A 144179-nucleotide genomic window follows, 5' to 3' on the forward strand; every position below is an offset into this window, starting at 1 on the left:
GCTAGGATTCGAGATGTATATCTCGCCAATCCTAGTTCTCGCCATCACTCAAAGCACATCCAACCAATCAAACTCTTTTTCTCGCCGCCGTGCGACCAATCAAAAACCTTTTAAAATGAAAGATATATTGTCTTAAGAGATACAAAACAATGTTTTGGCCACGATTGTTGAGTAGAGATAAATGACGCTTTTCCGTATGTAGATTTGTAAATCCTAACACCTAAGTACATATTGCATGACAACTCTAGGGCAGAGCTTCCCCCACTTCTAGACCTTTCCGAGCGTCTCCGATCTTGTGGCATGTAGTCCGTTCTATTGCAAAGAGGTAACTGCCTAAGACTCGATTCAGCGAGCTGCGACACCTACTGCTAGGACGTGAACACATCGCCCACTCTCCTTTGACACAACTGGTGTCCTCCTTTTGTAAGTCCATATTCAGATGGCAATCCCTATGTAGCCGAACTACGGCAACTCTGATTCTCATGTTCAGATGAGATACGTAGGCACAAGATGCGATGTCTTGCCGAGTTTGACTGACAACTAACAACTAATCCTTGTTTGCTTTCGCCCTCGTTGCGATTCTTTTCTCTCGCCCTCGTTGCGATCGAGACCTTCCCTTTTTCTTGCCCTAGTTGCAATCGAGACCCTTTGTTCCCGTAGTTAGCCAAACTACATTATGCTCTGATTCTCATTCCAGATGAGATATGTAGGCATAAGACGCGATGTCTTGGCGAGCACACATCTCTTTCACCCATAGGTAGCCGATCTACGAAGACTCTGATTCTCATATTCGGATGAGATACGTATGCAATGGATGCGATATCTGTGCGAGTCATTTTTCTCTTGACCCTTTTAGTAAATAGTACATTAGATAAACACACACCCTTTAGACAAGAACAACAAGAGTGGATCCCGTAGAGTACTACGGATGCGTAGGGGTGCTAATACCTTCCCTTTGCATAATCGACTCCCGAACCCAAGATTTGGTTGCGAGACCTTGTCTTTTCCTTTCCTCTCTTCAGGTTTACTTCGAGCGTTTCCTTTCCCTCCTTTGGGATAAATAACGCACGGTGGCGACTCTTCTGTCATTCCTTCTTCGCCGGTTGTTTTTTCGCACCTTTGTATTTTTTAGGTTGCGACACCAACATCGACAAGTTTGTGGATGTGAACGCTATTAGGATTTTCTCTACTCTTCATCCCGTTCCGACTCTGTTGCGCGATACCTATTTCTCTTTGCATATGAGGAATGCAAAGGGTGGTGGCGCCATTGTGTGTTGTTTTCCTCTGTTGTATAAGTGGTTTATTTCTCACTTACCGCAGACGGTCGCCTTCAAGGATAATAAGGGATGTCTACGGTGGTCCACGAGACTCATGTCTCTCACTAATGATGATATCTCTTGGTATAACCATGTGTATGATGGTGTGCAGATTATTGACTCTTGTGGCGAATTCTCCAATGTACCTCTTCTTGGTACATGTGGTGGGATTAACTACAATCCTGTTTTGGCACGTCGGCAGCTTGGGTTCCCCTTAAAGGATAAACCCAATAACATTCTGTTAGAGGGTGTATTCTTTCAGGATGGTAAAGATCCCCAAGGATTGAAAGCTAGGATGGTCCGCGCTTGGCGCAAGATTCATAGGAAAGGAAGGAAAGAGTTGGGTCCTAAGAATTGCATCGCTTTGGAGCCTTACACTGTTTGGGTTAGGAAGAGGGCGTCTGAGTATCTCATGCCTTACGAGTATCCGAGACCTACACCTATGATTATGGCTGGGCCTTCAACCCTCCCTAATGAAGGAGTAGAGGAGTTGAGAGACGAAGACCGTTGACGTGCCTGGATCCGTGAACGTGAAGAGTTGCTTCAGCAGATTAAGGAGAAAGATGCGTTGATTGAGTTTCTTGAGCATCAGGTTATTGATGACCCTGAGGATGTATGGACTTCTCTACTTCCTCAGTCTTCTAAGTTCTGGAAGAGGAAGTATGATTGACTCGCCAAAGAGAAGGCCGATATGGAGGCAGCCTACGAGAGGGAGGTGAAGAGGCTTCGCGCGTCTTATCTTCCTGTGTCCCGAGATTTAGATGATTGTTTCTAGGGATCCATAGGATGATTATTTTCCTTTTCTCTTGTATATGATTGACGATGCTGCACTTCTTTTCCCTGATATTATTTGATAAGATATTTCCATATGTGATAAAATGCTTAATATTTCCAGAATTTGAAAATAAAACTCTAAAGTTCCTTTGAAATAAAAAACAAATCATATGCATAAGCATTGCATGCATCATATGCATAAGCAGGTTTTGTTTCCGGTCCCTTGCCCTGTGGTCTAACTCTGTGTCCTTCATTTATTTTGAAGACAAGCTGACTCATCGGTACTACACTAAAGCCAACTCTGCAAGACTGATGGATCATCTAGAACAGGAGAACCGTGAACTGAAGGAGGAAGTGGCCATATTGACTGCCCTAATGGATTCATTCATGGCTGCCCAAAGCCAGTCTTCTCTGACACCTTCAACTCCTCCCCAGAGGACGGTTATCTCCGAGATTGTCTCCTCAACTGTGCCCGCTGCCAGTACTCACTTTGTTTCAACAGCCATGCCAACCGGGTTCCCGTGGGGGATGCCTCCCAATTTCATGCCTGAGGGTCTTGTTCCAGCCTTTGCTTCTATGCCGACATCTAGCCCGGTCCTTGCTGTTCCTCCTCCTGTCGTGCATACTTTGCCCAGGGTAGACGACACCATCTATCATTATGAGCCGTCTGAGGGTCCAGATGTTTATGAGAAGATGGATGCTATGAACGATCAGTTTCTTGAGCTTCACAAGGAATTGAAAACTCTCAGAGGGAAGGATCTTTTTGGCAAGTCTGCTGCCGAACTCTGCTTGGTTCCAAATGTGAAGATCCCTGTGAAATTCAAGGTCCCTGACTTTGAAAAGTACAAAGGAAATACTTGTCCTCTCAGCCACCTGGTCATGTATGCCAGGAAGATGTCGACTCAAACCGATAATGACCAACTACTCATCCACTACTTTCAGGACAGTCTGTCCGGTGCCGCTTTGCGTTGGTACATGGGTTTAAACAACGCGAACATCCGATCCTTCAATGATCTTGGCGAGGCCTTCGTCAAGCAGTACAAGTACAACGTGGATATGGCCCCCGATAGAGATCAATTGAGAGCCATGTCCCAGAAGGATAAAGAAACATTTAAGGAGTATGCCCAGAGGTGGCGAGAGGTGGCATCACAGATCGTGCCTCCGCTAGAAGAGAAAGAGATGACTAAGATCTTTTTGAAGACTTTAAGTTCTTTTTATTATGAGAGGATGATTGCTAGCGCTCCTTCTGACTTCACCGAGATGATAAATATGGGGACGCGTCTAGAAGAAGGGGTCCGTGAAGGACGGTTAACCAGAGAAGAAGGCTCTTCTGCCAAACGTTATGGGGCGTTTGCAAAGAAGAAAGATGGAGAGGCACATGCTGTGACCTCCCATGAGAGACCAAGAATACCCTCTGTGATGAGGAAGACCGAGCGTCCCGCCGGTAACCAGCACCAGGTGGCTCATATGGCACCTGTTTTCAGAGACAATCAACAATATCAGCAACAACAGCTCCGTACGCAACAGCAGGCCTACCAGCCTCGAAACAGTAATCAGACCAATACAAGTTACGAGAGGAAAAGGGTCACCTTCGATCCTATTCCTATGATCTACGCAGAGTTATATCCCTCTTTGGTAGAGAGGAAGATGATTACTCCGAGAGACCCACCGACTATACCTGCTAACCCCCAATGGTGGTATAAGCCCGAGTTACATTGTGTTTACCATTCTGGTGCTCCTGGCCACGACATGGAGAATTTTTACCCTTTGAAGACCAAGGTTCAAGACCTTATAAGGTGTGGAATTCTGTGTTTTGAGGACGTAGGTCCTAATGTGAAGAAGAACCCATTGCCCGAGCATGGGAAATCTGTTAACATGGTCCAGGGGTGCCCTAGCAAATACAAAGTCAAGTATGTCAGTCATATTCGACAATCTCTGGTCCAGATGCATCGTTTGTTATGTGACTACAGTCATTACGAGCATGACCATGATAGATGTCGAGTCTGCTCTATTAACCGATTGGGTTGTTGCCAGGTGCGCAAGGATGTTCATGAAATGATGGACGAAGGAGTCATTGAGATCCTTTAAAACAGGAGTGTTGATGAAAATGAGCCTGAGGTCAATGTGATCTCCCCAGTGTTCCGGATACCCAAGCCTGTTATCATCAAGTACAATGGTAGCAAGCAGAAGGCTTCTCCCGCTCTGATCATTAAGCCTGCTGGTCCTATGCCTTACTCTTCTGAAAAAGAAGTTCCCTATTGCTACAACGCCGTAGCAGTAGAGAATGGGAAAGAGGTGTCCTTGCCCTCTTCTTCTGTTTTGAATATTGCCGATGTTAGCGGTTTGACCCGTAGTGGCCGTGTGTTTTCAACGCCGCTGAAGCCTCAAATTAATGCTGATTTTGTTGAACGCCCGATTGGGAACGCTGTGAATTCTCCGAATCCGGCACTTGCTGTTAAGCCCTCCTCCGTACTGAAAACTCCTACTTCTGTTGGCCCGAGTGGCAATGTGAAAGAAGACTGTGACGAGATGCTGAGGCTCATCAAGAAAAGTGAGTACAATGTCATAGACCAACTTCTACAAACGCCATCCAAAATATCTGTGTTATCCTTACTCTTAAATTCAGAACCACACCGAGAGGCTCTGCAGAAGGTGTTGGATGTGGCATATGTGGATCACGATGTCACTTTGGAGCAATTCGATAGCATTGTTGCAAATATTACTGCTTGTAACAACCTGAGCTTTTGTGACTCTGATCTCCCTGAGGAGGGAAGAGACCACAACTTGGCTTTACACATATCTATGGGTTGTAGAGACGACGCCATGTCCAATGCACTGGTGGACACTGGGTCATCATTGAACGTATTGCCAAAGTCCAGTATCTCAAAGCTATCATATCAAGGGCCTCCCATGAGGCAGATTGGAGTAGTTGTGAAGGCTTTCGATGGGTCTCGTAAGACCGTGATTGGGGAAGTTGATCTCTCAATCAAGATCGGACCAAGTGATTTCTAGATTACCTTCCAGGTTATGGACATTCACCCATCGTATAGTTGTCTCTTAGGCAGACCATGGATTCACGAGGCAGGCGCCGTAACGTTCACCCTACACCAGAAACTGAAATTTGTGAAGAACAAGAAGCTGGTGGTGGTAGGGGGAGAAAGGGCTCTCCTGGTTAGCCATCTGTCTTCCTTCTCTTATATAGATGCTGAGGTTGAAATTGGAACTCCTTTCCAAGTTTTATTTATAGCTGAGCTTATTGAGAAGAGAACCCCTTCATTTGCTTCCTACAAAGATGCAAAGTTGGCCATTGAGCGTGGTGCAACCACTAGTTTAGGAAAAATGATTAAGTTAGAAGACAACGAGTCCCGGGCTGGCATAGGTTTTTCTTCTGGTACTTTCAACAAGCAAGGTTTATTCAAGAGTGGAGGTTTTATCCACACTGGTCTAGATGAGGAGGCTGCTGCCGTCTTAGAAGAAGATACAAAGGATTCTGGCAATTTCATCATCCCTGGAGGGGTCTGCAATAATTGGGTCGTTGTGGATATTCCAACAGTTGTCCATAAGTCAACGTAATGATCACTTTGTTTAAAAACCCTGCTCCCATGCCAAAAGGAGGAGTGATAACATTGTTGGCGCATAAACACAATGATATTTTCATTCAATAATATCATGTTAAATGTTTGTTTTTCCATTTATTTTCCCTTTTCGCCTTTTGCATGAAATTAGTGATCACATAAAACCCTAAAAATAGAATAAAATCGATCTTTTTCATATGCATAATGATTTGCCTTGTTTGAATTCTAAATCTTTTCATATCCAAAATCATTATGCAGGTTGATTTCTAAACCCATTGAACATAATGACCCAACACCATCTCCCAATTTTGAATTCCCTGTATTTGAGGAAGAGGAAGATGATGTTGAAGAGATTCCTGATGAGATCACCCGGCTACTTGAGCATGAAGAGAAGATCATTCAGCCGCATCTTGAGAATCTGGAAACAGTCAACTTGGGGTCTGAAGATTGTGTGCGAGAGGTAAAGATTGGCGCACTTCTGGAAGAATCTGTTAAGAAGGGGTTGATTAAGTTGCTACGAGAATATGTCGACGTCTTTGCTTGGTCGTATAAAGACATGCATGGTCTAGATACTGATATTGTGCAACATTTCCTACCTCTAAAGCCTGAGTGCATGCCTGTAAAGCAGAAGCTCAGAAGAACTCATCCTGATATGACAGTGAAGATCAAAGAAGAAGTTCAGAAGAAAATTGATGCGGGGTTCCTGGTGACTTCTACATATCCTCAATGGGTGGCCAATATTGTGCCTGTGCCTAAGAAAGATGGAAAAGTCCGGATGTGTGTGGACTATAGAGACTTGAATAAAGCTAGTCCGAAAGATGATTGTCGCATTACGCGAAAAACCGGCGGGAAAACAAAACAACAGAGCCGCCACCGTGCGTTATTTATCCCAAAAGAGGGAAAGAAAACGCTCGAAGTAAACCTGGAAAAGACATGGTCTCGCGACCAGAGAGTGATGAGATCGGGAGTCGGTTATGCGAAGGGAAGGTATTAGCACCCCTACGCATCCGTCGTACTCGACGGGATCCACGCACAAAAGGAAGGATAAAGGTTGCTAAACGCTGCTCAAACATCAAACACTGGCTGAAAAGAGACACAGGAAAACAAGAGAAACTAACTCGGCAGGATATCGCATCCTGGGCCTACGTAGTCTGTCAGGCACAGGCATCAGATTCGACGTAGTTCGGGACAGGGGGAAACGTGCTCGCTAGGATGTCGCATCCTATGCATACGTATCTTCTTGGACTAAAGAAGAATCAGAGCACTCGTAGCTCGGCTAACGCACGCCAAACAAAACAACACGGGAAATCGACTGCCAATCGCTGGACTTACGTCAAACTCCACACAAAAACAGGCAAACATGGAAACCGAATGCCAATCGCTGGACTTACATCAAACTCCGAACCAATCACACACACACTGGAAACCAAATCCCAATCGCTGGACTTACATCGGACTCCAAGCACACAACAAGAGGATACGGAATGCCAATCGCTGGGCTTACATCCATCTCCTAACACACACAAGACAAAACAAAAAGGGCGCCCGAAGAGATCAGCTCATCTCCTGCCTACGTACCTCATCTGGTATGAGGATCAGGGCGACGTAGTTCCCCTACGCAGGGACAAAGGACTAGCCTAACTAGATACAAAGGGAGACACTACTAGGGAGACTACGACTCGAGCCTAGCAGTTTTCATGCATATCATCCCTAAGTTAAGGTTGCTATCTAACTTGCACAGGGAGCAAGCTATCCTAAACAGCACAGGCAAAGCAAACATTCACACAAATAGCACACACTATATACAATCAAAGCGGGCTCATACAAGGTTAGGCTTTAGTCAAGGGGTCATGTCAACCTCGACAAACAAGCCACTGTAACAGGGTGATGTTAGCTCTTAACCCTAACATTGAGAGTTAGGGTGAAGCAGATGAAATGGGAAGTGAAGATAAGACTTCACAGCTCTTATCCCTGGCCTGGGAGAGCTTCAGACAAATGAAAGTATGGGAGTTCAGAAAGTTGGAACTCTTCTATCCACATGACTGACACAACAAAGATCTTGGGCTATTATCCACAATGCATCAACATGTAATGTGAGCAAAGGGATGACACACTGACTAGCAGGAGATGGACTACACATCTCTTTTATCTGCCAATTGCCTTATCAAAGGTCTTTTCCTGCTTGGCACAAAGATAAACAAACACAAGCATTGCCTCTTAAGGAGGACTTCAGAGAGGTGCCTGCCCAAGTAACAGGACAGGTCTTCCAGACTACATGAAGTCAGAGAAGTTATACCTCAATGCTTAAGCTATCAAGCAAAGCAAAAGCAAGTTCACAATGAACTATAGCAACTAAGGTACCTGAAAACAATCCATCATAATCAGTATTCAACTCAAATGAACTAAACAGAATTGTCAACAGTCAACTGTACACAGTCAAACAAACAAGCAAGCATTGCACAAGGCACTAGCTCAACTCAAATGAGCTAAAAGCCACCTACAAAACCAATCAAGGTTAGTCAACATTAAAAAAATAAAACAACTCAAGCAATGTGAATCAATCCACCTAAGGCAATGCACTTCCTTAACCTGAAACCAAAACTCAACCATAAGCACAAACCACTAGGACAAGGCCTAGGGTCAAAGTGGGAGAAATAATCCAAAACAGAACATGAAAATTGACATGAATCAAATTAAACCAATTAAGAACACAATCCAAGTGGTCCCATGTCAATAGCATCAATCAATTTCATTTCACAATGCACATAAGGCAAAGCATGCAAGTTGAAAGCTCATAGAAGCAAACAGAATGAACCAATCCACATCAACTAAAAAATGATTCAATAAATCCCAAGAAAACTCGTGGCTAAACAGAACACATCACATGATCATTAGACCAAAATTCAAGGCATTTGGACAAGTAGAAGCATGGCAACTAAATTCATCAAGTCAAGGTAAGCACAATAGGCTCAAAGAAGGCACCAATTGATACATCAGGTTCACACAAGCCTAAAACAGAATCTACACATGATAAATGTCTCAAACCAAAGCCACAATAATCTTCAAAGTGTCTAGAATCAATGTAGAAAATTTCAAGCTCATAGGATAAACATCAAGCATTTCACAAATCATTTAAATTCATGACTATCCCAAAGTGCACAAATGATCAACCAGCAAAGAAAATCCCAAACAAATCAGAAATGCCTCCAAAAATTCCACAAAAATTCATGATCAATCCTAACATCCATAAGAAACATCATGCAAAAAATCTCATCCATTGGCTACAATTTGGCATGGCAAAGAAAATCAACAATTTGAGCAAGCAATGGTGTGACACACATTGTAACACCTACATTAAACAGATCATATCTCAACAACCAGAAATGAGAAAAATGCAATCTCTATACCAAAATGTCCATTCGGATGTCTATTTTAAGCATGCAAAATTTCACAATCATTGGATTAAAACTCATCATTTCATGAAGCAAATGGCAAGGTAGGTGCAAGATAGCATACACATGAACAATCCCTAAGCCAAAACAAATTCCATCCGTGCACAATTTGTGAAAAAATAGTCATAAAATAGTAGACATCTTGAGGAACATCATGCAAAAAATCTCATGTGATTTGGATCAATATTCATGGAGATATGAATTTTTGAAGTGGAGAGAAAAATAAAAAACATGGAAGCATGTACATGAATGGCATGGTGAACAAAGGAATAAAATGCAAAGGCCTGGTTTGGAAATGCACACGGCAAGGCTTGAACCGTGTTGCAATTTGAAAGTGGCGCTTTTACTATGAAACTCTGCGTTTCATTAAAGCTTATGTGGCGAAGCTACGCGCTCGTGGCCAATCATTTAGACACATAGGACACACGTGGTCCAATACATGGCAATTAACACAAAACCACATGCAGGAAGCGCTAAACAAGATCAAACTACTTTCTGGAAAAAAACCCTAGGTCTTCATACGTGTTCATACATGTTCATACACTCAAGAACACTCATGCACAGAAATTCAAACTGAATACACCATTGCACTCCTCTTTCATCATACGTCATGGATCAAGACTCAATTTAATCTAATTCTACCTATATTCAAAGTTTCGAGCCATGGAAGTTTCATACATCAATCTTAGATCTAACATAACTTGTTCATTTCTCCACGAAAATCAATGAAACAAAGCTTAGCACACTCAGGGATTCAAGATCTACAAGATGCATATCATAATTTCATGAATCATGGAATTCGAAATCTGACCTTCAAGAGAATGCAGAACTGGAATTGGTTGTTTTAAGTCCTGGCAAGCAAAAACAGATGATCTCCAATGCTCATATGAATGAACGGATGAAGAATCGATGCTCAATTGTGCTCGATAGTTCTGAAACCTTCAACTGCCTCTGATATGCACATGCTTCAACAGCTCCAAAAAACAGCTCGAAAATGGATGGATCTGGCTTCAATCTTGTTCAAATATGCTTGTGAATGATGATTCAACCAAGAACAAGGCAATGGATTTGAAGAAATTGCAGAAAAAGTGAGAGAGCAAAATATGAAGATTATGCAATTGGATCTAAATCTGAGCAAAAATGAAATGTTAATGAAGTTTCTGTTATGATTTGCCTTTTATATAATCTGTTAATGATTCTTGCTAATCATGATTAAGCAATGCAATTAGAATTAGCTAGAACCAAGTGTTATGCCAATTTGTCAATTCACCCTATATGCATGTAAATGGATGTAACAGTACACGGTTTGCATGGGAAAATCACTTCAAATACTCTTTTGGACCAAATGCAAGTGCTAGCAAATGAAAACAATGCATATTTTTCAAATTAGACTTTTCCCTCCAAAATTCAAATGCAAATGCCAAAAATTTTGTGATCAAAATGCATGATATGTGATGCATGTTTTGGATAGCTCAGGTCAAGAGAGAAATGTTACAAAAAGAACCACTTCAATTGGCCTCGTGGTTCAAAAGTTATGCACTTTTGAATTTCAAAATCCTTTGACCATGATTGATCCATAACTTCTCAACCATACATGAGAAATTCATGTTCTTTGACTTTTTGAAAATGGGAGAACAAGATCTTCAACTTTCATGTTGGACAAAATTCCATTTGAAGCTTGCTTGATGATGTAAACTTGAGGAGAAGACCTTTCCATTTTTGGCAATTTCAAATTACAGGTCACTTACTATTTTTGGAAACTTTTCATCTGACCTCAAATTCTTTATTGTTGATGTTTGCAATGTCAAATGAGACTTGTATGGACATGAATGAGGCCTCTCTAACCATCTCCCACCTTCAAATCCATGGTTGAATGCACAGTTGACTTTGGTTGACTTTCTAGGGTTTCAGATGAATTTCAGCTTGACTGTTGAGCTTTGAGCATCCAACCTTTGGCCAAACCACATCAAAATGATCCCTAGGTCACATGAGCTCAATGAACCAACCCTAGGGCTTTGCTTCAATAGGAAATGCACTTGCTTGCTTGCACAACTGGATCTCCTGACCAGTCTTGACTGATGACTTGCACCTGGGCAATGGACAATGCAATGCTATGCAGTGGACAATGCTAATGCTAATGACCTAAAAATGAAAAATGAATGTACAAAATGGGAGGTGCAAATTTGAGGTGCTACAGCTGCCCCTATTCAATCAACTGGGAACCCGAACGGATGAGAGCAACGGCCCGAACGGACACCGAAAGATGGTGTTTACCGACACCAAAGAAAGACGACCAGACATTAACGAATGACTGGGAAAAGACTCGATGTTTACCGACACCGAAAGATGGTGTTTACCGACACCAAAGAAATAACACACGCGGGTGCTGACATGATACCGACCGGTATCACAAAATGACATCTATGTCAGGGCAAGGCTAAACACTTGTCGGGGATCTCACTGGGGAAAATCAAGCTTTTCTTTCGCCAACGGATGAGGAAATAAACCTCTCTGGGGGGTACCCATCCTGAATGCTATCAGGAGCAACTGTAGCAAATATGCTGTGCAGCTGTTGAACAAAGATCCGCCTCTGCCGGGGATATGGTCTGATGGTTAACACATGAATGCATATGTTTGAATTTTTCCATGGCGTAATGCTCCATATTGAATGGAAATGCTACGCGTTTTAAGGATGCCATGATCACTATATGCCAAATGCAAAATGATGAACTAAGCCGGGGAGCCAAAAATATCAGATACTCCAACTCTGTAGGGAGACTCTGACTGAGGAATACTCTGCGGGGAGAGCACCAACTTCTCACTCGTGCTGGAGAATAGCACTGCTGCTGGGGAAAGGATAGACTCCGCTGGGGACATCCTTCATAGGACCCAATCCACTTGGGGACTCCACTTGGGGAAACAATCAATACAACTCGCTGGGGAGAATTGCCAACAAGTAGGATAGACTCTGCTTTGGGAAATAAATGCTACTCCGTTGGGGAATAAACAAGGCGACTGCGCTGATGAACCATCAATACGACTCCACTAGGGGAAATATAAGGCGACTTCACTGGGGACAACCCAACCAATCCACAAGTAGGATAAACTCTGCTTTGGGAAATGAATGCTACTCTGCTGGGAAAAACTCATCCAATCCCTAGGTAGGATCTCTCTGCTGGAGATACTCTTCACCGGACCGGATCCACTCGGGGAACCTGCTGGGGGAAAACCATCAACACAAACCTCTGCTCGGGAGATCTGCTGAGGAAAGCAACTCTGTTGAGGATAACACACCAATCTGCTGAAAAGAAGCATAACTCTGGTGAGGAAAGTAATATACCAGAACACGCTGGAGAACGGCATCCACAACCCTGCTGGGGATAAGCGCTCAAGACCATGCTGGGGATAGCAATACTTCAAACCCAACTGCTGGGGAATAACACTCCACTGACACCTCCGCTGGGGATACAACATCCTTCCAACTCAGTGGGGATCTCAACTGGGGAAATATTCGCTGGGGAATAAACCCACTTCCAGGCCTGCTGGGAATAGGCAATTCTTAGATCTGCTGGGGAAGAAGGCACTATCCAAAGGCGTCTCTGCAGGGGAGAATAGCTCTGAAAGCTCTCATACTTGCTTGGGAAATATCTGCTATGGAATCGTCTTCACAGATGACAACCTGCAAAACAACACGACATACATGCCCCCAGGGGTTCGTATGGACAAGATACGCTCAAGTGTCCTCAATATTCAAAATGATTTTCAAATGTTTTATCTTTCTACACGTTATTGTTTAGCTTTCATGTTTTTATATGCAATGTTTATCAAAAATTCGGACGTTTTTGCAAACAAAACAGCAAAAATAAAACAAGAGAGCTATTTATCTGAATAACGACTTTTATTGATTGAAAATGGGCCTGAAAAGGCGAATACATTGGGAAGCAATTCCTAGAAAGAGGTAATTGCGCACAAAAGGAAAAAATCTATCCTAATGGCAATGTGAACATAGCATCCACTATTTTCCAATTCTGTTATAACTCACAGATCATCAGTTTTCCTCCCAACTCCCTTGCTTTCTGAGAAGAATGACTGGACCGATCACATCTTTAGAGATGGAAGACGACAAAGCGCGATGAAGTACAGATAACTCAGACTGTAGTCTTCGCTCTAATCCCTCTTTTGCCTGGACTCTTTTATTCTTTTTGTCCAGCGGGTCAATTTACGCGAAGTATTTTTTGACTACATCTGAGTTAACAGGAGACGGGAAATCTTCACCATCCATAGTTGTAAGCATCAAGGCTCCACCGGAGAAGACCTTCTTAACAACATATGGACCTTCATAATTAGGAGTCCACTTGCCCCTGTTATCTGTACCGGGAGGAAGGATCCTCTTCAAAACTAGATCACCAGTTTGATAGCTTCGAGGACGCACTTTCTGATCAAAGGCTCTCTTCATCCTTCTCTGATACAATTGCCCATGGCACATAGCTGCTAGCCGTCTCTCTTCAATAAGGCTCAACTCATTAAACCTTGTTCGAATCCATTCGGCTTCGTCCAGCTTGACATCCAACAAAACCCTCAGAGAAGGGATCTCCACTTCAACCGTTAGGACTGCTTCCATACCATACACAAGGGAGTACGGGGTTGCCCCGGTCGACGTACGTACTGAGGTACGGTACCCATGCAAAGCGAAAGGCAGCATCTCATGCCAATCCTTGTACGTCACGACCATCTTCTGCACAATCTTCTTGATATTCTTGTTTGCCGCCTCTACAGCACCATTCATCTTTGGTCTGTAAGGAGAAGAATTGTGATGTTCAATCTTGAAATCTTTACAAAGCTCTTTCATCATCTTGTTATTGAGATTCGAACCATTGTCAGTGATGATTCTCTCAGGAATTCCATAACGACAGATGATTTCCTTCTTAATGAACCGGGCAACCACTTGTTTGGTAACATTAGCATAGGAAGCTGCTTCCACCCACTTGGTGAAGTAATCAATCGCAACCAGGATGAAGCGATGTCCATTCGAGGCAGTAGGCTCAATCTTCCCAATCATATCAATGCCCCACATGGCGAACGGCCAAGGCGAGTTCATGACATTCAGAGGGCTTGGTGGTACATGCACCTTATCAGCATAGACTTGACACTTATGGCACTTCCGAGCGTACTTGAAACAATCGGATTCCATAGTCATCCAGTAATAACCGGCTCTCAACAATTTCTTGGACATTGCATGACCACCAGCATGGGTACCAAACGAACCTTCATGCACTTCCTTCATCAACATGTCTGCTTCGTGTCTATCCACGCATCTGAGCAAGACCATGTCAAAGTTCCTCTTATACAGCACGTCATCCTGATTCAAATAAAAGCTTCCAGCTAGCCTTCTCAGGGTTTTCTTGTCATTCTTTGACGCACCTTCAGGATACTCCTGACTTTTGAGGAAGTTCTTGATATCATAGTACCACGGCTTTTCATCAACAACAGACTCGGCTGCAAACACATACGCAGGCCTCTCGAGTCGATTCACCGCAACATGTGGCACATGATTCCACCAATGAACTTTGATCATAGAAGATAAAGTAGCCAAGGTATCAGCCATCTGATTCTCATCCCGGGGGACATGATACAACTTCACTTTCTTGAAGAACGTCAGTATTCTTCTGGTGTAATCTCTATAAGGAATCAAATGCGGCTGGTTGGTATTCCAATCTCCATTGACCTGGTTGATCACTAGAGCGGAATCTCCATAAATATCAAACGTTTTGATCCTCAAATCAATGGCTTCTTCTATCCCCATGATACAAGCCTCATACTCAGCTTCATTGTCGGTGACGTCAAAAGTCAATCTTGCAGAAAAAGGTATATGAGCACCTTTCGGATTGATAAGCACTGCACCAACACCGTTGCCATTCACATTCACAGCCCCATCGAACATCAATGTCCACTTGTCGTCAGGATCCGGTCCTTCCTCGACAAGAGGCTCTTCATAATCTTTCATCTTAAGATACATGATGTCTTCATCAGGGAATTCAAACATCATCGGCTGATAATCATCAATCGGTTGCTCGGCGAGATAGTCTGACAAAATACTACCTTTGATGGCCTTCTGCGACGTGTACTGGATATCATATTCTGTTAAAATCATCTGCCAACGGGCAACACGTCCGGTGAGAGCCGGCTTCTCAAAGATGTACTTTACTGGATCCATCTTAGAAATCAACAAGGTAGTATGGTTCAACATATACTGCCTCAGTCGGCGAGCAGCCCAGGCCAAAGCACAACAAGTTTTCTCAAGCTGTGAGTATTTGATTTCACAGTCGGTAAACTTTTTGCTAAGGTAGTATATGGCATGCTCTTTTCGACCAGACTCGTCATGCTGTCCCAATACACACCCCATCGAGTTCTCGGTCACTGACAGGTACATTATCAGAGGTCTCCCAAGAACTGGAGGGATTAGGATTGGAGGTTTCTGTAGATACTCTTTTATCTTGTCAAAAGCTTTCTGACAATCATCATTCCACCTGATTGCTTGATTCTTTCTAAGCAACTTAAATATTGGTTCACACGTGGCAGTTAGGTGAGATACAAACCTTGCAATGTAGTTCAATCTCCCTAAAAACCCACGAACCTGCTTTTCTGTTTTTGGTTCAGGCATTTCTTGAATAGCTTTGACTTTTGCTGGATCAACCTCAATCCCTTTCTCGATGATAATGAAACCTAACAGCTTCCCTGATCTCACCCCAAACGTACACTTGTTCGGATTCAGCCTCAGTTTGAACTTTCTCAGCCGATCAAACAACTTCTGCAAATTAACCAGGTGCTCCTCTTCTGTCTGCGACTTCGCAATCATATCATCCACGTACACTTCGATCTCTTTGTGCATCATGTCATGAAAGAGAGTCGTCATAGCCCTATGATAGGTAGCACCGGCATTCTTCAGCCCGAATGGCATCACCTTATAGCAGAACGTGCCCCAAGGTGTAATGAATGTCGTCTTTTCCATGTCTTCTGGCGCCATATTAATCTGATTATACCCAGAAAAACCATCCATGAAAGAGAAAACCGAGGATTGAGCCGTATTATCAACCAATACATCAATGTGAGGTAATGGGAAATCATCTTTCGGACTCGCTCTGTTCAAATCCCGGTAATCGACACACATCCTGACTTTGCCATCTTTCTTCGGCACGGGAGCGATGTTGGCTACCCACGGGGGATAAGTTGTCACTGACAAGAAACCAGCATCGAACTGCTTCTGAACCTCTTCCTTGATTTTCACAGCCATATCAGGACTAGTTCTGCGAAGCTTCTGCTTGACCGAAGGACAATCTTCTCTGAGAGGTAGTCTATGCACCACGATATCAGTATCCAACCCAGGCATATCTTGATAAGACCAGGCGAATATCTCCACATACTCTCTCAGCATCTCAATCAACCTGCGCTTGACCTCCGTCTTTAAAGCAGCCCCGATCTTAATATCTCTTCTGGCGTCCTCAGTACCAAGATTCACAATCTCCAACTCTTCCTGATGAGGTTGGATGACCCTTTCCTCTTGCTTCAACAATCTAACCAATTCTTTAGGGAGTTCACAGTCTTCCTCACTCTCCTCTTCAGCTTGGTAGATGGGATTGTCAAAATTATACTAAGCCATAACAGAACTGTTCATAGTGGATGCCATAAGATCACTTCTGCATGTTAATGCTTTATTTTAGAAAAAAGAGTTCAATAAAGTCACAAAAACAAAAACATTGCCATTTTTATTATTTTGAAAAATGAAAATAAAAATAGAAAGACAGGGATCACAAAATTGTTTGCAAAACGTCCTTTATTAATGATAATCATTGAAAACATGTTGTGGCCCTACAATGAACCACTACGTCTTGGGCAGAACGCAGGGTTTTGTGCAGAATGAAAAAACAAAAGAAAATTACTCTGTTTGAAGAGTAACTTGGACCACATCTTCTGCCGCCCAATTGTTGATCATCTCCCCTGGTGCACACGGGCGAACCCAGTTGTCGAGATCACAATCACTGTCCCCATCTTCATTGCCGACCGCAAAGACGTCACTGTGATTCATCAGCCCAGCGCTGGTAAAGGTACTTGGACCTGCTTACACACCCTGCTCTGCTTGCAAAGGTTGATAGCCAATTCCAAATTTATCCTCTTTGATAGGAAAATCCACCATTTTGCCCCAGCCTTCAGCTTTGCCAGAGTCAACAACCTCCTTGGCCTGCTTGTAAGAAGCAATGGAAGCACCCGGCTTTCTCTGATCAGCAAACGCCACTCTCTCGAGAGCAACAGTCTCGAATGCCTGACATAAAGTTTCGTGGATCTCGCCATCCACCTCTACATATTTGAAAGAGGACAGGTGACTCACCAGAATATCTTCTTCGCCACACACGGTCACAATCTGACCATTCCAGACATACTTGAGCTTCTGGTGGAGAGTTGACGAAACTGCCCCTGCTGCATGAATCCACGGACGCCCCAACAAACAACTGTAGGCAGGCTGAATGTCCATAACATAGAAGATGATGTCAAAAACCTCCGGACCTATCTTCACCGGCAAGGTAACTTCACCAAACACAGAACGTTTGGATCCGTCGAATGCACGAACTATCAGGTCACTAGGAGTAAGCACAACCCCTTCAACAGATATCTTCTTCAGAATTTGCTTGGGCAACACATTCAGCGACGAGCCAGTGTCCACCAATACGTGAGACAAAACAGTACCCTTGCACTCCATGGTAATATGCAAGGCCTTATTATGATTACGACCCTCAGGCGTCAAATCTAGGTCAGTGAACCCTAAACCATGCCTGGTGCTCACGTTGGCAATCACACCCTCCAGTTGGTTGACGGAAATCTCTTGAGGTACATACGCCATATTCAGCATCTTCAACAAAGCGTTACGGTGTGCCTCAGAGCACAGCAACAAAGAAAGAATAGAGATCTTGGACGGAGTCTGATTAAGCTGATCTACAATCTTGTAGTCACTCTTCTTGATAATTTTCATGAACTCCTCCACGTCCTTCTCGAATGAACCCTCAGGCACCTCCTTCTGAGCAGGTTCCTCATCAACCACTGCCTGTTTGCCTTTAGCCTTGGCGAGAGCCTCGGCATTGTTGTCTCTTAAAGGTTGTGGAGGAAATAAACGTCCACTGCGAGTAAACCCTCCTGGTCCACCAACATTGTCCACAACGGGACTCGCGACCACAGGAGTCTTACTAGGCATACTGATAGTCACAGGCGCTTGATTAGCCGGCCTCGTCTGATTCTCAGCTCTTCGGTTACTACGGTAGGCGTTGTCATATCTCCACGGAACAGCCCAACTGTCAACAGCCCTTCTGACCGGAGCGACGACTGTAGTTAGATTGCTGGTGGTTACAGGTGCAGAGATGGTAACAAGAGTACCACTTATTGCAGGCGCACTAACCCTCTGACCACGTCCTTCAGACGGTTTGAAAAAGATAGTGACAGTTGACACTGTCCCACGATCTCCAGCAGCCCGACTGAATTGTAGACAGCCCTCATCCATCAAACCCTGGATACCGGCCCTTAACTGATCACAACCATCTTCAGACTCGGCACAATCAACACAGCTTTGATCACAGCCCGGGTAGACACCCTCATTCAGCAAACGGCCCTTTACAACTGACAGAGAAGTCTGAATCTCATCAACACTAACCATTAGATCCTCAGCTTCTTCCCCTTAAATGTTGTTCACTCGGTGAGCACCATGCGGCGGCATAGGGTTATTTACAACATTCGGCACAGGAGCAAAATTGATAGTTTTGGCATCAATCAGGTCCTGGACTTTATGATGAAAAGCCCTGCAATTCTCAATGTGGTGCCCCGGAGCACCAGAGTGAAAGTCACAACGCATGTTAGAATCATACCCAGGTGGTATTTTTGTCAACGGCGCCATTGTCCTCAATTCCATAAACCCTAATCTGAGCAACTCAGGCAATAACTCAACATAGGTCATTGGCAATGGGTCGAAACGTCTATCAGGCATCCTCTGCCTTGGCTGATACGGACGTTGTTGTTGTTGTTGTTGTTGTGGCATTTGTTGTTGAGCTCTCTGTTGTTGCGGTTGTTGACGTTGTTGAGGTGCCGGAATCGTCACTGCAGCAACCTGACGATATTGATTTCTATTCCCAGTTCTTCGGCCATGTTGCACAGCACTGGCTTCGCCCTCTCTCCGACGAGGTGCCCCAGCAAAAGGTTTCTTGGACGACGAGGACCCAGCATCTTGAATTTTACCAGCTTTAATCAAACTCTCTGTCCTCTCTCCACAGATAACCACATCCGAAAAACTACCGAATGGGCAGCTTCCCATCCGGTCCATGAACACACCCTGAAGAGTACCAATGAACATGTCAGTTAATTCCCTCTCCAGCATAGGGGGTTGTACTTTAGCAGCCAATTCACGCCACCTCTGGGCGTACTCCTTGAAGCTTTCACCTGATTTCTGACACAGACTCTGCAACTGAGTCCGGCTCGGCGCCATGTCCATATTATGCTTGTACTGCCTCAAGAAGGCCTCACCCAGATCCCTCCAACAGCGGATAGAATCTATCTTCAGTTCCATGTACTAATCCAAGGAAGCCCCAGATAAGCTGTCCTGGAAAAAATACATCCACATCTTTTCATCATCGGTGTAAGCGGAGATTTTCCGATAATAAGCCTGCACGTGGGTGCGAGGGCAAGAAGTACCGTTATACTTGTCGAGAGAGGGTGCTTTGAATTTATAGGGGATCTTCAACCCTTCCACCAGACCCATATTGGTCACATCGAAACCCAAGGAATTCTGACATTCCATGGCTCTTATCTTCTCAGCAAGGGCGTCAACTTTCCGATCCCTATCCTCAACTCTCCCAATAACTTCCTCATCTTCACTCAGCAGTGTGAACATGTCCTCTTGTCTATCAACAATCGGAGCAGGATGACGAACTGGAGCTCGGGTAACTCTGGCATTGACAGTCTCTGCAGCAAGAGGCTGTCCATTGATTCTAATCCCCCTTAACTCATCCCCTACAGCATAGTCATTGGCGGGAGCAGCAGCATTAACGTTCTCATGAACAGGCACGCCCACCGGCGACGCGCGGTTGGACTGCGGAATCACGGTCTTTTATCTCTAAACCAGGGCTCGAAGTTTTCTTGACCTTGCGCAACCCCTTGCATCATCGTCATAAACTGGGCCATGTTTGCCCTCATCTCAGCCAACTCCGTCTGAACTTGATCCATACTTCTCTACTGATTGAGTCTGGTTGAATAACGATGCGGTCTTCGATCAGCTATCCTGCCTGACACAGGAACCAGAGTGAGAAGTCGCGAACAAGAACACCTGTTATGCAAAATGATATGAGTATGATGCTAATGCATATGATGCACATGATATGTTCATTTCTTAGGCATTCAAAGAGCCTGATTCATCTTCGAAAGATGGCAACCTACAGCAAGAACAACACAAGAAGCACAGAAACAACATACACAAGAGCAATGAGTACAGAGTGAAACCAACAACCTCATCTATATATGAGCAACATGGATCATACAACAATGTCAACAAAGATCCAGAGTAAACCAAAGTACAACAATGAATCCCACCCAACAAGCCTGGGGGTGATTCTCAACATAAACATCAGGAATGCAAGCTAAGACAAACGACTTCCAGGAATGAGCGTCTTCAAGTAGTGACACTGGTCTATCAACAGTTCACACTCTGAACATTCTGGCAAGGGAGTAATCTTCTCCTTCAACTGTCTTCTGAGCTCTACAACTTCTCCTCCAAGTTGGTCCTCTGATGCATGTCTCTGGTCAACTTCCTTCTTCAACTGGATATCTTTGTCTCTGAGTTGCTTCTCCAATTCTCTGATCTTCTTCTGACAACTGGCTTCAGCTCTCTGCAATCTCAGACACTCTCGGTGCTCTGCATTCAGCAAGTTCTCTATCTCTTCATAAGATCTCTTCTTGCTCCTTACTCCACCAACATCTACACTCTGGATATCTCTGAGTTGATGAGTCAAATTCAACCTATCAGCTTTGGCTTGATACAACTCCCTCTGGGCATCTTGCTCTTTCTCCTTCAACCTGCGATTCTCCATCAGGGCTTGCTTGTACCGCTCAGCAGGTACGCTCTCAGCAAGGATCAAAGGTGGTTGCACTTGCAACGGATTCATCCTATCATAGGGCAACAGCAAAGTTTCCACTCTCTTCTTGACCCACTCAGTGTAGTCAGGCATAGCGATGGCAAACTTCTTCCCTAAGACAGCTCCATCTTGGACACCGATAGACTTCCAAGCTCTTCCCACTCGCTCCAAGCTAACAGGGTCACTTCGCTTCTCAAAATATACACTTTCAGCTATCTCAGCATCAAGTGGTCTTCCATTCATCACGAACTCCAACTGGCGAAGAGACAGAACCGGGTTGTAATTGATGCAACCCTTAGTCCCTACAAGTGGCACATTCCGGAATTCTCCACAACTCATAATAACATCACGCACATCCATCCGGTAAGATTGACATCTGATATCATATGAAGTAAGAGACATAACTCTCTGAGTCCACCTATGAGTGCTCTGAGCATCCACAAAAGGTCCACTGACTGGCAGGAGAGACAAGAACCATCTAAGCAAAAGTGGCAGGCAACATCTGATAGCTCGACCCTTACCATGCCTACTGTGGATAGCATAGTAAGTGTCAGCTAACAGAGTAGGAACCGGGTTTCCTCCGAGGAAAATAATGACTGCAGCATAGTCCACAAAGTTGGGCATACTTGGGAACAAAACAATCCCATAGATCGTGATAGCTAGCTGAGCATGGAAAGCTTCCCAATTCCCCTTCTCTGCTTCTTCTCTGGCAATCCTCAATAGAAACTTCAAAGGCAGACCCACGACATCCCCACTGGACCTCCAATTATCACTGACTTCCTTGATACCCAAATGGAGAGCTCTGGCAACAACTCTGAAATCAACCTCCTTAGGCACGTCTAAGAAAGGAACCTGATACCGGATCGGAACATTCAACAGAATGGAGTACTCCTCAAGAGTAGGCGCCAACTGATAATCCTGAAAGGTGAAGCAACGCAGCTCTGGGTCGTAGAACTGAAGAAGAGTCTGCAACGGCATTGGATCAACTACCATCTTCAACAGTGTCAGAATATCTCCATACTGATCAACGAACCCCTTCTGATTATCACTGGTCACAAGGTGGCTCAACTCTATCAGAGACGTCAAAGGCTCACGGTGAAAGCTGTAGGAACAAGTCTTCCGCTTCAACTCTGGGACTGTTGCCATCTCTATCAATGAATAGACTCTGGAATGTACCTGAGAAATGATATGCATGCAGATATTAGTTTTTTCTTTTTTCTTTTTTCAATTATCTTTTTTTATTGCGTTTCTTTTAAAAATAAACATGCTATGATGCAAATGATGCAGACAAGACTGGCAGGCTGTGCATCTCGGAACACAGGATCGAAGCTTCGGCTTGAACTCGGAACCACCATTCATCTGAAACCCAAAGTCATCTGATAAACTGTCATCTGAACCCAATCTGAGGAACCAAGTCACCAACAGGATCACAAGCCACCAACAAGTCACCAACTGTACCTGTAATAATGGTCATTCCCTCCCCACTCACGGGTGTCATCTAGGCCAGGGTAAGGTCGAGAGAAACGCAGCATAAATAACCTTTCACAGAATATCATCATATACACACCCGAAGTATGTAACGATAATATCCCATCAGGGCCTGAACTGCTCGTGATGACAATGTTCCGCTAAGTGGCGCATACCACCCGCTTCCCATGAATCACTCTATTCCTAGGTTTCCTAGATTTCACTCATAGCCTGGGTATTGGGCCTTTTACCTCGAGTAACTCCCACCCCAACAGAGAGAACACAGCACAGCCAGCACAGATGAATATGAATGAATGCAAACATTAATGCAGACATAAATGCAAACAATAAATAAATGAATGCAATAAATAACAGCAAACAGCAACCAAAACCCTAACCTAAAGAACGCTAGGAGAGACTCGCTTAGGGAAGATGGACCAGCAAGAGGTCAACAGTACTTTCCCCAGCAGAGTCGCCAGCTGTCGCATTACGCGAAAAACCGGCGGGAAAACAAAACAACAGAGCCGCCACCGTGCGTTATTTATCCCAAAAGAAGGAAAGGAAACGCTCGAAGTAAACCTGGAAAAGACATGGTCTCGCGACCAGAGAGGGATGGGATCGGGAGTCGGTTATGCGAAGGGAAGGTATTAGCACCCCTACGCATCCGTCGTACTCGACGGGATCCACGCACAAAAGGAAGGATAAAGGTTGCTAAACGCTGCTCAAACATCAAACACTGGCTGAAAAGAGACACAGGAAAACAAGAGAAACTAACTCGGCAAGATATCGCATCCTGGGCCTACGTAGTCTGTCAGGCACAGACATCAGAGTCGACGTAGTTCGGGACAGGGGGAAACGTGCTCGCTAGGATGTCGCATCCTATGCATACGTATCTTCTTGGACTAAAGAAGAATCAGAGCACTCGTAGCTCGGCTAACGCACGCCAAACAAAACAACACGGGAAATCGACTGCCAATCGCTGGACTTACGTCAAACTCCACACAAAAACAGGCAAACATGGAAACTGAATGCCAATCGCTGGACTTACATCAGACTCCGAACCAAACACACACACACTGGAAACTAAATGCCAATCGCTGGACTTACATCGGACTCCAAGCACACAACAAGAGGATACGGAATGCCAATTGCTGGGCTTACATCCATCTCCTAACACACACAAGACAAAACAAAAAGGGCGCCCGGAGAGATCAACTCATCTCCTGCCTACGTACCTCATCTGGTATGAGGATCAGGGCGACGTAGTTCCCCTACGCAGGGACAAAGGACTAGCCTAACCAGATACAAAGGGAGACACTACTAGGGAGACTACGACTCGAGCCTAGCAGTTATCATGCATATCATCCCTAAGTTAAGGTTGCTATCTAACTTGCACAGGGAGCAAGCTATCCTAAACAGCACAGGCAAAGCAAACATTCACACAAATAGCACACACTATATACAATCAAAGCGGGCTCACACAAGGTTAGGCTTTAGTCAAGGGGTCATGTCAACCTCGACAAACCAGCCACTGTAACAGGGTGATGTTAGCTCTTAACCCTAACATTGAGAGTTAGGGTGAAGCAGATGAAATGGGAAGTGAAGATAAGACTTCACAGCTCTTATCCCTGGCCTGGGAGAGCTTCAGACAAATGAAAGTGTGCGAGTTCAGAAAGTTGGAACTCTTCTATCCACATGACTGACACAACAAAGATCTTGGGCTATTATCCATAATGCATCAACATGTAATGTGAGCAAAGGGATGACACACTGACTAGCAGGAGATGGACTACACATCTCTTTTATCTGCCAATTGCCTTATCAAAGGTCTTTTCCTGCTTGGCACAAAGATAAACAAACACAAGCATTGCCTCTTAAGGAGGACTTCAGACAGGTGTCTGCCCAAGTAACAGGACAGGTTTTCCAGACTACATGAAGTCAGAGAAGTTATACCTCAATGCTTAAGCTATCAAGCAAAGAAAAAGCAAGTTCACAATGAACTATAGCAACTAAGGTACCTGAAAACAATCCATCACAGTCAGTATTCAACTCAAATGAACTAAACAGAATTGTCAACAGTCAACTGTACACAGTCAAACAAACAAGCAAGCATTGCACAAGGCACAAGCTCAACTCAAATGAGCTAAAATCCACCTACAAAACCAATCAAGGTTAGTCAACATTAAACAAATAAACCAACTCAAGCAATGTGAATCAATCCACCTAAGGCAATGCACTTCCTTAACCTGAAACTAAAACTCAACCATAAGCACAAACCACTAGGACAAGGCCTAGGGTCAAAGTGGGAGAAATAATCCAAAACAGAACATGAAAATTGACATGAATCAAATTAAACCAATCAAGAACACAATCCAAGTGGTCCCATGTCAATAGCATCAATCAATTTCATTTCACAATGCACATAAGGCAAAGCATGCAAGTTGAAAGCTCATAGAAGCAAACAGAATGAACCAATCCACATCAACTCAAAAATGATTCAATAAATCCCAAGAAACATCATGGCTAAACAGAACACATCACATGAGCATCACACCAAAATTCAAGGCATTTGGACAAGTAGAAGCATGGCAACTAAATTAATCAAGTAAAGGTAAGCACAATAGGCTCAAAGAAGGCACCAATTGATACATCAAGTTCACACAAGCCTAAAACAGAATCTACACATGATAAATGTCTCAAACCAAAGCCACAATAAACTTCAAAGTGTCTAGAATAAATGTAGAAAATTTCAAGCTCATAGGATAAACATCAAGCATTTCACAAATCATTTAAATTCATGACTATCCCAAAGTGTACAAATAATCAACCAGCAAAGAAAATCCCAAACAAATCAGAAATGCCTCCAAAAATTCCACAAAAATTCATGATCAATTCTAACATCCAGAAGAAACATCATACAAAAAATCTCATCAATTGCCATTTATTTTGCATGGCAAAGAAAATCAACAATTTGAGCAAGCAATGGTGTGACACACATTGTCACACCTACATTAAACAGATCATATCTCAACAACCAGAAATGAGAAAAATGCAAACTCTATACCAAAATGTCCATTAGGATGTCTATTTTAAGCATGCAAAATTTCACAATCATTGGATTAAAACTCATCATTTCATGAAGCATATGGCAAGGTAGGTGCAAGATAGCATACACATGAACAATCCCTAAGCCAAAACAAATTCCATCCGTGCACAATTTGTGAAAAAATAGTCATAAAATAGTAGACATCTTGAGGAACATCATGCAAATAATCTCATGTGATTTGGATCAATATTCATGGAGATATGAATTTTGGAAGTGGAGAGAAAAATAAAAAACATGGAAGCATGTACATGAATGGCATGGTGAACAAAGGAATAAAATGCAAAGGCCTGGTTTGGAAATGCACACGGCAAGGCTTGAACCGTGTTGCAATTTGAAAGTGGCACTTTTACTATGAAACTCTGCGTTTCATTAAAGCCTATGTGGCGAAGCTGCGCGCTCGTGACCAATCATTTAGACACATAGGACACACGTGGTCCAATACATGGCAATTAACACAAAACCACATGCAGGAAGCGCTAAACAAGATCAAACTACTTTCTGGAAAAAAACCCTAGGTCTTCATACGTGTTCATACATGTTCATACACTCAAGAACACTCATGCACAGAAATTCAAACTGAATACACCATTGCACTCCTCTTTCATCATACGTCATGGATCAAGACTCAATTTAATCTAATTCTGCCTATATTCAAAGTTTCGAGCCATGGAAGTTTCATACATCAATCTTAGATCTAACATAACTTGTTCATTTCTCCACGAAAATCAATGAAACAAAGCTCAGCACACTCAGGGATTCAAGATCTACAACATGCATATCATAATTTCATGAATCATGGAATTCAAAATCTGACCTTCAAGAGAATGCAGAACTGGAATTGGTTGTTTTAAGTCCTGGCAAGCAAAAACAGATGATCTCCAATGCTCATATGAATGAATGGATGAAGAATCGATGCTCAATTGTGCTCGATAGTGCTGAAACCTTCAACTGCCATTGATATGCACATGCTTCAACAGCTCCAAAAAACAGCTCGAAAATGGACGGATCTGGCTTCAATCTTGTTCAACTATGCTTGTGAATGATGATTCAACCAAGAACAAGGCAATGGATTTGAAGAAATTGCAGAAAAAGTGAGAGAGAAAAATATGAAGATTATGCAATTAGTTCTAGATCTGAGCAAAAATGAAATGTTAATGAAGTTTCTGTTATGATTTGCCTTTTATATGATCTGTTAATGATTCTTGCTAATCATGATTAAGCAATGCAATTAGAATTAGCTAGAACCAAGTGTTATGCCAATTTGTCAATTCACCCTATATGCATGTAAATGGATGTAACAGTACACGGTTTGCATGGGAAAATCACTTCAAATACTCTTTTGGACCAAATGCAAGTGCTAGCAAATGAAAACAATGCATATTTTTCAAATTAGACTTTTCCCTCCAAAATTCAAATGCAAATGCCAAAAAATTTGTGATCAAAATGCATGATATGTGATGCATGTTTTGGATAGCTCAGGTCAAGAGAGAAATGTTACAAAAAGAACCACTTCAATTGGCCTCGTGGTTCAAAAGTTATGCACTTTTGAATTTCAAAATCCTTTGACCATGATTGATCCATAACTTCTCAGCCATACATGAGAAATTCATGTTCTTGGACTTTTTGAAAATGGGAGAACAATATCTTCAACTTTCATGTTGGACAAAATTCCATTTGAAGCTTTCTTGATGATGTAAACTTGAGGAGAAGACCTTTCCATTTTTGGCAATTTCAAATTACAGGTCACTTACTATTTTTGGAAACTTTTCATCTGACCTCAAATTCTTCATTGTTGATGTTTGCAATGTCAAATGAGACTTGTATGGACATGAATGAGGCCTCTCTAACCATCTCCCACCTTCAAATCCATGGTTGAATGCACAATTGACTTTGGTTGACTTTCTAGGGTTTCAGATGATTTTCAGCTTGACTGTTGAGCTTTGAGCATCCAACCTTTGGCCAAACCACATCAAAATGATCCCTAGGTCACATGAACTCAATGAACCAACCCTAGGGCTTTGCTTCAATAGAAAATGCACTTGCTTGCTTGCACAACTGGATCTCCTAACCAGTCTTGACTGATGACTTGCACCTGGGCAATGGACAATGCAATGCTATGCAGTGGACAATGCTAATGCTAATGACCTAAAAATGAAAAATGAATGTACAAAATGGGAGGTGCAAATTTGAGGTGCTACAATGATTTCCCGCTACCACACATTGATATGTTGGTAGATAATACAGCTAAATTCAATGGCTTCTCGTTTATGGACGGATTTTCCGGATATAATCAGATTAAGATGGCACCCGAGGATATGGAGAAGACAACATTCATCACACCTTGGGGAACATTCTGTTATCGAGTGATGCCCTTCGGTTTGAAGAACGCCGGAGCCACGTATCAACGAGCTATGACCACCTTGTTTCATGATATGATGCACAAGGAGATTGAGGTATATGTTGACGATATAATTGCTAAGTCAAGAACGGAAGTTGAACATGTAGAGCACCTGTTGAAGCTTTTTCAGCGTTTGAGGAAATATAAGCTTCGTCTGAATCCCAACAAGTGTACATTTGGAGTCCGTTCTGGCAAGTTATTGGGCTTTATCGTTAGTGAAAAAGGTATTGAGGTTGATCCTGCAAAGGTCAAAGCAATACAAGAGATGCTTGCGCCCAAAACTGAGAAGCAAGTCCAAGGTTTTCTTGGCCGCTTGAATTATATCTCCAGATTCATATCCCGCATGACTGCCACATGTGCGCCTATATTCAAGCTCCTCCGGAAAGATCAGTCCCATGATTGGACCGAGGATTGCCAGAAAGCTTTCGACAGTATTAAAGAATATCTGTCTGAGCCTCCGATTCTGTCTCCGCCTGTAGAGGGAAGACCTTTGATCATGTATCTGACTGTTCTTGAAGACTCGATGGGTTGTGTCCTTGGTCAGCAAGACGAATCAGGGAAGAAGGAGTATGCTATTTACTACCTGAGTAAGAAGTTCACTGATTGTGAGTCTCGATACTCAATGCTTGAAAAGACATGTTGTGCTTTGGCTTGGGCTGCTAAGCGCTTACGCCAGTATATGATAAATCATACGACTTGGTTGATATCCAGAATGGATCCAATCAAGTACATCTTCGAGAAGCCTGCTTTAATAGGGAGAATTGTCCGTTGGCAGATGTTGTTATCTGAGTATGATATTGAGTATCGAGTTCAAAAGGCTATTAAAGGTAGTATCTTGGCTGACCATTTGGCACATCAGCCTATTGGAGATTATCAGTCAGTTCAATATGACTTCCCGGATGAGGAGATTCTGTATTTGAAGATGAAAGATTGTGATAAGCCTACACTCGACGAAGGGCCAGAGCCTGGTTCCACATGGAGTATGGTATTTGATGGCGCTGTAAATCAGTATGGAAATGGTATTGGGGCCGTGATTTTTACTTCTCAGGGTGCACATATTCCTTTTACAGCAAGGCTAACTTTCAAATGCACGAATAATATGGCTGAGTATGAGGCTTGTATTATGGGATTGGAAGAATGCATTGATCTAAGGATCAAGCATCTTGATGTATATGGTGATTCGGCCCTCGTTGTTAATTAGATTAAGGGTGAATAGGAAACGAATCAGCCTGGCCTCATTCCATATAGAGATTATGCGAGGAGGATTTCAACGTTCTTCACTGAGGTTGACTTCCATCATATTTCTCGAGATAAGAATCGGATGGCAGATGCCCTTGCTACGCTAGCTTCAATGATTGTGGTTAAATTGGGGAATGAAGTCCCCAATATCACCGTGATGCGCTTGGACAGACCAACTCATGTATTTGCAGTAGAAGAAGTAAAAGATGATAAGCCGTGGTATTATGATATCAAATGTTTCCTTCAGAGCCAGATTTACCCGCCTGGGGCGTCTGTGAAAGATAGGAAGACTTTGAGGAGATTGTCAGGCAGTTTCTACCTCAATGGCGAAGTGCTTTACAAAAGAAATTTTGACATGGTTCTGCTCAGATGCGTGGATAGACACGAAGCAGACCTGTTGATGACTGAGGTCCATGAGGGTTCATTTGGTACTCATTCCAATGGACATGCCATGGCTAGAAAGATGTTGAGAGCAGGCTACTATTGGCTGACAATGGAGTCTGACTGCTGCAAATTTGTGAAGAAATGCCATAAGTGTCAGATTTATGCTGATAAGATTCATATTCCCCCGACACTTTTGAATGTGATCTCATCACCATGGCCTTTCTCCATGTGGGGAATTGACATGATTGGCATGATAGAGCCGAAAGCGTCCAATGGACACAGATTTATTCTCGTAGCAATTGATTACTTCACCAAGTGGGTTGAAGCAGCGTCGTATGCAAATGTGACCAGGCAGGTGGTCATGAAGTTTATCAAGAATCAACTCATATGCCAATATGGTGTGCCAGATAAGATCATTACTGATAATGGATCTAACTTGAATAACAAGATGATGAAAGAGCTGTGTAGTGAATTCAAGATTGCACATCATAATTCTTCTCCGTACAGACCTAAGATGAATGGGGCTGTTGAAGCTGCTAATAAGAACATTAAGAAAATTATCCAGAAGATGGTTGTTACGTACAAAGATTGGCATGAGATGTTGCCATTCGCTTTACATGGATATCGTACACCTGTCCAGACTTCAACAGGGGCAACCCCTTTCTCTCTTGTTTATGGCATGGAGGCGGTACTCCCAGTAGAGGTGGAGATCCCATCAATGAGAGTCTTGATGGAGGCCAAGTTGACTGATGCTGAATGGGTTCAGAGTCGTTATGACCAGTTGAACTTGATAGAAGAAAAGAGATTGACTGCCATGTGCCATGGTCAGTTATATCAGCAGCGAATGAAGAAAGCTTTTGATAAGAAGGTCAAGCCTCGTGTGTTCCGAGAAGGTCACCTTGTGCTCAAGAAAGTCTTGTCTTTCGCGCCGGATTCCAGGGGCAAGTGGACTCCAAACTATGAAGGTCCATATGTTGTTAAGAGAGCCTTTTTAGGCGGTGCTTTGATACTTACAACTATGGATGGGGAGGATTTCACTCGTCCTGTGAATTCAGATGCAGTCAAGAAATACTTCGCCTAAAAAATAAAAACTGAATGGCTCGCTAAGTTGAAAACCCGAAAAGGCGGCTTAGGCAAAAATGAGCGTCTCGGTGGATTGAAAACCCAAAAGGGCGGTCCAGGCAAAAGTTAGAGACACAAAAAATATACAAGAATGAATATAGGTATCCCGCTAGATTGAGTACCTCATCCTGGGGCAATCTAGGCAAAAATTAGGGATTTGGCAAGTAACTGCATCCTGACAAGACTTTGTTCTACAACTGTCGTCCGTCAGAGATCCTTGCTCATTATCAGCCAAAGCTTCAAATACATCGGATTCAGAACTGGTGGAGAAATGGTCATTATGTTCAATGTAGCCCTTTTCCAATATATATCACCAATTTCAAATTTGTAAAGATCTATGGAGCCTTGCCATTCGCAGACTACCATTCTATCAAATAAATTTGAGCCTTTTCTCCAATTATTGGCACTCTTATCTGTTTCTATTCAACAAATGTTTTACATGTTTTGATTAAGAAAATATCATTGTTTTAAAAGATCAAATTTTTTATAATTTGTTTTTAAACAAAGTGAACATTCACAATGACGAAAGGATACTTAGGAGATCCTCAGTGCTCTCCCAAGGGTGGTATGATCCCCAACAAGGTAAGATTTTTGTCCATATTCCTGGCATGACTGTATCTCCTCCCTCCGGAACCTTTTGTGGTTTATCCTACCAAGTGGATTGCTTGTTGAGAGTCACCTCTCTTCCCTTCAGCAGAGTAGCAATCTTTCTTCCTCAGCAACTTGGATCTCTTTGGGCAAGAGCGGTATTTGGTGGTTGATCCCGATAAATCCTTTATCTCCTCGGATAGATTCCCCAGCAGAGTTGTTAGTGTGGTGGACCTTGTCTGTGATAACTCTCGTCCCCAACTGGAATGATTGATGATTCATCCCCTGCAGAGTTCTTTGCTTCCTGGTATCTCTGATCCCCAGCAGATTGGATACTCTCTAGTGAACTTGGCTTTCTCTCTTGAGATGTAGTACTGGGTGGTTAATTCTTGGACCTGGTTGTGTTAGATACGTCTGTCTGTCAGCATACATCATACATAAACCACGCATATTCATGCATAATTATAACATTCAGGTATTCATGTTGCATTCTTTGCCATATATCGTTGTTTGTTGTCTCCTGCTATTTGGTGATATACTTTCCCAAGCAGACGTGTGTGTCTGATCTCTCCATATAGAGTCAACTCCATAAGCAGAAAGCGTCTATCCTTTCTTCCATATTCCCCACGGGTTATATCCTCGTGGATGTTGATTGTTTTTGTTCCTTCCCAACACATATATTGGGATGGTTTTCCCCATTGAGTTATATCCTCACCGGGACAAGTCTTGATTTGGTATGCCTATCTAGTTTGATCCTAGATCGGTCTCTTGAGACTCTTTTCCTGTTTCCCCGTGGTAAATGAATAATCGCTCAATAATTAGTAATTATTATCCCGGCGGAGTCTGTGGTTCTCTACCCTCATACCTGTAGTTGTAAGTCATATTTCTGTGGTCTACTACCCAGTAACCGGTAGTTGTAAACCCCATTTTGTCCCCGTGCAGAGTTAAACCTTGATTGTTGTTCATCCTAACCGATGACGGGTACTCTCTTTTGTGGTTCTCTACCCTCATACCGGTAGATGTAATTCCCTGCTTGTTGGTTATCTTTATACAAAATTCGATATTGACATTCCTTAATTTTTTAGTATACCACCCAGTAACCGGTGATATATCTCTTGGATAATTGCTCTAATTACGCAATTTATCCCCAGCGGGTCATCTCTCGTCTATCTTGTTGTTGTTAGTAACGATTGTTCCTCCCCTGAATTGGTCATCATTATATACCTAGTTTCGGTATCCCGATGCCTTTTCTTTTCGGCCGATTTATCCTTTATTAACCCAGTAACCGGTTGTGGATAAACGTCCATGCGAGTATATTATCTACGTTCTGACGGTAATAGATAGTATATCTCATGCACTCTTTGGTCGAAGCCTTTTGTTCTTCCCCAGTTGAGTAAGATTCGTACCCCCTTTTCGGAGTCGAATATCCATCCTATAATCGAGTTTGCTTTTTGCCCTCTTTTTGGATGATGAGTGTTTTGGGAATATTCCCCAATTCACGCCTTGATTGGTCATCATTATATACCTAGTTTCGGTATCCCGATGCCTTTTCTTTTCGGTCGATTTATCCTTTATTAACCCAGTAACCGATTGTGGGTAATCGTCCATGCGAGTATATTATCTATGTTCTGACGGTAATAGATAGTATATCTCATGCACTCTTTGGTCGAAGCTTTTGTTCTTCCCCAGTCGAGTAAGATTCGTACCCCCTTTACGGAGTCGAATATCCATCCTATCATCGAGTATGATTTTAGCCCTCTTTTGGATGATGAGTGTTTTGGGAATTTTCCCCAATTCACGCCTTAGTTGGTCACCTATTATATGCCCAGTAACCGGTATCCCTGGTGTTCCCTCCTCTCTGCTCCCTATTATGACTTTTTGTCCTCTGTGGAGTCAGATTTTCCTGAGTTGAGATATACCTTTTTAGGTCTTCCTCAGATGATTTGGTTGATTGATATCTCTCACCCTTATACCGGTCTTAGATATTCATTCTTCCCGAGCATGTTGTATCTCACCCTCATACCGGCGATCAGATCACATGTCTTCTTGAGCTTATTACCCAGTAACCGGTAATACCTCGTCCCGCTGCTTCCCAGGAGTGTCCTTTTAGGCATCCCCAGCGAAGTCCCTTAGTGGATTATTTTCATCCGGATTTTTATCCAAAGTATCCGTTGTGGATAATTTTTGTTGTATTGGCATATTCCCCAATACATGCACCTTTGAGTCAGCTCGGGTATTTCCATTGGATATTTTCCCTTTGGAATTGTGTTCCCCAAGCGTTGAGTCGCGACCTGCTCATGGATTTTATTCCCTCTCCTATCCCCAGAGTCTCTGTCCCATTGAGTGTATTTCTCATATGGATTGCCAGTTTCTCCAGATGTCTTTTCTTCTTTGTGGATACATATCCCCACAGAGTTCGTACTATTTGCATACATACATCTGCATCATGAGGTCTCTTAGGGACCAAAATTTGTCTCTTTGTTATTATTTAAGCTCATTCTACCTCGTCGAGACGAAGATTTTACCTTCACTTCTCCGGCTAGAATGACCTTAAATAGGGTGTCGCATCACGCGAAAAACCGGCGGGAAAAGAAAGAAACAACAGAGCCGCCACCGTGCGTTATTTATCCCAAAAGAGGGAAAGGAAACGCTCGAAGTAAACCTAGGAAAGAACATGGTCTCGCGACCAAAGAGGATGGGTTCGGGAGTCGGTTATGCGAAGGGAAGGTATTAGCACCCCTACGCATCCGTAGTACTCTACGGGATCCACGCACAGAAGGAAGGAAAATTGGTTGCTAAAACACTGCTCAAACACACACACACTGGCTGAAAGAGACAAAAGAAACTGACTGAAACTGACTCGGCAGGATATCGTATCCTGGGCCTACTTAGTCTATCAGGCATAGACATCAGAGTCAAAGTAGTTCGGACTAGGGAAACGACACATGCTCGCTAGGATGTCGCATCCTATGCATACGTATCTTCTCGGACGAGAGAAGAATCAGAGCATTCGTAGCTCGGCTGACACGCACACAAACAAACAAGACACAGGCAAACGTGGAGCCCGACTGCCAATCACTGGACTTATATCAGCATCCGAACCAACAAACACACACAGGAAACCAACTGCCAATCGCTGGACTTATGTCGGACTCCAACCAGAACACACACAAGGGTGGTTAAGACACAAAGGGTTGAAAAAGAAAAAGGGTGCCCGGAGAGATCAGCTCAATCTCCTGCCTACATACTTCATCTGGTATGAAGATCAGGGCGATGTAGTTCCCCTACGCAGGGAAGAAGGACTAGCCTAACCAGATAACAGAGGGAGACACAACTCTAGGGAGACTACGACTCGAGCCTAGATGTTGTCATGCAAAAGTCAACCCTAAGTTAAGGTTTCTAGCTAAATGGCACAAGGGCCAACCTATCCTAGACAAGGCTTGCACAGGAAGCAAGGATCTCGATTGCAACTAGGGCAAGAGAAAGGGGAGGTCTCAATCGCAACGAGGGCGAGAGAAGAGAATTAGTGTTAGTGGTTAGTCAAACTCGGCAAGACATCGCGTCTCGTGCCTACGTATCTCACCTGAACGTGAGAATCAGAGTTGCCGTAGTTCGGCTACGGAGAGAAAAGGGCTCGATCGCAACGAGGGCGAGAGAAAGGATCGCAACGAGGGCGAGAGAAAGGAAAAGTCTCGATCGCAACGAGGGCGAGAGAAAGGATCGCAACGAGGGCGAAAGCAAGCAAGGATTAGTCTAAGCTAACCTATCTTGCACAAGAGCAAGTCTAAGCTAAACCTAAAAGGCAAAGCAAGCAAATACAATCACAGGAAGCACACACTATATGCACACAAGAGGCTCACACAAGGGTTAGGCACTAGGGCCAACTGGAATAGGGTAAGTGTGCTCTTAACCTTGCCATTGAGAGGCTAAGGTGAAGCAGATGAAAGGATGAAGTGAGGATGAGACCTCACAGCTCTTATCCCTGGCCAGGGAGAGCTAATAGACAAATGAGCATGGGTCCAGAAAGTGGGAACCCTTCTATACTCGAAGACTCTGACACTGTACACTTTATACAAGATCTTGGGTTTGTATCCCAATGCATCAACACACAGCAGTGTGAGCAGAGGGATGACACAACAAGAGTAGTGGGGGATAGATTGCATATCCCTACCTTCCACCAATTGCCTTTTTGAAGGACTTTCAATATGTACAGGGACAATTTTAAACACACACAAGCATGGCCTCTTAAGGAGGACTTCAGACAGTTTGCCCGGTCAAATAACAGACCGGGTCTCCAGACTACATGAAGTAAAAGAGATTATACCTCAAGCAAGTTGCTAAAAAAGCAAAGCAAATCAAGTTCAGAGAACTTAAGCAACTAAAGTACCTGAAAAAGTCAAAACAGTCAGCAAACAGTTCAAAAGTTTAAATCAAAAGGAATTGGTAAACAGTCAACACAGATGGTCAACTGTGCAAGGCACAAGACTCAAACACATGAGTCAAACCTATAAAACAAAGGTTAGCATATGATAAACAATCAAGTTCAAACAAGTTTGAATGATCTTTGAGGCATTGGTGCTTAACCTGAAACAAGAACTCAATTGTAACCTCAAAAGACCACTAGGACTAGCCTAGGGTCAAGGATGAAAGGAAAAGTCAAAACAGCAAAGAAAAGTCAGCCAAAGTCAAGGTCAAACATTTGGGAAGCAATCCCAATTGGGCCCACATTCAAATCATGCATTATTATCATTTCATGAACATTTGAAGTCAAAGTAAGGCAAATGAAAGCTCAAAGAAGTCAACAGAATGACTTGCATCAAAAGTCAACCCAAACAATTTCAAAAATCACCAAATAAATCACACTCAATCCTAACATCTAACATGGTAAGCATGTCAAATTTCATGGCATTTGGATGAGAGTAAGGCAGTCAATTAAAATCATGAAGTCAACACAATTTCAAACATGCACAATGAAGGTCAACAAACATGGGTCAACTTCAAAAAATCATATCAAATTGAAAACAGATGAGAAATGAATGAGATTAACACCAATGCAAAGCTCAAGATGTCTAGTTATCACATATGAAATTTCATGATCATACAATATGGTATGAGAATTTCCCAAATGATTTGGCAATGTGTAGCACAAAAAGTCAACATTTGACTAGGCAGGGAAGAAAATTCTCAAATAAATGGAAAACAGCACAATCGATTCCAGGAAAAAATCACACATGAACTAGACATGTAAGGGAGGGATCATGCAAAATTTGGGGTCTTTTGGATGTAAGGAAGCATGTTAACAAAAATTGGGAAAATTCACATTCATGGTGTGACACCAAATGTAACCTCTAACTTCAGAAAATCATATCTCACACACCACATATGATAAATGCACAAACTTTATATCAAAACATAGGTGAATGTGTCTAGTTTCTTCACAAAAAATTTCAGGACCAATGGATGCATCATCAATATTTCACAAAAGAAATGGCAAGAGGTATCAATTTTTGTCACATAACACAAACCCTAGAGCCAATTAAAATCCAATGATCATAAAAAATATTAAAAATCATGGTAAAAAACTAGACATCCAACAGGTCATAATGCAAAAAATCCCATAATTTTTGGAGTTGAAATGAATTAAATATGAATTATGGAAGTTGAGTACAAATTGGATGAAAACATGAACAAAAGCATGGCATGGCAAGTCAACATAAGTCAGCGCATGGCATTTATGTAAATACTCCCCCTACTAATTGAAACGGTGCGTACAGGGTGTGTGGAAGGAAATGTTCTCATTGGTTAAAACCAATGGAACAGTGCTTATGCAGAACAACAACACCAACAGCCAATCGAAATTCAACTTTCTGGGTTTAGAAACCCTTAGGGTTTGGAAATGCAGCAAACATCTTGCTCAAGCAATCATCATGAACAGCAAACATAACTTTACAAGCATCATGGCAACGAGACAGTAAGGTTCATGCAACAACATACAAACAGTAAACCAACATATTCGTGTGAATTCTGGGCAAGTTAAAGGTTCAGCTACAGGGTATGAACTTCATCAGCATGCATTTCATTTATCCAACATCAACAAACAGAATTCGAACCCAGCATCACTCAAAAGCATGGCATAAGAATGGTTCATGCAGCATCTAAACAAACATAAACCAGCATATTCATGAATTCTGGACAAGTTTAAAGGCATGAACAAACAGGGTATGAACTTCATCACCTTCATGAACTCAAAATTCCAAAAGCCCAGAATCAAAAATTGAGCATAGCAATCTCATCAGCATTCAACATACATTAAGAATCTAAGCATGGTTTTCCTTAAAACACTATATCCATCATGAATCGAAGGCAAATGCACTCATACATCAAATTTCAAATCAGAAAATCTTCCAGCATACTCAACCAATTAGCATGATATAAATAGAAATGGACTTAGCAATGAACATTCTACCAGAAACACAACATGGTTTGGAGAAAAAGGATGGTCGAAAAACTTACTTGTCTTTGAGAACTCAATGAAACAGTGTCGTTTGGAGTGATATAAGCTGAAACAGAAGAAGATAATGCTTGGTAGTGAAGGATCCTTGAAGCTAATCAACTCAAGAATGCTTGGAACTCCTCAGATCTCCTTTCACCATTGTCATGCTCTTTGAAAACAGAACAAGGAAGGGGCTGTGCAGATGATGATTGATGATTCACAATGCTTCACAAAGTTGTCCAGGTGATGGAAGAAGCAAGAACAACTCGGGCTCTTTGAAGGTTTTGAGTAGAAATTGCCAATATGCAAAAATGCAAGAGAGGAGAGAATGAATGTTTCTGTGCGTGTATGGCTTGTGGCTAGGGTTTGAAACTGTCAGAAAAACACTTTATATATGCTGTTTAAAGTCCCTTAATCAAATGGTAATCTTGCTTAACTCATTTGAACAAAAATGCATATTTGCTAATCTTGCATAAATGGGTATGGAGGGGTATGGTTGTACACGAAAATGGGCCTTGGCCAGCTGCAAAATGACCTATAATTCACCTGTTTTTGGTCTGCTCAAAGAATGGTAACTTTGTTTTACTTACATGAAGCCAATAATGCATTATTTGCCAATTTGACACCAAAGGCAAATGGAGGTGGTATGACAGCAAGCAACTTGAATTTGATCTTGGAACATCTTGCAAATGACATTTAAAACACATCCCAATTGGCCAATTGTGTAAAAAATGTTTGAATCAAAAAGTCAACTATTGGTCAAACTTGATTTTTAAATGAAACAAGTCAAAAAATGCCATTTTGATTGGCAAGGTTTTGGTTCATCAAATTTATATTTTTGGAAATAGGAGGAAAAATGTGGTTTGTAGGAAAAAACCCCACCAAATTTGGCCTTATGGTTTGAGAGATATGGCCTTTTGAAGTTCAAGATTTTGTGAAAATGATTTGATCATATCTTGACAACCATGCATGGGAATTGAGAGTTCTTGGACTTTTTGAAAATGGGAGAACAAGATCTTCAACTTTCATGTTGGGCAAAAATTCATTTGAAGCTTTTATCATGATGCAAGTTGAGGATCAAGAAGTTTCCATTTTTGGCAGTTGAAATTACAGGTCCACTTTCTATTTTGGGAAATTTTCTGATTGGCTTCAAATTCTTCAATGATGTTGATTGCCATGATACATGAGGCCTATAAGGACATGAATAAGCTTTCTCAAACCATTTCCATCCATCAAAACCATAAAATCAACCACAGTTGACCAACTTTGACCTTTCTAGGGTTTTTGACTGACTGTGCCCTTCTGATGAATTCCAAACCCTAATTCCTTGAGACCTTGACTTCAAATGATGTCCCAAGTTGTATGGACTCTTGATTATTGATCATGGTGCCCAAATTCCACAAGAATGGCCACCATCCACTGCTTTGACTGATTGTTGGCTTTCTAGGGTTTTTGCCTGGCTGTGCATTGACTGATGACCTCTGAGCCTTCAACCCTTGACTTGAACACTTCAAATGGGCCTCCAAGTCATGTGAACTTGTTGGACAAACCCTAGGGACCTGGCTTCTTGAGAAACACCCTTGCTTGATTGATGGACTGATCTCCTGATCAGTTTGACCTAATTTTTGACTTGCTTGCTCTTGAGGCAACTGGGGACAATGCAATGCTATGCAATGTATCATGATATGCTATGACCTAATATGAGATGGTATGTACAATGATAGGTGCAAATTTGAGGTGCTACAGCTGCCCCTATTCAATCAGCTGGGAACCCGAATGGATGATAGCAGCGGCTGTCAGACTTTCAGGGTAACCAGGGATTGAATACTAAGAACCGTAGAATTTGCACAACAGGGATCCACCAATGGAAACGTCCACTGGGATCTGATTCTTATTACTGGGTATATATTTTTTGTTTTTGTTTTCAAAGGGTACAGCTGTAACACCCCGATAATAATAAAATAATTATTTGAATTGAGTTAATAATTTAATTATTAATTTAAGTAAACAAGTGGAAATTTTATTATTATTATTATTTTTTGAATTATTATTATTTTGGAATAATAATTATTATTTGGAAAATATATATAAGTTGGAATTAAGGAAAAAGTCCCATTGGGAGTAAAAACATTTTCACGTGAAAACAGAGAAAATCGTGAAAAGGGAAAAGGGCAGAGAAGAGGAGAAAGGAGCTGAAGAGCAAAGGTTGAAGAACGGAAAGGCTTGAAGCTCAAAGAGTCACCGGATTGTTAAGGTAAGGGGGGTTTATCGTCGATTAATGGGTATTATGGGATAAAATGTGATGGGTAGTGATAAGCCGTTAATCTGACCCTAATTGGGATTGTTGATGCTGAAGAATTATGTTGGATAAATTGTATTTAGACTGTAATTGGATCTGTGTTTGGGTTAGTTGTGAAATTCCGAACGTATAGCTTCTTACGGGATCGGAATCGGAGGTCCGGAAGTCCTCCAACGGCGGAAAATGCGGAGAATTCTGCATTCTGCCTTGTGTTAGCGCAGGAACTGCTGTTTTGTCTGCGTTAACCGGTTAACCCAGGGTGTTAACCGGTTAACACTGTTTTGAATTATGAAAATGTACTGTTTTGCCTGCGTTAACCGGTTAACCCAGGGCGTTAACCGGTTAACACTGTTGCGTTTTGCCAGAAAGTGAGTTTTGCCTGCGTTAACCGGTTAACCCAGGGCGTTAACCGGTTAACACTGCTGCAGAGTGAAAAATTATTGTTTTAAACATGGTGTACCTAATTGAGGGTTGGCCTATGTTGCCTATGGTGTAATAGGGATAAATTCCCGCTGTTTTGAGCAGTATATGAAATATTGAAATGTACTAATATTGTGGTTGTTGTTTGGCATAATCTGACATGCTTATGTGATGAAAGATTGATGATGTATAATGATATACATGATGCTGTGAATGTATATATTATGCATGTATGTGTGAATGGACTGTTGTATGGCTCAGAGTGTGAGCATATGTTTATTCTTGAATTATTGTTGATGTTGCATTGCTAGATGATTAGCATGCATGGCATAGCCTTCGGGGCTGTAGCTAATTCCCATAGTGAGGAATTAGTGAGTGAACCATTGTGGGTTTGTTGTTGATGTTTGCATACTAGATGATTAGTGTGTATAGTCTAGCCTTCGGGGCTGTAGCTAATTCCCATGGTGAGGAATTAGTGAGTGAGTCACTAGGTCTCAAATGAGTGGGACTAGTGAGCTTAGTAGCCGTATCTGGAGGGATCGGTGAGCTTGGACTATATGTTCGAGAATAGTCGGTACCGCATGTGTAGAGTCTCATTGCATAAAAAAATATGTATGGCGTATAATATGAATGGATGTGTTCCAATATTATACGTGTGTTGTGTTGTTGTTAAGTATGATTTGAGATTATACTGGTATTGTATATTGATGTTGAGTATGATGTTTAAGCCAATGAGCTATTGCTGAATGTGTATTGCAATCAGGGTGATTGATGTGTTAATTACTTGGCATTACATATTGTTTTATAATGCTTATTATATTGATTGAGGAACTCACCCTTACAACTATTTTTCAGGTAACGAGAAATGAGTTGAGTAGAAGCAAATGCTTGGAGTCTAGTGTAGTCTCCCTAGTGGGTCATGCTCTGATAGATGTAACATCGGGCGGGAACACTTTGATTATTACCGTTGTTGTTGTTGAACTAAATTACATATGATGTTACATGTTTTGCATGATTGAGTTGATCTCTATCCGCTGCGTAATTGTGCAAATACTTTATATTCAAATTAAATAAAAGAGCATGACTGTTATATTGTTTAAATGGTGTGGAATGTTTGTGTGACACCCTTGGTGCACTATTACTCTGATTATATGTGTATTATTTTAATTAATTTTTGGGGTATTTTAGAAGGGTGTTACATTAGTGGTATCAGAGCATAGTCGGTCGTGTCGAGTCGTAATTATTCTGTTTTCCCTGTACGGGATAGGTGTTGTGTAACCCTATCAGTACTTATTGTTTTAGTTTGTTGGGTTTTCAGAATAGAGATGGCTGGAAGAGGTAGAGATGATGCTGCGATTGCTGAAGCTCTGGGTATGCTGGCTGGAGTACTTGGAGGGAATCCAAATGTTGTAGGAATGGGAGCTGCTCGTCAACTGAGTGAGTTCCAGAAGAACAATCCTCCAATGTTCAAGGGAGCATACGATCCAGATGGTGCTCAGAAGTGGTTGAAGGAGATCGAAAGGATCTTCAGAGTAACTGAGTGTGCTGATAACCAGAAGGTCAGGTTCGGTACACATATGCTGTCAGAGGAAGCTGATGATTGGTGGGTTGCTACCCGCACTGAGTTGGAATCTGCTGGGAATACTGAGATCACTTGGGCTGTGTTCAGGGAAAGGTTCCTGAGAAAGTATTTTCCAGAAGATGTCAGAGGAAAGAAAGAGATAGAGTTTTTGGAATTGAAGCAGGGTAACAGGTCGGTTACTGAGTATGCTGCGAAGTTCACCGAGCTGTCAAAGTACTATACTCCCTATAATGAGGCTGCTGGAGAATTTTCGAAATGTGTGAAGTTTGAGAACGGGTTGCGTCCTGAGATCAAACAAGCTATTGGATATCAGAGGATCAGGGTGTTTTCTGACTTGGTTGACTGTTGCAGAATTTTTGAACAGGATTCCAAGGCTAGAGCAGAGAGTTATCAACAGAGGGTTGATAGGAAGGGTAAGAATCAGATGGATCGTGGAAAACCGTATGCAGCTGGCAAAGGTTTTCAGAAGCAGAGTGGGATGAAGAGGCCTAGTGGGGGAGACTCTAGTGCTCCTGCTAAGTGTTATAGATGTGGTCGGGCTGGACATCGTGTTCATGAGTGTACCAGTGCTGAGATGAAGTGTTTCAAGTGTGGGAAAGGTGGTCACTTGGCTGCAGAGTGCCGATTGAAGACTGTAACTTGTTTCAACTGTGGAGAGTTGGGTCATATCAGTCCCCAGTGTCCTAAGCCGAAGAAGGAGAATCAGTCAGGAGGCAAGGTTTTTGCTCTATCAGGTTCTGAGACTTCTGCAGATGATCGTTTGATCAGAGGTACGTGTTATATTAATGGCTTTCCTCTTGTAGCTATTATTGACACCGGTGCTACTCATTCTTTTATATCTGTGGATTGTGCTGTGAGGCTTAAATTAGAGATATCTGAGATGCGTGGAAGTATGGTGATTGATACTCCTGCAAAGGGTTCAGTGACTACTACTTCGGTTTGTTTGAGTTGTCCTTTGAACATTTTTGGTAGAGATTTTGGGATAGACCTGGTGTGTCTTCCATTAGTGCAGATTGACGTTATCTTGGGTATGAACTGGTTGGTGTTTAACCGAGTTTATATCAACTGTTTTGATAAGACGGTGATATTTCCTGAGATTGAGGAAGGGCAGAGTCTGTTTCTATCAGCCAGGCAGGTGAATAAGGAAGTGGCAGATGGGGCAGAGTTGTTTATGCTGTTGGCAACTTTAGAGGCTAAAGATAAACTGGTGATTCGTGATCTAGCAGTGGTGTGTGACTTTCCTGATGTGTTTCCGGAAGAAGTGAATGAGTTACCGCCAGAGCGTGAAGTTGAGTTCTCGATTGAATTGGTACCTGGTACTAGACCGATATCGATGGCTCCGTACCGTATGTCTGCTGTTGAGTTAGCTGAATTGAAAAGTCAGTTGGAAGATTTGTTGGATAAGAAGTTTATTCGTCCAAGTGTGTCACCGTGGGGTGCACCAGTGTTGTTGGTTAAGAAGAAGGAAGGTACTATGAGGTTGTGTGTGGACTACAGGCAACTGAATAAAGTGACGATCAAGAATCGGTATCCTTTGCCGAGGATTGATGATTTGATGGATCAGTTGGTTGGTGCGAGTGTGTTCAGCAAGATAGATTTGAGATCTGGGTATCATCAGATACGTGTGAAAACTGAGGATATTCAGAAGACTGCTTTCAGAACGAGGTATGGACATTATGAGTATTCTATAATGCCTTTTGGTGTGACTAATGCGCCTGGAGTATTTATGGAGTACATGAATAGGATTTTCCATCCGTACTTGGATCAGTTTGTTGTGGTGTTTATTGATGACATTTTGGTGTATTCGAAATCTGAAGAAGAGCATGCTGAGCATTTGAGAGTGGTTTTAGGAGTGCTGCGAGAAAAGCAGTTATTTGCTAAACTGTCTAAGTGTGAATTTTGGTTAGAAGAAGTTAGTTTTCTTGGTCATGTGATTTCAAGAGGTGGTGTTGCTGTTGATCCTTCTAAGATAGAAGCGGTATCTAAGTGGGAAGCTCCGAAGTCTGTTGCCGAGATTCGAAGTTTCCTTGGTTTGGCTGGTTATTATAGGAAGTTCATTGAGGGATTTTCTAAGTTGGCGTTACCGTTGACGATGTTGACTAGAAAGGGGCAAGCGTTTGTTTGGGACTCAAAATGTGAAGAAGGTTTCCAAGAGTTAAAGAGGAGGTTGACTAGTGCTCCTATTCTGATATTACCGAGTTCGTCGGAATCATTTGAAGTTTACTGTGATGCTTCATTGTTGGGTTTAGGTGGTGTGTTGATGCAGAATAAGCAGGTGATAGCTTATGCTTCGAGACAACTGAGAGTTCATGAGAGGAACTATCCGACGCATGATTTAGAGTTGGCAGCTGTGGTATTTGTTCTAAAATTATGGAGGCATTACTTGTATGGTTCAAGATTTGAGGTTTTCAGTGACCATAAAAGTTTAAAGTATTTGTTTGATCAGAAAGAGCTGAATATGAGACAGAGGAGATGGTTAGAGTTTCTGAAGGATTATGATTTTGGGTTGAATTACCATCCGGGTAAAGCAAATGTAGTGGCTGATGCATTGAGTCGGAAATCATTACATATGTCTATGTTAATGGTTAAGGAATTGGATTTAATTGAGCAGTTTAGAGACTTGAGTTTGGTGTGTGAGAATACTCACAACAGTGTTAAATTGGGAATGTTGAAGTTAACGAGTGGTATTCTGGAGGAGATCAGAGAGGGTCAGAAATCTGATATGCTTTTGGTTGATAAGTTGACTTTAGTGAATCAAGGTCAAGGTGGTGAATTCAGAGTTGATGAGAATGGTGTTTTGAAATTTGGTAGTCGGGTGTGTATTCCGAATGTTATTGAGCTTAAGAAGAGTATTCTTGAGGAGGGACATCGTAGTGGCTTAAGTATTCATCCTGGAGCTACGAAGATGTATCATGATTTGAAGAAGTTATTTTGGTGGCCGGGAATGAAAAGAGAAATTGCGAGTTTTGTTTATTCTTGTTTGACTTGTCAGAAGTCAAAGATTGAGCATCAGAAGCCGTCTGGACTAATGCAACCGTTGGCTATTCCAGAGTGGAAGTGGGATAGTATCAGTATGGATTTTGTTTCTGGTTTGCCGAGGACAAGTAAGAATTTTGAAGCTATTTGGGTGATCGTGGACAGATTGACGAAGTCGGCTCATTTCATTTCGATCAGAATGGATTATCCGTTAGAGAGACTAGCCGAGTTGTATATTGAGAAGATTGTAAGCTTGCATGGTATTCCGTCGAGTATTGTTTCAGACAGAGATCCTAGATTTACATCGAAGTTCTGGGAAGGTTTGCAGAAGGCTTTGGGAACTAAGCTGAGACTGAGTTCTGCATATCATCCGCAGACTGATGGTCAGACTGAGAGGACGATTCAGTCACTAGAGGATCTTTTGAGAGCTTGTGTTTTGGAAAAGGGAGGTGCTTGGGATTGTTATTTGCCTTTGATTGAGTTTACCTACAACAATAGTTTTCATTCGAGCATTGGTATGGCACCGTTTGAAGCTTTGTATGGTAGGAGATTTCGGACACCTTTATGTTGGTATGAGTCCGGCGAGAGTGCTGTGGTTGGACCGGAGATTGTTCAACAGACTACAGACAAGATTAAGATGATTCAGGAGAAGATGAGAATTGCTCAGAGTCGTCAGAAGAGTTATCATGATAAGAGGAGGAAGTCACTTGAGTTCCACGAGGGAGATCATGTGTTTATTCGCGTCACTCCGATAACTGGTGTTGGTCGAGCTTTGAAGTCGAAGAAGTTGACACCTCGATTTATTGGTCCTTATCAGATTTTGGAGAGGATAGGAGAAGTAGCCTATCGTATCGCCTTACCGCCGTCGCTTGCGAATTTGCATGAAGTTTTTCATGTGTCTCAGTTGAGGAGGTACATTCATGATCCGTCGCATGTAGTCCAAATAGATGATGTACAGGTGAGAGATAATCTGACTGTTGAAACACCACCTATGAGGATCGAGGATCGAGAGTTGAAGCAGTTGCGGGGTAAAGAGATTGCCTTGGTGAAGGTAGCTTGGGGAGGACCAGCAGGTGGCAACGTGACTTGGGAACTGGAGAGTAAGATGAAGGAGTCTTATCCAGAGTTGTTCGCTTGAGGTATGTTTTCGAGGACGAAAACCCTTTTAGTGGGGGAGAGTTGTAACACCCCGATAATAATAAAATAATTATTTGAATTGAGTTAATAATTTAATTATTAATTTAAGTAAACAAGTGGAAATTTTATTATTATTATTATTTTTTGAATTATTATTATTTTGGAATAATAATTATTATTTGGAAAATATATATAAGTTGGAATTAAGGAAAAAGTCCCATTGGGAGTAAAAACATTTTCACGTGAAAACAGAGAAAATCGTGAAAAGGGAAAAGGGCAGAGAAGAGGAGAAAGGAGCTGAAGAGCAAAGGTTGAAGAACGGAAAGGCTTGAAGCTCAAAGAGTCGCCGGATTGTTAAGGTAAGGGGGGTTTATCGTCGATTAATGGGTATTATGGGATAAAATGTGATGGGTAGTGATAAGCCGTTAATCTGACCCTAATTGGGATTGTTGATGCTGAAGAATTATGTTGGATAAATTGTATTTAGACTGTAATTGGATCTGTGTTTGGGTTAGTTGTGAAATTCCGAACGTATAGCTTCTTACGGGATCGGAATCGGAGGTCCGGAAGTCCTCCAACGGCGGAAAATGCGGAGAATTCTGCATTCTGCCTTGTGTTAGTGCAGGAACTGCTGTTTTGTCTGCGTTAACCGGTTAACCCAGGGTGTTAACCGGTTAACACTGTTTTGAATTATGAAAATGTACTGTTTTGCCTGCGTTAACCGGTTAACCCAGGGCGTTAACCGGTTAACACTGTTGCGTTTTGCCAGAAAGTGAGTTTTGCCTGCGTTAACCGGTTAACCCAGGGCGTTAACCGGTTAACACTGCTGCAGAGTGAAAAATTATTGTTTTAAACATGGTGTACCTAATTGAGGGTTGGCCTATGTTGCCTATGGTGTAATAGGGATAAATTCCCGCTGTTTTGAGCAGTATATGAAATATTGAAATGTACTAATATTGTGGTTGTTGTTTGGCATAATCTGACATGCTTATGTGATGAAAGATTGATGATGTATAATGATATACATGATGCTGTGAATGTATATATTATGCATGTATGTGTGAATGGACTGTTGTATGGCTCAGAGTGTGAGCATATGTTTATTCTTGAATTATTGTTGATGTTGCATTGCTAGATGATTAGCATGCATGGCATAGCCTTCGGGGCTGTAGCTAATTCCCATAGTGAGGAATTAGTGAGTGAACCATTGTGGGTTTGTTGTTGATGTTTGCATACTAGATGATTAGTGTGTATAGTCTAGCCTTCGGGGCTGTAGCTAATTCCCATGGTGAGGAATTAGTGAGTGAGTCACTAGGTCTCAAATGAGTGGGACTAGTGAGCTTAGTAGCCGTATCTGGAGGGATCGGTGAGCTTGGACTATATGTTCGAGAATAGTCGGTACCGCATGTGTAGAGTCTCATTGCATAAAAAATATGTATGGCGTATAATATGAATGGATGTGTTCCAATATTATACGTGTGTTGTGTTGTTGTTAAGTATGATTTGAGATTATACTGGTATTGTATATTGATGTTGAGTATGATGTTTAAGCCAATGAGCTATTGCTGAATGTGTATTGCAATCAGGGTGATTGATGTGTTAATTACTTGGCATTACATATTGTTTTATAATGCTTATTATATTGATTGAGGAACTCACCCTTACAACTATTTTTCAGGTAACGAGAAATGAGTTGAGTAGAAGCAAATGCTTGGAGTCTAGTGTAGTCTCCCTAGTGGGTCATGCTCTGATAGATGTAACATCGGGCGGGAACACTTTGATTATTACCGTTGTTGTTGTTGAACTAAATTACATATGATGTTACATGTTTTGCATGATTGAGTTGATCTCTATCCGCTGCGTAATTGTGCAAATACTTTATATTCAAATTAAATAAAAGAGCATGACTGTTATATTGTTTAAATGGTGTGGAATGTTTGTGTGACACCCTTGGTGCACTATTACTCTGATTATATGTGTATTATTTTAATTAATTTTTGGGGTATTTTAGAAGGGTGTTACAACAGCCACATCCAGACATCGCAATGACGATGAATGGGAAAAGAAATCACAACTAGCTGCCGACGGACAACTAGGAAAAACTCAACGTTTATTGGAACCAACGGAGAGGTAAATCCACAAGGGGACAGGTACAACTAGACGTCATAGGACGAATAGGAAGACTCACGTTTATCGACACCAACGGAGAGGAGGAAAAACTCAACCAGACGTCATAGGACAACAGGTAGACTCACGTTTATCGACACCAACAGAGAGGAGGAAAAACTCAACCAGACGTCATAGGACGACAGGGAGACTCACGTTTATCGACACCAACGGAGAGGAGGAAAACTTCAACCAGACGTCATAGGACGAAAGGGAGACTCACGTTTATCGACACCAACGGAGAGGAGGAAAACTTCAACCAGACGTCATAGGACGAAAGGGAGACTCACGTTTATCGACACCAACGGAGAGGAGGAAAACTTCAACCAGACGTCATAGGACGAAAGGGAGACTCACGTTTATCGACACCAACGGAGAGGAGGAAAACTTCAACCAGACGTCATAGGACGAAAGGGAGACTCACGTTTATCGACACCAACGGAGAGGAGGAAAACTTCAACCAGACGTCATAGGACGAAAGGGAGACTCACGTTTATCGACACCAACGGAGAGGAGGATAACTCAGCCAGACGTCATAGGACGAAAGGGAGACTCACGTTTATCGACACCAACGGAGAGGAGGAAAACTTCAACCAGACGTCATAGGACGAAAGGGAGACTCACGTTTATCGACACCAACGGAGAGGAGGAAAACTCAGCCAGACGTCATAGGACGAAAGGGAGACTCACGTTTATCGACACCAACGGAGAGGAGGAAAACTCCAACCAGACGTCATAGGACGAAAGGGAGACTCACGTTTATCGACACCAACGGAGAGGAGGATAACTTCAACCAGACGTCATAGGACGAGAGGGAGACTCACGTTTATCGACACCAACGGAGAGGAGGATAACTCAACCAGGGAAGGGAGGGCGGCGTTATGAACATCGAAAGAGGATGTTTACCGACATCAAAAGAAAACCAGACACTTACGCATGACTGGAAATCACCGAAGGATGGTGTTTACCGACACCAAAGAAGACCAGACACTTACGCATGACTGGAAATCACCGACGGATGGTGTTTACCGACACCAAAGAAGACCAGACACTTACGCATGACTGGAAATCACCGAAGGATGGTGTTTACCGACACCAAAGAAACAACACACGCGGGTGCTGACGGGATACTGACATCCACAAGATGACAGGGCAAGGCTGAACACTTGCAGGGGGTCTCACTGGGGATCAAGGTCACGACAGCGAGCAAACAGGAAGGAACACCAAGGATACCGGGTTGTAGGTATGAAACGGGTGACCGACCAAACGTGAATTGGTTTGTGTTCCAAAACACTCAACATCCTGAAGAGGGCTAGAAAAGCAGTCTTGTTAGAGGATGAACATTCGATTCCACAAGGAATACGAATCGTACTCTGCTGGAGATAACAATCGAAAGATTGACCAAAGAGTGCATGAGATATATTATCTATAGCCGTCAAAACGTAGATAATACACTCGCATGGAAGATTATCCATAACCGGGTTGTAGGTTGTTAGATGAATAAACGACCGAAAAGAAAGGCATCGGTACCAGGACTAGGTATGCAAAGATGACCAATCCAAAGAGGATAAAGTTGCTTACTCGGAGCAAGTATCCAAAAAGAAGGGGACGACCCAATGGGGACAATACTGCTTGATCAAGGCAAGTATCCAAAGGGGACAAGACCATTAATACCGCAAAGAGGGGATTACATCTACCGGTTTGTAGGCAGAAAACCACGGAAAAGTAACCAGTCATCATCGGGATGAGCACAAAGGGTTAACTCCACCAAGGGGAGGAATGTGGGATTTTACAACTACCAGCTAGTGGGTAGAAAACCACAAAGATAGGACTTACAGCTACCGGTTTGTAGGTAGAGGCCACAAACAAACTCCGCCATGGGATGAAAGTGGGATTTTACAACTACCAGCTTGTGGGTAGAAAACCACAAAGATAGGACTTACAACTACCGGTTTGTAGGTAGAGGCCACAGAAAAGTAACCAATCATCATCGGGATGAGCACAAACGGTCAATTCCAACAAGGGGAGGAATGTGGGATTTTACAACTACCAGCTAGTAGGTAGAAAACCACAAAGATAGGACTTACAACTACCGGTTTGTAGGTAGAGGCCCCACGAACAGAATGAACCACAAAGGTTACCTCTGCTAGGGGGTGAAAGTGGGATTTTACAACTACCAGCTTGTGGGTAGAAAACCACAAAGATAGGACTTACAACTACCGGTTCGTAGGTAGAGGCCCACAAATTCCGCTGAGGATAAGATGAATGAGTGCCGACTAGTGAGCAACTATTCATTTATGCCCCAGGGAAGCATAAGAGACAGCCAATAGGAAGCCAATTCAGGATCGATCCAAAAAGGCAGACTGAAACAAGACTCATCCTAATGAGGAAAGAACTCAATAGGGAAAACCCATCCCGTGTAGGGAGGGAACGGAAGCAACCGTCATCCACGAGGATGTATCTCAGTGGGGAAATGGCAGGAAAGGATAGACACTTTCTGCTTAAGGGGTTGGCTCTACATGGAGAGATCAGACACACCCATATCTGCTTAAGGAAAATCTACTGGAGAGATCTGTATCAACAAATAGCAGGAGACAACCATCAACGGATACACGGCAACAGCTGCAATATGAGTATCCAAATGCTATGATTATGCATGTATGCATTATGCATGATGAATGTATGATGAATGCCGACAAATAGACATGCTCAACACACAGGTCCGGGAATCAACCGTCCGGGGAGAAAACCAAAGCCACCAGAGAGCAAAGAAAATCCACTGGGGGCTGGGACGTCAGGGAACACTTATCCTGCATGGGAGGAAGGCCACAAGAGGCTTCCGGAGGGATCGTCGGTCACAACCGGAGAACAGAGTTCAACATACAGGCGTACGCGCCACAACGACTCGTGCTGGAAATCAGGGATACCAAGAAGCAACCAGATCTCTGATGAGGATACATAGGCATTGATAAAGCTCCTTACGCGAACAACTCCACTGAGGGATCTATCTGAGGGAATGCCGGATTATGGGGATTTCGATCCACCGAATACTGAATCTTCAAAGAAAAACACCCATGTTGGTGGAGAGGAAGACTGGCCTGCTGGAGAGGCGAAAGTTGAAGTCTTCAATAAACACTCTGCTAGGGGAGCTGCCCCACAAAAGTATTTCAACAGCAACCTTGCTGGGAATGCCCCACGGTAGGGCTCAAGCAGCACTCTACTGGGGATGCCCCACAATAGAGCTAATAGGGATTTGGAGGAAGAATCTGTACTGCCGGGAACATGAAGATGAACAACTTCAAACAACACTGCATCGGGCAACTTCACTGAGGAGAGACCATACGAGGTTCTGCAGGACAAAGATACAGTTATGCTCGAGATATGAACAATTGTCTTACCTGTTGGTAATCGTACCACCCTCGGGAGAGCACTGTGGGTCTCCTAAGTATTCTTCCATCATTGTGAAGGTTCGCTTTGTTTAAGAACAATTTTTTTGAAAATTTTGTTTATTTTGAAAACAATGATACTTTATCAATTAAAACATGCAAAACGTTTGTTGAGTTAAAACAAATAAGAGTGCAAATAATTGGATAAAAGCTCAAATTGATGTGATGGAATGGTAGTCTGCAAAGGGCGAGACTCCATAGATCTGTACAAGTTTGAAATCGGTGATGTATATTGGAGAGGGCTACATTGAACATAATGACCTTTCCTCTACCATTCCGAATTTTCGATGTATTTAAAGCTTCAGTCGACGACGAATCGAGAATCCCTGACGGATGACAGATATAGAGCACAGTCTTGTCAAGATGCAGTTACTTGCCAAATCCCTAATTTTTGCCTAGATTGCCCCAGTGTGAGGTGTTCAATCTAGCGGGATGCAAATTCTCTTTTTTTTCAATGTCTCTAACTTTTGCCTGGATCGCCCTTTCGGGTTTTCAATCCACCGAGACGCTCCTTTTTGCCTAAGTCGCCCTTTGGGGTGTTCGACTTATCGAGCTTTTGCTTTTTTTTTCTTTTAGGCGAAGTATTTCTTGACTGCATCTGGGTTCACAGGACGAGTGAACTTCTTCATCCATTGATGTAAGTGTTAAAGCACTGCCTGAAGAGGCTCTCTTGAAAACGTATGGACGTTCTTAGCTTGTAAAGTCCACTTGCCCCTGGAATCGGGCACGAAAGACAAGACTTTCTTGAGCACAAGGTCATTTTCTCAGAACTCGAGACTCGACCTTCTAGTCGAATGCTTTCGTCACTCTCTGCTGATATGACTGACCATGACACATGGCAGTTGATCTCTTCCTTTCGATCGAATTCAGCATCAGCCAACTTGGGACTTTGAGGGTGCTATCTTTCTTTTGTTTTTTTTTTCTTTTGATTTTGATTTTTCTTTTGATTTCTTTTGATGATTTTTTTTCTTGGATTTTGCTCCCTCCTATTTTTTCTTTTTTTTCTTTTTGATAATGCCCCAGTTGGCTGTTCTGCTGATTCTCGAGATGCAGCTGAGTGATCTTCTTTTCTTGCTCAAGAAGTCGGGAAATACCGTCAGGAATCCCTTCAACATCATTTTCGTCCGCTTCGAATACAGGGAATTCAGAATTGGGAGATGACGTCCGATCATTATGTTCAATGGGTTTGAGAAACCACCTGCATAAAGATTTTGATATGAAAAGCTCTTTGAAAAATCAAACAAGACAATCGTTATGCAGATGAAAAGATTGCTTTTATTATTGTTTTTAAAGGTTTTTTTGTGATCACCAATTTCATGCAAAAAGCGAAAAGGGAAAACAATTGGAAAAACAAATGTTTTAACATGAATTTATTTGAATGAAAATATCATTGCACAAAATGTTGCCAACAATGTCATCACTTCTCCTTTTGGCATGGGAGAAGGGTTTTTAAACAAAGTGATTGTTACTCTGACTTATGAACAACTGTAGGAAAGCCCACAGTGACCCAATTGTGATAGATCCCATCGGGGACAACAACTGTCAGTATTTCTTGCATCAGCAGCTTCTGCTTTCTGGATAACTCTTCTGAAGAAAAAGTCGGCGCCAGCCCGGGACTTGTTATCTTCAAGCTTGATTAGCATTGGGACCTAAGTCTTCCAAAATCAGAATACCTGACCTCACAAGGTCTTGAACCTTCACCTTCAGCTGAAAGCAGCTATCTACATCATGACCAGGAGCACCCGAGTGATACACACAACGCTGTTCAGGCCTATACCACCACCGAGGGTTAACGGGTATGGGCGGCGGGTCTCTGGGAGTGATCAAGTTCCGCTCTAACAAAGAGGGATACAGTTCGGCGTAGGACGTGGAGATTGGATCAAAAATGATCTTCTTCCTCTCGTTACTTGTACCAGCTTGATTACCATCGTGAGGCTGGGAAGCCTGCTGCTGAGGACGATGTTGTTGACGCTGATGCTGCTGAGCTGGTCTTCTCTGTTGCTGTTGAGTTTGAGTTGCTGGGATAGTCACAGCAGCAGCCTGACGATACTGTCCTCTGTTTGCACTCCTCCGGCGGTGCACATCATTTGTTTCACTTTCTCCCCTTTTGGGTGCCCCAGAGGATGGCTTCTTAGAACCGGAAGAACTTGAAGAGCCAGGATGGCGAACCGGAGCGCGGGTTGCTCTGACATTAACAGTCTCTGCAGCAAGAGGCTGTTCACTGATTCTGATCCCCTCCAATTCGTCATTCACGGCACAATCATCAACGAGAATAGCGACAGCAGCATTCTCATGAACGGGTACATCCACTGGTGGAGCACGGTGGACTGGTGGAATCACAGCTTCCCGTCTCTGGGCTAAGGCACGCAGCTCCTCTTGCCCCTGAACAACTCCTTGCATCATGTTCATGAACTGGGCCATGTTTGCCCTCATTTCAGCCAACTCTGTCTGAACCTGGTCCATAATCCTCTGATGATTGAGTCTGGTTGAGTACCGTTGTGGCCTTCGATCAGTTATCCTGTCTCAGTCAGGAACCAAAGTGAGAAGTCCCTCCCAACATGTCTGTAATGCAAGGATGCTATGTGCATGATATGCATATGATGCGAATGCTATTTTATCATGAATGATCCTGAAAAGGATATGCATATGCGAGTTAATTTTTTTTTTTTTTTTTTTATGCATTATTATTTTTTTGAAAATAAACATGCTATGATGCAAATGATGCAACATGACTGGTCAAGCTGTGCGTCTCAAGGCACAGGGTCAATGCTTCGGCTTGAACTCTGATCACAAACATCTGAAACCCAAAGTCAATCTGATCAACTGGCGTCTGAACCCAAATCTGGAGAACCGAGTCACCATAAATCCGACTTGTGGAGTTCCGAAATAAACGGAACTGGAGATTGCATTACTATCATCACAGGATCGTCCACTGAACGGATGACAGCCAGCTCCTCTGAACAGGTACTCTCAAATTCAACCCGGGGATCCGAAATAAACGGAACCCGCTGATAAACCACGGACAGAACTCCGGCGTCCCAGAAATAAATGTCCATAATTCACAGTCACCGTCATTACCGAGAGTCACCAACTGTACCTGTTAAAATGATCAAACCCTTCCCCACTCACGGGTGTCGTCTAGGCCAGGGTAAGGTCGAGAGAAACGCAGCATAAATAACCTTTCGCAGAATATCATCCTGTGCACACCCGATGTATGCACCGATAATATCCCACCAGGGTCTGAACTGCTCGTGATATCAATGTTCCGCTAAGTGGCGCCATACCACCCGCTTCCCATGAATCACTCTATTCCTAGGTTTCCTAGATTTCACTCATAGCCTGGGTATTGGGCCTTTTACCTCGAGTAACTCCCACCCCCAAACAGAGAAACACAGACAGCACAGCCAGGCAGAATGAATAATGAATATGAATGCAAACATTAATGCACACAATCAATGCAACCAATAAATGCACATATATACAATGAATGCAATAGATAACAGCACAAAGCAACCAAGATCCTAACCTAGAGAGCGCTAGGAGAGGCTCGCTCAGGGAAGATGGACCAGCACAGGTCAACTTCTCTATTCCCCAGCAGAGTCGCCAGCTGTCGCATTACGCGAAAAACCGGCGGGAAAAGAAAGAAACAACAGAGCCGCCACCGTGCGTTATTTATCCCAAAAGAGGGAAAGGAAACGCTCGAAGTAAACCTAGGAAAGAACATGGTCTCGCGACCAAAGAGGATGGGTTCGGGAGTCGGTTATGCGAAGGGAAGGTATTAGCACCCCTACGCATCCGTAGTACTCTACGGGATCCACGCACAGAAGGAAGGAAAATTGGTTGCTAAAACACTGCTCAAACACACACACACTGGCTGAAAGAGACAAAAGAAACTGACTGAAACTGACTCGGCAGGATATCGTATCCTGGGCCTACTTAGTCTATCAGGCATAGACATCAGAGTCGAAGTAGTTCGGACTAGGGAAACGACACATGCTCGCTAGGATGTCGCATCCTATGCATACGTATCTTCTCGGACGAGAGAAGAATCAGAGCATTCGTAGCTCGGCTGACACGCACACAAACAAACAAGACACAGGCAAACGTGGAGCCCGACTGCCAATCACTGGACTTATATCAGCATCCGAACCAACAAACACACACAGGAAACCAACTGCCAATCGCTGGACTTATGTCGGACTCCAACCAGAACACACACAAGGGTGGTTAAGACACAAAGGGTTGAAAAAGAAAAAGGGTGCCCGGAGAGATCAGCTCAATCTCCTGCCTACATACTTCATCTGGTATGAAGATCAGGGCGATGTAGTTCCCCTACGCAGGGAAGAAGGACTAGCCTAACCAGATAACAGAGGGAGACACAACTCTAGGGAGACTACGACTCGAGCCTAGATGTTGTCATGCAAAAGTCAACCCTAAGTTAAGGTTTCTAGCTAAATGGCACAAGGGCCAACCTATCCTAGACAAGGCTTGCACAGGAAGCAAGGATCTCGATTGCAACTAGGGCAAGAGAAAGGGGAGGTCTCAATCGCAACGAGGGCGAGAGAAGAGAATTAGTGTTAGTGGTTAGTCAAACTCGGCAAGACATCGCGTCTCGTGCCTACGTATCTCACCTGAACGTGAGAATCAGAGTTGCCGTAGTTCGGCTACGGAGAGAAAAGGGCTCGATCGCAACGAGGGCGAGAGAAAGGATCGCAACGAGGGCGAGAGAAAGGAAAAATCTCGATCGCAACGAGGGCGAGAGAAAGGATCGCAACGAGGGCGAAAGCAAGCAAGGATTAGTCTAAGCTAACCTATCTTGCACAAGAGCAAGTCTAAGCTAAACCTAAAAGGCAAAGCAAGCAAATACAATCACAGGAAGCACACACTATATGCACACAAGAGGCTCACACAAGGGTTAGGCACTAGGGCCAACTGGAATAGGGTAAGTGTGCTCTTAACCTTGCCATTGAGAGGCTAAGGTGAAGCAGATGAAAGGATGAAGTGAGGATGAGACCTCACAGCTCTTATCCCTGGCCAGGGAGAGCTAATAGACAAATGAGCATGGGTCCAGAAAGTGGGAACCCTTCTATACTCGAAGACTCTGACACTGTACACTTTGTACAAGATCTTGGGTTTGTATCCCAATGCATCAACACACAGCAGTGTGAGCAGAGGGATGACACAACAAGAGTAGTGGGGGATAGATTGCATATCCCTACCTTCCACCAATTGCCTTTTTGAAGGACTTTCAATATGTACAGGGACAATTTTAAACACACACAAGCATGGCCTCTTAAGGAGGACTTCAGACAGTTTGCCCGGTCAAATAACAGACCGGGTCTCCAGACTACATGAAGTAAAAGAGATTATACCTCAAGCAAGTTGCTAAAAAAGCAAAGCAAATCAAGTTCAGAGAACTTAAGCAACTAAAGTACCTGAAAAAGTCAAAACAGTCAGCAATCAGTTCAAAAGTTTAAATCAAAAGGAATTGGTAAACAGTCAACACAGATGGTCAACTGTGCAAGGCACAAGACTCAAACACATGAGTCAAACCTATAAAACAAAGGTTAGCATATGATAAACAATCAAGTTCAAACAAGTTTGAATGATCTTTGAGGCATTGGTGCTTAACCTGAAACAAGAACTCAATTGTAAGCTCAAAAGACCACTAGGACTAGCCTAGGGTCAAGGATGAAAGGAAAAGTCAAAACAGCAAAGAAAAGTCAGCCAAAGTCAAGGTCAAACATTTGGGAAGCAATCCCAATTGGGCCCACATTCAAATCATGCATTATTATCATTTCATGAACATTTGAAGTCAAAGTAAGGCAAATGAAAGCTCAAAGAAGTCAACAGAATGACTTGCATCAAAAGTCAACCCAAACAATTTCAAAAATCACCAAATAAATCACACTCAATCCTAACATCTAACATGGTAAGCATGTCAAATTTCATGGCATTTGGATGAGAGGAAGGCAGTCAATTAAAATCATGAAGTCAACACAATTTCAAACATGCACAATGAAGGTCAACAAACATGGGTCAACTTCAAAAAATCATATCAAATTGAAAACAGATGAGAAATGAATGAGATTAACACCAATGCAAAGCTCAAGATGTCTAGTTATCACATATGAAATTTCATGATCATACAATATGGTATGAGAATTTCCCAAATGATTTGGCAATGTGTAGCACAAAAAGTCAACATTTGACTAGGCAGGGAAGAAAATTCTCAAATAAATGGAAAACAGCACAATCAATTCCAGGAAAAAATCACACATGAACTAGACATGTAAGGGAGGGATCATGCAAAATTTGGGGTCATTTGGATGTAAGGAAGCATGTTAACAAAAATTGGGAAAATTCACATTCATGGTGTGACACCAAATGTAACCTCTAACTTCAGAAAATCATATCTCACACACCACATATGATAAATGCACAAACTTTATATCAAAACATAGGTGAATGTGTCTAGTTTCTTCACAAAAAATTCAGGACCAATGGATGCATCATCAATATTTCACAAAAGAAATGGCAAGAGGTATCAATTTTTGTCACATAACACAAACCCTAGAGCCAATTAAAATCCAATGATCATAAAAAATATTAAAAATCATGGTAAAAAACTAGACATCCAACAGGTCACAATGCAAAAAATCCCATAATTTTTGGAGTTGAAATGAATTAAATATGAATTATGGAAGTTGAGTACAAATTGGATGAAAACATGAACAAAAGCATGGCATGGCAAGTCAACATAAGTCAGCGCATGGCATTTATGTAAATACTCCCCCTACTAATTGAAACGGTGCGTACAGGGTGTGTGGAAGGAAATGTTCTCATTGGTTAAAACCAATGGAACAGTGCTTATGCAGAACAACAACACCAACAGCCAATCGAAATTCAACTTTCTGGGTTTAGAAACCCTTAGGGTTTGGAAATGCAGCAAACATCTTGCTCAAGCAATCATCATGAACAGCAAACATAACTTTACAAGCATCATGGCAACGAGACAGTAAGGTTCATGCAACAACATACAAACAGTAAACCAACATATTCGTGTGAATTCTGGGCAAGTTAAAGGTTCAGCTACAGGGTATGAACTTCATCAGCATGCATTTCATTTATCCAACATCAACAAACAGAATTCGAACCCAGCATCACTCAAAAGCATGGCATAAGAATGGTTCATGCAGCATCTAAACAAACATAAACCAGCATATTCATGAATTCTGGACAAGTTTAAAGGCATGAACAAACAGGGTATGAACTTCATCACCTTCATGAACTCAAAATTCCAAAAGCCCAGAATCAAAAATTGAGCATAGCAATCTCATCAGCATTCAACATACATTAAGAATCTAAGCATGGTTTTCCTTAAAACACTATATCCATCATGAATCGAAGGCAAATGCACTCATACATCAAATTTCAAATCAGAAAATCTTCCAGCATACTCAACCAATTAGCATGATATAAATAGCAATGGACTTAGCAATGAACATTCTACCAGAAACACAACATGGTTTGGAGAAAAAGGATGGTCGAAAAACTTACTTGTCTTTGAGAACTCAATGAAACAGTGTCGTTTGGAGTGATATAAGCTGAAACAGAAGAAGATAATGCTTGGTAGTGAAGGATCCTTGAAGCTAATCAACTCAAGAATGCTTGGAACTCCTCAGATCTCCTTTCACCATTGTCATGCTTTTTGAAAACAGAACAAGGAAGGGGCTGTGCAGATGATGATTGATGATTCACAATGTTTCACAAAGTTGTCCAGGTGATGGAAGAAGCAAGAACAGCTCGGGCTCTTTGAAGGTTTTGAGTAGAAATTGCCAATATGCAAAAATGCAAGAGAGGAGAGAATGAATGTTTCTGTGCGTGTATGGCTTGTGGCTAGGGTTTGAAACTGTCAGAAAAACACTTTATATATGCTGTTTAAAGTCCCTTAATCAAATGGTAATCTTGCTTAACTCATTTGAACAAAAATGCATATTTGCTAATCTTGCATAAATGGGTATGGAGGGGTATGGTTGTACACGAAAATGGGCCTTGGCCAGCTGCAAAATGACCTATAATTCACCTGTTTTTGGTCTGCTCAAAGAATGGTAACTTTGTTTTACTTACATGAAGCCAATAATGCATTATTTGCCAATTTGACACCAAAGGCAAATGGAGGTGGTATGACAGCAAGCAACTTGAATTTGATCTTGGAACATCTTGCAAATGACATTTAAAACACATCCCAATTGGCCAATTGTGTAAAAAATGTTTGAATCAAAAAGTCAACTATTGGTCAAACTTGATTTTTAAATGAAACAAGTCAAAAAATGCCATTTTGATTGGCAAGGTTTTGGTTCATTAAATTTATATTTTTGGAAAGAGGAGGAAAAATGTGGTTTGTAGGAAAAAACCCCACCAAATTTGGCCTTATGGTTTGAGAGATATGGCCTTTTGAAGTTCAAGATTTTGTGAAAATGATTTGATCATATCTTGACAACCATGCATGGGAATTGAGAGTTCTTGGACTTTTTGAAAATGGGAGAACAAGATCTTCAACTTTCATGTTGGGCAAAAATTCATTTGAAGCTTGTATCATGATGCAAGTTGAGGATCAAGAAGTTTCCATTTTTGGCAGTTGAAATTACAGGTCCACTTTCTATTTTGGGAAATTTTCTGATTGGCTTCAAATTCTTCAATGATGTTGATTGCCATGATACATGAGGCCTATAAGGACATGAATAAGCTTTCTCAAACCATTTCCATCCATCAAAACCATAAAATCAACCACAGTTGACCAACTTTGACCTTTCTAGGGTTTTTGACTGACTGTGCCCTTCTGATGAATTCCAAACCCTAATTCCTTGAGACCTTGACTTCAAATGATGTCCCAAGTTGTATGGACTCTTGATTATTGATCATGGTGCCCAAATTCCACAAGAATGGCCACCATCCACTGCTTTGACTGATTGTTGGCTTTCTAGGGTTTTTGCCTGGCTGTGCATTGACTGATGACCTCTGAGCCTTCAACCCTTGACTTGAACACTTCAAATGGGCCTCCAAGTCATGTGAACTTGTTGGACAAACCCTAGGGACCTGGCTTCTTGAGAAACACCCTTGCTTGATTGATGGACTGATCTCCTGATCAGTTTGACCTAATTCTTGACTTGCTTGCTCTTGAGGCAACTGGGGACAATGCAATGCTATGCAATGTATCATGATATGCTATGACCTAATATGAGATGGTATGTACAATGATAGGTGCAAATTTGAGGTGCTACATAGGGGCATCTGTAAGACCCTAATTTTGACCCTAAGATCCCTCATGGCATCATAATATTAAATTTTCATAGCCTCAACGATCATGAGCATCTTGGTTCCCTTTGCCTTTGGGTGGGACTCCTTGTGATTGGTTTGAGATCACCAAGCATGCTTGAATTATACATCACTGTTTCTCTTACTTTTGTTTACTAAAAAAAAAAGAAAAAAAAAGAAAAAAGAAAAAAGAAATAAATAAATAAATAAATAAATAAATAAAAATAAATAAATAAATAAAATATAACAAAAAAATTTGGACTTGGGCCTCTCTCATTTGAGGCCATAGGTCCACAAAAAACCAGGTTATAAATTCAGAGTTTCAGTGAAACAAAAGGAGATGCCATTCCTATTACCCTGGTAGGAAAAAGAAAGTGAGAGAAGAGCTAACAGAGTTCAGAGAAACCTCCAGAGGCTGAAGGAAACTCATCGGCAAAGAACTAATTCCCTCTCATATAAACCCTCAGTTTGCTCTGCAAACCTCACGGGTGCAACTCAATTTCAATTGATCCTCCCCAATCAGGTATGCCCTATTTCCACTACTTTATACTCTCAACCTGAAATTTTTTGATATCCTTTTAATGTATGTGTTTGACAAGAGGTTTAGGCCTCCTGCCCTTGGTTGCTTTTTGTGAGCTTTTTTGTGAATTTTAATGGCATGATTCATGTGGTTACATTTTGATTTAGGGGCAACTCTTGATTACCCTATCTTGTTTCTCTAACCTGTTTGTTGAGTTTTTTTGTGAGGGCTCACATGACTCTTGCAGAGATGGCCTGGTGTTCCACTTTATTTGTGGGATACCCCCTGGAGGTTTATTCCGATTACCTGTGCTTAATGGCTTGAGATATTTGTTTGTGACTGCTTATTCCAAAGGATGGGAGCTACTTGGATCATCAATATGATCTCAAGAGGGGAACTCCTATTGTGGTTTTATTTTCTTTTCCCTTATCTCTTGTATGTTTAAGAATTTAACCCTTCTTTTTTTTTCTCCCCATTCTAACCCAAGCCAAAACTTTTTGTGCAAACAATAACTTTTGTTTTCAACATTAGAAACCTAAGCCTTATGCTTTTGATTTTCAAACTTATTTTTCATAACACTTATTTTAAATTGAACCTTTTAATCCACTTTAACCATATTTTTGTAAATACTTTTAATTGGCAAATATAACCCATTCAAATACTTTTAGTGGTTTCAATGGCCACCTTCTTAATTAAACCTTTTTTTTTTATAACCATTAGCTATTAGGTTTGAGTTATCCTTGAGGTAGATATAATACTCACCTTTATCCTTAGGGATGGACAATGAGTCTTCTATGCTTATTATAGGGTTAACCCCTCACTAGCATGTTGAAGCTATCCTCACATGGTGGATTTGTGGTTTTAGGTTGAGTTTTCTCCCTTTGATAACAAAAGACCTTAAGGTTTTTGGACCAATCAATTCACCAACTTTTTTTTGAATTTTTTTACCCCGAACTACGAGGTTTTGATCCTAATCTTTTTTTAAGATGGTACATAGGCAATGGGTTCATCCATTCAAACACAAAATGTAAATAAATTTGTATATTCTTTTCTCATCCCTTAAATCATGTTTGCACAAATAAATTTTCACAAAAAAAACAACCACCTTTGCAACAAATGTGAAAAGGGCTCCCTAGGAGTACCTAGGATGCTTTGGGTGCCTAACACCTTCCCATTGCATAACCAACCCCCTTACCCAGATCTCTGACATTTTTACTAGTTTTTGATTCGATAAAACATTTAGGTTTTTGTTCGCTTTCTAACCATTCCTTTGGATAAATAGATGTGCGATGGCGACTCGACTTGTATGATTTACCTTGGATTTAGTCAATATCTCTAATGGTAACGAATACCCCGCTACACCATCTTAGACATTTTTTGTTCTCCAGAAAAGCAGGAGTCTGAGGCAAGTGTGAAATAAACCAGTTGCACAGAAGAGGAACACATCACACAATAGTCCCACCACCTATAGAATTCCTCAGATGCAAATAAAAATACATATCACCCAACAGAGTAGGCACAAGATTCCCAATCAAGAAGATTCTAATAGCGTTAACATCAACAAAACCGTCAATGTTAGGGAACAAAGCTAAACCATAAATGAGCAACACAAATATGGCTTCAAAATCATCCATACTACCGGCTTGAGCAAAGACATTAGCTTTCCCAATGAGAAACTCAGAAGTCAATCCAAACATTCCTCATTTCTTCACCCAATGAGCCTCAATCTCAGACTTCTTCAGATGAAGGGCTTCAACTATGATGTGAGATCTGGGAATCTCCTTCAATCCACTAAAAGGCACCTTGTTAGAAACAGGTCTACCAAAAGATGGGCATACTCCTCTAACATAGGCATACGCTGATAATTGGGAAAAGTGAAGCAACGGTAGAGAGGGTCATAGAACAGGACCAACACACTCAAGAGTCCTTCAACCACATCAGTAGATAACACAGATAGAAGCTTCCCATGACATTGCTTTAAATCCAAGGGATCTAATATAAAGGATGACAACTTCCTTAGCTCTTTCAAATCAGGACATCTGAAACTGTACTTCTTAGTGTTCCTTCATCCACAATCCATGGTCTGAAAATATGCAAATAAGACATCAGTTCCTTGAAGTTATTTTCATGTGGTGAATTCTATGATGTGCATGAATGTATGAATGCAACAATCATAAACAAGGGATCACACACAAGGAAAACACAAACAAAGGTCAAGGGATGAATCAAGTCATTGTCAAGATCAATCATCCATTTTGGTGGATTATAGTTTTCACCTTATCAACACCCAAGTTCCATTGATATTGACAAGACTTTATTGAATCAACCAAGAATCAAAGGGTTTGTTGCGAGTCACGAGCATGGAGTCAGGTTAAGAACCATCCCAAAGGAGTGTACTAAGGATAAAAACTTGTAGATCATGTTCTAAAAAGTTCCCAGAGTCTTAATTTTATCTATCGAATATTATAGGTTAGGATGACTGACTCATCAACCCATAATATTCTCAAGAGAAACTCGTCTGAGTGTAGTATCGTGTAACAACTGTTATCAAGTCTACACCTGAACACTCTCCTCACTATGTCCTAAATAGGCCAAGTTGGGTTAAATGTTCTACGGTCCTCAGCTTCTCGGACCCCAAATCAGAGAAAGTAATGGCTAACCACAAATAACTTGTGTGACATCAATAGCTCCAAAAGGGTCTCCACCGAGTAGATGGGTCTCAAGCCAACTTGTTAAGGACTACTCCACACAAGTCGAACATGACTATACCATCCTCTTATCTTAATTGCACTCAAGTTCGGGTTAGAACTTATCTCACCACTCAGAGATCACCAAGCATAACAAACAGATTATATCACATAAACAAGTATACAAACATCAAATATACAAATATATACACATAAAAAAGTAGGCTAAACCCACTGAGGACTATTCCCCAGCAGAGTCGCCACTTAATTTCTGTAGCGGTAAATTCATGACCATTAAGCTATGGATAAACTTAACATCAATAAAATCAGAGTCTCCACCGCGCTTTTATTATTTACAAAGGAAAAGGGAAAAGTAAGAACAAAACCCAAAGATAAGAAGTTTTCAAATCAAAACTAATAAAATACCAGAGATTACAAGTAAGGGGGTTGGTTACACAGAGGGAAGGTGTTAGAACCCAAAATGTCCTAGGTACTCCTAGGGAGCCCTTTTTTATATGTGTATGTGTTTTCGGTATAAAAGATGTTTGCAATAAATAGAGTGTGAGGATGAGAAAATAATTCATTAATTATATTTTTCTGTTTGACAAGACCTTCGGACTTGTGCCTATGTACCAACATAAAAATGAGGGATCAAAACCTCATAGTTCGTGGTATCAATTTCAAAATGAGTGGATTGCTTTTAATCAAAATTTAAGTTTAAAAGAGGCACAAATAGCCTAAAAGTTTGAATGGGTGTTAGTTCTTTTTTTTCTTTTGAAATTTTTAGTCAATATGGTTAAGTTCATTTACAAGTTTGATTTAAGAAAATAGTTTAAAAATGTAATGGCATAAGGCCAAAGTTTCTAATTTGTAATAAAGTCTAAGTTTTAAAATCACAAGCAAAGATTTTTTTTGAAAAGGGGGAGAGATTTTGAAATTTAAGAAGTGGGAGGAGATGAAGAGGTTATCCTAAGCATAAAATTGAAAGTTAAGAGTTGAAAAGATCTGACCAATGGGATGCAATCCAACAGACAAGAATGTCATATAGAAAACCCACTTTCCCTTTGGACTTTGAATCAAGTAATAATCAGCAAGCAATTAGCAATATGAAGAGCAAGGCATCAAATAAAGATGACCACATCCAAGCAGACAAATCCATAGCTAACAATCTTCTTTATCTTCTCATGTATCAGATGAAATACTTCTTGATTTTTTGCTCATAACAAGGTGTAGCATGAGATCAAAATAATATTGCATCAAGACCATGTAGCAGATGAACTTAAGTGGATCCCAATACTTGTATCAGATGAAAGCTCAAATCACAATAACTTGGTCTCAGAAATGTTGGCAATGGCCAAGTACTTTTGCATATGGAAGGTTGCCTAATTCTAAGTCCAAAGCTCAGGTCAAACCCAATAGTCCACCAAAACATTTTTTAGGGTTTTTGTTGTTTATTAGGTATTTTTAGGTCCTAAGACCACAAACATAAACAAAGTACACAAACAAATATATACAAACAAAATATAGTGAAGAATTGAGAGAGAATCTTGTTGCCTACATTGGTAGGACTTCAACCAACCAAAAATCAACTCAATCTTGTTGCCTACATTGGTAGGACTTCAACCAACCAAAAATCACAAAGGATAGTGAAGAATTGAGAGAGAATCAAAGAGATGAAAATTCTGAAAAATTACCTTCGAGGGAGCTTCAACCTTGCTTGATCTTGATTCCAATTATGCTTGGCCTTGTTTTAGAAGCTTGTAGGAAGTGATTAGGATTAAGAAATGGCCTGGACTCTTGGAGTTTCAATCTCAAAATAGAAGGAGATTTGAAGCTCGATTTCAAATGAAAACCTTCAAGATTATCCTTTAATTGTGAGGGTTTGGATTGTTGGTTCAAAGCTTGGGCATGAGGTCCTTAATTTTGAGCAATGACGGTTGTATTTATAGCCAAAGAGATTCATTTCCACACACTTCCAAAAATTACCAATTTTAGTAATTCTCTTTGCATGCTTACATGGGCGTGTGATAGGCTCATCAAGTGATGTATTCAGGTCCAAAAATGAGTGAGAATCATGCTGAAATCATGTCATGTGGCAATGCATTTGTGTATGAAATGTGGAAGGGAAAATCATCCAAATGGTACCGTATATTTCACCCATGCGTAAGTCCTTCATTCTTTGGCCAAATGAGGTGATCTGTGACTTTTTGGAAAGGTGAGATCAAGGGGAACAACTTTCATGTTGAACATATTTTCATTTGAAGCTTGGATCATGATGAATTTTGAGGTGTAAGTTTAGGAAATTAAACATATTTTAAAATTTGCTAAGTCCCAAGTCAAATATTCACTTCTTCCACCTTGAATAACTTTTTCTATGGACTTCAAGTGAAAACAGTTCCTTCATCAAAGTTGTATCGCTTATAAGCCTCTTCAATTTGGTCACAAATTTGACCTTATTTGGATTTTGAATGAAAGAGTTATGCATTTTAGAAGTTGAGGAAAATCACTTGTTCAATGGTAATGGTCCAAAGTGACCCGTAATGTTTCCTCTTGGCACATGCATTTGCAAGTTGAATTTGAACTTCCGCCAAACAAAAAAGTTGAAGTATACATCTTGAATTTTATCATGGAATTTGAATTGCTTTCATCTTATAAAAATTGAGCAAGTTATGGTCTTGGGGAGTTGACCTCTAAACTAGGGTTCAGACAAAATGACATATAATCTTTCACCATAAAAAGTGACTTTCCAAGCAAAACTAGATCTTGACCTCAACATGGAAGTTGTTTGGAGTGTCATTTTGAGTAATGTTTCTCTAGGAATAATTTTCATATGACAAAAAGAGTAGGAGATAGGGTCTAGGGAACCCCAGTTTTGACTAGTTGACTTTCTCTGGTAAACCACCATGAACCATCTTGCTAGCTTGATATCATCTTGACTTTTGGGACTCATGGAGTATCATATATGTGTAAGGTGATGTAATATTAAGTATCCCTTAGAATATTTGATCAATTGTTGAAGAAACTTATTGAAGAAGTCACACAAGATACCCAGATGAATTAGGGATTCTAAGGCAAACAAGCTCCAAACTCTTGATGATTTCTTGATCAAAATGACACGTGAAGATCATGGGGATACATATATGATGATTAGAGCCAATGTGAACCATTTATTGATTGAAATCCTTGCATTGAAGGTCTCAAACCCTAGATATGAGCTTGATAGAGCATGGGTTAGCACACAGACTATATACAAAAGTAACAAACTTTGCATTGACATATTTTTGATATTTTGGTTAGTAAATAATGAGAAAAAAAGTATTATACAATAAAATATGCTTGGTGATATCTCCTAATGCAAACCCAATAAATGAGGGGTAAGGAGGCTACCAAGGTGTGATCCCAAAGCTAATGTACATGATGAAATAACATGAGGGATCTTAGGGTCAAAATTGGGGTCTTACATAAGCCCTAGAGGATAATACTTTTGGTACTTGTATCGAATTATTTATTAATAATAAAAGGCTTTTTCTTTATTATGTTTGTTTAATAAAGTCCCTAGAATAGCTACTCTGTTTAATATATCAAGTGTGTCTTAATCATGAGATCCCATTAAACATAAGGACACTATTCTTAAAGTATTCGTAGTCGAGCTTTGTTGTAAAGTGGGATAACATTAAAGAATTAAGACTATTATGTATATAGACTGATGATCACATCTCATGGATCATGGATAAGGAGTTATTAAGTCTTAAACATAGGTATGAATATTAAGAGTAATATTTATACTGGATTGACCCGCTATAAGAATACTATATAGAATGATATGCAAAGTGTCATAAGTTATTCACATGGTGATAGTGGTGTATACCACCCTTCGACCTGAAACCACTATGGACCCTAGATGTAGAGTCAAATGTCTTATTACTGATCAAACATTATCCGTAACTGGATGACCATAAAGACAGTTGACGGGTACTCCACGGAGCATGCCGAGGGACATGAGTGACCTAGATAGAATTTTCCCATCCTGCGTTACAGGATAAATGTCTAAGGGCCCAATATTTAACTGGACAAGGATGACATGGTCTATGCCTTGTGTTCAATATAGACATAAGGGTAAAAGGGTAATTGTACACATAAGTATTATCACAAAAGGATTTGTCAGATCACATGATATTTTCGTGTCTTGGGTAGCAGTGATGTGTTGCTAGATACCACTCACTATTTATTATGTTAAATACGTGATTTAATATAATTACCAATGTTGCGAGAACCTATAGGGTCACACACAAAAGGACAAATTGATGAGAGATAGAGTAAATAAGGAACACCGTAAGGTACGATGCACTTAAGTGAATTGTAGAACATCATAAGGTACGGTGCACTTAAGTAGAATACGGAATATAGTAAGGTACCACGTGCTTAAGTGATTTTGGTATATCATAAGATATATGCCATATGCACTTAAGTGGGCTTTTTAGCTTGCAGCCCACACAAGTGGTTCTATAAATATAACCCTTATGTAAAAGCATTTGTTCAGCTGAAAATTTCGTTTCTCTCTCTCTCTCTCTCTCTCTCACACACACACACACACACACACACACACTCAAAGCCTTCATTTGTAGCTGCTAGCACTGAGACTGAAGGATTCCGTTCGTGTGGACTGAGTAGAGGCGTTGTCACCATTCAACATTCGCGATATCTCCTTCGATCTACATCAAGGGTTTCAATCTCCACAACAGGTAACGATTCTATCATTGATCATGCCCATTCGTAAGGATCACTAAAGGAGAACATTTTAATTTCCGTTGCGTTTTGGATCGCTATTCTCCTTCACAACCATGATTATATGCGGGTAGAATTTATCTTCCGCTGTGGGGAGTTTCTGAATGTTTCGCTCATTCGTACTAAATGGGGGTTGATTAACTATAACCATGTTCTCTCACGATGTCAGTTAGGGTATCCACTATGGGAAAATCCTGAAGACCAACAATGTGAAGAACTACTTTTAGCTGAAGGGGTCGAGAATCTGGATTTGATGAAGAAAGTGCGTAGAGCATGGGGTAAGATACAGCGTACTGGGAATAAATAATTGGGCAAACAGATGTGTACCATGACAATACCATATGCTACTTAGGTGAAGTCAAAAGCCAAGATGATTAAGCTATCGTACCCATGGGAACCCACCATTAGTATCAAGACTATTGAACCACTAGTTGCTACCATTTCTGAAGTGGATCGTCTCAAAGAGACTATTAGGAAGTTGGAGAAAGAGAACGCTGACCTCTGGTATAGTCTGGAAAAAGTCACCTCAGAAAGGGATGCTTTAAAAACCAGCCTCAGTCAAAAGAGAGAGCGATTCAACAAAGCAGACACTGATATTCAGATTGAGCAGAATAAGAGAAGAAAGGTAGGGGAAGCCTTGAAGGGAACTTATGAAACCCTTGCAACCAAGAAGAAACAATTAGCTGAAGCCCAATACCGCACATAAAAATTGGAGATTAATTACCAAAACCAGCTCAAGAATCTACAAGACCAATTAGAGAAGTGCCACGAGGAGTTGAAGGAAGATCGAAGTCGTGCCAAGAAGCTAGAAATAACTCTTTCGCAACACCAGAGTGACCTTGATAAAAGGTTTGAGGAGATTCGAGAATTGAAAGATCAAGCACACCAGAGCTTGGAAGATAAGAACCAGCTGAAGGATGAAGCTACTCAGTGGGATACCCACAACCGTCACCTGCAGGTCCTCTTGGATCAGAAGGAAGCGATTGTGAAATATATTTTAAGCGGGCCTAATCATTCCTTATTGCATAACCTTATCAAGGATGCTCGGTATTGGATTTACAGACATGCACGCCTAGATAAATTTGTTGACCATGCACTTAAGGACCTTCTTGGATTGTTGAAGAAGGCATATGCTGATGTAAGACCCCAAATTTGACCCTAAGATCCTTCATGCTATCTCATCATTTGCATTGACTTTGGGATCACACCTTGGTATCCTCCTCACCCCTCATTAATTGGGCTTGTATTAGGAGAGATCACCAAGCAGATTTGTGATTGGATCATACTTTGTTTTTATTTGTTTACTAACCAAAACATCAAAAATATGTCTAGTATAGTTTCATTTCTTTTGTAGGTAGTGTGTGTATCCACCTATGCCTTATCAAGCTCATATCTAGGGTTTGAGACCCTCAATGCAAGAGATCAATCAAGGAAAGGTTCGCATTGGTTCTAAGGATCCTATGTGGATCCCCATGTTCTTCATTTTTCATTTTGATCAAGAATTCATCAAGAGTTTGAAGCCTGGTTGCCTTGAAAGCCCTAATTCATCATCTTGTGTGACTTCCTCAGCAAGTTTCTTCAATAATTGGTCAAAGATATCAAGTAATACTTCATTATACTTGATCTCAAGCATATATGATCCCCCATGAGCCCCAAATATCAAAAGAACTTCAAGTTTGCAAGTTGGTTCAAAGAGGTTAACCAGAGAAAGTCAACTAGTTAAATCTAGGGTTCCCTAGACCCTATCTCCTACAAATTTTGTCATATGAAAATTATTCCAATAGAAACGTTACTCTTTATGACATTCCAAACAACTCTCATGTTGGAAGCAAGAGCTAATTTTTCTTGTAAAGTCACTTTTTATGGTGAAAGATTATAGGTCATTTTGTCTGTACCCTAGATAGAAGGTCAACTTCCAAGAACCATAACTTGCTCAATTTTTATGATATGAAGGACATCCAAGTTTCATGATCATTTTTAAGATATATTATCCAACTTTTGTTCTTTGAGAAAGTTCAAATTATACTTGCAAGGGCATGTACCAAGAGAAAACATTATAGGTCATTTTGGGCCATCATCATTGAACAAGCAATTTTCCTCAACTTTTAAAATCCATAACTCCCTCTTGAAAGATTCAAATGGTGTAAAATTTATGACCAAATTGAATATAATTGAAATAGATACAACATTGAAGAAGGGACCATTTTCATTTGAAGTTCATAGCAAAATTTATTCAAGGTGGAAAAAGTTGTCATTTGACTTTTAACTTAGAAAATTTTCAACTACGTTTGATTCTTCCAACTTCCACCTCAAAATTAATCATGATCCAAGCTCTAAATGGGAAATGTTTCAACAGAAAAGTTTCTCCCTTTCATGTTAGCTTTCCAAATAGTCCAAGATCATGGCATTTGGATTATTTTTGAGTGACTTGAGCATGGGTGTAATGCATAGCCCTAATTGGAAAGTTTTATGATCATTTTTCAAATTCACATTGCATGGCTTAATGTCAAAGTTGTAGCATCATTTGAACATGAATTTGGACCTGTTTACATCATTTCATGGGCCTTGCGCATGCCCATGCAAGCATTCAACCTCACATTGCTATTTTTGGTATTTATTTGAAAGTATGTGGAAAGTAATATTCATTGCTATAAATACATTGCATTGCTTCTCAGAATAAGGATCCTTTTGCCCAAGCTTTGCACTGCAACTTCCCTACCCTCCATTAATAGGATAAACTTGAAGGTTTCATTTGAAATTGAGCTTCAATTCCCCTTCTGTTTTGGGATTGAAACTCCAAGGATCCAAGCCATTTGATCATCCCATTCACTTCCTAAAGTTGGTAGAAGCAAGCCAAGCCAAATTGGAAGAGAGATCGAGCTCAATTGCATCAAACAGAAGGTGATTTTTATGAATTTTCTCTTCTTCGATTCTCCCTCAATTCTCCATCATTTCTCTTAATTTTTGGTTGGCTGGAGTCTTACCAATGTAGGCAACAAGATTGAGTTGCTTTGAGGTCAAACTGAAGCAACTTAGTTCATCCACCTCATTTTTCAATTCCATACATCTCTTTGTATAGTGAGAATTAGAAGAAATGGAGGTCATATTCGTGCCCCCTTGATTTTATTTTAAAAACCATGTATGGATCTTCCATTTTGGTGAAATTTTTAGTTGGACCAGTCCGGTGGAGGCCACCAGAGAAGATGACCGGAGCTAGGGCTCAGGTGATGCGCTAGAGAGATCCAGGCCATCTGATCTGGTCCATGTCTTCTAATTCTAACCTTTGGTTTTGATTACCTCATTTACAACGCATTGACTATGGTGCACCATGGACATGATGCGCGTGGCCATCCGATCTGCCACCTCAATTAATGAGGGAGATCTGATGGCCCATGTTTTTTCCATTTATTTTATAAATTCTGATTTTATTTTAAGTACCTCTATTTTATTAAATTCATTTTTAATCCAAAAAATATGAGACTTTCACCAAAAATCTTTAAATATTTTCCTCTTTCATATTTTGAATTAAAATCATATTTTAGATTAATTTTGATGTTTTTTGTGAATTAAATGATTTTGGACTTGTTTTTAAATATTTTTAAATACTTTTGACTTTCCAAAAATTCTCAAATTTTTTGTCTAAGGTCCTTTGACCTTGTTTGACCTAGGATAAATCCCTTGGCCTTTTATTTGATGATTTGAAGGGATTTGAGGTTTGATCCTTTTAAAAATGCATTTTATTTCATTTTTAAATTGATTTTTAATTGTTTAAATGTTTAAAAATATTGTTGAGCCATTTGATTGACCTTGTTTTGTTTGATCTTCTGTTTGGCCTTGGTCATGGTTGATTTGAACTTCCATTTGATCAATACTATTGGACTTAGGGGGTTGATAAAGTGTACACTTCATCTCTCAAGATGAATGGATAGTATTAATCAGATGAAGTTCCTCATATGATCAATTTGGGTTTCCATTTCCCTTTCCCTCTTCGTATTCATTCCTATTCTTCCCCAATCCATCATTGATAAATTATTTCTCTATAAGTCAAATGCTAGTTGATTCATCAATGATCTTGTGTCAAATGAATCAATATGAGCCTGATTGAGATAGGTCCCTCCCATTTTATTTTTGTGTGTGATATATTTTAGGAGCTCGAACTTGGTGGACTGTTGGACCTCTGCCCTTGACTTGATTTGAACTCTTGGACTTAGAAGTAAGCATCAATCCCATGTTTTGAAGGACTTGACCAATGCCATTGTTTTGAGATTGAGCTATTCTTGGCTAATGCCATTCATCTGATGCAAACCTTGAGTACCCTTTTTTCATCCGTTATTTTGTCTTTGTGCTTAATTGTTATATTGTTATTATTATTGATGTCTGATGATTGTTTCTGCGAGTTTGCCACAAGGAAATTTTTCATCTGATACATTTGAAGAAATTGAAGACTTCTTGCTATTGTAGTGCTTGCTTGGATATTATGGATATCTTTATTTGATGCTTTGGTCTTCATATTAATTGCATGGATGTTGCTAATGCTTGTTACTTGCTCAAAAGTCCAAAGGAAATGGGGTTCTATCTGAAATTTTTGTCTTGTGGATTGTTTCTCATTGGTCATATCTTTTCAACTCTTAACTTTTAATTTTTGTATAGGGTAGTCCCTTCATCTCCCCCCTTCTTTCTTAAATTTCAAAATCTCTCCCTCCTTTTAAAACTTTCTTTATTTGTGTTTTCAACTTAGACCTATTTTAATGAATATAAACTTTGGCCTTATGCCATTGATTTTCAAAACATTTTCTTAATCAAACTTGCAAATAAAATTAATCATATTGACTTAACTTTCAAAAAAGATAAAAAAGAACCAACAACCTCATTTAAATCTTTGGAAATTTTGTTCCCTTTTCTTTTAAACCTTTGTTAAAATCAATCCACCAACTTCTTTTAAATTTTTACCATGAACTACGGGGTTTGGATCCCTCATTTTTATGTTGGTACGTAGGCATAAGACCGAAGGTCATGTCAAACACAAAAATATAATAATTGAATTTTTTTCTCATCCCCCATTCCATTTTTATCAAACATCTTTTCAACTAAAAACACTTGCACACAAAAAAGGGCTCCCTAGGAGTACCTAGGACACTTTGGATGCTAATACCTTCCCTTTGTGTAACCAACCCCATTACCTGTGATCTCTGACATTTTATTAGTTTTGATTTGAAAACTTCTTATCTCTGGGTTTTGTTCGTACTTTTTCCCTTTCCTTTGGAAATAATAAAAGTGTGGTGGCGACTCTGACTTTTCATTGACGTCGGGTTTATCCATAACTCGATGGTCACGAATGCACCACTATCGAAAGAAAGTGGCGACTCTGCTAGGGAGTAGTTCTCAGTGGGTTTAGCCTACATTTTTATGTGTAATATTTTGTTGATATTTGATGTTTGTTTGTATATATTTTTTGTGTGATACTTTGTCTATGATGCTTGGTGATCTCTGAGGGGTGAGATAAGGTCTAACCTAAACTTGAGTGCAATTAAGATAGGAGGATGATATAGTCATGTTCGACTCATATGGAGTAGTCCTTAATGAGTTGGCTTGAGACCCATCTACTTAGTGGAGACCCCCTTGGAATTATTGATGTCACACGAGTAAGTCGTGGATAGACATTACTTTTTCCGACTTGGGAGTCCGAGAAGCTGATGACCGTAGAATATTTAACCCAAATTGGCCTATTTTAGGATGTAGTGCGAAGATTGTTCAAGTGTAGAATTGATAAGAGTTATTAAGCGATACTACACTCATACAAGTTTCTCTTGAGAATACTATGGGTTGATGAGTCAGTCATCTAAACCTATAGTATCCGATAGATGGGATCACGACTCTAGAAACTTTTTAGAACATGCTTTATAGGTTTTTATCCGTAATACACTCCTTTGGGATGGTTCTTAACCCGAACCCATGCTCGTGACTCACAACAAACCCTTTGATTCTCGGTTGATCTGATTGGTCTCGTCAAAATCAATGGATCTTGGGTGTTGATGAGGTGAAAACCATAGTCCACCATAATGGATGATTGATCTTGATGATGACTTGATCCATCCCGTGACCTTTGTTTGTGTTTTCCTTATGTGTGATCCCTTGTGTGTGATTGTTGCATTCATGCATCCATGCACATTGTAACATTCATCACAACAATAAATTTTAAAGGAAACTAAGGTCTTATTTGCAAAAAAAAATCAGACCATGGACTGTGGACGAAGGAATACCAAAAAGTACAGTTTCAGATGTCCCAACTTGAAAGAGCTAAGGAAGCTGTCGTCATTTGTATTAGATCCCTTGGATTTCAAGCAACGTCATGAGAAGCTTTTGACCGTGCTGTCTACCGAATTTGTGGAAGGACACTTGAGTGTTTTGGTCCAGTTCTATGATCCTCTTTATCGGTGCTTCACTTTTCCTGATTATCAGCTCATGCCCATGTTGGAAGAGTATGCCCATCTCTTGGGTATACCCGTATCTAACACGATGCCCTTCAGTAATTAGAGGAGATTCTTAAATCTCAAGTCATAGTCGAGGCTCTTGAGATTAATGCTAATATGATGAAGAAAGGAGGGGTTCAAGGGTTGACTTCTGAGTTTATCATTGGTAGAACCATTGCTTTTGCTCAAGCCGGTAGCATGGATGCTTCTGAAGTAATCTTTTTCTTGCTCATTTATGGCTTAGCTTTGTTTCCTAACATTGACGACTTTGTTGATGTTAATGCCATTAGAATTTTCTTGATTGGGAATCTTGTTCCTATTTTGTTGGGAATCTTGTTTCTAAGGGTGATGGAACTATTGTGTGTTGCATTCTTCTTCTATACAAGTGGTTTATTTCGCAATTGCCTCAAACACCAATTTTCTTGGAGAACATGCAATGTCTACAGTGGCCTCAGAGACTCATGTCTCTCACTAATGATGATATTGTTTGATATGATTCCGCTTTTGATGGTGTGGAGATTATTGACAATTCAGGTGAATTCTCTAACGTGCCTCACATTGGTACACAAGGAGGAATCAACTACAACCCTATATTGGCTCATAGTCAACTTGGGTTCTCCTTGAGAGATAAACCTAATAAAATTCAGTTAGAGGGTCTATTCTATCAGGAGGGTAAAGATACCCAACATTTAAAGAGTAGGATGGTGCATGCTTGGAACAATGTGCATAGGAAAGGAAGATCCGAGCTTGGTTCGTGCAACTGTGTAGCTTTTGAAGCTTATGCTATTTGGGTAAAGAAGAGAGCTTTTGAGCTTAAGATGTTGTACGCCTGTGAAAGACCTATGTTTATGGTTGTGGATGAGTCATCAACTCTCCCCAACCAAGATATAGAGGAGTTGGAAGACGCACTTGCCAAGATGAAGCAAGAGAGAGACTTGTGGGAAAAGTAGTTCCATGCGTTAAACAGAGAGCACATAGAGTTGCAGCTTGAGTCGAGAGATAAGGATGCACTTATTGAGGTCCTTGAGAAGCGTGCAGTGAAGAGACAGAGAGAGCCTGAGGATTTATTTCCATCTGGTATGCCTCAACCTTCCGGTGCTTGGAAGAACATTATTTATCAGCTCGTCGTTGAGAAAGCTCAGATGCAGACAATCTTTGAGTCAGAGATCAGACGCATCCAAAGGAAGTATACTCCCTTGGCTAGTTCATCTGACTCAGGTACTAGGGATCCTTAGGATGATATTTTCCTTTTCTCTTGTATTTGTATTTTTTGTTTCTAAAATTGTATTCAGTGTAATCCTTCCAAATTTTATGAATAAAAAGAGATTTTATGGTCAAAATTGTTATTATTGGTGATTATTATTAATTGAAATATTTGCAAATAGGACATTGTATGTTCCTTGAAAGTCAAAAACAAAAACATTGCATCTCATGCATCATTTGCATAAGCAGGTTTTCTTTAGCCAAATGTCTTATTGGTTCTTCTTATGTGTATCAGTCAAGCTGACTCATCACTACTACACTCGAGCTAATCGCTTGAGAATAATGGAGCATCTTGAACAAGAGAAGAGAGAGCTCAAGGATGATATTTCCAGACTCACTACTTTGATGGAGTTTGTGATCACTGCTCAGAATCAACCATCTCTGCCTCCTGCAACTCCTCCTCCGCAGAGGACTGTTATTTTTGAAATTGCTTCAACATCAATGCCTCTGGTTACTAGTCAGTCTGCACCTGCCATGCCTGCTGGGTTCCCGTGGGGAATGCCACCAAACTTTGTACCTGAGGGTTATGGTCCAACGTTTGCTTCTATGCCAGCATCTCGCCCGATCCTGTCTATACCTCCTCCTATTATGCATACTCTGCCTCGTGTTGAGTAAACCATTTATCACTCTGACCCGTCTGAAGGCCCTTATGTTTATGAAAAGATGGACGAGATGAAGGACTAATTCCTCGAGCTGAGAAAGGAATTGAAGACCCTAAGGGGGAAAGACTTGTTTGGTAAAAGTGTTGCTGAGTTGGGTTTGGTGCCCAACATCAAGATCCCAATCAAATTCAAAGTCCCAGATTTTGAGAAGTATAAGGGAAACACCTTTCCCCTGAGTCATTTTGTAATTTATACTCGCAAGATGTCTACTCAGTCCGACAATGACCAACTACATATCCATTACTTTCAAGACAGTTTAACTAGTGTTGCACTCAAATGGTATATGGGCTTGGACAGTGCTAATGTTCATACTTTTAATGACTTGTGCGAGGCCTTTCTCAAGCAATATAAGTACAATGTTGATATGGCTCCCAATCGGATCAGTTGAGATCAATTTCTCAAAAGGACAAAGAGACATTCAAGGAGTACGCCCAAAGATGGAGAGAGCTTGCTGCTCAAATTAGCCCATCCTTGGAGGAGAAAGAAATGACCAAGATCTTTTTGAAGAACCTGGGTTAATTTTATTATGAATTCAGCAAATTAATCGGTTCTTGTTCAGCAACAACAATGTGCCAACTACAACAACAATAATCATCAGCAGAATTTTGAGAGGAAGAAGGTCTCCTTTGACCCTATTCCAATGACTTATGCAAAATTATATCCTTCTTTGGTTGTCAAGAATCTTATTCAACCAAGAAATCTTCCACATACTCCCGAACCGTTGCCATGGTGGTTCAAGCTTGGCTTGCACTATGCTTTTCATTAGGGAGCCCCTGGCCATGATATTGAAAATTGTTATATTTGAAGTATGAGGTTCAGAAACTGATTAAGAGCGGTATAATGTCCTTTGATGACCGAGCTCATAATGTCAAAGTAAATCCACTGCCCGCTCATGGCAATGCTTCTGTGAACATGGTAGACGGTCGTCCTGGGAATTTCAGAGTCTTTGATAGTCATTATATTTGTCAGCCTTTGGTGGAGATCCACATGACTATATGCTTAATCAATGATTGTGAATATGACCATGACCGTTGTGTCATCTGCAAAGTCAACCCTCGAGGATGTGTGATAGTCAAAAAGGATATTCAAAACTTGATAGATGAAGGCACAAATTAGAGCCAGTAGTCCAGATATATGAGTAATGATATGAATATTATTGTACCGATATTCAAGACCCCTGAGTGGGTAGTTATTCAATTTGACAGTAGTAGCATCAAGAATATTAATAGATCGGTATCGTCGTTGGTTATATGGTTAGAGGGCCTCGTACCCTATTCATCCAATGAAGTTGTACCGTATAAGTACAATGCCACCATGATTGAGAATGGGCAAGAGGTTCTTGTTCCCACTGCAAATTCAGTGGTAAGCATTGCAGATGTAGTGAAGGTGACCCGTAGCGGTCGGTTGTTTGGCCATGTATCTCCTAAAGTCGTGGAAGATCTTTCAGTGGGTAAGAAAGCAGGCGTTCCTGCAGTTGATCCAGTTAATGCTCCAACTTGTCAGTCTGGTGAGTCCAGCAGGTTGAAGAATAATGATGATGATAAGGTTTTGCGTTTAATTAAGAAGAGTGAGTTCAATGTTATGGAGCAGATACTCCAAACGCCATCAAAGATTTCTGTGTTATCGTTATTGATGAACTCCGAAGCACATAGAGAGGCTTTGCAGAAAGTACTGGAGCAGGCCTACGTAGAGCATGATGTTATAGTGGATCAGTTCGATCATATTGTCGCTAACATCACTTCATGTAATAACCTGAGCTCTTGTGATGAAGAAATTTCTGAGGAAGGTAGAAATCACAACTTGGCGCTTCACATTTCAATGAACTGCAAATATGACGATATGCCTAACGTATTGGTTGATATTGGTTCATCGTTGAATGTTTTGCCCAAGTTAACTTTAGCAAGATTGTCTTATCAAGACGCACCGATGAGGTACAGTGGTGCAGTGGTTAAAGCATTCGATGGTTCCCGAAAAACTGTCATTGGAGAGGTGGACCTTCCAGTCAAGATAGGTCCGAGTGACTTTCAAATTACTTTTAAAGTAATGGACATTCACCCGACCTACAGTAATTTGTTGGGAAGGCCATGGATCCATGAAGTTGGTGTTGTGACGTCTACTTTGCATCAGAAGCTGAAATTCGTTAAGAACGGAAAGCTTGTCGTTATTGGTGGGGAGAAAGCACTTCTAGTAAGCCATTTATCATCCTTCACCTATGTGTAAGCTGAAGAAGAAGTTGGAATGCCGTTCCAAGCTTTGTCTATTGCTGATGAATTAAAGAAGACTGAGGAATCCATGTCTTCTCTGAAGGATGCACAAGAGGTTATTCAGGCTGGCGGCACCGATAAGTGGGGTTGTGTTATAGAATTCGTTGAAATAAGAACATGGTTGGGCTGGGATTTCAACAAGGGCCATTCAACGCTAGTTTCAAGGCTATGCAAGAAGTTTTCCATGGTAGAGGGTTCATTCATAAGGATGATCAACACTCAGATGCAATCATTGAAGCCGACGATAAAGACGAAGCTTGTGCCAACTTTGTGACACACAGACAGATCTGCAACAATTAGTTTGTTGTTGAATTCCTGTTGTTGTGCACCATTCAAAGTAATTTGTTTTATTGTTTAAATAAAAATCATCCTCTTATGCCGAAGGGAGTAGTGAAACATTGTTGGGCATTTCAAATTTATCATCAACTAAAATACAATTTTATTCATCCACGTCTATGATGCCTATTTTTACTTTTTGTTTTTTTCGAAAATGGTAGTCACAAAAAACATGAATAATAATCTTTCCCATATCTGCATAATATTTGTTTGCACTCTATTTCTCTAAAATCCAAACATCAAATCATTATGCAGGATGGTTCTCAAACCCATTGAACATAATGATCCTACTCCCTCTCCAAACTTTGATTTTCCTGTGTTTGAAATTGAGGAAGAGAATGATAACGAAGACGTGTCTGATGAGTTGTCCTGTTTGCTTAAGCACGAGGAAATATCCATTAAGTCGTTTGAAGAGCATATTAAATTAGTCAACTTGGGTTCTGAGGATGATGTGAAGGAAGTCAAGATTGGGTCTCAGCTCTGTCCAGAGATTAAGAAGGGGTTGGTTGATCTTCTTCAAGAATACTCTGATGTGTTTGCTTGGTCCTATCAAGACATGCCAAGTCTTGACACTGATATTGTGGAGCATAGATTGCCATTGGAGCCAAAAGCAAATTAATGTTGGTTTCCTTGTTACCTCCGAGTATTCGCAATGGGGGGCCAATATTGTACTTGTTCCTAAGAAGAACGAAAGAGTCCGCATGTGTGTTGATTATAAAGATTTAAATAAGGTCAGTCTGAAAGATGACTTTCCTCTGCCACATATTGATATGTTGGTAGACAATATAACTAAGTTCAAAGTCTTTTTATTTATGGACGATTTTTTCGGTTATAATCAAATCAAGATGGCACCCGAAGATATGGAGAAAACCATATTCATTACACCTTAGGGAACATTCTGTTATCGAGTGACGCCTTTCGGTTTAAGGAATGTTGGTGCAACATACCAGAGAGCTATGATCACTCTTTTCCATGATATGATGCATAAAGAGATTGAGGTTTATGTTTACAATATGATTTCTAAGTCAAGAGATGAAGAAGAGCATGTTAAGCTTTTGTGGAAGTTATTCCAGCGTTTGAGGAAGTATAAACTCCGCTTGAATCACAGTATGTGTACTTTTGGTGTTCGCTCTGGTAAGTTGTTGGGCTTTATTGTCAGCGAGAAGGTATTGAAGTTAATCCTACAAAGGTCAAAGCAATACAAGAGATACCTTCTCCCAAAATTGAGAAGCAAGTCAGAGGTTTTCTCGGCCGCTTGAACTATATCTCAAGATTTATATCGCATATGACTGCCACACGTGCACCTATATTTAAGCTTCTCCGGAAAGATCAATCTTGTGATTGGACCGAGGATTTCCAGAAAACTTTTGAAAGTATCAAAGAATATCTTCTTGAGCCTCCGATTTTGTCTCCGCCTATTGAAGGAAAACCGTTGATCATGTATTTGACTGTGCTTGATGAAAGTATGGGATGTGTTCTTGGTCAGCAAGATGAATCCGGTAAGAAAGAATATGCAATTTACTACCTTAGTAAGAAATTCACCGACTGTGAGTCTCAATATTCTATTCTTGAGAAGACATGATGTGCATTGTCTTGGGCTGCTAAACGTCAGCGCCAGTATATGTTGAATCATACTACTTGGTTGATATCCAAAATGGATCAAATCAAATACATTTTTGAGAAGCCTGCTTTAACTGGGAGGATTGCCCGTTGGCAGATGTTGTTATCCGAGTATGATATTGAATATCGAGCTTAAAAAGTTATTAAAGGTAGTGTCTTGGCTGACCATTTGGTTCACCAACCTATTGAAGATTATCAGTCAGTGCAGTATGATTTTCCCGACGAAGAGATTTTGTATTTGAAAATGAAAAATTATGATGAACCATTGCTTGAAGAAGGGCCAAAACCTGGTTCCTGATGAGGCATGGTATTTGATAGAGCTGTTAATTCATATGGTAATGGCATTAGGGAATTAATTATTACTCCTCAAGGAACTCATTTTCCGTTTACAGCTAGATTGACCTTCAAGTGTACGAACAATATGGCTGAGTATGAAGCATGCATTATGAGGCTTGAAGAGGCCATTGATCTCAGAATTAAATATCTTGACGTCTATGGAGATTCAGCTCTGGTTGTTAACCAGATCAAAGGTGAATGAGAGACAAATCAATCCAGTTTGATACTGTATAAAGATTATGCGAGGAGGATATCAACTTTTTTTATAAAGGTTGAGTTTCATTATATCCCTCGAGATGAAAACTGGATGGCAAATGCTCTTGCAACGTTGACTTCCATGATTGTGGTGAAATTTTGGAATGAAGTTCCCAATTTAACTGTGATGCGTCTTGATAGGCCAACTCATTTGTTTTCTGTTGAAGAAGTCAAAGATGAGAAGCCATGGTATTATGATATCAAATGTTTCCTCCAAACTCATATTTACCTGTCTGGGGCATCTTAGAAAGATAAGAATACTTTGAGAAGATTAGCTGGCAACTTCTACCTGAATGGTGATGTATTATATAAGAGAAATTTCGATATGGTTTTGCTCAGATGCGTGTGTCGTGGCTGGAAAGATGACAGAGTCGCCATCGTCCTTTATTCATTCCTAGGGAATAGGGAAATAATGATAAAACCTAATGACTAAGGGTGAGAGACTAGGTTCGGGAGTCAGTTAAGTAAGGGAAAGGTGTTAGGCACCCCTTACCTCCATTGTACTCAATGGGATCCTCCTTTAGTTTTAGGGTTAGTGCGTTTCTAAGGAATGTTTGCTTTAATATTTATTAATTGTTTAATTATTTATTTATTTATTAAAATTTATTTTATTATTTAAAAGAAAATTGATTAATTGAGAAAAAATATATTTGATTATTGTACTCGCTAGAGTCTTACAACTCTATGCCTACATACCTCAGATTTATTGAATGATCAGAGCCCCGTAGTTCGTCTTAAAAATTTTCTCACACATAAAGGGCGAAGAAATATTCAATTTAAAAAAATGCCTCAATGCACAAGGGAAAAGGACTTACAAAAAAATCCCTTTTGATTAATTGCAAAAAAATCCATTAATTTAATTATAAAAAATAATTCATAGTGATACTATATACAATTATTCAATATAAAAAGTTTGATTTGAAACCCTAAAATTCACTTAGAGATTTATCCCATGATTATCCCCATTATATATTACAAAAAAATATAACAATTAATTTATCCCCAATTTATCCCCTTGATTTATCCCTGATTTTATCCCATATTTATCTCTAATTTTTTATACCAAATTTCTATCCTAGAGTTATCCAAAATTATCCCATATATCCAACTTAATTAACCATCATTAATTAATATTCACTAATTAATTATATATTTTATTATTATTATTTAAAAGGAGATATCCTAATTTTTAACCTAATTAATCCTAATTAAGATAATTATTTACTAATTATCCTAACATTGTCACAAAATATAAAACCAACTATTTATTTATTTTTGTATTTTTATTCTTTAAATGAGAAAGGAAGCATCTTTTTAAGTAAATGAGATAAAACATATTTTTGTATTTTGTATGTATTTATTTAGGTCTTTATATTATTTATGTATTCTTGAGTTAATTTACATTGTCTAATTATCGACTTAAATATCTTAATTAAGTTATAATATATATATATATATATATATATATATATATATATATATATATATATATATATATATATATATATATATATATATATATATATATATATATATATATATATATATATATATATACTAATTTATTAGATTTAGCCTAATCTATAAGAAGAGAGGAAAAGGGTGTCCAATTATAATGGGATGTCTAATTCTGCAAGGCCCAACAGTCGAAGAAACAACTAATCTTAATTTTCTAACTATTAACAAAATAAAACTAATTAATAATAATAAAAATAAAATAATTAATAATAATAAAAATGAGATAAATAAATAATAGCAATTTTTTATATATATAAAAAAGAGAAACTACTTTTGCTAATGAGGGGGTAGTTCCTACGTTATATATATTTTTTAAAAATAATAATAAACCAATCACACACTTACATTGTGAAGGCTTTATAAAAATAAAAAATAAAAATAAATCATTAGCAGTACATAAGCGATACAACAAGTTATCTTTTCCTCTTCCTCTTAACCTCTCCCACCATTATTCCTATTTCTACTAATGTTTCTCCATTTCTCTCAATCATTTAAGCCAATACAATGGAATATAGATATAATACAACAACAACAACAACAATGAATGTCATATACCAATTTAAAACACATTTCATTCAAAAACCAGATAAAATTATAAATAAAAGGGGTTACCGTGACGACGATCTAACGGGAGGGGTTTCGGCGGAAAGGGCACGACAGTGAACGAAGGTTGTTGCTCACTGACGGTGTGTTAGCTACCAGTCACGAGTCGTGGTGCGATCGGTACGACGTAGGGGTGGTGGCCGGCTATTCTCGACACGGTTGCGTGTCAATGGTGCGACATATTGAAGTTTTTTAACGGCGAGATCGAGAAAAGCTCATTCAATTTCCATCTTCCTCATGATTCCCATTGCTGAATTTTGTTGTGATGTTGTTGTTGTCTTTTTGATGTTAAAGGAATTTGTGATGGTTGTAGATAATTGATGATGATGATGATGAAACTGGAAGTTTTCTGTCAAGTTAAGTTTTCATGTTTATGGAAGAATATATGTTGATGTTAGGATGAACATGATTGTTAAAGGGATGGTTTATGGTGATCTATGGATAGAATACAAAATGCAAAAGGTAGGATGCAAATATCGGTGGGTTTGGTTGTGAGGAAGGATTATTGTACGTGAGAGTACACTCTGAGATGGATGATATTGTGTAATGTTGAGTGTGATAGAAATAGTTTGACCGCGTATGTACAACAATGTTTTTTTTTGTTAATGTGTGAATATGTTAGAGGGTTAGTCGATTAGGATTAGTTTGTGTACAAGTGGTGCCCCCTCTAGTGGAAAATATCTCTCCTATTTATATTGTCAGGAATTAGGTTTATGCTTGAATGAAATTTAAAGGTAAATTATAACAAAATCAAGAAAAAAGAGAAAGAAATAACTGTGATTATTTTTGTATTAATCATGAGAGGTTTTATTTATTGAAATTGAAAGAAAATATATATTTTTTTATTTTTCTTGCCATTTTATAATTTTTTAGTTAAAGAGCATTCTTTTAAAAATTTATAAAATAGAAAACGAAAATTAAAACTAAAACTATTTTTTTAAACTAAAAATTTATTATTTTAACGAAAATTACATAAGAAAAAAAACAACTTTTGATTTTCTTTTTGGCAAATAAAAGAGAAAAAGTAGGAAAGATAGGACTTGAACTCATGACCTCTCATTTGCATTTTTTAGAGAGACTCTTCTACAAAACGAGCTATTATGTTCATTCAAAAAAAAAAAAATAGAACGCAGAGAGTAATATGCAAAGGAGAACTCAATTTCCATTTTTGACCCTTTTACAAATGATACCATATTTTTGTTTTCTCTTTTTTCTTTATAAATGCATAAAAATATTATTTATCTAAAGTTTTAATTTAAATAAGATTTTTTTTAAATGCCATTTTTTTTGTATAAAGGTAAAAAATAAAAATGTGCTAAAAACGAAATCCAAGACTCGAACCCAAGACCGTATGATCATTTTCCTTACACATGCTCTCCTACCTGTCGCAACCTGAAAAATACAGTGTGCGAAAAAACAACCGGCGAAAGAAAATGACAGAAGAGTTGCCACCGTGCGTTATTTATCCCAAAGGAGGGAAAGGAAACGCTCGAAGTAAACCTGAGAAAAGGAAAGGGCAAGACTGGGTCTCGCAACCAAATCTTGGGTTCGGGAGTCGATTATGCGAAAGGAAGGTATTAGCACCCCTACGCATCCGTAGTACTCTACGGGATCCACTTTTGTAGTTCTTGTCTAAAGGGTGTGAGTTTATCTTGTGTTGTTTACTAAAAAAGGGGTTAAATGAAAATGACTCGCGCGGATGTCGCATCCACTGCATACGTATCTCATCTGAATATGAGAATCAGAGTCTTCGTAGCTCGGCTACCTAGGGGTTAAAGGGCAGTGTGCTCGGTAAGACATCGCGTCTTATGCCTACGTAGCTCGGCATAGTCCTGGACGAAGGAACCTGTAAAACAAAAATAAACACACAAAAACATTGCCTCCTATCGAGGTCTTCCAGCTAGGAAAGCAGTAAAATGCGGGAAAAATGTAAAAGTACCACGCGGATGAAGATCCGAGGTAACCGCAATTAAAGGAACGATAAACCCTGAGATCCCTCCAAGCTAAACACCATCAAAGAAAGTGAGTCAGTACAGGTAATCGGAATGAACCTCCAGGGGGTATCCCACAAATAAAGTGGAAAATCACGCAAGTTATCCCTGCAAAAGTCATGTGAGCCCTCACAAAAACTCAACAAACAGGTTAGAGACAAAAAAATAGAGTAATCAAGGGTTGCCCCCAAATCAAAATGTAACCACATGAATCATGCCATTAAAATTCACAAAAAGACATGCATCAAAAGGGTATCAAATTCACCCATAATACCTCAAACATTCAGAGTATTCAAATTCAAAGCTTAAAGGTAATGGGAATAAGGGCAAACCTGATTGGAGAGCTTGATTGAAATTGAGTTGCATCCATGAGGTTTACAAAACAATCTTTAGGGTTTATGTGAGGCAGAGGTGATTCGGTGCAGTTGAGTTCCCTTCAGGGTTTGGAGGCTGCTCTGAACTCTGTTAGCTCTTCTCTCACTATCTTTTTCCAGCCAGGGTAATAGGAATAGAATGAATTTTGTTTCACTGAAACTCTGAATTTATAACCTGATTTTTGTGGATCTGTGGGCTCAAATGAGAGAGGTCCAAGTCCAAGATTTTTTCTTTTATTTATTTAATTTTTTTTTCAAAACACGTGGGCTTCGCCTAGCGAGCATGACATCTCATGAACAAACTATTGCTCCTTCAAGATTAACATTTTGACTGACGAATAGACCCCTGTTGGAAGTAACTCAAGTCTTTCCCTTGTGTTGACTGATCATCTAAATAGAGCCCATAAAGTGTCCTGGATGATGTTCAAGCTTCTTGGATCCGATTCCGATTGCCATGATGAAATGCAGATGCTAAATGACCTAAAAAATGAATGTATGCATGAGGTGTAAAGCGTATGCTTCCAGGAGAAATGAAGGGTAAATTTTGGGGTATTACAGCTGCCCTTATTCAATCAACTGGAGACCTGGAAAGAAGATAGCAACGACTTTCGTGCTTTCGAGGTATCAAGGGATTGAATACAATAAAAGCCCGAAAATTTGCACTGAAGTGAAGTGAAGTAACAATGCCTGTCAGAATCAGCAAAGAGGTGGTCTTGAAAGAAGAATCTGTTTAGTACGGTGAGAGTCTGTCTGAATACCGAAAAAGAATGTTAACCTGGATACCAAAATAAATGGTAAACAGAAATAAACATGGCCTGAATGCCGCTCATTAGTCTGAATACAGGAAATGACTTCGATCTGAACATCGGGAGATATGAGATTATTAATATCGGTCTGAACACCGAGAGGCTGGCCTGAATGCCACAAGTTGCGTCGACCTGAACGTCGGAAACTTCTTCGATCTGAACATTAGAAAATTGGCCTGGATGCCACAAGTTGCATCGACCTAAACGTCGGAAACTTCTTTGATCTGAACATCGGAAAACTGGCCTGAACGCCACAAGTTGCGTCGACCTGAACGTCGGAAACTTCTTCGATCTAAACATCGGAAAACTGGCCTGAACGCCACAAGTTGCATCGACCTGAACGTCGGACTTCTTCGATCTGAACATCGGAAAACTGGCCTGAACGCCACTTCGGTCTGAATACCGGAAACTTCATGCCTGTCAGCATCGGCAGAAATAGGGAACGATAATAGAGGCGGCGCATGGGCCAATGACACTTGTTGGGGATAACAAAGGTAAGTCATGGACAATCTTCAGTCTGAGTACTGGAAACAATTTCTGGCTTATCACTTGGGATACCTAGAATGCTTACATGCGTATGTTTGAATTTTTCAATGGCATAATGCTCCATGAAAATGGAAACGCTACGCGATTTGGGAGGATGCAATGCAATATGATTCTACATGCAGGGATGCGAAATGCTGGGTAGAATGCCAAGCTGAGGCAAGGGAATCTGTTGGGGAAATGATCACCATCTTCTGAATCCTGGCAAGGCTACTGGAGATGCACAACGCAAAGAATTCTGTGGGGAAATGACCCGCCACACGGTGTTCTAGCAATGACGAAATACCGAGATTCTGACTGGGGAGAGAACGGAACTGAAAACCTGCTGTTGGGGAAAGCGATAGTGGTTCTGGCAACCACGATCTGCGAGAGATGACTCAGCAGGGGAAGCAAACACCGATACGGTACCGAGGTTCTGCTTCAAGGAAAGAAACCATGGATCTGGCATTGGGATTATCGATCTGGCCTCGAACTCTGAGGAGCAACCGCTTTTGTTGGGAAGATACAGTCTGACACTGTCAACTCCGCTGGGGGTATATAGTCTGACACTGTCAACTCTACTGGGGAGTGTATAATCTAAAACCACCGCTTGGGGGAAGGTACAGTGGTGAGAACCTGCTGGGGATTGAAGAATCCAACGCTCTGATCAGCTCTGCAGGGATAAGATACCGAATTTGTCTGTTGGTGGAAAACATTCACGATCATCTGTAGGGGATTTTAAGGAAATACCCCGAGGGTACCTGTTCTGAATAGACGATCCAAAGCACTTAAAATTTACAGCAATTTTAAATGTTTATTAAGCTTGTACCTGTAAAGCTCTTATGTGTCATGATGCAATGTTTATCAAAAAATTCGGACGTCATTTTTGCAAACAAAACAGAAAAATGAAAATGAAAACAGAGATATACTGAATAACATGATTTTATTGATTGAACGGCCTTTGAATAGGCATTTACATCAGGAAGCAATCCCTGGAAAGAGGTAATCGCACAACAGATAAAAACAGACATTAATCTAATCGCAATGTGAAATGGATTTCTATTGGGTTCCAATTCTGTTATGACTTACTCGTCTTCAAGATCCTCCAGATGATCAGCTTTCTGAAAGAGTGATTGGATTGTTTCCTATCCTTCAAAAGTTTCCAGTCATTGACACGAGATGAGATTCAGAACTACTCAGAACGCAGTCATTCGCTTAATCCCTAACTTTTGCCTGGATCGCCCTTTTCGGGTTTTCAATCCACCGGGATACCCATTTTTGCCTAAGTTGCCTTTTCAGGTTTTCAACTTACCGGGTGTACAATCTTTTCACTTTTAATCCCTAATTTTTTCCCGAACCTTTTTCATTTTCTTGGTTCGCCGGGATGCCCATTTTTGCTTGGACTACTCTCTTTATTGTCCAGCGGGTCTATTTCATGCGAAGTATTTTTTAACTGTGTCTGAGTTCACCGGGGAAGTGAAGTTTTCACCATCCATCGTTGCAAGCATTAAGGCCCCACCATCAAAAACCTTGGTAACAATATACGGTCCATCATAGTTAGGAGTCCACTTGCCCCTGTGATCTGTTTGAGGAGGAATGATCCTTTTCAACACAAAATCCCCGACCTGGAAGCATCGAGGTTGCACTTTCTGATCAAAGGCTCTCTTCATCCGACTTTGATACAACTACCCATGACAGATGGCTGCCATTCGCTTCTCTTCGATAAGACTCAACTCATTGAACCTTGTCCGAATCCATTCAGCTTCTTCTAACTTGACATCCAACAGGACTCTTAGAGAAGGAATCTCCACTTCAACAGGTAGGACTGCTTCCATATCATACACAAGGGAGTAAGGGGTTGCCCCGGTCGATGTACGTACTGAAGTACGGTACCCATGCAAGGCGAAGGGTAGCATCTCATGCCAATCTCTGTACGCAACGACCATCTTCTACACAATCTTCTTTATGTTCTTATTTGCCGCTTCAACAACACCGTTCATCTTAGGGCGGTAAGGGGAAGAATTGTGATGCTCAATGTTGAAGTTCTGGCACAACTCCTTCATCATTTTGTTGTTGAGATTAGAACCATTATTAGTAATGATTCTTTCAGGAATCCCATAGCGACAAATGATTTCTTTCTTGATGAAACGGGCAACCACATGTCTGGTGACATTCGCGAACGATGCTGCTTCGACCCACTTGGTGAAATAGTCGATGGCAACAAGGATGAAGCGATGTCCATTGGAAGCGGTCGACTCAATCTTTCCAATCATATCGATGCCCCACATTAGGAAAGGCCACGGTGAAGATATCACATTCAAAGGATTCGGCGGCACAGGCACCTTATCAGCATAAATCTGGCATTTATGGCACTTCCGAGAATATTTGAAACAATTTGATTCCATGGTCATCCAGTAATAACCTGCTCTCAACAATTTCTTAGCCATTGCATGTCCGCCGGGATGAGTACCGAAGGAGCCTTCATGAACTTCCTGCATTAACATGTCTGCTTCGTGTCTGTCCACGCATCTGAGCAAAACCATGTCGAAGTTCCTCTTATACAGAACATCGTCTTTGTTCAAGAAGAAACTGCCTGCCAATCTTCTCAAAGTCTTTCTATCATTGTTGGATGCCCCTGCAGGGTACTCTTGATTCTTCAGAAAGTACTTGATGTCGTGATACCAGGGCTTGTCATCAACTACCAGTTCAGCAGCAAACACATACGCGGCCCTGTCGAGGCGCATCACATCGATCTTGGGAGCATGGTTCCAACGGATCACCGTGATCATGGAGGATAGAGTAGCAAGAGCATCTGCCATCTGGTTCTCATCACGAGGTATATGGTACAACTTTACTGTTGTGAAGAAAGTAAACAGTCTTCTCGTGTAATCTCTGTAGGCGACCAGATTGGGCTGGAGAGTGTTCCAATCACCATTCACTTGATTGATTACCAGAGTTAAATCTCCGAAGATGTCCAAAGTCTTGATTCTCAAATCAATGGCTTGCTCAATACCCAAGATACAGGCTTCATACTCAGCTTCATTATTGGTGCACTCGAAAGTCAGACGAGCGGTGAAAGGCATGTGGGCACCTTTCGGAGTTGTAATGACAACACCAATTCCACTTACTCTGGCGTTGACGGCCCCATCAAACATTAAAGTCCACTTTTCGTCTGGATCAGGTCCCTCCTCAACAACTGGCTCTTCGCAGTCTTTCATCTTGAGGAACATGATGTCTTCATCTGGAAAATCAAACTTCATCGGCTCATAATCTTCAACCGGCTGTTGAGCAAGATAGTCTGACAGAATTCTCCCCTTGATGGCTTTCTGGGAAGTATACTGGATGTCGTACTCTGTCAGTACCATTTGCCAACGAGCAACTCTTCCGGTGAGAGCTGGCTTCTCAAATATATACTTGACTGGATCCATTTTGGAGATCAATAAGGTTGTGTGAGACATCATGTATTGTCTCAATCGCTTAGCAGCCCATGCAAGTGCACAACATGTTTTTTCAAGCATTGAGTATCTCGACTCGCAATCTGTGAATTTCTTACTCAGGTAGTAGATGGCATGCTCTTTCCTACCTGTCTCGTCGTGTTGACCGAGAATACAACCCATGGAATTGTCCAGTACTGTCAAATACATAATCAACGGTCTCCCTGGGACCGGAGGCACAAGGATAGGAGGATTCTGCAAATACTCTTTTATCTTCTCGAACGCCCTTTGACAATCATCATTCCACCTGATAGCCTGATCTTTTCTCAACAATTTGAATATTGGCTCACACGTGGCTGTTAGGTGAGAGATGAACCTTGCAATGTAGTTCAACCTCCCTAAGAAACCACGGACTTGTTTCTCTGTTCTTGGCTTAGGCATTTCCTGTATCGCTTTCACTTTGGCCGGATCCACCTCAATCCCTTTTCCGCTAACAACAAAACCCAGTAGTTTTCTAGATCTCACCCCAAAAGTACACTTGTTCGGATTAAGCCTCAGCTTGAATTTCCTCAAACGCTCAAACAGTTTCTGCAAATTCACCAAATGTTCTTCTTCTGTCTGATATTTGGAAATCATATCATCAACATAAACCTCGATTTCATGATGAATCATATCATGGAACAGAGTCACCATCGCTCGCTGATATGTTGCTCCGGCATTTTTCAGACCAAACGGCATCACCTTGTAGCAGAAGATGCCCCATGGGGTTATAAATGTTGTCTTCTCCATGTCTTCTGGTGCCATCTTAATTTGATTATAGCCAGAAAAGCCATCCATGAAGGAGAATACCGAGAACTGAGCCGTGTTATCCACCAAAACATCAATGTGAGGTAAGGGGAAATCATCTTTAGGACTAGCCCTGTTCAGATCCCGGTAGTCAACACACATCTGTACCTTTCCATCCTTCTTAGGTACCGGAACGATATTTGCAACCCATGGCGGATAATTTGTGACTGCTAGAAACCCTGCATCCAACTGTTTTTGCACTTCTTCCTTTATCTTGACAGCCATCTCTGGTCTTGTTCTTCTGAGCTTCTGCTTGATCGGAGGACAACCTTCTTTGAGCGGCAAGCGATGTACCACGATGTCTGTGTCAAGCCCTGGCATGTCCTGATAAGACCAAGCAAAGATGTGAACATACTCTTGCAGCAATTCAATCAACCCCTTCTTCACATTGTCTTCCAAAGCAGCCCCTATCTTGATTTCTCTCTTGGCATCCTCGGTGCCGAGATTAATCACTTCAATAGACTCTTGATGCGGTTGAATGACCCTTTCCTCTTGTTTTAATAACCTGGTAAGTTCTTCAGGGAGTTCACAGTCTTCATCACCCTCTTCTTCATCGTGAAAGATTGGATTTTCAAAGTCGAAGCGAGCCATAGCAGAACCGTTATCAATAGGATCCGGTGATGTGCATCTGCATGAGTGATGGTATGTGCTTATGAGTGTGAAAGAAAAAAAAAGTGGAAACTAAACAAAACATTGCCATTTTTTTTAAAAAAACTGCAAAAGTAGAAAGACAGGGAACAAAATATTTGAATGCAAAAAGATGTCCTTTATTTATGATAAAAAATGCAAGTGTCACATAGATGAGCCCTACAATGAGTCATTACGCCCTGGCGGAATGTAAGACTTGGATATGCATGAATAAACAAAGAAAATTACTCCTCCAGACAAGTGGCTTGGACAATCTCCTCAGAAGACCAATTGTTGAGAACTTCACCCGGGATCCTCGGACGCACCCAGTTATCGATGTCGCAATCACTATCCCCATCTTCATTGTTGACCGCAGAGACTAATTTGACTTCTCCTTCAACCATGTTAACATTGGCTCCACCATGCTGGGGCATGGGATTGTTGACGACATTAGGAGTTGGTGCAAAGTTAACGGCCTTCAAATCAATGAGGTCCTGAACTACGTGCTTAAAAGCTTTGCAGTTCTCAATATTGTGGCCAGGTGCCCCAGAGTGGAAGCTACACCTAGCGTTGGCGTCGTAACCCGCCGGAAGCCTGCCAACGGGAGGAGCCAGAGTGCGTAACTGCACAAGTTGTAGTTGTTGAAGACTAGAAAGCAACTGAGCGTACGACATTGGAAGAGTGTCGAAACGCCGGTCCATCGTCCTTGGCCCCGGTTGATAGGCGGGTCTGTTACCCGGTTGTTGTGGTTGGTACTGAGCTAGTTGATGTTGTGGTTGTTGTTGTTGTAGTGGTGATGTAGCTGGAATGGTCACAGCCGTAACATACGGTTGCTGATGATAGTTCTGAAAGTTATTCCTCCGGTTATCCCTGTTCTGATAAGAAGATATGGCACTTGCATCCCCTTCTCTCCTCTTCTGTCCCTGAATGAACGGCTTCTTCACCCCTGATGAGATCCATCTCCGCTCTGGGTCTTGTATGTCTTAAGGTAATTCTCCACCCTCTCTCCGGTAGAGACTACATCAGCAAAATTGGAGGCATTGCAACCCACCAGGCGCTCCAAATAAGGTCCTGGCAAAGTGTTCATGAACATGTTAGCCATTTCCTTCTCCAACATAGGAGGTTGAACACGGGAAGCTGTTTCTCTCCAGCGTTGAGCGTATTCTCTGAAGCACTCATTGCTTTTATGAGACAGATTTTGAAGTTGAGTTCTGTCCGGAGCCATGTCTGCATTATACTGATACTGCTTCACGAAAGCCTCATCCAAATCCCTCCAGCAACGGATGTGGGCTATATCCAGCCTCATATACCATTCCAGGGATGCCCCGGCTAGGCTGTCCTGGAAAAAGTACATAAGCAACTTTTCGTCATCGGAGTATGCAACCATTTTACGGAAATAGGCTTGCACATGGGTCTTCGGGAAAGAGTTGCCATTGTATTTTTCAAATATCGGGACCTTGAATTTCGGTGGCACTCTCACACCTGGGACCAGCCCCAAGTCAGCAACATCTACTCCCAAAGGATTCTGTCCTTCCACTGCCTTCAACCTCTCTTCCAATCTTCTAAACATGGGGTCCACACCATGACCCATACCAAAGTCTTCCTGCAGTAGGGGGAACTGATCGTCCTGATCATTATGAACGGGCTGTTGACCGGAGGTGACATGTAGGATTGGGATAGGCCCCGGTCCATTAGCCTCTCCAGCTGGAGGATCAGTCACCGTCTCTGGTTGAGTAGGGGGATTCCTCTGTATCATTTGCCTGAGCTCTTGCTGTCCCTGAGCCACCCCTTGAACCACATCCATGAATTGATTCATGCGGATTTTCATCTCGGCGAACTCTGCCTGTAGGCTTTCCATTACTCTCTGTTGGTTTCTGCGGGTACCGTACCGGTGAATTCCTGGGTCAGCTATCCTGGAAATGGAACATCAAACAAACTGAGAACACTGTGGCGGTACCTGTTATGCAAGACATGCTAATGAATATGTAAATGCAATGACATGTTTATCAATTCCAAAGGTATTCTACCCCCTTGGTTCCAGTCTCTCAATAGATAAACGATGTAAAAAAAAAGACTAAGCCGTTGATGAGAACCAAGAAAATTCCTACTAGAATCAATTAGAAGATATAAACCCCACAGAAAGGGATAAACATATGTGAATGATTATGAATGCAAAATAATGTGATGTAAAATGATGTGAATGCAGTGCAGTGGCATGGGAATCAGGATCGCTGTATCTGCTTGAACATCTGTCAGGTTGCACTGTCTGGAGAGAAATTAAGAGCACACCAAACAAAGGTCATGGGATGGATCATGTTATCCTTAATATCAACCACCCATTTTGGTGGATTATGGTTTACACCTTATCAACACCCAAGTTTCATTGATATTAAGGATACCTGATCGGATCAACCATGAATCAAGGGTTTGTTGCAAGTCACGAGCATGGAGTTTAGGTTAAGAACCACCCAAAAGGAGTGTACTAAGGTTTAAACCTGCCAAACATGTTCTACAAAAGGTTCCCATAGTCATAATCCCATCGTTCGGATATTATCGGAGGAACGACTACTCGTATTCCAAAAATATTCTCAAGAGAGACTCTTATGGGTGTAGTATCGTGTAACAATCGTATCAAATCTTACACTTGAACGACTTTCGCACTACGTCCTACGAATAGGCCAAGATGGGTTTGGTAAACTAAGGTCCTCGGCTTCTAAGGTCTATATTGGAAAAAGTAATGTCTAACCACAACTTACTTGTGTGACATTATTGATCTCAACATGACCTCCACCAAGTGAATGGGCTTGCAAGTCAACTTGCTAAGGAATAACTCCACACAAGTCGACAAGACTATGCCATTCTCCTATCCTAAGTGTACTCGAGTTCGGGTATAGAACTCATCTCACAAAGATCACCAAGCAGCCATAGCTAGCCAACAGATACAACAATGATATGTACACAATGCAATAAGGTAAAGCAGGTAAATAAATAACTGTACAAAAGCATGAACACCCAATAAACAAACAAACTACAAAAGCTAGTAGGGACTCGCTTAGGGAAACCGTTTCCCCAGCAGAGTCGCCAGCTGTCGCAACCTGAAAAATACAGTGTGCGAAAAAACAACCGGCAAAAGAAAATGACAGAAGAGTCGCCACCGTGCGTTATTTATCCCAAAGGAGGAAAAGGAAACGCTCGAAGTAAACCTGAAAAAAGGAAAGGACAAGACTGGGTCTCGCAACCAAATCTTGGGTTCGGGATTCGATTATGCGAAGGGAAGGTATTAGCACCCCTACACATCCGTAGTACTCTACAGGATCCACTTTTGTAGTTCTTGTCTAAAGGGTGTGAGTTTATCTTGTGTTGTTTACTAAAAAGGGGGTTAAATGAAAATGACTTGCGCGGATGTCGCATCCACTGCATACGTATCTCATCTGAATATGAGAATCAAAGTCTTCGTAGCTCGGCTACCTAGGGGTTAAAGGGCAGTGTGCTCGGTAAGACATCGCGTCTTATGCCTATGTATCTCATATGGAATGAGAATCAGAGCAAGCCGTAGTTCGGCTAACTACGGGGTTATGGATTGGGTTTTGGACGAACGACGTTACTACACAATCTACCGGATGCTCGACCTTTGGAGACTTACTCACCTGTAGTAGAAGGAGTAAACGTGTGTTTAGGAGAAGAAAAATCAATGAAGGGTTAGGGTTTGGGATGCTCATGCAAAAAGAGTCCTGGACGAAGGAACCTGTAAAACAAAAATAAACACACAAAAACATTGCCTCCTATCGAGGTCTTCCAGCTAGGAAAGCAGTAAAATGCGGGAAAAATGTAAAAGTACCACGCGGATGAAGATCCGAGGTAAAAGCAATTAAAGGAACGATAAACCCTGAGATCCCTCCAAGCTAAACACCATCAAAGAAAGTGAGTCAGTACAGGTAATCGGAATGAACCTCCAGGGGGTATCCCAAAAATAAAATGGAAAACCACGCAAGTTATCCCTGCAAAAGTCATGTGAGCCCTCACAAAAACTCAACAAACAGGTTAGAGACAAAAAAATAGGGTAATCAAGGGTTGCCCCCAAATCAAAATGTAACCACATGAATCATGCCATTAAAATTCACAAAAAGACATGCATCAAAAGGGTATCAAATTCACCCATAATACCTCAAACATTCAGAGTATTCAAATTCAAAGCTTAAAGGTAATGGGAATAAGGGCAAACCTGATTGGAGAGCTTGATTGAAATTGAGTTGCACCCGTGAGGTTTACAAAATATTCTTTAGGGTTTATGTGAGGCAGAGGTGATTCGGTGCAGTTGAGTTCCCTTCAGGGTTTGGAGGCTGCTCTGAACTCTGATATGACAGGACGACCCCTTGCTTAAGCTTATATTTTTTCCTCAAGCTTGGGTATTAGGTTCTCACATACCAATCCCAACCAATGATATGGCAGTTTAATATGAGAGAGTAATATAACATAAAATGAATAAATGAGAAGCAGTAAAAAATAAATAAAAGCAAGCAAACCAAGAAAACACACAAAACCCTAAAACTGTAGGTTAGGACAAACCCTCTTTAGGGAAAGTATAAGAATTCCCCAGCCGAGTCGCCAACTGTCGTGGCTGGAAAAATGACAGAGTCACCATCATCCTTTATTCACTCCTAAGGAATAGGGAAATAACGATAAAACCTAATGACTAAGGATAAGATACTAGGTTCGGAAGTCGGTTAAGTAAGGGAAAGGTGTTAGGCACCCCTTACCTCCATTGTACTCAATGGGATCCTCCTTTAGTTCTAGGATTAGTGTGTTTCTAAGGAATGTTTACTTTAATATTTATTAATTATTTAATTATTTATTTATTTATTGAAAATTATTTTATTATTTAAAAGAAAATTGATTAATTGAGAAAAAAATGTATTTGATTATTTTACTCGCTAGAACCTTACAACTCTATGCCTACGTACCCTCAGATTTATTAAAGGATCAGAGCCCTGTAATTCGTCTTAAAAAATATTAGTTGGTTGATTGTTTTTATCCCTTAAAAATTTCTCACACATCGAGGGAGGAGAAATATTCAATTTTGTAAAATGCCTCAATGCGCAAGGGCAGAGGACTTACAAAAGAAATCCCTTTTGATTAATTACAAAAAAATCCGTTAATTTAATTATAAAAAATAATTCATAGTGATACTAAATATAATTATTCAATATTAAAAGTTTGCTATGAAACCCTAAAATTCCCTTAGAGATTTATTCCAGGATTATCCACATTATTGATTACAAAAAAATATAACAATTAATTTATCCCCTTGATTTATCCCTTAAAACCCTATGATTTTATCCCAAATTTCAATCTCATAGTTATCCCAAAATTATCTCATATATCCAACTTAATTACCCATCATTAATTAATATTCACTAATTAATATATATTTTATTTTTATTTTTTAAAATGAGATATCCTAAATTTTAAACTAATTAATTCCAAATTAACCTAATTATTCCTAATTAAGCTAATTAATTACTAATTATTCTAACATTGTCACAAAATATAAAACCCTAATTATTTTTTTTTGTATTTTTATTCTTTAAATGAGAAAGGAAGCATCATTTTGTATTTTGTATGTATTTATTTAGGTCTTTATATTATTTATATATTATTGAGTTAATTTACATTAGTCTAATTATCATATTACATATCTTAATTAAGTCATAATATATATATATATATATATATATATATATATATATATATATATATATATATATATATATATATATATATATATATATATATATATATATATATATATATATATATATATATATATATATATATATATATATATTACTAATAAATTATATTTAGCCTAATCTATAAGAAGAGAGTAAACAGGTGTTCAATTATAATGGTGATGACTAATTCAGCAAGGCCCAACAGTCCAAGAAACAACTAATCCTAATTTACTAACTAGTAACAAAATAAAACTAATTAATAATAATAAAATTAAAATTAATTAATAATAATAAAAATGAGAGAAATAAATAGTAGCAATTTTTTATATAAAAAGAAAAGAGAAACTATTTTTGCTAATGAGGGGTAGTTCCTATGTTATATATATTTTTTAAAAATAATAATAAACCAATCACACACTGACATGTGGAAGGCTTTATAAAAAAAAAAAATCATTAGCAGTACATAAGCGATACAACAAGTTCTCTTTTCCTCTTCTTCTTAACCTCTCTCACCGTTATTCTTATTTCTGCTAATGTTTCTCAATTTCTCTCAATATTTAAGCGAATAAAATGGAATATAAATATAATACAACAACAACAATGGATGTAATATACCAATTCAAAACACATCTCATTCAAAAACCAGATGAAATTTTAAATAGAAGGGGTTACCGTGACGACGATCTAACGGGAGGGATTCTGGTGGAAAGGGCACGATAGTGGACGAAGGTTGTTGCTCGCTGACAGTGTGTTAGCTCCCAGTCACGAGTGGTGGTGTGATCGGTACGACACAAAGGTGGTGGTCGATTATTCTTGACGCGAATGCGTGTCAATGGTGCGGCATATTGAAGTTGTTTGGCGGCGAGATCGATAAAAGGTCATTCGATTTCCATCTTCCTCATGATTCCCATTGCTGAATTTTGTTGCAATGTTGTTGCTGGCTTTTTGGTGTTGAAGGAATTTGTGGTGATTGTAGATAAATGATGATAATGAAGATGAAACTGGAAGTTTTCTGTCTAGTTTTGTTTTCGTGTTTCTGGAAGAATATATGTTGATGTTAGGATGAACATGATTGTTAAAAGGATGGTTTATGGTGATCTATCGATAGAATACAAAATGCAAAAGGTAGGATGCAAATATCGATGGGTTTGGTTGTGAGGAAGGATTATTGTACGTGAGAGTACAGTGAGATGGATGATATTGTGTAATGTTGAGTGTGATAGAAGTAGTTTGACCGTGTATGTACAACAATGTTTTTCTTTAATGTGTGAATATGTTAGAGGATTAGTCGATTAGGATTAATTTGTGTACAAGTGGTGCCCCCTCTAATGGAAAATATGTCTCCTATTTATATCGTAAGGAATTAGCCTTATACTTGAATGAAATTTAGAGATAAATTATAACAACATAAGAAAAATTTATTATTTTTATGAAAATTACATAAGAAAAAAAATAACTTTTGATTTTCTTTTTGGCAATATATATATATATATATATATATATATATATATATATATATATATATATATATATATTACTAATTAATTATATTTAGCCTAATCTATAAGAAGAGAGGAAACAGGTGTTCAATTATAATGGGGATGTCTAATTCAGCAAGGCCCAACAGTCCAAGAAACAACTAATCCTAATTTACTAACTACTAACAAAATAAAACTAATTAATAATAATAAAATTAAAATTAATTAATAATAATAAAAAGGAGAGAAATAAATAGTAGCAATTTTTTATATAAAAAGAAAAGAGAAACTACTTTTGCTAATGAGGGGTAGTTCCTATGTTATATATATTTTTTAAAAATAATAATAAACCAATCACACATTGACATGTGGAAAGCTTTATAAAAATAAAAAATAAAACATAAATCATTAGCAGTACATAAGCGATACAACAAGTTCTCTTTTCCTCTTCTTCTTAACATCTCTCACCATTATTCTTATTTTTGCTAATGTTTCTCCATTTCTCTCAATATTTAAGCCAATACAATAGAATATAGATATAATACAACAACAACAGTGGATGTAATATACCAATTCAAAACACATCTCATTCAAAAACCAGATGAAATTTTAAATAGAAGGGGTTACCGTGACGACGATCTAACGGGAGGGATTCTGGTGGAAAGGGCACGATAGTGGACGAAGGTTGTTGCTCGCTGACAGTGTGTTAGCTCCCAGTCACGAGTGGTGGTGTGATCGGTACGACACAAAGGTGGTGGTCGATTATTCTTGACGCGAATGCGTGTCAATGGTGCGGCATATTGAAGTTGTTTGGCGGCGAGATCGATAAAAGCTCATTCGATTTCCATCTTCCTCATGATTCCCATTGCTGAATTTTGTTGCAATGTTGTTGCTGGCTTTTTGGTGTTGAAGGAATTTGTGGTGATTGTAGATAAATGATGATAATGAAGATGAAACTGGAAGTTTTCTGTCTAGTTTTGTTTTCGTGTTTCTGGAAGAATATATGTTGATGTTAGGATGAACATGATTGTTAAAAGGATGGTTTATGGTGATCTATCGATAGAATACAAAATGCAAAAGGTAGGATGCAAATATCGATGGGTTTGGTTGTGAGGAAGGATTATTGTACGTGAGAGTACAGTGAGATGGATGATATTGTGTAATGTTGAGTGTGATAGAAGTAGTTTGACCGTGTATGTACAACAATGTTTTTTTTAATGTGTGAATATGTTAGAGCGTTAGTCGATTAGGATTAGTTTGTGTACAAGTGGTGCCCCCTCTAATGGAAAATATGTCTCCTATTTATATCATCAGGAATTAGGCTTATACTTGAATGAAATTTAGAGATAAATTATAACAACATAAGAAAAATTTATTATTTTAATAAAAATTACATAAGAAAAAAAAATAACTTTTGATTTTCTTTTTGGCAAATTAAAGAGAAGAAGTAGGAAAGATCGGACTTGAACTAATGAACTCTCATATGCATTTTTCAGAGAGACTCTTCTACCAAACGAGCTATTATTTTCATTTGAATATAAAATATAATGCAAAGAGTAATATGCAAAGGAGAACTTAATTTCCATTTTTGACCCTTTTACAAATGATACCATATTTTTGTTTTCTTTTTTCTTTATAAATGCATAAAAATATTATTTATATAAATTTTAATTTAAATAAGAAAATTTAAAATTTAATTTATTTTTTAAAAAATGCGATTTATTTATTTATTATTATTTTTTGTAAAAGGTTAAAAAATGAAAATATGCTAAAAACGAAAGCCAAGACTCAAACCCGGGACTGTATGATCATTTTCCTTACACATGCTCTCTTATCCAATACGCCATTTCATTTATTCAAAATAAAATGGAACTAAAAAACATATGAAGGGGGTCAAAATTTGGGGTACGACAGCGTGGATAGACATGAAGCATACCAATTGATGACTGAAGTTCATGAAGGTTCCTTTAGTACTCATTCCAATGGACATGCTATGGAAAAGAAGATGTTGAGAGCATGTTACTATTGACTGACAATGGAATCTGACTGTTGCAAGTTTGTGAAAAAATGCCACGAGTGTCAAATTTATGCGGATAAGATTCATGTTCCTCCGACACTGTTGAACGTTATTTCCTCTCCATGGCCCTTCTCCATGGGGGGATTTGATATGATTGGCATGATTGAGCCCAAAGTATCGAATGGACATCGTTTCATTTTAGTGGAAATTGATTACTTCACAAAGTGGGTTGAAGCGCCATCGTATGCAAATGTGACCAAGCAAGTTGTTGTGAGGTTTATCAAGAATCAAATTATATGCTGTTATGGTTTGCCGAGTAAGATCATTATTGATAATGGATCGAACTTGAATAACAATATGGTGGAAGCTCTTTTCAAAGACTTCAAGATTGCACATCATAATTCTTCTCCCTACAGACCCAAGATGAATGAGGTTGTTGAAGTTGTGAATAAGAACATCAAGAAGATTATTTAGAAGATGGTTGTGACGTACAAAGATTGGCATGAGATGCTCCTATTTGTTTTGAATGGGTACCGTACATCAGTGTGCACTTAAATAGGGTAACCCCTTTGTAAGACCCCAATTTTGACCCTAAGATCCCTCATGCAATTTCATCATATGCATTAGCATTGGGATCACACCTTGGCATCCTCCTTACCCCTCTTTCGTTGGGTTTGTTTTGGGAGAGATCACCAAGCATTATGTGATTGTATCATACTTGTATTTTATCATTTCACTAACCAAAATATCAAAAATATGTCTTTGTATTTGCCTAACTCTTTTGTAGGTAGGGCATGATCATCAAAACCCATCAAGTTCACATCTAGGGTTTAAGACCCTCATGGCAAAGAGTACAATCAAGGATTGATCCACAATGTCTCTAAGCATCATATGTGAGTCCCATTGATCTCTACATGTCATATTGATCAAGTTTTCTTCAAGAGTTTGGAGTTGATTTGCCTTGGAAACCCTAGTTTGACTGGGTATCTTGAGTAACTTCTTCAACAAGCTATCTCACCAATTGATCAAATTTCTCAAGGGACACTTCAAAATTCATCATCTTATGCATATATGATCTACCATGAGCCTAAAAGGTCAAGAGAATTGAAGGTTAGCAAGTTGGTTGATGGTGGTTGGCTAGATGAATTCATCTGATCAAAACTGGGTCTCCCTAGACCCTATCTCCTACACTTTTCATCATATAAAAATGATTCCAAGATCACAGTTACTCTAAATGACATTCCAAACAACTTTCATGTTGATACCTAGAGCTAGTTTTGCTTGGAAAATCATTTTCTATGTTGAAACATTATAGGTCATTTTGTCTAAACCCTAATTTGAAAGTCAACTTCCCAAGGCCATAACTTGCTCAATTTTTATGAGATGAAATATTTCCAAGTTGCACAATCAAATTCAAGATATCTGCTTCAACTTTGATGTTTGGAGTGAAGGATAATTCAACTTTTATGAGCATGTGATATGAGGATACATTATAGGTCATTTTTCACCTATACCATTGGACAAGTGATTTTTCCAAACTTCAAAAATGTATAACTCTATCATTCTAAATCAAAATTCCATGAAATTGGTGACAATTTTTAAGTTCTTTGAAAGAGTTACAACTTTGATGAAGACACTTTTCTCATTTGAAGCTCACATAAAACGTTAAGCAAGGTGGAATATTGAGATATATGACTTGACACTTAGAAACTTTTTCAACATGTTGAAATTTCCAAACTTCCACCTCCAAATTCACCAAAATCCAAGTTCCAAATGAAAAGTGTTCAACATCAAAGTTGTTCCCCTTGATCTACGCTTTCCAAAGAACCCAAGTTCATGCATTTTGGACAAAGATTGTTAGGTCTGCGCATGGCTTTAACAGAGCTGCATGATTGGGAGAAATCAAATGCCAAAAATCACATTTCACATTGCCTTGACATCCAAGCCTCATTTGAACTTCAGAACAGATGCAAGTGGATAAAATTGGATTGTTCATGGGCCTGTACACGCCCATGCAAGCTTGTGCATGAAATGTGCAAATTTAGCAATTTTTCAAGTGTGCAAATATCAGTCCCAATTGCTATAAATACAGGCCCTTGGAGCTCAATTCAAAGACACCTTGCACGCCAGCTTTGTCCCCCAATTGAAACCCTCACATTTCAAAGGAAAACCTGAGAATATTCAACTTGAAAATTGAGTTTGAATCTCACTGTTTGGAGATTCAAGAACTCCAGGATCCAAAGCTTTATACCATTGCTAAACCTCTCCTGCAAGCTTCTCAAGTGTGATCAGATCAAGTTTGAAGCAAGCAACATTAAGTTCTGCACAACATTGAAGGTAATTTTCAGAAAACATCATCTCTTCGATTCTCACTCAATTCTACTCAATTCTCTTGGATCTTTGGTTGTCTGAATTCCTACCAATGTAGGCAAGAAGATTGAGTTGATTAGAGGTCAAATCGAAGCAACTCAGTTGACACACCTCAAAATTCAACTCCTCATATCTTTCTATATATTTGGAGTTAGTTGAAATTAAGGTCAGATTCGTGCTCTACGCCATTTTCTCTTTAAGATCATGTCCTCCTTTTTTTATTTTGGTGATGGTTGAGGGTGGACCAGTCCGGTGAGATCCACCGGAGAAGAAGACCGGAGCTCTAGCTCCGGCGTTGTGTTGGCACGTCTCCCAGCCACAGGATCCATTGAAAACGTTTTAATCTCGATCGTACATGCTGATTACCATGCGAGTGATCAGTTGACTCAAGCGCATGGTGGATTATGCCCGCTCAACCACTTGATATGCCACCTCAATTAATGAGGGAGATCAAGTGACTCACGTTTTTTTGATTTTTTGATTTTTGTTTTAATTCATTTGATTTTCATTAATTCATATTAATTTTAATATTGATCCAAAAAATATGAGAGTTTCCCCAAAAAAATTTAAATAAATCCCTCTTTGATATTCTGAATTAAAATTATTTTTTGGATCATTATTAATATTTTTCATGATTTAATTGATTTTGTGATTATTTTTAATTATTTAAAAATACTTTTAAGTCTTCAAAAATTCTGAAATTTTTTCTCCAAGGTCCTTTGACCTTGTTTGACTTATGATAAATCTCATGGTCATTTCTTTGATATTTTGATGAGGTTTTAGGAATTTGACAAACCATATTTAATTTAAATGCATTATTTTAGTATTTTTTATTTGAATAAATGCCAAATAACTTTGTTGACCAATTGTGATGACTTGTTTGAGTTTGACTGTTGTTGTTGGGCCTTGGCCAAGGTTGATTTGACTTTGTCAAGTTAATATCATTGGATTTAGGGGATTGATGGAATGTACATTCCATCTCCCAAAATGAATGGATGATATTAATTTGGTAAAAGTCCCCCTTTTACCAATTTGAGTTTTGATCCATTCCCCTCCCTCTTCATCTCATTCCCCTTCTTTATGCATTCATATAATTTGGTATATGATATCTCAGAATCAAGTATTTGGATGTCTTCGGTGATTCGACTTAGGTTGTGAATCAAATCAAAGGAGAATGGGAGACGAATCAACCCGGTTTGATACCATATAGAGATTATGCGAGGAGGATTTCAGCTTTCTTTACCAAGGTTGAATTTCATCATATTCCTCAAGATGAGAACTGGATGGCAGATGCTCTTGCAACATTGGCATCAATGATCGTAGTGAAATATTGGAATGAAGTTCCCAATTTATCTGTGATGCATCTTGATAGGCCAACTCATATGTTTGCTGTTGAAGAGATCAAAGACGAGAAGCCATGGTATTACGACATCAAATGTTTTCTCCAAAGTCAGATTTACCCGCCTGGGGCATCTTTGAAAGATAAGAAGACTTTGAGAAGATTAGCTGGTAATTTCTACTTGAATGGTGATATACTGTACAAGAGAAACTTCGACATGGTTTTGCTCAGATGCGTGGATAGACACGAAACAGACTTGTTGATGATTGAAGTGCACGAAGGTTCCTTTGGTACTCATTCCAATGGACATGCAATGGCGAAAAAGATGTTGTGAGCAGGTTACTATTGGCTGACAATGGAATCTGACTGTTGCAAGTTTGTGAAGAAGTGCCACAAGTGTCAAATTTATGCTGATAAGATTCATGTTCCTCAGACACTCTTGAATGTTATCTCTTCCACATGGCCTTTCTCCATGTTGGGAATTGATATGATTACGATTGAGCCCAAAGCTTCGAATGGACATCGTTTCATTTTAGTGGCAATTGACTACTTCATAAAATGGGTTGAAGCGGCATCGTATGCAAATATAACCAAGTAAGTTGTTGTATGGTTTATTAAGAATCAGATCATATGCCGTTATGGTGTGCCAAGTAAGATCATTACTGATAATAGACCGAACTTGAATAACAATATGGTGGAAGCTCTTTGAAAAGACTTCAAGATTGCACATCATAATTCTTCTCCCTACAGACCCAAGATGAATGGGGATGTTGAAGCCGCGAATAAGAACATCAAGAAGATTATTCAGAAGATGGTTGTGATGTATAAGGATTGGTATAAGATGCTCCCATTTGCTTTACATGGGTATCGTACATTCATCTGCACTTTAACAGGGGCAACCCCTTTCTCTCTCGTATATGGTATGGAAGTAGTACTCCCCGTAGAGGTTGAGATTCCTTCATTGCGTGTGCTCATGGAAGCCAAGTTGACTGAAGTTGAATGGTGTCAAACCAGGTTTGATCAATTGAATTTGATTGAAGAGAAGAGATTGATTGCCATGTGTCATGGTCAGTTATATCAGCAGAGAATAAAGAAAGCGTTTGATAAGAAGGTCAAACCTCGAGTGTTCAGAGAAGGTGACCTTGTGCTCAAGAAGATTTTGTCGTTTAAACCAGATTCTAGAGGAAAATGGACTCCCAATTATGAAGGCCCATATGTTGTTAAGAGAGCCTTTTCAGGCGGTGCATTGATTCTTACAACTATGGATGGTGAAGAGTTCACCCGTCCAGTGAACGCAGATGTAGTCAAGAAATACTTCGCCTAAAAAAGAAAAGAACAAACCCGAAAGGGAGGCTTAGGCAAAGAGGAGCGTCTCGGTGGATTGAAAACCCGAAAGGGCGATCCAGGCAAAAATTAGAGACATAAAACAGAAAGAATTTCCCGATAAGTTAAGTACACCACCTTGGGGCAACTTATGCAAAAATTAGGGATTATGGCAAAAAGTAACTGCATTATGTTGATCTTCAGTGATTTTGAAAACTTGTTGGAGCACAAGGGTTGACATCAGTTCATCACCCCAGCAACGGTCAAGAGCATAGTGGATATCAAGATTTGGTAGAGGGATTAAGGATCATTTGTAGTTAATGTAACCCCTTTCCATGTAAATTACCATTTTCAACTTTGTAAAATCTATGGAGTCTTGTCATTTACAGAATACCATTCTATTAAATGAAATTGAGCTTTTATCCAATTGTTTCTACTCTTATTTACTTCAACTAATAGTTTTAAATTTTATTATGATCATTTTGAAATTAAATTTTTAAATCAAAATCAAGTTTTCTTTAATATATAAAAGCAAGAATTTTTCCAAAGCAAGTAACAGTAATATCAACAACATTTCAATGGATAGCAAGTCTTTAAGTGTGAAGCATCTGTGGTTCCCCAAGCAGTTAACTCTTTGGGTATCCCTAGACGTTTGTGTTGATTAAGTTCCTCAGTGGAGTGTTTGATTCCCAATGGAATTTCTTTCTTTATCCCCAGCTGAGTTGTTTGATTCAGATACCCTGCGGTGTGTCCTTGTCCCCAACAGAGTTTCGGCCTTCCCCAGCGGAGTTCGTATTTCCTCAGCAGGTGGATCTTCATCAGAGATGCTTGATTTTCCCCAGTAGATCGCATTGGTTTCCCCATCCATCGCTGTATCTTTGCTCCCAGTCAGAGTTTCTTCTTGGTTTCTGAGCAGCTTTTATTGTTATTTTTTTTCTCTATAGGGTTATCTCCCATTTTATGATGTTGACCTAAAATTCCCCACAGAGTTGATATTGTTCTTTCCTCAGCAGATCTCCTCCATCCTCAGCTAGGGTCGAGCCCTTAGGATGTTGATCTCTCTGTTCTCTAGCAGTAGTCTCCATATTTTGTGGATTGATCGAGGATTGTACCGGTGGTTCAATTTCTTTGCGACACCTCTGTATCTTTTATGATCGTTTTGTCAGCATAATCATCATGTATACATATACATATACATTCATACAATTTCATAATTTGCATATCCTACATCTTCATATTTTATTTGTTTGAGATTCTCATTCTCTGTTATGGCGGTACTTTATCCCTATACCAAATTTGGTGTCTTGATTGACTGTTTTCTTTCTAGCTCTTAAGTAGAAAGACTTTAACCTTTCTCTGTTTCCCCACTGAGTTTTTTATTTCAGTTTCCTCTCCAGTAAATTTTCTGGATGGAATTACTCCCCTTGAGTTATATCCTCAATGGGTTGAGTCTTGATTGACTGTTTTCTTTCTAGCTCTTACCTAGACAGATATTTTGGTCCACTAAGAGTCTATTACCTAGTAACTGGTAATATTCTTCTTAGTTTGCAGTTTGTTACTTCTTGCCCAATACCCGACAAAAGTACCCTTTAATCTCCTCAGTAGAGTCCCCTAAAAGTATATCCTTGATATGTTCATCTTAACCGGTGACAGATATCTTTCCTTTCCCCCGCAGGAGTCTATCCTTGATATGTTCACTTTCACCAGTGACAGATATTCTCTTCCTTGGTATTCTACCCAGTAAAAAGGTAGTTGTAATCCCTATTTCGTTCCTCAGAGAGTTAATCTTTGATATGTCCATCTTAACCAATGACAAGTTTTCTTCTCTTTGTGGTCTTCTACCCAGTAACCAGTAGTTGTAAATCCTACTTTTTCCCCTGTGCGGAGTTAATCCTTGATATGTTCATCCTAACCGGTGACGGATTTTCTCTTCTTTGGTATTCTATCCAGTAACTGATAGATGTAATCCCTATTTTTGCTCCCCTTTTTAGAGTATATCCTTGATATGTTCATTTTAACCGGTGACGGATTTTCTCTTCTTTGGTCTTCTACCCAGTAACCGGTAGTTGTAAATCCTACTTTGTCCCCTCGCAGAGTTAACCTTTGATACGTTCATCCTAACCGGTGACGGATTTTATATCCGACGGTTTTCTATCCAGATTTCGATAGATATAATTACCCTTTTTATTAAGTTGGTATATTCTTGATATGTTCATCCTAACCGATTGTTGGTGTAAGCCCTAGAGGCCAATACTTTTGGTACTTGTATCGAATTATTTATTAATAATAAAAGGCTTTTTCTTTATTACGGTTGTTTAATAAAGTCCCTAGAATAGCTAGTCTGTTTAATGCATCAAGTGTGACTTGATCATGAGACCATATTAAACATAAGGACACTATTCTTAAAGTATCTGTAGTCGAGCCTTATTGTGAAGTGGGATAACATTAAAGCATTGAGACTATTATGTTTGTAGACTGATGATCATATCTCATGGATTATGGATAAAGAGTTATCAAGTCTTAAACATAGGTATGAATATTAAGAGTAATATTTATATCGGATTGACCAGCTATGAGAATACTATATAGAAAGTTATGCAAAGTGTCATAAGTTATTCTCATGGTGATAATGGTGTATACCACTCTTCGACCTGAAACCACTATGGACCCTAGATGTAGAGTCGAGTGCTTTATTGCTGATCCAACATTGTCCGTAACTGGATAACCATAAAGACAGTTGATGGGTACTTCACAAAGCATGCTGAGGGACATGAGTGACCTAGATGGAATTTTGCCATCTTGCGTAACAGGATAAATGTCTATGGGCCCAATATTGAACTGGACAAGGATGACACGGTCTATACCTTGTGTTCAATACAGACATAATGGCAAAGGGGTAATTATACACATAATCATTATCACAGGAGGTTTTGTCAGATCACATGACATTTTTGTGTCTTGGGTAGCAGTGATGTGTTGCTAGATATCGCTCACTGTTTATTATGTTAAATGCGTGATTTAATATAATTGCCAACGTCGCGAAAACCTACAGGGTCACACACAAAGGACGGATTGATGAGAGATAGAATAATTAAGGAATACCGTAATGTATGGTGCCCTTAAGTAGAATACGAAATATGGTAAGGTACCAAATACTTAAGTGATTTTGGCATATTATGAGATATGGGCAAAATGCACTTAAGTGGGCTTTTTGGCTTGAAGCTCACACAAGTGGTTCTATAAATAGAACTCTTGTGCAGAAGCATTGCATGTGAATACAACACAACTGAAGAGTTGGAATTTCGTATCTCTCTTTCTCTCACTCAAAGCCTTCATTCGTACCAGCTAGCACTGAGATTGAAGGAATCCGTTCGTGTGGACTGAGTAGAGACGTTGTCATCATTCAACGTTCGTGATCGCCACAAGAGGTAATGATTCTATCACTGATCATGCCCATTCGTAAGGATCACTAAATGGAGAAATTTTTAAATTCCGCTGCGCCTTGGATGGCAATTCTCCTTCACCGATGATGGGTATCCTCCTTGACATTTTCCAGGCAAGAAAATCCTTGATATGTTCATCTTAACCAATGACGGATTCTCTTCCCTATTGAGTTTATCCTTGATATGTTCATCCTAACCGATGGCGGATACTCTCACCCTTGGTTTTATTCCGAGTAACTGGTAGTTGTAAATCCTATCTTTCTATGTTTTCCCCAGCGATGCTATTCTTACCCAGTAACCGGTAATGAATACTCCCTCCTGGCGGTCCTCAGCGAGTCATCCTTGATATGTTCATCCTAACTGATGACGAATGTTCTCTCTGTCAGACTTTTATTATCTTCTTACCCAGTAACAGGTAGTAGATGATAGATTTCTGCTCCTCCTGTGTTAAATTTCATTTCTCCCCAGTTGAGTTGAGTGCACATTTCCTTAGTGAAATCATTTTTTTCTCCAGCGTGAGTCGAGTACTTCAGTTTTATCCTGACTTATTCGTATCCTATGCAGATGTTTGTTTCCCCAACTAAGTCTTTCCATTCTATATGAAATCCCTCTAGTCCCCTAGTAGTTTTGAGTTGTAGCCTGGCCTACGCATAACTCCTTTTTCCCCCCAGAGTCTCTGTCTTCCCAGTGAGTTTTCCTTATGGAATGCATTATACTCCTGCGTGTCGCAACCTAAAAATAGAATGATGCGAAAAAACAACCGGCGAAAAAGAAATGATAGAAAAGTCGCCACCGTGCGTTATTTATCCCAAAGGAGGGAAAGGAAACGCTTGAAGAAAACCTGGAGAAAGGAAAGGAAAAGACAAGGTCTCGCAACCAAATCTTGGGTTCGGGAGTCGATTATGCGAAAGGAAGGCATTAGAACCCCTACGCATCCGTATTACTCTACGGGATCCACTCTTGTTGTTCTTGTCCAAAGGGTGTGTGTTTATCTAAGGTACTATTTACAAAAAGAAGGGTCAAAAGAAAATGACTCGCACGGATGTCGCATCCACTGCATACGTATCTCATCTGAATATGAGAATCAGAGTCTTCGTAGCTCGGCTACCTATGTGTTAAAGAGAAGTGTGCTCGGTAAGACATCGCGTCTTATGCCTACGTATCTCATCGGGAATGAGAATCAGAGCAAAACGTAGTTCAGCTAACTACGGGAACAAAGGTCTCGATTGCAACTAGGGCAAGAGAAAGGGAAAGGTCTCGATCGCAACGAGGGCGAGAGAAAAAGAATCGCAACAAGGGCGAAAGCAAGCAAGGATTAGTTGTTAGTTGTCAGTCAAAACTCGGCAAGACATCGCGTCTCGTGCCTACGTATCTCATCTAGAATGAGAATCAGAGTTGTTATAGTTCAACTACATAAGGTTAAGGATTGCCATCTGAACATGGACTTACAAAGGAGGACACCAATTGTATCAAAGGAGAGTGGGCAATGTGTTCACGTCCTAGCAAAAGGTGTCGCAGCTCGCTGAATCGAGTCTTAGGCAGTTACCTCTTTGCAATAGAACGGACTACATGCCACAGGATTGGAGATGCACGGAAGGTCTAAAAGTGGGGAAGCTCTGCCCTAGAGTTGTCATGCAATGTGGACCTATGTGTTAGGATTTACAAATGGGAACATCTACCTAATGTTAGCATGCAAAGAATAAGGCAATTCTACCTATGTTATCATACAAAAGAATGAGGGAATTCTACCTATGTTATCATACAAAAGAATATGGGAATTCTGCCTATGTTATCATACAAAAGGTTATACCTAATGGGTGCTACCTAAACGGAACAAAAGTCGACGGATTGAGCAAGGAGAGGAATCATGGGTAAGGGTAGATGGTGATGCATGAAGCAATCGACTTACAAGAGAAATGGCGATGCGTGAAGCAATCGACTTACAAAAGGATGGATGAATACGTACTGGTTCTGTTAAGTTTTGAAAATGATTACTCGACGTTGGGTCGAGGTTTTGATCTTGTTTTGAAATAGTTATCGGGTGTTCATTTTAATTCTTGTATTAACAGATGAATAAATAATGAAAGAATAAACATTATACACTTCAAGGGAGAGGGGTACATTTGTTATGAATGGGGATTGTTCATGGCAATCAACAATAATATATGTGCTTCATACATCATACAAGTAGGCCACAGTTAATCAACAGATAAGATAAGCAAACATGTATATGATCAAATCAAATGAATCAAAGAATGATATAAGGGAGTATTAAACAATTTATGAGAATATGAACATGTTAGACAATCAAACAATAGAAGCATGGATGAAAGAAACAAGTATAAAAAATATCAGATGAATCAGACAGGTGAAACTATGCACACAAAGGATCACTGAATAATTTAATCGGGAAATGATGCAAGGATCAAATAAAATCAAGATGAAAGGCCTCTAATACATGGCATATGATATGAATAAGGGAGGATCAAAAGATCTCTTCAATTGCCCTAAGTAATCCCTAAGTCAAACATCAATCATAGAAAAGTCAACTGAAAAGTCAAAGCAACTTAAAAATTATCAAATAAATAGTAAATTAACCAAGAAAATTATGAAAAATTAAACTAAGTAAGGTGGGGTCAGGACATCGTCATCCCCCAAAAAGATTTCAAAAATAATGAAAATTAGTATATAAATTAATTGAAATAAAACAGAAGTCAAATGAAAAGTCAACCAAGCAAACTAGGTCAAGAATAAATCCAAAATAAATTGAAAATGAGAAATAAAATCCCAAGAAAAGGTCACGTTGACCATGGGACATTGGTCAACCCTCATCCCAAAAATCAGAAGTTAAAAATAATTCTAAGTCATGAAAATAAAATTAATAAAAAAAAGTATGCTAATATGAACTATTTGGAATAAATAATTGAAATAAAATATTAACAATAAATAAATATGAAAATAAAAATTAAATAAAATTAAATAAAACATTAAAAAATGTGAAAAGTATTTTTTGGTATTTTTATGAATAAATAAAATATTTTTATTATTTAAAAACAAAACAGAAAAATAAAATGAATAAAAAAAAGGAAATGAAAATGAATGTGGTATAATAGTAATGGAATGGATTGCTAATGGGCCAGGCAGGTGGTGGAAAAAGCAATTGGCGCGCCAGGGCCCGATCCAAGTGGATTTATCAGCGTGACACCAAAATAAAATGTTCATTTAAAATAAACATGTAACATTGCATCGACCGGTCAAGTGTCTTTAAGTCACTAGCGGACAAAAGAAGGACAGACGGTTAAGATAAGAAGCCAAACGCGTGATCGGACGGTCTTAGGAGCGACACATCGTCGTCTCTTTCATTAAGACACAAACCCTAAAGCCATGCATGAAGGAGCACAAAATATGCAGCGGGTTTCCTCCATTTTCCACACAACAATGCTCACTCTATGGTTCACCAAATGGGATGGTATAAAAAACAAAACTCAAGTACGAAATGAGAGGAACATCATGGTATCTTGTTTCATTAAAAATAGTGGCCTTATCATGAAGAAAAGTGAGCAACAAGACAAGCATATGAACACGAATTCCACAGAAATTTAACAACATAAACTCAAACTTAAAGACAATGCCTCATGTTGAGGGATTTATAAAGTAAGCATGGCATGGCATGGTAACATGATAAGCGTGGTGAACAAGCATGGAATGAACATGGAAAATATGATGAGCAAGCATAGCATGAGCATGGAAGAGAGTGATAAAATGTTTACCTAGTGGATGCAAGGTCCACTGCCTCTTGATAATGGAGGAATGGAAGGAAAATGAGGTGTTGTTTTGATGCTTGTGCTTGAGAAACTTGTGAAATGGAAATGGAAGGAAAGCAACCTTGTCCACTTGCCTTGCTCTTGCTTAGGTCTAAAATAGTAGCCACCCTTTCCGATTAGGGTTTATGTGCTTTAAATATGTAGGGTTTGAAGTGTTTAATGGGCTTGAAGTGTTTGGTTTGTTTTTGTGCAACATGTGCCAAAAGTGAGGTGTGAAAGGAAACTCTAATTGTAGCAAAGCTTAAGTGAGTGGAACCCAAAGTACATGGCCAAATGAGGAAAAACAAGGGCTGGTCGATTTTGTGGTCTGACTTGGTTGTCTTGTGCAGCATAAAAACAATCCAACAAGGTGACTTTATGACTATGTATCTTGATGAATATGTGACCAAATGACAAGGCAATGCAAACAGTAGGAAGAGTGCATGGAGCTTAACATCTTTCATGTTGAACACAATTTGATGAGTGGAAAGAGGTGAAAAATGGCCTTAAAGTGCAGGTTTCATCATGCCAACAGGTTGGGCCAGTTTGGCCTAAATGCTGCCTAAAAATTCAGTTCATGATGCCAACTTTAGATGAGTGCATCTCCCAAACCAATAATCCAAATGGGATGATTCCAAAAGGATGTGAAAGAGGACATGGCAAGGTACAATTTTCATGAAGAAAGTATTTTCAAAAGACGCCTTGAAGTGCAAGAAAACTGGCCCATAAGTCTTGACAAATCTTGAAGATTTTGGACTTAGAAAATTTTCTAAGTGTCCTAAAATAATGTCTCACTTTGACCAAGCATAACTTTCTCAATTTTAATTTAAATGAAATAAAATTTATATCTATAGAAAGCTTGGAACAATAGGAATAACTTTCATGTTGGAGAAATTTTCAAATGGAGCTTGCATCTTGATGGAAAATAGGCTTAAAGTGGGTGCAATAATCATAAAAACTTGCCCTAAATGGAAAGTCAACTATTTCCAAATTTAGTAACTTTTCCAACTCCTGGTTAAATGATGAATCCATAATCCAAACTTGATCAAATTTCACATGTAGGCTCCCTTAGGCATGAATTTTGAGATTCCACTTTCAAAATGTCAAGAGTTGACTTTTCTGGCCCCACATTTGACTTTTCCCAAACTGTCTGATTCCCGATTCCATTGATCAATTGAAGCACCTCTGGCTCAAATAAAGAGCTGATTTTTTGTATGTAGACCCTTGTGGACATATGGAGGGCCATGGAAAAGAGTTTCACCCAAGGAATCAGAAATAAACTGATTTTATACCAAACCCTAGTTTTATGGCAAAATGATCAGGAACTGATTGCACTGATTGCCAATGGATCTTTCTGAGATAAATGTGTGTCTTCCTAGACCAAGATGCCTCTCCAATCATGACATGAATGAGCCCCTTTACTTCCAACCAAACATTTCCTGTTGCAGGTAGCCATGAAACCCTAATTTTTGATTAAATGCAGATGCACACTCTGAGAGCTCTGAATCTTCCACTGATGAACTGCAGACCACCATAAGATACCTGGACCACCTTGAGACTTGTACATTTGGAGAATGAAGTTCAATTCTCAGTCTTGCCTTGTGTGGTACCCTTCTGTTAAGGAGTGATCAATCAAACCCTGATTTCCCAAGTCACTGATGCAGTATGCAATGAGTATGACCTAGTATGATGCTAATGAAATGTAAGACACAATCCCATGCTTCCAAGAAAAATGAAGGGTAAATTTTAGGGTATTACAGTTGCCCCTATTCAATCAACTGGAGACCCGAAAGGAAGATAGCAACGGCTTTCGCACTTTCGAGGTATCAAGGGATTGAATACAATAAAAAGCCCAAAAATTTACACTGAAATGAAATGAAGTAACAATGCCTGTCAGAATCGGCAAAGAGGTGGTCTTGAAAGAAGAATCCGTCTGGTACGGTAAGAGTCGGTCTGAACACCGAAAAAGAATGTTAGCCTGAATGCCAAAATAAACGGTAACACATGAATAACTATGGCCTAAATGCCCCCCATCAACCTGAATACTGGAAATGACTTCGATCTGAGCATCGGGAGATACTAGATTATCAACATCGATCTGAACACCGGGAAAACTGGCCTGAATTCCACTTCGGTCTGAATACCGGGAAATTGGCCTGAATGCCACTTCGGTCTGAATACCGGAAAAAATGGCCTGAATGCCACAAGTTGCGTCGACCTGAACGTCGAAAACTTTTTCGATATGAATATCGGAAAGTTGGCCTGAATGCCACAAGTTGCGTCGACCTGAACGTCGGAAACTTCTTTGATCTGAATATCGGAAAGTTGGCCTGAATGCCACAAGTTGCGTCGACCTGAACGTCGGAAACTTCTTCGATCTGAACATCTGAAAATTGGCCTGAATGCCACTTCGGTCTGAATACCGGAAAAACTGGCCTGAATGCCACTTCGGTCTGAATACCGGGAATTGACCTGAATGCCACTTCGGTCTGAATACCGGAAATTGGCCTGAAAGCCACTTCGGTCTGAATACCGGAAAATTTTCATGCCTGTCAGCATCGGCAGAAATAGGGAAAATGATAATTGAGGCGGCACGTGGGCCAATGACCCCTGCTGGGAATAATAGAGGATGAGTCATGAACGACCTCCAGTCTGAGTACTAGAAACAAACTTCTGGCTTATCACTTGGGATACCGAGTATGTCTTATGCTTTACATGCGTATGTTTGAATTTTTCAATGGCGTAATGCTCCATGAAAATGGAAATGCTACGCGATTTGGGAGGATGCAATGCAATATGATTCTACATGCAGGGATGTGAAATGCTGGGTTAGAGAGAACGCCAAGCCGAGGCAAGGAATTCTGCTGGGGAAATGATCACGATCTTCTGGATCCTGGCACTGGTGTTGGAGATGCACAGCATAATGAACTCTGTGGGGAGATGACCGACCATGCGGTGTTCTGGCAGTAACAAAATACCGAGACTCTGACTGGGGAGAGACTGGCACTGAAAGCATGCTGCTGAGGGAAACAACGGTGGTTCTGGCAACCATAATCTGCGAGAGAGACGACTCAACAGGGGAAGCAAACACTGATATGGTACCGAGATTCCGCTTCAAGGGAAGAGACCGTGGATCTGGCATCGAACTTTGAGGAGCAGCCGCTTCTGCTGGGAAGATACAGTCTAGCGCTGTCAACTCCGCTGGGGATATACAGTCTGACACTGTCAACTCTACTGGGGAGTGTATAATCTGAAACACATGCTTGGGGAAGTACAATAGTGAGAACCTGCTGGGGATTGAAGAATCCAATGCTTGGACCAACTCTGCAGGGATAAGATACCAAACTCCGACTGTTGGGAACAACATCCACGATCATCTGCAGGGAACATTGAGGAAATGCCCCGAGTGCACCTGTTCTGAATAGATGATCCAGAGCACTTAAAAATTACAGCAATTTTAAATGTTTACTGAGCATGTACCTGTAAAGCTCTTATGTTTCATGATGCAATGTTTATCAAAAATTCGGACGTCATTTTTGCAAACAAAACAGTAAAATGAAAATGAAAACAGAGATATATTGAATAACATGATTTTATTGATTGAATGGCCTCTGAATAGGAATTTACATCAGAAAGCAATCCCTAGAAAGAGGTAATCGCATAAAAGTTAAAAACAGAAATTAATCTAATGGCAATGTGAAATGGATTTCTAACGGGTTCCGATTCTGCTATGACTCGCTCATCTTCAAGATCCTCCAAATGATCCGCTTTCTGAAAAAGGTGATTGGACTGTTTCCTATCCTTCGAAAGTTTCCGGTCATTGACACGGGATGAGATTCAGAACTACTCAGAACGCAGTCATTCGCTTAATCCCTAACTTTTTCCTGGATCGCCCTTTCGGGTTTTCAATCCACCGGGATACCCATTTTTGCCTAAGTTTCCTTTTCAGGTTTTCAACTTACCGGGTGTACAATCTTTTCATTTTTAATCCCTAACTTTTGCCCGAACCTTTTTTCATTTTCTTGGTTCGCCGGGATGCCCATTTTTTGCCTGGACTATTCTTTTTATTGTCCAGCGGGTCTGTTTTATGCGATGTATTTTTTAACTGCGTCTGAGTTCACAGGGGAAGTGAAGTCTTCACCATCCATAGTTGCAAGCATTAAGGCTCCGCCATCAAAGATCTTGGTGACAATATATGGTCCATCATAGTTAGGAGACCACTTGCCCCTGTGATCTGTCTGAGGAGGAAGGATCCTTTTCAACACTAAATCTCAAACTTGGAAACATCGAGGATGCACTTTCTGATCAAAGGCTCTCTTCATCCGACTCTGATATAACTGCCCATGACAAATGGTTGCCATTTGCTTCTCTTTGATAAGACTTAACTCATTGAACCTTGTCCGAATCCACTCAGCTTCGTCTAACTTGACGTCCAACAGGACTCTTAGAGAAGGAATCTCCACTTCAACAGGTAGGACTGCCTCCATACCATACACAAGGGAGTAAGGAGTTGCCCCGGTCGATGTACGTACTGAAGTACGGTACCCATGCAAGGCGAAGGGTAGCATATCATGCCAATCTCTGTATGTCACGACCATCTTCTGCACAATCTTCTTTATGTTCTTATTTGCCGCCTCAACAACATCGTTCATCTTAGGACGATAAGGGGAAGAATTATGATGTTGAATGTTGAAGTTCTGGCACAACTCCTTCATCATTTTGTTATTGAGATTAGAACCATTATCAGTAATGATTCTTTAGGGAATCCCATAACGAAAAATGATTTCTTTCTTAATGAAACGGGCAACCACATGTCTGGTGACCTTCGCAAACGACGTTGCTTCGACCCACTTGGTGAAATAGTCAATGGCAACAAGGATGAAGCGATGCCCATTGGAGGAAGTCAGCTCAATCTTTCCAATCATATCAATGCCCCACATAGAAAACGACCACGGCGAAGACATCACATTCAGAGGATTTGGCGGCACATGCACCTTATCAGCATAAATCTGGCATTTATGACACTTCCGAGCATATTTGAAACAATCAGATTCCATGGTCATCCAGTAATAACCCGCTCTCAACAATTTCCCAGCCATTGCATGTCTGCCGGCGTGAGTACCGAAGGAGCCTTCATCAACTTCCTGCATTAACATTTTCGCTTCGTGTTTGTCCACGCATCTGAGCAAGACCATGTCGAAGTTCCTCTTATACAGCATATCATCTTTGTTCAAGAAGAAACTGCCTGCCAATCTTCTCAAAGACTTTCTGTCATTATTGGATGCCCTTGCAGGGTACTCTTGATTCTTCAGAAAGCACTTGATGTCGTAATACCGGGGCTTATCATCAACTACCAGTTCAGCGGCAAACACATACGCGGCCCTATCAAGGCGCATAACATCGATCCTGGGAGCATGGTTCCACCGAATCACCTTGATCATGGAGGATAGAGTAGCAAGAGCGTCTACCATCTGGTTCTCATCATGAGGTATATGATATAGTTTTACTGTTGTGAAGAAAGTCAACAGTCTTCTCGTGTAATCTCTATAGGGGACCAGATTGGGCTGGAGAGTGTTTAAATCACCATTCACTAGAGCTGAATCTCCGAAGATGTCCAAAGTCTTGATTCTTAAATCAATGGCTTGTTCAATACCCAAGATACAGGCTTCATACTCAGCTTCATTATTGGTGCACTTGAAAGTCAGACGAGCGGTGAAAGGCATGTGGGCACCTTTAGGAGTGGTAATGACAACACCAATTCCACTTCCTTTGGCATTGACGGCCCCATCAAACGTTAAAGTCCACTTTTCATCTAGATCAGGTCCCTCCTCAATAACTGGCTCTTCACAGTTTTTCATCTTGAGGAACATGATGTCTTCATCCGGAAAATCAAACTTCATCGGCTCATAATCATCAATCGGCTGCTGAGCAAGATAGTCTGATAGAATACTCCCTTTGATGGCTTTCTAGGATGTATACTGGATGTCGTACTTTGTCAGTACCATTTGCCAAGGAGCAACCCTTCCGGTGAGAGCTGGTTTCTCAAATATGTACTTGACTGGGTCCATCTTGGAGATCATTAAGGTTGTGTGAGTCAGCATGTATTGTCTCAATCGCTTAGCAGCCCATGCGAGTGCACAACATGTCTTTTCAAGCATTGAGTATCTCGACTCGCAGTCTGTGAACTTCTTACTCAGGTAGTAGATGACATGCTCTTTCCTACCTATCTCGTCGTGTTGACCGAGAACACAACCCATGGAATTATCGAGTACTGTCAAATACATAATCAGCGGTCTCCCTGGGACCGGAGGCATAAGGATAGGAGGATTCTGCAAATACTCTTTTATCTTCTTGATAGCCCTTTGACAATCATCCTTCCACCTGATAGCCTGATCTTTTCTCAACAACTTGAATATTGGCTCACACGTGGCCGTTAGGTGAGAGATGAACCTGGAAATGTAGTTCAACCTCCCTAAGAAACCACGAACTTGTTTCTCTGTTCTTGGCTCAGGCATTTCTTGTATGGCTTTTACTTTGTCAGGGTCCACCTCAATCCCTTTTTCGCTAACAATAAAACCTAGCTGCTTTCCAGATCTCACCCCGAAAGTACACTTGTTCGAATTAAGCCTCAACTTGAATTTCCTAAAACGTTCGAACAGTTTCCGCAGATTCACCAAATGTTCTTCTTCTGTCTGAGATTTGGCAATCATATCATCCACATAAACCTCGATTTCATGATGAATCATATCATGGAAAAGAGTTACCATAGCTCGTTGATATGTTGCCCCAGTGTTTTTCAGACCAAACGGCATCACCTTGTAGCAGAAGGTGCCCCATGGGGTTATGAAAGTTGTCTTCTCCATGTCTTCTGGTGCCATCTTAATCTGATTATAGCCAGAAAAGCCATCCTAGAAGGAGAATACCGAGAACTGAGCCGTGTTATCCACCAAAATGTCAATGTGAGGTAATGGGAAATCATCTTTGGGACTAGCTTTGTTCAGATCCCGGTAGTCAACACACATCCGTACCTTTCCATCCTTCTTAGGTACTGGGATAATGTTTGCAACCCATGGCGGATAATTGGTAACTGCTAGAAATCCTGCATCCAACTGTTTTTGCACTTCTTCCTTTATCTTGACAGCCATCTCTGGTCTTGTTCTTCTGAGCTTCTGCTTGACCGGAGGACAACCCTCTTTGAGAGGCAAGCGGTGTACCACGATGTCTGTGTCAAGCCCTGGCATGTCCTGATAAGACCAAGCGAAGACGTCAACATACTCCTGCAGCAGTTCAATCAGCCCTTTCTTCACATCATCTTCCAAAGCAGCCCCTATCTTGATTTCTCTCTTGACGTCCTCGGTGCCAAGATTAATCACTTCAGTAGACTCTAGATGCGGTTGAGTGATCCTTTCCTCCTGTTTTAACAACCTGGCAAGTTCTTCAGGGAGTTCACAGTCTTCATCACCCTCTTCTTCAGCTTGGAAGATTGGATTTTCAAAGTCGAAGCGAGCCATAGCAGAACTGTTATCAATAGGATCCAGTGACGTGCATCTGCATGAGTGATGGTATGTGCTTATGAGGGTGAACAGTGAGTGAAAACTAAACAAAACATTGCCAAATATTTTTTGATTTTTTGGTTTTTTGAAAACTGCAAAAATAGAAAGACAGTTGTAGCACCTCAAATTTGCACCTCCCATTTGTATATACATTTTCATTTTAGGTCATTAACATTGCATTGACATTGCATAGTCCATCATGTCATCAGGCAAGACTGGTTAGGAGATTCAGTTGTGCAAGGCAACAAGGGCATTCTCCATGAGATCAAAGCCCTAGGGTTGGTACAATGAGCTCATGTGACCCAAGGATCATTTTGAAGTGGTTTGGCCAAGTATTGAAAGCTCAAGGCTCATCAGTCCATGTGCAAATCATCTGAAACCCTAAAAAGTCAACAAAAGTCAACTGTCAATTTAACTATGGATTTGGATGTGGGAAATGGTTAGAGATGCCTCAATCATGTGTAAACAAGTCTCATTTGACATTTCAAACATCAACATTGAGGAATTTGAAGTCAGATCAAAACTTTCCAACAATAGCAGGTGACCTGTAATTTGAACTTTCCAAAAATGGAAAGGTTTTAGACCAACTTCAACACAAGATTACATCATCAAGAAAGCTTCAAATGAAATTTTGTCCAACATGAAAGTTGAATATCTTTCTCTCCCATTTCCAAAAAGTCCAAGATCATGGATTTCTCATGTGTGGTTGATGAGATATGGTTCAAACATGGCAAAGTGTGGTTTAAACTTCAAATGAGCATAACTTCTCAACCAAAGCTCCAAATTGGATGGCTCTTTTTGCATTCTTCTCCTTTTGACTTCTAGTTTCCAAATCATGCATTACATGACATGCATTATCATCATATGAGCACTTGCTGTTTCATTGGGGTTTTGGAGGGAAAATATGAAATTCAAATTTTGTGCACCATTCAAATATTTCACCATTGCCATTGGCTCCAAAATGATTTTTTAAGTGAAAATGAATCAAGATTTCGTGCACTGTTCACATGCATATCATGCATAAGGGGTGAAAACCAAATTTGCACTTACACCTTAAAACTCAATTAATTCCATTTGCATTTGGTTTAAGCTTAATTAAACATGATTAGTAGCAGGTATATAAGCAAAATCATAACTATTTTTCAGATGAGCCTTCATTATTTCAGATCTAGATCCAAACATTCAAAATTTTCTCTCAAAAAATTCTTACAATTTCTTCACATTCAAGCCATTTCCATTGCTTGATCCTTGATCCTGAAGAGTTCTTGAGTAACTTTGCGTGTGGAATCAAGAGAATTGGTGCAGTATTGAAGCATACTCGAGGCTTTGAACAACAATGGTGATTTCAGATTTTGGTGAATGCAAGCACAATTGAGCTTCAATCTTCCTTCCAATCACCTCAACAAGCATCATAGAAGAACTGTAAAGCATTGCCAAGGCCTGTAGCTCGAGATTTCCAGTTCTGCTCTTCAAGAGGTTATGAATCAATCCTCTTAATTCTCAAAATTCTTGTGATATTGTTGTAGATCTAAGTTTGCTGAGCATGTTGAGCTTTGAATCGTGCAAATTGGTGTGGTTTTGAATGAGATATGACTGTTTGAAGTTTTGATGATGATTCTTATTTACTTCGATCCATGCATGTCTTGATGTTTCTTGATGAAATGTTTATGGATTATTGTTGTATGATGAAAGACCTACACAATGATGTGTTTAATTTGGAATTCTGGAACATTTGTTCTTGGTGTTCTCGGTGTATTGCTATTGTTCATGCCTGCGCGATGAAGAAGATGATGATTTAGTTTAGGCAACGGTTTTGATTCTTTAGGGAACAGAAATCCGTGGTTGCATGTGTTTGTGTAGGGCTTGATGCTGATTGGCTCATGCGTTTTGCCATGCTAGCTTCTGATTGGCCCGTGCGTTTGACTCAGCGCTTTGACCTCCACGTCATAAATGAAACACAGAGTTTCATATGCGTGCGCGTTGCACTATTTGAATGTTGGCCGGGTTCGATCCTTGGCCAATGCAACAATTCAAATGCTTCATTTCTTTTTTCATTTCCCTCCATGTATTTCTATGCTATGCTTCATGTTTTTTTTATTTTTTTTCTCAACTTCCAAATATCATAAAAAATTGAAAACTCAACCAAATGATCTCCAATTTTTTGCATTGTGATCCTCATTCTATCTAGTTTTTAATGATTATTAATTTCGAAGTTGTGCCTGGACTGGAAAATATTTTGTCTAAGAAGTTTGAACACGTATGTATGTTTGACATTGCCTTGCTATATCATTTGTGAAATGCTTGATTGTTATTCAATGAATGTGAAATTTTGCATTCTATAACTAGGCAAATTGCTTGACATTTTGGTTTTGATTTGGTATTTTTATCACTTGCCATTTCTGTTTTATGAATGTGCTAAGTTGGTGTGACAATTTGTGTCACACCTTGTGATATTCAACTTGAATGATGTGTTTACCATGCCAAATAATATCCAATTGCCTTGATGTTTTGTGTGAGGCATGTCATAGATGTTGTGATTGCTCATGATTTTTGTTGGAATTATTCGGATCATTTCTGATTTAATTGAGATTTTTAATTCTGGTTGGTCACATTTGAGCTTTAAAATTGACTTGAACTTCATTTGATCACAAAATGCTTGTTTATTATCCAACGCTTTTGAATTTTTGCATACTATTTCTAGACATGTTGAGTGTTGTTTTGGCTTTGGTTTGAGGTTTTTACCATGATCCATCCCTGTTTTATGCCTATGCTAACTTGGTGTGACAATTTGTGTCACACATGTGCTTGTTGTGCTTGTCTTGACTTATGCTATGTGATTGCCATGTCTAATGATGTCCAATGCCTCTAATTTTTTGTGTGATGATCATGTTTTATGTCCTGTTTACTCATGAATTTGGCCAAGATTATTTGAATCATTTTTTGATTTAATGTGCATTTGTTTCTTTTGATATCACAATGTGGTCACAATTTGCATACCTTGCCATGTTTGGTTCATGAAATGCTGTTGGTTATTGATATTGATATGGGACCTTTTGGAATGTGTCAAGATGTGATTGAAGTTGATTCATGTTAAATTTCATGTTCTGTTTTGAATGTTTGACCTATTTTTGACCCTAGGCTTTGACCTAGTGGTTTGGACTCACTGTTTGGATTGTGGATTTCAGGTTAAGAAGCACATTACCATGGTTGAAGTGGTTCACTCATTTGAGTTGATTAGTTGATTGATGTTGGCTAATATTGAGTTGTTTTGTAGGTTTTGAGAACAAGTTGCCTAATGGCTTGTGCCTTGCACATTGGTGCTTGATGCCTTATCTGTCTGATTGTGTGATTGATTGTTGTCTGTCTGATTGTTTGACTTGTAAACTGATTGATTTAGATTTTTTCAGGTACCTAAGTTGCTTTGAGTTCTTTTGAACTTGCTTTTGCTTTGCTTGGTTGCTTAACCACTGAGGTATAACTCTCTGACTTCATGTAGTCTGGAAGACCTGTCCTGTTATGTGGGCAGGCACCTGTCTGAAGCCATCCTTAAGAGGCAATGCTTATGTTTGTTTATCTTTGTGCCAAGCAGGAAAAGTCCTCTTATGAGGCAATTGGCAGATAAAAGAGATATGTAATCCATCTCCTGCTATTCAGTGTGTCATCCACTTTGCTCACACCATGTGTTGATGCATTGTGGATATTAACCCAAGATCTTTGTTGTGTCAGTCATATATGGAGAAGAGTTCCTACTTTCTGAACTCCCACACTTTCATTTGTCTGAAGCTCTCCCAGGCCAGGGATAATAGCTGTGAGGTCTTACCCTCACTTCCCATTTCATCTGCTTCACCCTAACTCTCAATGTTAGGGTTAAGAGCTAATTACATCCGATTCCAGTTGGCTTGTGTTTCACAGCCTAACCTTGTATGAGCCCCATTGTTTGCATATAGTGTGTGTGCTTGCTTTTTGTGCTTGTATGACTTTGCTTGTGCTGTTTAGGATAGCTTGCTCCCTGTGCAAGTTAGATAGAAACCTTAACATAGGGATCGTATGCATGACAACTTCTAGGTTCGAGTCGTAGTCTCCCTAGTAGTTTGTGTCTCCCTTTGTATCTGGTTAGGTTAGTCCTTTTTCCCTGTTAAGGGGAACTACGTCGCCCTGATCCTCATACCAGATGAGGTACGTAGGCAGGAGATGAGCTGATCTCTTCGGGCGCCCTTTTTCTTTTTCAACCCTTTGTGTTGTGTGGAGTCTGACGTAAGTCCAGTGATTGGCAGTTGGTTTCCTGTGTGTGTGTTTGTTGGTTCGGAGTCTGATGTAAGTCCAGCGATTGGCATTCGGTTTCCATGTTTTCCTGTTTGTGTGGAGTCTGACGTAAGTCCAGCGATTGGCAGTCGGTTTCCTGTGTGGGTTTTGTTTGGCGTGCGTTAGCCGAGCTACGAGTGCTCTGATTCTTCCTCAGTCAAAGAAGATATGTATGCATAGGAGGCGATATCCTAGCGAGCACGTTTCCCCTGTCCCGAACTACGTCGACTCTGATGTCTGTGCCTGACAGACTACGTAGGCCCAGGATGCGATATCCTGCCGAGTTAGTTTCTTTTGTCTTTCCTATGTCTCTTTCCAGCCTTGTGTGTGCAGTTTGTGATCAGTTTTTAGCAACCTTATCCTTTCTTTTGTGCGTAGATCCCGTCGAGTACGACGGATGCGTAGGGGTGCTAATACCTTCCCTTCGCATAACCGACTCCCGATCCTATCTTTCTCTGGTCGCGAGACCATGTCTTTTCCAGGTGTACTTCGAGCGTTTCCTTTCCCTCTTTTGGGATAAATAACGCACGGTGGCGGCTCTGTTGTTTCGTTTTCCCGCCAGTTTTTTCGCGTAATGCGACAGCTGGCGACTCTGCTGGGGAATCATAGAAGTTGACCTCTTGCTGGTCCATCTTCCCTAAGCGAGTCTCTCCTAGCGCTCTCTGGGATAGGGTTTGGTTGCTTTTGCTGTTTCATTTATTGTATTCATTTATTTATTGTTTGCATTTATGTTTGCATTTATGTTTGCATTCATCATATTCATCTCTGCTGACTGTGCTGTGTTTGTCTCTCTGTTGGGGTGGGAGTTACATGAGGTAAAAAGCCCAATACCTAGGCTATGAGTGAAATCTAGGACACCTAGGAATAGAGTGATTCTTGGGAAGCGGGTGGTATTGCGCCACTTAGCGGAACTTGATATCACGAGCAGTTCAGACTCTGATGGGGTATTATCGTTACATACTTCGGGTGTGTATATGATGATATTCTATGAAAGGGTTATTTATGCTGCATTTCTCTCGACCTTACCCTGGCCTAGATGACACCCGTGAGTGGGGAGGGAATGATCATTATTACAGGTACAGTTGGTGACTTGTCGGTGACTTGTTGGTGACTTGTGGTTCTGTTGGTGACTTGGTTCAGAATTGTTGGGTCTCAGATGATTTTGGGTCTCAGATGATTTGTGGTTCCGAGTTCAAGCCGAAGCTTTGATCCTGTGCTCCGAGATACACAGCCAGCCAGTCTTATCTGCATCATTTGCATCATAGCATGTTTATTTTCAAAAAAAAAATATGCAATCAAAAAAAAAATTGATGAAAAAATGGAAAAAAGAAAGAGAAAAAGAAAAAGCTAATCTCTTCATGCATATCATTTCTCAGGTTCATTCAGGGGTCTATTCATTGTGAGAGATGGCATCCGTTCCTGAGTTGAAGCGGAAGACTTGTTCCTACAGTTTTCATCGTGAGCCTTTGACATCCCTGATAGAGTTGAGCAACCTTGTGACCAGTGGTAATCAGAAGGGGTTTGTTGATCAGTGTGGGGATTTGTTGACACTGTTGAAGATGGTCGTAGATCCAGTGCCGTTGCAGACTCTTCTCCAGTTCTACGACCCAGAGCTTCGTTGCTTCACCTTCCAGGACTATCAGCTAGCTCCTACTCCTGAAGAGTACTCCATTCTGTTGAATGTCCCGATCCGGTATCAGGTTCCTTTCTTGGATGTGCCTAAAGAGGTTGATTTCAGAGTTGTTGCCAGAGCTCTTCATCTGAGTATCAAAGAGGTGAGTGATAATTGGAAGTCCAGTGGGGATGTTGTGGGGTTGCTTGTGAAGTTCCTGTTGAGGGTTGCTAAAGGAGAAGCAGAGAAGGGAAATTGGGAAGCTTTTCATGCTCAGTTAGCTATCTTAATTTATGGGATTGTCTTGTTCCCAAATATGCCCAACTTTGTGGATTATGCTGCAGTCACTATCTTCATTGGAGGAAACCCGGTTCCTACTCTGTTAGCTGACACTTACTATGCTATTCACAGTAGGCATGGTAAGGGTGGAGCTATCAGGTGCTGTCTCCCACTTTTGCTCAGATGGTTCTTGTCTCTTCTGCCAGTCAGTGGACCTTTTGTGGATGCTCAGAGCACTCATAAGTGGACTCAGAGGATTATGTCTCTTACCTCTTATGATATCAGGTGGCAGTCATACCGGATGGATGTGCGTAATGTCATTATGAGTTGTGGAGAGTTTCGTAATGTGCCACTTGTAGGGACTAAGGGTTGCATCAATTACAATCCGATTCTTTCTCTTTGCCAGTTAGGGTTTGTGATGAATGGAAGACCACTTGACGTTGAGATAGCGGAAAGTGTGTACTTTGAGAAGCGGAGTGACCCTGCTAGATTGGAGCAAGTGGGAAGAGCTTGGAAGACCATTGGTGTCAAGGATAGAGCTGTCCTAGGGAAGAAGTTTGCTGTTGCTATGCCTGACTACACTGATTGGGTGAAGAAGAGAGTGGAAACTTCATTGTTGCCCTATGATAGGATGAAGCCATTGCAGGAACAACCACCTTTGATCCTTGCTGAGAGTGTACCTGCTGAGCAGTACAAGCAAGCCTTGATGGAGAATCGCCGGTTGAAAGAGAAGGAACAAGATACCCAGATGGAGCTCTACAAAGCCAAAGCTGATAAGTTGAACTTGGCTCATCAACTCAAGGACGTGCAGGGTGAAGATGCTAGCAGATTGAAAGGTAAGAAGAGATCCTATAATGAGATGGAGACCTTGTTGAATGCAGAACACCGGGAATGCTTGAGGTTGCAGAGAGCTGAAGCCAGTTATCAGAAGAAGATAAAGGACTTGGAGAAGCAACTCAGAGACTAAGACATCCAACTGAAGAAGGAAGTTGACTTGAGACATGCATCAGAGGGCCAGCTTGGAGGAGAAGTTGTGGAGCTCAGAAGACAACTGAAGGAGAAGCTCACTCCTTTGCCAGAATGCTCAGAGTGTGACCTGTTGATAGACCAGTGCCACTACCTGAAGACGCTCATTCCTGGAAGCCATTTGTCTTAGCTCGTATCTCTGTTGTTTATGTTGAGAATCACCTCCAGGCTTGTTGGATGGGATTCATTGTTGTACTCCGATTATTTGGATCTTTGTTGACATTGTTGTATGATCCTTGTTGCTCATATCTATAGATGAGTTGGTTGTTGATGTTTCACCTGGTGCTCAGTTATCTTATGTTGCTACCTTGTTGCTTGCTGCAGGTTGCCATTTCTTGAAAGATGAATTAGGCTCTTGAACGCCTGAGAAATGAACATATCATGTGCATCATACGCATCATGAGCATCATACACATATCATTTTGCATAACAGGTGTTCTTGCTCAAGATTTCTCACTCTGGTTCCTGTGTCAGGCAGGATAGCTGATCAACGTCCGCACCGCTACGCAACCAGATTGAATCATCAGAGGAATATGGACCAGGTTCAAGCAGAATTGGCTGAGATGAGGGCTAACATGGCCTAATTTATGACAATGATGCAAGGGGTTGTTCAGGGGTAAGAGGAGTTGCGTGCCTTAGCCCAGAGACAGGAAGCCGTGATTCCGCCGTCCAACCGTACTTCACCAGTGGGTGTTCCGGTTCATGATAATGTTGCTGCTGCTGCTCCCGTCAATGACTACGCTGTGGGTGATGAGTTAAGGGGTATTAGAATCAACGGAAAGCCTCTTGCTGCAGAGACTATTAATGCCAGAGCTACCCGGGCTCCGATTCACCATCCTGCTCCGTTGGTTGACAGACAGGAGGACATGTTCACACTCCTTAGTGAAGACGATGATGTTGGGAGAGTCGAGGAGAGGGATCGGAAGGTTGATGCCCTTGCCGAGAAGATCCGAGCTATGGAATGTCAGAACTCCCTGGGTTTTGATGTTACAAACATGGGTTTGGTTGAAGGTTTGAGGATTCCCTACAAATTCAAAGCACCCTCATTTGATAAATACAATGGTACTTCTTGTCCTCGCACCCATGTGCAGGCATACTACAGGAAGATCTCTGCTTATACAGATGACGAGAAAATGTGGATGTATTTTTTCCAGGATAGCTTGTCTGGGGCTTCCTTGGATTGGTACATGGAGCTTAAGAGAGATTCTATTCAATGTTGGAGAGATCTGGGTGAGGCCTTCTTGAGGCAGTACAAACATAATATGGACATGGCGCCGAGCCAGACTCAGTTGCAAAGTCTTTGTCAGAAATCAGGGGAAAGCTTCAAGGAGTACGCCCAGAGGTGGCGTGAATTGGCTGCACGAGTACAACCCCCTATGCTGGAGAGGGAGTTGACTGATATGTTTATCGGTACATTACAAGGTGTATTCATGGACCGGATGGGGAGTTGCCCATTCGGCAGTTTTTCCGATGTGGTGATTTGTGGAGAAAGGACTGAAAGTTTGATCAAAGCTGGAAAGATTCAGGATGCTGGTTCCTCATCTTCCAAGAAACCATTTGCTGGGGCACCTCGCAGGAGAGAGGGGGAAACCAACGCTGTGCAACACCGAAGGGATGTAAACAGAAATCAGTATCGCCAGGTTGCTGCTGTAACCATTCCAGCACTTCAACCTCGTCAACAGCAACAACGGAGGGTTAAACAACCGCAACCACAACAACAACAACAACAACAACAACGTCCGTATCAACCGAGACAAAGGATGCCTGATCGACGTTTTGACCCGTTGCCGATGACCTACACTGAGTTGCTACCTGAGTTGCTCAGATTGGGATTCGTGGTGTTGCGAACAATGGCTCCGTTGACAAAAATACCACCTGGGTATGATGCCAACGTGCGTTGTGATTTCCACTCTGGTGCACCGAGGCACCACATTGAGAATTGTCGGGCTTTTCATCATAAGGTCCAGGACCTAATTGACGCTAAAACTATCAATTTTGCTCCTGTACCGAATGTTGTGAATAATCCTATGCCTCAGCATGGTGCGCATAGAGTTAACAATGTTGAAGGTAGAGAAGCTGAAGACTGGGTGGTCAGTGTTGATGAGATTCAGACTTCATTACTGGTTGTGAAGGATCGTTTGTTGAATGGAGGGGTATTCCCGGGCTGTTGTGAGGACTGTGTAAACTGTGCAGAGTCAGAGAATGGTTGTGATCAGTTAAGGGCTGGTATTCAGAGTCTGATCGATGAGGGCTGTTTACTGTTTAGTCGGGTCGTTAAAGATCGTGGGGTGGTGTCAACCGTCATCATTTATTTCAAACCGTCCGAGGGACGTGGCCAGAGAATTGTTAATGCGCCTACAACTAGTGGTACTCTTGTTACCATTTCTGCTCCTATAACCATCAGTGCTCCAACCACTATTGCTGTGACCGGTAGAAGGGTTGTTGATAGTAGGGTTGTGTCGTGGAAATACGACAATGCTTATCGCAGCAACAGAAGAGATGAGAGTCAGGTTAGGCCAGTGAATCAGGCTCCTGTAACGATTGGGTTGCCGAGTAGGGCTCCTGTGGTTGCGAGTCCAGTTGTGGATAACGTTGGGGGACCCGGAGGTTTCACCAGAAGCGGTCGTTTGTTTGCTCCACAACCGTTGAGGGATAACAATGCTGAGGCTCTCACCAAGGCTAAGGGTAAACAGGCCGTGGTTGATGAAGAACCTGCTCAGAAGGAGGCGCCTGAGGGTTCATTCGAGAAAGACGTGGAGGAGTTCATGAAGATAATTAAGAAGAGTGACTACAAGATTGTAGATCAGCTGAATCAGACTTCGTCCAAGATTTCTATCCTCTCATTGCTTTTGTGCTCTGAGGCGCACCGTAATGCCTTGTTGAAGATGCTGAATCTGGCTTACGTACCTCAGGAGATTTATGTCAACCAGTTGGAGGGTGTGATTGCCAATGTAAGTACCAGGCATGGTGGGGGGTTCGCAGATTTGGACTTGACGCCTGAAGGACGTAACCATAACAAGGCCCTGCATATCACCATGGAGTGCAAGGGTGCGGTGTTATCTCATGTGCTGGTAGACACTGGTTCGTCTTTGAATGTGCTGCCTAAGAAGATTTTGGGCAAGATTGATGTTGAAGGGGTTGTCCTTACTCCGAGTGATCTGATTGTTCGTGCATTTGATGGATCCAAACGGTCTGTTTTTGGTGAAGTCACGTTGCCGGTGAAGATTGGCCCGGAGGTGTTCAGTATTGTCTTCTATGTGATGGACATCCAGCCAGCATATAGTTGTTTGTTGGGGCGTCCTTGGATTCACGCAGCTGGGGCAGTTTCGTCAACTCTCCACCAGAAGTTGAAGTATGTCTGGAACGGTCAGATTGTGACCGTGTGCGGTGAAGAAGATATTCTGGTGAGTCACCTATCCTCTTTCAAGTATGTAGAGGTGGATGGCGAGATCCATGAAACTCTATGCCAGGCATTCGAGACTGTTGCTCTTGAGAGGGTGGCTTTCGCTGAGCAGAAGAAGCCAAGTGCCTCAATTGCATCGTATAAGCAGGCAATGGAGGTTGTCAACTCTGGTAACGCTGAAGGCTGGGGCAAGATGGTGGATTTGCCTGTCAAAGAAGATAAGTTCGGAATTGGATATCAACCTCTGCAGGCGGAGCAGATTGAGCAGACAGGTCCGAGTACCTTTACCAGCGTTGGGCTGATGAATCACGGTGATGTCTTTGCAACCAGTAGTGAAGACGGTGACAGTGATTGTGATCTAGACAACTGGGTTCGCATGTGTGCACCAGGGGAGTCGATCAACAATTGGACGGCAGAAGATATGGTCCAAGTTACTCTTCAAATAGAGTAATTTTCTTTTGTTTTTCATTTTGCACAAAACCCTACGTTCTGCCCAAGGCGTAGTGGTTCATTGTAGGGCCTCATCATGTTTTTCCAATGATATCATTAATAAAGGACGTTTTGCAAACAATTTTGTGATCCCTGTCTTTCTATTTTTGTTTTCATTTTCAAAACAATAAAAATGGCAATGTTCTTGTTTTTTTCGTGACTTTCTTGAACTCTTTTTTCTAAAATAAAGCATTAAACATGCAGAAGTGATCTCACGGAATCCACTATGAACCGTTCTGTTATGGCTCAGTATGATTTCAATAATCCCATCTACCAAGCTGAAGAGGAGAGTGAGGAAGACTGTGAACTCCCTAAAGAATTGGTCAGATTGTTGAAGCAAGAGGAAAGGGTCATCCAACCTCATCAGGAGGAGTTGGAGATTATTAATCTTGGTACTGAGGACGCCAGAAAAGATATCAAGATCGGGGCTTCTTTGAAAGAAGACGTCAAGAGAAGGTTGATTGAAATGCTGAGAGAGTATGTGGAGATATTCGCCTGGTCGTATCAAGATATGCCTGGGTTGGATACCGATATTGTCGTGCATAGGCTGCCTCTCAGAGAAGATTGTCCTTCAGTCAAGCAGAAGCTTCGAAGAACGAGTCCTGATATGGCTATTAAGATCAAGGAAGAGGTTCAGAAACAGTTGGACGCGGGTTTCCTGTCAGTAACTACTTATCCCCCGTGGGTGGCCAACATCGTTCCCGTGCCGAAGAAGGACGGCAAAGTCAGGATGTGTGTCGATTACCGGGATTTAAACAGAGCCAGTCCGAAAGATGATTTCCTATTACCTCACATTGATGTATTGGTTGATAATACGGCTCAATCCTCGGTTTTCTCTTTCATGGATGGATTCTCTGGTTATAATCAGATTAAGATGGCGCCAGAGGACATGGAAAAGACGACATTCATTACACCTTGGGGCACGTTCTTCTATAAGGTGATGCCATTTGGGCTGAAGAATGCCGGTGCTACCTATCAGAGGGCTATGACGACTCTCTTTCATGACATGATGCACAAAGAGATTGAAGTGTACGTGGATGATATGATTGCGAAGTCGCAGACAGAAGAGGAGCACCTGGTTAATTTGCAGAAATTGTTTGATCGGCTGAGAAAGTTCAAACTGAGGCTGAATCCGAACAAGTGTACGTTTGGTGTGCGATCCGGGAAGCTGTTGGGCTTCATTGTCAGTGAGAAAGGGATTGAGGTTGATCCAGCAAAAGTCAAAGCTATTCAAGAGATGCCTGAACCAAAAACTGAAAAGCAGGTTCGTGGGTTTTTAGGGAGATTGAACTACATTGCAAGGTTTGTATCTCACCTAATTGCCACGTGTGAACCGATATTCAAATTGCTAAGAAAGAATCAAGCAATCAGGTGGAATGATGATTGTCAGAAAGCTTTTGACAAGATAAAAGAGTATTTACAGAAACCTCCAATCCTTATTCCTCCAGTTCCTGGGAGACCTCTGATAATGTACCTGTCAATGACTGAGAACTCGATGGGGTGTGTATTGGGACAACATGACGAGTCTGGTCGAAAAGAGCATGCCATATACTACGTTAGCAAAAAGTTTACCGACTATGAAATCAAATATTCACAGCTTGAGAAAACTTGCTGTGCTTTGATCTGGGCTGCTCGCCGACTGAGGCAGTATATGTTGAACCATACCATTTTGTTGATTTCTAATATGGATCCAGTGAAGTACATCTTTGAGAAGCCGGCTCTCACTGGACGTGTTTCCCGTTGGCAGATGATCTTGACAGAATATGATATCCAGTACACGTCGCAGAAGGCCATCAAAGGTAGTATTCTGTCAGACTACCTCGCCGAGCAACCGATTGATGATTATCAGCCGATGATGTTTGAGTTCCCTGATGAAGACATCATGTATCTTAAAATGAAAGACTGTGAAGAGCCTCTTGTCGAGGAAGGACCGGATCCTGATGACAAGTAAACATTGATGTTTGATGGGGCTGTGAATGTGAATGGAAACGGTGTTGGGGCAGTGCTTATCAATCCAAAAGGGGCTCATATACCTTTTTCTTCCAGATTGACTTTTGATGTCACCAACAACGAGGCTGAGTATGAGGCTTGTATCATGGGGATTGAAGAAGCCATCGATCTGAGGATCAAAACACTTGACATTTTTGGAGATTCTGCTCTAGTGATCAATCAGGTCAATGGAGATTGGAATACCAATCAGCCGCATTTGATTCCTTACAGAGATTACACCAGAAGAATACTGACGTTCTTCAAGAAGGTGAAGTTGTATCATGTCCCCCGGGATGAGAATCAGATGGCTGATGCCTTGGCTTCTTTGTCTTCTATGATCAAGGTTCATTGGTGGAATCATGTGCCACATGTTGCGGTGAATCGACTCGAGAGGCATGCGTATGTGTTTGCAGCCGAGTCTGTTTTTGATGAGAAGCCGTGGTACTATGATATCAAGAATTTCCTCAAGAGCTAGGATTATCCTGAAGGTGCGTCGAAGAATGACAAGAAAACCCTGAGAAGGCTAGCTGGAAGCTTTTATTTGAATCAGGATGATGTGCTGTACAAGAGGAACTTTGACATGGTTCTGCTCAGATGCGTGGATAGACACGAAGCAGACATGTTGATGCAAGAAGTGCATGAAGGATCTTTTGGTACCCATGCTGGTGGTCATGCAATGTCCAAGAAATTATTGAGAGCCGGTTATTACTGGATGACTATGGAATCCGATTGTTTCAAATATGCTCGGAAATGCCATAAATGTCAGATCTATGCTGATAAGGTGCATGTACCACCAAGCCCTCTGAATGTCATGAATTCACCTTGGCCGTTCGCCATGTGGGGCATTGATATGATTGGGAAGATTGAGCCCACTGCTTCTAATGGACATCGCTTCATCCGGGTTGCGATTGATTACTTCACCAAGTGGGTGGAAGCAGCTTCTTATGCTAACGTTACCAAGCAAGTGGTTGCCCGGTTCATTAAGAAGGAGATTACCTGTCGTTATGGGGTTCCCGAGAGAATCATTACTGATAATGGTTCGAATCTCAATAACAAGATGATGAAAGAGCTTTGTAGAGATTTCAAGATTGAACATCACAATTCTTCTCCTTACAGACCGAAGATGAATGGTGTTGTAGAGGCGGCAAACAAGAATATTAAGAAGATTGTGCAGAAGATGGTCGTGACGTACAAGGATTGGCATGAGATGCTGCCTTTCGCTTTGCATGGGTACCGTACCTCATTACGTACGTCGATCGGGGCAACTCCGTACTCCCTTGTGTATCGTATGGAAGCTGTCCTACCAGTTGAAGTGGAGATTCCTTCTCTGAGGGTCTTGTTAGATGTCAAGCTTGATGAAGCTGAGTGGATTCGAACAAGGTTTAACGAGTTAAGCCTTATCGAAAAAAGACGGTTAGCAGCTGTGTGTCATGTGCAGTTATATCAGAGAAGGATGAAGAGAGCCTTTGATCAGAAAGTGCGTCCTCGAAGCTATCAGATCGGTGATCTAGTTTTGAAGAGGATCCTTCCTCCCGGTACAGATAACAGAGGCAAGTGGACTCCTAATTATGAAGGTCCATATGTTGTTAAGAAGGTTTTCTCCGGCGGAGCCTTGATGCTTATAACTATGGATGGTGAAGATTTTCCGTCCCCTGTTAACTCAGATGTAGTCAAAAAATACTTCGCATAAATTGACCCGTAGGACAAAAAGAATAAAAGAGTCCAGGCAAAAAAGGGCATCCCGACGAACCAAAAAAAAAAAGAAAAAAAAGAAAAAAGGTTCGGGCAAAAGTTAGGGGTAAATAAGGAAAAGAATTTGTACATCCGGTAAGTCGAAAACCCGCAAGGGCGGCTCAGACAAAAATGGGTATCCCGGTGGATTGAAAACCCGAAAGGGCGATCCAGGCAAAAGAGGGATTAAAGCGAAGACTACAGTCTGAGTTATCTGTACTTCATGGCGCTTCATGGTCTATCATCTCGAAGGGTATGATCGGTCCAGTCATTCTTCTTAGAAAGCAAGGAATTGGGAGGAAAATTGATGATCTGTGAGTCATAACAGAATTGGGAAATAGTGGATGCCGTATTCACATTGCCATTAGGATAGGTTTTTCCTTTTGTGCGCAATTACCTCTTTCTAGGAATTGCTTCCTGATGTATTCGCCTTTTCATGCCCATTTTCAATCAATAAAAAGTCGTTATTCAGATAAATTGCTCTCTTGTTTTTATTTTTGCTGTTTTGTTTGCAAAAACGTCCGAATTTTTGATAAACATTGCATATAAAAACATGAAGGCTAGACAATAACGTGCAGAAAGATAAAACATTTGAAAATCATTTTGAATATTGAGGTCGTCATCAATGATTTTCAGGTTATTATCAGCATTGTCCAGTGGTGTGGGATGGAGATCTTCCCCAGCAGTTGAAACAGATTCGGGATTTGTCTCCCCAGCATATTCAAGATCAGAAATTCCTCAGCCGGATTGAGGATGATTCCCCAGCAGGATTGAAAGTGTGTTGGTTTCCCCAAGCAAGTCTGAAAGTTATCAGAACTATGTTTTTCCCTACAGAGACGTCTGTGGAGTTTTATTCCCCAGCAGGCCCGGGAGTGGGTTTATTCCCAGCTAGTCTGAAAGCTGGCAGTTCCCCACTGGGTTTGAAGATTGTTAATCCCCACTGAGTCGGAAGGTTGTTGTATCCCCAGTGGAGTCAGTGAGTAGTCTTATTCCCCAGCAATCTGGTTTGAAGTACTACTATCCCCAGCGTGGCCTGGTATATTATTTCCTCAACAAAGTGGTGTAGGCCTTTCCCCAACAGGGTTGTGTATGCTTATCCCCATCAGGGTTGTGAAGGTTTTTCCCCTAGCAGATCTCCCGAGCAGAGGTTTGTGTTGATGGTTTTCCCCAGCAGGTTCCCCGAGTGGATCAGGTTCGGTGAAAATTATCTCCAGCAGTGGTTATCCATTTGTGGATGGTTCGTCCCCATTAAGTCGACATTGGTTGCTTCCCTAGCAGAGTCCCCGAGTGGATTGGGTCTAGTGAAGGTTATCCCCTGTGGGATTCTTTCCCCAGCAGCAGTGCTATTCTCCAGCATGAGTGAGTCAGTGCTACTCCCCGCAGAGCATTCCTCAGACAGAGTCTCCCCACAGAGTTGGAGAATCTAATCAGTTTGCTCCCCAGCAGGAGTTTTCATCATTTGCATCTTGCATGTAGTGATCATTGCATCCTCAAAACGCGTAGCATTTCCATTCAATATGGAGCATTACGCCATAGAAAAATTCAAACATATGCATTCATGTGCTAACCATATCCCCGGCAGAGGCAGATCGTCGTTCAGCATCTGTACACCAGTCGCTACAGTTGCTCCTGACCGCATTCAAGATTGGTAATTCCCCCAGAGAGGTTTATTTCCTCACCCGTCCGTGGAAGGAAAGCTTGATTCTCCCCAGTGATATCCCCAGCAAGTGTTTAGCCTTGCCTTGACATATTGAAGATGTCGTTCTTGAGATACCGGTAAGTGTCATGTTTGCACCCGTGTGTGTCCTTTCTTTGGTGTCGGTAAACACCATTGTTTCGGTGTCGGTAAACATCGAGTCCTATCCCAGTCATCGGTAAATGTCTGGTCGTCCCTTTATTGATGTCGGTAAACATCATCTTTTGATGTACGCAACATCTATCCTTTCCCCAGGTCATCCATTGATGTCTGGTCACCTCTCCGGTGGTGTCGATAAACGTTGAGTTTTTCCTATTCGTCCGTTGACGTATAGTTGTACCCTTCCCCAGGATTCACCTCTCCGTTGGTGTCGATAAACGTGGAGTTTTTCCTATTCGTCCGTTGACGTCTAGTTGTATCTCTTCCCCACAGGTCATCTGTTGATGTCTGTTCACCTCTTCGTTGGTGTCGATAAACGTTGAGTTTTTGCCTGGTCGTCCGTTGACGTCTGGTTGCACATCCTATTCCCCAGTCATCGGTAAATGTCTGGTCGTCTTTGTTTTGATGTCGGTAAACATCATCTTTCGATGTCGGTAAACATCAAGTCTCATCCCAGTCATCGTAAAATGTCTGGTCGTATTTGTTTTGATGTCGGTCAACATCATCTTTCGATGTCGGTAAATGTCGAATCTTTATCCCAGTCATCGGTAAATGTTTGGTCGTATTTGTTTTGATGTCGGTAAATATCATCTTTCGATGTCGGTAAACATCGAGTCTCATCCCAGTCATCGGTAAATGTCTGGTAGTTCCCCAACCAGAGATCCCCAGTAGAGTCGTCGGTAAACGTCTTGTCTGGTTTCCGGTTGCAAATACCCTTTCCCTTCCCTAGTGAAGTGGTCACCTCTCCGTTGGTGTCGATAAACGTCGAGCTTCTCCCGTTCGTCCGTTGACGTCTGGTCGAGTCTTTCCCAGGCACCCGTTGATGTCTGATCACCTCTCCGTTGGTGTCGATAAACGTCGAGCTTCTCCTGTTCGTCCGTTGACGTCTGGTCGAGTCTTCCCAGTCATTCGTTAATGTCTGGTCACCTCTCCGTTGGTGTCGATAAACGTTGAGTTTTTCCCATTCGTCCGTTGACGTTTGGTTGTATCTTTCCTTTGATAAAAATCAAAATCCCAGTAGAGTCGTCGGTAAACGTCTTGTCTGGTTACTGTTGCAAATATCCTGTATCATATCCTGCAGTGTGCTAATTTCTACGGTTCTTTGGTATTCAATCCCTGTTTACCTTGAAAGTCTGACAGCCGTTGCTCTCATCCGTTCAGGTTCCTAGTTGATTGAATAGGGGCAGCTGTAGCACCTCAAATTTGCACCTCCCATTTGTATATACATTTTCATTTTAGGTCATTAACATTGCATTGACATTGCATAGTCCATCATGTCATCAGGCAAGACTGGTTAGGAGATTCAGTTGTGCAAGGCAACAAGGGCATTCTCCATGAGATCAAAGCCCTAGGGTTGGTACAATGAGTTCATGTGACCCAAGGATCATTTTGAAGTGGTTTGGCCAAGTATTGAAAGCTCAAGGCTCATCAGTCCATGTGCAATTCATCTAAAACCCTAAAAGGTCAACAAAAGTCAACTGTCAATTTAATTATGGATTTGGATGTGGGAAATGGTTAGAGATGCCTCAATCATGTGTAAACAAGTCTCATTTGACATTTCAAACATCAACATTGAGGAATTTGAAGTCAGATCAAAACTTTCCAAAAATAGCAGGTGACCTGTAATTTGAACTTTCCAAAAATGGAAAGGTTTTGGACCAACTTCAACACAAGATTACATCATCAAGAAAGCTTCAAATGAAATTTTGTCCAACATGAAAGTTGAATATCTTTCTCTCCCATTTCCAAAAAGTCCAAGATCATGGATTTCTCATGTGTGGTTGATGAGATATGGTTCAAACATGGCAAAGTGTGGTTTAAACTTCAAATGAGCATAACTTCTCAACCAAAGCTCCAAATTGGATGGCTCTTTTTGCATTCTTCTCCTTTTGACTTCTAGTTTCCAAATCATGCATTACATGACATGCATTATCATCATATGAGCACTTGCTATTTCATTGGGTTTTTGGAGGGAAAATATGAAATTCAAATTTTGTGCACCATTCAAATATTTCACCATTGCCATTGGCTCCAAAATGATTTTTTAAGTGAAAATGAATCAAGATTTCGTGCACTGTTCACATGCATATCATGCATAAGGGGTGAAAACCAAATTTGCACTTACACCTTAAAACTCAATTAATTCTATTTGCATTTGGTTTAAGCTTAATTAAACATGATTAGTAGCAGGTATATAAGCAAAACCCTAACTATTTTTCAGATGAGCCTTCATTATTTCAGATCTAGATCAAAACATTCAAAATTTTCTCTCAAAAAATTCTTACAATTTCTTCACATTCAAGCCATTTCCATTGCTTGATCCTTGATCCTGAAGAGTTCTTGAGTAACTTTGCGCGTGGAATCAAGAGAATTGGTGCAGTATTGAAGCATACTCGAGGCTTTGAACAACAATGGTGATTTCAGATTTTGGTGAATGCAAGCACAATTGAGCTTCAATCTTCCTTCCAATCACCTCAACAAGCATCATAGAAGAACTGTAAAGCATTGCCAAGGCCTGTAGCTCGAGATTTCCAGTTCTGCTCTTCAAGAGGTTATGAATCAATCCTCTTAATTCTCAAAATTCTTGTGATATTGTTGTAGATCTAAGTTTGCTGAGCATGTTGAGCTTTGAATCGTGCAAATTGGTGTGGTTTTGAATGAGATATGATTATTTGAAGTTTTGATGATGATTCTTATTTGCTTCGATCCATGCATGTCTTGATGTTTCTTGATGAAATGTTTATGGATTATTGTTGTATGATGAAAGACCTACACAATGATGTGTTTAATTTGGAATTCTGGAACATTTGTTCTTGGTGTTCTCGGTGTATTGCTACTGTTCATGCCTGCGCGATGAAGAAGATGATGATTTAGTTTAGGCAACGGTTTTGATTCTTTAGGGAACAGAAATTCGTGGTTGCATGTGTTTGTGTAGGGCTTGATGCTGATTGGCTCATGCGTTTTGCCATGCTAGCTTCTGATTGGCCCGTGCGTTTGACTCAGCGCTTTGACCTCCACGTCATAAATGAAACGCAGAGTTTCATATGCGCGCGCGTTGCACTATTTGAATGTTGGCCGGGTTCGATCCTTGGCCAATGCAACAATTCAAATGCTTCATTTCTTTTTTCATTTCCCTCCATGTATTTCTATGTTATGCTTCATGTTTCTTTTATTTTTTTTCTCAACTTCCAAATATCATAAAAAATTGAAAACTCAACCAAATGATCTCCAATTTTTGCATTGTGATCCTCATTCTATCTAGTTATTTATGATCATTAATTTCAAAGTTGTGCCTGGCCTGGAAAATATTTTGTCTAAGAAGTTTGAACATGTATGTATGTTTGACATTGCCTTGCTATATCATTTGTGAAATGCTTGATTCTTATTCAATGAATGTGAAATTTTGCATGCTATAACTAGACACATTGCTTCACATTTTGGTGTTGATTTTGTATTTTTATCACTTGCCATTTCTGTTTTATGAATGTGCTAAGTTGGTGTGACAATTTGTGTCACACCTTGTGATGTTCAACTTGAATGATGTGTTTACCATGCCAAATAATATCCAATTGCCTTGATTTGTTGTGTGAGGCATGTTATAGATATTGTGATTGCTCATGATATTTGTTGGAATTATTGGGATCATTTCTGATTTAATTGAGATTTTTCATTCTGGTTGGTCACATTTGAGCTTTAGAATTGCCTTGAACTTCATTTGATCACAAAATGCTTGATTATTATCCAATGCTTCTGAATTTTTGCATACTATTTCTAGACATGTTGAGTGTTGTTTTGGCTTTGGTTTGAGGTTTTTACCATGATCCATCCCTATTTTATGCCTATGCTAACTTGGTGTGACAATTTGTGTCACACATGTGCTTGTTGTGGTTGTCTTGATTTATGCTATGTGATTGCCATGTCTAATGATGTCCAATGCCTCTAATATTTTGTGTGATGATCATGTTGGATGTCCTGTTTACTCATGAATTTGGCCAAGATTATTTGAATCATTTTTTGATTTAATGTGCATTTGTTTCTTCTAATGTCACAATGTGGTCACAATTTGCATACCTTGCCATGTTTGGTTCATGAAATGATTTTGGTTAATGATATTGATATGGGACCTTTTGGAATGTGTCAAGATGTGATTGAAGTTGATTCATGTTAAATTTCATGTTCTATTTTGAATGTTTGACCTATTTTTGACCCTAGGCTTTGACCTAGTGGTTTGGACTCACTATTTGGATTGTGGATTTCAGGTTAAGAAGCACATTACCATGGTTGAAGTGGTTCACTCATTTAAGTTGATTAGTTGATTGATGTTGGCTAATATTGAGTTGTTTTGTAGGTTTTGAGAACAAGTTTCCTAATGGCTTGTGCCTTGCACATTGGTGCTTGATGCCTTATCTGTCTGATTGTGTGATTGACTATTGTCTGTCTGATTGTTTGACTTGTAAACTGATTGATTTAGATTTTTTCAGGTACCTAAGTTGCTTTGAGTTCTTTTGAACTTGCTTTTGCTTTGCTTGGTTGCTTAACCACTGAGGTATAACTCTCTGACTTCATGTAGTCTGGAAGACTTGTCCTGTTATGTGGGCAGGCACCTGTCTGAAGCCCTCCTTAAGAGGCAATGCTTGTGTTTGTTTATCTTTGTGCCAAGCAGGAAAAGTCCTCTTATGAGGCAATTGGCAGATAAAAGAGATGTGTAATCCATCTCCTGCTATTCAGTGTGTCATCCACTTTGCTCACACCATGTGTTGATGCATTGTGGATATTAACCCAAGATCTTTGTTGTGTCAGTCATATGTGGAGAAGAGTTCCTACTTTCTGAACTCCCACACTTTCATTTGTCTGAAGCTCTCCCAGGCCAGGGATAAGAGCTGTGAGGTCTTACCCTCACTTCCCATTTCATCTGCTTCACCCTAACTCTCAATGTTAGGGTTAAGAGCTAATTACATCCGATTCCAGTTGGCTTGTGTTTCACAGCCTAACCTTGTATGAGCCCCATTCTTTGCATATAGTGTGTGTGCTTGCTTTTTGTGCTTGTATGAATTTGCTTGTGCTGTTTAGGATAGCTTGCTCCCTGTGCAAGTTAGA

This window comes from Lathyrus oleraceus, chromosome 5, assembly GCF_024323335.1.
Source record: "Lathyrus oleraceus cultivar Zhongwan6 chromosome 5, CAAS_Psat_ZW6_1.0, whole genome shotgun sequence".
In the NCBI taxonomy this organism is placed as follows: domain Eukaryota; kingdom Viridiplantae; phylum Streptophyta; class Magnoliopsida; order Fabales; family Fabaceae; genus Lathyrus; species Lathyrus oleraceus.